At 59.5% G+C, this 136,642-nt stretch overlaps 6 protein-coding genes across 9 annotated transcripts; 3 read left to right on the top strand and 3 right to left on the bottom strand.

Moving 5' to 3' along the window:
- Window positions 1–1,504: 1,504 nt before the first annotated feature.
- On the bottom strand, window positions 1,505–3,826 carry HCAR2 (hydroxycarboxylic acid receptor 2). The gene is given in 2 exon segments (XM_028527695.2): window positions 1,505–2,606; window positions 2,609–3,826. Coding segments are annotated over 2 exon segments (1,167 nt in total). The 5' UTR covers window positions 3,695–3,826; the 3' UTR covers window positions 1,505–2,525.
- A 9,690-nt stretch (window positions 3,827–13,516) lies between these two features.
- On the bottom strand, window positions 13,517–15,361 carry HCAR1 (hydroxycarboxylic acid receptor 1). The gene has a single exon (XM_028528370.2). It carries the CDS (start codon window positions 15,228–15,230, stop codon window positions 14,202–14,204), a length of 1,029 nt encoding a protein of 342 aa, XP_028384171.1. The 5' UTR covers window positions 15,231–15,361; the 3' UTR covers window positions 13,517–14,201.
- A 13,063-nt stretch (window positions 15,362–28,424) lies between these two features.
- Window positions 28,425–40,532, top strand: DENR (density regulated re-initiation and release factor). 3 transcript variants are annotated; one of them, XM_028527918.2, is made up of 8 exons: window positions 28,425–28,554; window positions 29,289–29,403; window positions 33,137–33,156; window positions 34,075–34,159; window positions 35,808–35,891; window positions 37,897–38,013; window positions 38,842–38,981; window positions 39,087–40,532. In XM_028527918.2, exons 2-8 carry the CDS (start codon window positions 29,298–29,300, stop codon window positions 39,129–39,131), a joined length of 597 nt encoding a protein of 198 aa, XP_028383719.1. In that variant the 5' UTR covers window positions 28,425–28,554; window positions 29,289–29,297; the 3' UTR covers window positions 39,132–40,532. The 3 variants fall into 3 exon arrangements, with proteins under 3 accessions (XP_028383719.1, XP_035869531.1, XP_028383718.1); XM_028527917.2 differs by having other exon boundaries at window positions 28,448–28,540; XM_036013638.1 differs by lacking the exons at window positions 33,137–33,156; window positions 34,075–34,159.
- Window positions 40,533–42,651: 2,119 nt separating this feature from the next.
- CCDC62 (coiled-coil domain containing 62) lies at window positions 42,652–60,880 on the top strand. Its single transcript, XM_036013640.1, has 12 exons — window positions 42,652–42,851; window positions 45,040–45,232; window positions 47,161–47,327; window positions 49,089–49,190; window positions 49,811–49,982; window positions 51,782–51,883; window positions 53,845–53,933; window positions 54,280–54,395; window positions 56,582–57,307; window positions 59,584–59,731; window positions 60,540–60,668; window positions 60,796–60,880. The coding sequence occupies exons 1-12, from the start codon at window positions 42,816–42,818 to the stop codon at window positions 60,859–60,861; spliced, it is 2,046 nt and encodes a 681-aa protein (XP_035869533.1). The 5' UTR covers window positions 42,652–42,815; the 3' UTR covers window positions 60,862–60,880.
- A 14,320-nt stretch (window positions 60,881–75,200) lies between these two features.
- On the top strand, window positions 75,201–101,428 carry HIP1R (huntingtin interacting protein 1 related). Of its 2 annotated transcripts, XM_028527692.2 has the most exons (32): window positions 75,203–75,382; window positions 87,760–87,823; window positions 88,263–88,405; window positions 88,716–88,772; window positions 89,780–89,860; window positions 90,890–90,966; window positions 91,291–91,352; window positions 93,148–93,288; window positions 93,837–93,894; window positions 93,981–94,056; window positions 94,172–94,312; window positions 94,450–94,511; window positions 94,757–94,829; window positions 94,944–95,127; window positions 95,236–95,324; window positions 95,434–95,550; window positions 95,649–95,750; window positions 96,010–96,204; window positions 97,086–97,233; window positions 97,353–97,439; window positions 97,623–97,730; window positions 97,880–98,016; window positions 98,269–98,379; window positions 98,593–98,651; window positions 98,936–98,966; window positions 99,062–99,124; window positions 99,452–99,552; window positions 99,675–99,780; window positions 99,891–100,014; window positions 100,093–100,154; window positions 100,275–100,481; window positions 100,760–101,428. In XM_028527692.2, the coding sequence occupies exons 1-32, from the start codon at window positions 75,290–75,292 to the stop codon at window positions 100,805–100,807; spliced, it is 3,207 nt and encodes a 1,068-aa protein (XP_028383493.1). In that variant the 5' UTR covers window positions 75,203–75,289; the 3' UTR covers window positions 100,808–101,428. The 2 variants fall into 2 exon arrangements, 1 of the variants encoding a protein (XP_028383493.1); XR_004900569.1 differs by lacking the exons at window positions 100,275–100,481; window positions 100,760–101,428 and having other exon boundaries at window positions 75,201–75,382; window positions 99,452–99,566; window positions 100,093–100,110.
- Window positions 101,429–106,528: 5,100 nt separating this feature from the next.
- On the bottom strand, window positions 106,529–128,161 carry VPS37B (VPS37B subunit of ESCRT-I). Its single transcript, XM_028528717.2, is given in 6 exon segments — window positions 106,529–106,542; window positions 108,182–108,362; window positions 108,364–108,693; window positions 109,262–109,344; window positions 110,423–110,594; window positions 127,978–128,161. Coding segments are annotated over 5 exon segments (855 nt in total). The 5' UTR covers window positions 128,089–128,161; the 3' UTR covers window positions 106,529–106,542; window positions 108,182–108,203.
- Between the last annotated feature and the right edge of the window lie 8,481 nt (window positions 128,162–136,642).

Here is a 136,642-nt window from a genome sequence, read left to right as displayed (position 1 = left end):
GGTTCCCAGTCCGTGCTCAATCCACTGAGCTACGCCAGCTAGGGCTATCCTCTCTTTTATTTTTAATTTTTTTTTTCTTTTTGGCTGAAGCTAATTTGAACTCGGTGTCAGTTATTTGCATTCAGGAGGACCTGGAGTGAAACAATGATAAGAAGGCATTTCTGCCCTGGCTGGTGTGGCTCAGTGGATTGAGCGCTGGCCTGAAAACCAAAGGGTCACTGGTTCGATTCCCAGTCAGGGCCCATGCCTGGGTTGTGGGCCAGGTCCCCAGTTGGGGACTCATGAGAGGCAACCACACATTGATGTTTCCTTGCCTCTCTTCCTTCCCCTCTGTCTAAAAGTAAATAAATAAAATATTTTAGAAAGAAAGAAAGAGAGAGAGAGGAAAGAAAGAAAGAAAGAAAGAAAGAAAGAAAGAAAGAAAGAAAGAAAGAAAGAAAGAAAGAAAGAAAGAAAAGAAAAGAAAAGAAAAGGAAGGAAGGAAGGAAAGAAAGATGCTCACACATACCAAACTCATTCTCACCCCAGGGCCTTTGCACTTACCATCCCCTCTGCCTAGCACGCCTGTCCCCTGGAGTTTTGCCCTGTTTGCTCTGTCTAGTCATCCCTGGTCACTTTCCAGCAGAGACCACCCCAGTCATCCCAGCCCCAGGTCCCGGTCAGCCTGTCCCCCGCCCCGCTTTTGCCGCCTTCCGGACACTCAACCCCGAGCCTCCTTCTCACCCACTGCAGACTCTGTTCCCATCTGCCTCCCTGCCTTGCACGTGAGTTCTGTGAGAAGAGGGTCTCATGCGCCTGGTGTCTTGCTTTATTTCCAGCAACCACCCAAAGCAGGGGCTGCCTTGTTCTCGAATCTAGTGAAAGGGAGGGACCAAAGGGTGATGCGTGTGGGTCCCAAGTTCTGAACGCCTCAGATCAGAGCTGTCGGGCTCCCTGGCGACGGTGCACGGGGAAGCCAGGGGGTCCCCGCCTTGCGCTCCACTCGCCTCCGCCGGCTCCTGCTTCTGTGCTTCGGGCGATCCCTGCTGTTACTGACTCTCCGCCTCTGGGAGGTGGCTGGAGAACCAGATGGGCGAAGCGCTCCGAAAACACCCCGGAGAAACTGAGGGAGGAGGGCCATCTATCTCCTTCCATCGACCGCCCTGCCGCCGCGGCCGGGGGCCCGAGCATCTGCTCTTCTTATCTGCATCGGCTGCGGAACTCCGGGGCAAGCCCGGTCTTGCTAAAGAATCCAGGAGGGACGGGAGCTGGAAACGAAAGCGCGACAGAAACTGGGACGGGTCGCAGACTCCCATCCGGACTCTCTCCCTTCCGTCCCGGGGACTGCGAACTGAAACTCTTCCACAGGAAGCTCTGCCCTCCCCCTCCCGTGCAGAAACCCCAGCCTGGCCCGATTCCTTTTGACGCACGCCAACGACGAGAGCCATAGTCACCCAAACTTTAATAGGACGTGAGACATTCGTGCAACCCTGCCCGTGACTGCCCCTTCGAACGCAATGGTTTTTGTGTTTATCCCCTGCCCTGCCCTATCCCGCCCCAGTGCCCACGGAATTTTCCCTTCGGTGTCCGAGGTGTTTCTCACGTTACAGGAGACAGTATTTTTCTACCAGGACACGGGTCCCCACCCATAAAGCTCTCCGCTTGAGTAAGAAGTTCCCCTTCTGTGAACTCTCACCCAGACACATGCAACAGCAGGCTGTGAGCCCCACATCGTGTTTTATTGAGGCGGCGGATTCTTGCGAGTACAGGAGCACAAGCAAAGGAGCCAACCGGGACGCATCTTCCCCGCTCAGCAGCGGCTGGGCTGCGGTTCCCTCTTAATGACAAAGGCAAACAGAGGTGGGGAGCACCTCTTCGCCCTGCAGCCTTTTTAACCGCTCAAGCTTCAAGCGAGTGTAAACAGGAGAGGGTGGATTAATCACAGGCTGTGACACAAAAGCCATTTCCTTTCCCTCAGTAACTTGGCTCCGTACCCCTCTCGGGGCCGATCCCCCTCTTACCACCACTGGAGACCCAGACACGCCCCAGAGTCCATGGGTCCTCCCGTCTAGTCCGGTCCTGCTCAGGCTCGGGCCAAAGAGGAACTGACCCCGCTGACCGCCGGGGATCTGCTGGCTTATCGGACGGTGTCTGGGGTCCCTCCGGAAGCCGAGACTCCTCTCCAGGCACTCAGCTCTCCTTGTCTCAGCCGGAGCCCTGACCAGGCTGGGTACGGCGCCAGGAGGTGAGAGCCATCCAAGTGTCAGGCAGCTGAGGGGAAGGTGCCAGTGAATCACAGGTGCCCACGGGCGTCTGTGCGGCTCCAACTTCTCTCGGCAGAAGCCCGGCCAGGGTTGCCGCCCTCAGTTCTGCGAGTGTCCGAGAGGGAGCAGGAGGTGCCCGCGTCTGGGCACTTGATTCCCGGCTCCTCCGAGATTCCAGGGGTGGCGCTCTGCAACCAAGCGGCCCACCCCGCACCCCGCTTCTCTAAGCCAGCTTCTCGGAGTCTGGAAGCTCCAGGAAACCCCAGGCCAAGTCCAATGATGTCACCGTGTGCACCAGCCCAGCTGCTTCCCCAGCGAGCTCGGTTCTGGGTGGAAGTCTCCCTCCTTGGGTGGGTGACTTAAGTAGAGCCCGGCGTCGGATCCGGCGGGCTCCACGACTCCTTGCAGTCGGCCATCAGCGCGCTGGGGGTGGCCCTGGCCGCGCTCACGTCCCCCGTGAGCTCCACGCTGGTGCTGCGGTTGTTCTCCGGCTCCTCCGGCGCCTTCCTCCGGAGGCAGCGGTTGATCCAGGCAGAGAAGAAGTTGGGAAAAGACGGGCTGGAGAAGTAGTACACCAGCGGGTCCAGCATGCTGTTCATGTAGGTGAAGCTGAGCGTGATGAAGAAGGCCAGGTCCACCGAACGGTAGACGTCGCAGTCCTGCGTCCCGTGGGTGCGCAGCAGCCAGAAGATGCGCATGCGCACAGCCACGCTGGGCAGGAAGCAGATGACGAAGACCACGGCCACCACCAGGACGAAGGTGATGGCCCTCTTGATCTTGGCGTGCCGGTCCATCTGTCGCTGCCGCAGGCTCCAGATGATGCGGACCGAGCAGAACACGATGATGCCCAGGGGCAGGAAGAACTCCAGCAGGAACATGGCGTCGTGCCACCGGAAGGTGTAGCAGATGCTGAAGCTGCTGCACAAGTAGGCGTCGCGGTTCCGGATCAGCATCTTCTTGTACAGCAGGTGCACCGTCAGGCCGATGGTCAGGGCCCACAGGAAGCAGGAGATGACGGCCGCCGTCCGGTTGGACATCTTGTTCAGCGCGTGGTGGGGGTGGACCACGCGGAAGTACCTGTCCACGGCCACCACGGTGAGGAAGATGATGCTGCCCTGGCGGTTCATGGCCAGCATGAAGAGCATCAGCCGGCAGGGGACGTCCCCAAACTTCCAGTCCCACTTCCTCATGTAGTTGTCCAGCAGGAAGGGCAGGCAGATGATCAGGAGAAAGTCCGCCACGGCCAGGTTGAACAGGAAGATCCGGCTGGATTTCCAGGACTTGAGATGGAAGCAGAAGATCCACAGGGCAAGGCCATTGCCCAGGAGCCCCAGCACGAACTCCAGCCCCAGCACCGTCGGCAGGACGTGGGCGATGAAGTCATCCCGGAACACGCAGCAGCTCTTGTTGTGGATTTGCAGAAAGTGACCCTGCTGCTGGTGCGGGCGCATGGGCGGACCGGGGCAGGCTGTGGCGGAGGGCCTCGCCTCGCCAGCGCTCCAGGGACGAGGTGTGCGTCTGTGTGTGGCGGGCGGGTGGCCCGGCGCCTGCCTTTTTATGTCACGTCAGGGTGTTGTAATAGATGACTGAATGGTTACCAGGAAACTACGAAATCGCTTTAAAAAAAAAAAGAGGGGGGGGCCCAGCAAGGCTCTTACACAACCCACTGTTTGCATAAATAAGTAATAAAAATCCCCAGGGCAGACAGGAACTCACAGGACTTTCTAAATGTAAAGGGTAGGTTGTCACTTGTGAACCGTGGAAAGGCGGAAGGCGTCCCCTTCGGAAGCCTGTCTACTGAGCGCTTCCTGTCGGACGGTGGATTCGCTGTCCGTGGCTGGTTCACGGCGTTGGCACCAACGGCAATAATAACGCCCTGTGCTGAGCAGCCTGGGTTTACGGACACATTCAGGATGAGCGTGAAGTCTTAGCATGCAGATGATTAAGGGAGCGGCAGCATATGACTTTTTTTGAAAGGGCCCAGAAGACAGAAATTGGTCTATTTTACAAGAAGAGAGAAGTGTGGAGTGTTATGTTCCCGTGCCATCCTCCCTGTCCGAACACGGGCTGGCTGCTTTTTCCTACCAGAACTCTGCAATTAATTCCTCCTTAGCAGAAGCCGGGGGGAGGAGGGGGGAAGAAGCTACTTGACAGCAGCAGCATAAAATTTCCTAAGAGGCTGGAAAATATGCCAGGGGGACGTTGCAATAAGTTGAGGGTTTTGTTTGTGTTAGGTTTTGATACGCTCTCCTGCTCCAGTGATTTATGTTCGAGTACGTGATGTTTTAAAAAGTAATCCGCTTTATTTCTCAGATCCAGTACGTGATGTTTTAAGAAAAGTAATCCGCTTTCTTCTTCAGAGCAGTTTGAGGTCCTCAGCCAAATGGAGCAGAAAGTCCCCACGCATGCACGGCCGCCCCCGCTACGCGCATGATAGTTTAAAAGCCCCCATTTCTTTTGGATAATTAACCTCAGAGTGATAGGACTGAAGAGGACTTTTAACTCTGCTTCATTCCGGTCGCCAGTTCACACATCATTTCTTTGCTTTCCAGTGTAATTGAGTGCCACCTGACAGAACATTTTTACCCCGTGGATGTTTTACTCTGTTGACTTCTTGCTTTGCTAGAAGTTTCTAAATTGCTTCTACTTTGAGTTAGAAATAAAAAAGTGTTTTCCTTTTTTCTTTATTTTTCTTCTCTCTTTCTCTCTCTCTCTCTTTTTTTTTTTAAAGGAGAGAGAGAAGCATCAATGTGAGAAAGAAGCATTGACTGATTACCTCCCATATGTGCCCGGACTGGGGATCGAAACCCGCCACCCAGGTATGCGCCCCGGCCGGGAATCAAACCCACAACCTTTCGGTTACGGACAACACTCTAACCGAGCCCCGCCGGCCAGGGCAGACAGTCTGTTTCTTTAGTTGCACATCCAGGTTCGACAGCAGAGGCCTGAACACCCTGGACCTCGCGTTAGTCAGGGTCTCACAGGAGCCAGACGTCCCTGATGACAGCGCTGATGATGAAGGGGTGTTGGTTGCAGGGAGCTTCCGATGTGTCAGACCACACGCTCGGTGCTTCAGCTTCATGCCCTCGTCCCACCCTGGCTGCAGCCCCCAAGGCGGGGACCGTGACTGATTCAGAATGAGGAAGGCGGAGCTCAGAGAGGTTGGCGCACAGGTGCGAGGCTGCCCAGCTGACAGGGTGGAGCCTGGATGTGGATCCGCCCCCCCAGCCCCCGCCCCCCGGCTCCCAGCCTGTGTCCCTGACCGCCGCGCACACGGCCTCATCCGCGGCCGTCCTGCCCATCAGGCTGCTCGGCATTGAGGTCACCCTCCGTGGGTGTCCTCAGGCTCCCGTGAAATGCCTGGTATTTGTTTCACATCCTTGTTGCCTGTGACTGTCACGCTGTCTTCTGGGACACACGCAGACTCGGCCATGACACCCACGGACTCACCCTGAGGGTCTCCACTAACTAAAAGTCGGACGAGCTGGCCATTCGGTTATTTCTGGGGCCAACGTTGGCAAGGGACCCTCCCTTTCTAAATTTTTCAATTTGATAGTGTCTGGGTTTTGTTGTTGTTGTTTTTTTTTTTTACAAAAATGATGATCATGGACAAAATTAGAAAACAGCCACAGATATGGTTAAGTCTGAAAAGAGGGAAAAGCTGGAGAGGCTGGTGGTGTGTTCTGGCTTGGTCGCTGACGGGTGGTGAACCCCCTTAAACCCTCCGCTTCCTCACGTGCAGGTTCGGGGGCTGGACTGCCTTCCAGCTTCCTTCCAGCTCCCACATCCTGCGACCCTAAGCCAGCAGTTTTCCACCGGCACGCCGCAGGAATGCTTAAAACACGCACTACCTGGCTGTTCAGTCGGGGGCACGGGCCTCTTTTCCCTGAACTCGTAAAATAAAAAAGTGACAGCAACCAATGCTACCATAGCCATCCGGTGTGAAGGAATCAAAACTGTACCGATTTTTCTGTAAGATCGGCAAAAAATATATATTTTTTGGTGTGCCGCAGAATTTTTTAGTAACTAGTCTACGTGTGCCTTGAGCTGGAAAGGGTTGAAAGTCGCTGTTCTGAGCCAAAATTCGCCGTCACCCAGGCGGAATGCAAAATTCCGGCCGCCCCGGGTCCTGGCACCCGGGATGGAATTTCCGGTCTTCCCACTCCGCCGTGGGCATGTTTTGTCTTGCGTGCATCCTCTGTTTATGTATTTTTTTTTCCTTACTAGTGCATGAGTTGTACAGAAACCTGTTACAATGAATCATGGCAACAGCTATCCCAGTGATTCCACCGAGTCTTGGGCCAGGTCCACTTACAGTCTCCGACTTTCACGTTGACTTGAATCTCTACGCCTCCTTGTTTTCCCCCTCCCCCGCCTGAGGGCGTGCCACTGAACTGGAGGGAACTAGTTTTTAAAATGAAAGATAGTAACAGCAACCATTTATCAATGGTTGGCTCTGTGGCGGGCACTGTGGACGTGAGATCATTTTTTAAAAAGTTTTTACTTATCTTTAGAGAGAGGAGAAAGGAGGAAGAGAGAGAGGGGAGAGAAATATTCATGTGTCATTGCCTCTCATGCTCCCTCTACTGGGGACCAGGCCCTCAGCCCAGGAGTGTGCCCTGACTGGGGATCGAACCAGTAACCCTTTGGCTCGCAGGCCAGCATTCAATCCACTGAGCCACACCAGCCAGGGATCTAACCCTCACAAAAACCCTACAAGTGCCGTGCTGATCTTATCCGCATCCCCATTTTGCAGATCAGAAAACCGAGGCTTAGAGGGGAAAGTCCCTCACTGCCTGTCTTTGAGCCCTGCCTTTGCTCTCATGAGTCGAAGGCTCGGCTGGGCCCAGCTGGGCAGCTCTCCGCTGGGATCCAGGCAGGACACCAGGGCACCTCTTCCTCTCCACGTGGCCTTGTGTCTCTACGTGGCACCTCTGGGTGGCGTGTACACCCAGCCCCTTTCCACGTTCTTTCCACAGGGCAGGCCAGACGCCTTATCAGGCTGCTCGGGGCTTCCAGGCCACACAAGCTGACCACCTTCCTCACGCCTGGGCTTGAAGAAACCCCAGCGTGTCACCGCCACCGCATTCTGTGGATTAGAGCGAGTCGCCGAGCCCTTTCCCATTCTGCTGGGAGTAGGAGGGGGGGTTCCGAGGGGGCAGGAGGAACCGGGGCGAGAGGAGGGGAGAGGAAGCTGGTGATGTGCTGACTGGCAGGCGACAGGAAAAGAAAGAAGAGTGGCAGAGGTCTCGCTTCCAGGTCATCGGCGTGGCTCCCATAAAACCTTACACAAATGCAAAAATAATAAAAAGAAAGAAGGCGGGCAGGTCAGGGTTTCGAAACACGGTGTTGAATTTAACGTGAAACACCTAAGGGCGTGTACACGGGAAACCTATATAATTTTATTAACCAAGGTCACCCCCAATAAATTCAATTAAAAAAAACCAAAAACCCTAAGGGCAAGCCAGAATAACCAAATGATCTTGAAAAAGAAGAACAGAGTTAAATAACACACTTCCCGATTTTAAAACTTGCTGCAAAGCTTCAGGAAGGACGGACGCCTGGACCCAGGGAACGGGACTGAGGACCAGAAACCCCCGCGGGCACTTGCAGTCAGCTGACCTTTAAAAGCACACTCGGACAAGTCAGTGGGGGACAGTCATTTTTTAAAGATTTTATTGATTTTGTTTCTAGACAGAGGGGAAAGGAAGGAGAAAGAGAGGGAAAGAAACATTAATGTGTGGTTGCCTCTAGCATGCCCCTTGCTGGGGACCTGGCCTGCAACCCAGGCATGTGCTCTGACTGGGAATCGAACCAGCGACCCTTTGATTTGCAGGCTGGCACTCAATCCCCTGAGCCACACTGGCCAGGGCCAGACCAGTCTTTTTAATAAATGGTGCTGGGACAACACACACACACGGAAGAATGAAGTCGGGCCCCTTCCTTGCACCACACACGAAAATGAACACAAAATGCATCACAGATCTAATGTAAGACATGAAATTCTTAGAAGAAAATGGAGATCTGGGGCTTCGTGACCTCAGTGCAGGCAAAGCTTTCTTTGGCGTAACACCAAACACGCCAACAACGGAATTGAGTAATTGGACTTCATCACGTTAAAACAGTCTTTTTTTTTTTTTTTTTTTACAAAATAAGAAACAACTCTTGTCCAACAAACAAAATGAGTAAGAGCCCGTTGGCAGAGTGTCAAAGAAGGCTCTGAATCCAGTGCTGGTGGGAAGTATAAGTTGGGTGACCCTTTTTGGGGGGCGCTGTGTTGGGACCTGTGAAGATGGCGACAAAAGCTGATACGATAAGAGCTAGCCCCGGAGAACGGACCCAGCGAACAGAAGCCACACTCACTCTGTGCCGGGCAATGTTCCCGGGGCTGTTGCACTTAAACTCATTCGGTGCTCACAACACGCCTTGGGGCAGGTGCTATTCTCATCCTCTTGTTGCCGACCAGGAGAGCGACCTTGGCAGGCTGAGTAACTGGCCCGAGGGCGCACGGCCAGGAAGCGAAGGAGACCGGCCCTGAGTCCAGGCAGACTGGCCCCAGGGCTCAGCTCCCAACACCCCCCCGCCCCCCCCGCACCTGGCCTCCGGCCCAGCACCTCTGTGTCCGAGGATCCAGCTTCCAGCCCTCGCTGGTGTGGCTCAGGGGGTTGAGCACTGGCCTGTGAACTGAAGGGTCTCTGGTTCGATTCCTTGTCAGGGCACATCCCTGGGTTGCAGGCCAGGTTCCCCCCACTCAGTGGGGAACACACCAGAGGCAACCACACACTGATGTTTTTGCCTCCCTCTTTCTCCCTCCCTTCCTCTCTCTGAGAATAAATAAATAAAATATTTTTAAACTTATTTCAAATACTTTTTAAAACATTTTATTTATTTATTTTTAGAGAGGGAAGGGAGGGAGATAGAGAGAGAGAGAGTGAGAAACATCAATGTGTGGTTGCTGGGGGTCATGGCCTGCAACCCAGGCATGTGCCCTGACTGGGAATGGAACCTGCGACACTTTGGTTCGCAGCCCGCGCTCAATCCACTGAGCTACGCCAGCCAGGGCTAGAATAAATAAATAAAATCTTTAAAAAAATTACAATTTAGTACACCCATATTATCACCCTATGAACCACACGCAGGCAGGCGTTACTTCTGCCGGACCCTGTCCATCTGTGTGTGTTCTTTGCATTTTGAACAAAAACATGTATGTGCCTTCTGTACTCAGAGAAATTCAATTCCTTCTTAAAAGATAATAATGGCATCTGGAAGGCTGGTCACGGATCTCCCGTCCGCGCGGGTGGTGCACGCAGCCAGCTGTCCCGGTGGCCGTCACACAGCTCAGCCTGGGGTCCTCGACCCCCGTGCACTGTGGACCCCCAGCAGCGACCACTCCGCTCTCCCGCCTCCGCAACGGGAACGCCTTTGCCCCGGGAGCCCTCTGCTTGCTTCCTCTCCGTCCTCCAGGCCGAAGTTCATGAGTCACTTCCTCCGAGAAGCCTTCCCCCACCTAAGCCAGGATTCGGGGTTGGTTCTCCTGTAGAACCCTGTTAACCACCTTCACCGCAGTACCCCCGCGTGGAAATGTTATTTTCCCCTTGGTTTCTACACAGAGCCCACGGGCTCCGGAGCTGTGTGCTCCGTGGCGTCTCTGCCGTGCCTGGTGCGGAGCTGGTGCCTAATCAGTGCTCCCTGGGAAGAGGGCTGCACGAGCGGATGTGTCTTCACAGGCGTGAAATACCGACCCCTTCCCACTCCCGCCGTGTCGTTGCCGGAAGCTGCATGCACGTGAGGCCCCTCTGGGAGGCCATCTGTTTCCTTCATCTCGACAGCTGTCTGTCTGTGTGTGTGTCTGTCTGTCTGTCTAACTGTGGGGCCTCAGATCCATGGATGCGCTCAGAAGGGCCCTGGGTTTATTTAGTTCAATGCTCTGCTGCCGCCACCCTGCAATTCTTCACACTTTTTTTTTTTTGAACGAGGGGCCCGGCATTTTCACTTTGCACGGGGCCCGGCCAGTTATGGAGCCGGTCCCCCAAAGCTGTGGATGCACTTGCGGCAACAGTGGTGTCTCGACTGCTGCTGGCAACCCGCGTGGATTAGAAGGCCCAGACAGCCCTCGGGGTGAGACCGCATGTCACGATGCGCCTGCCTCGTTGTGGAACCTCCGACAACCGGCTGAACCCCAGGGCCCAGAGTTCTCACCCCTTTACACTAGTTTCGGGTGTGTGACGTGGCGGTTAGGCACTCACACAGCCTTGAAGGGATCATCCCCGTGAGTCCGGCACCCACCGGCACCACACAGAGCCATTACAGTGTCACCCACTCGGTGCCTGAGTCCCCGTGACTGTTCTGCGGCTGCCAGTTTGTCCTTCTCGTCCCTTCACCTCCTCGCCCACCCCCCCCACCCCTCCCATCTGGCAGCTGTCAGGATGCGCTCTGGTCCGCGGTTCTGCCTCTGTCCTGCCTGTTCCTTTGCTTCGCTTTCCAGACGCCACACGGGAGGGAAGCCCGGTGGCGCCTGTCCTCCTCGGTCTCACTTCTTGCACTCAGCCTGGGTGGCGCCCTCTCGGCCACCGTGTTGTTGCAGGAGCAAGATTTTGTTCTTGTTTGCGGCTCAGTCGTGTTCCCCTGCATCTGTGTGCTGCTGCTTCTCTAGCCGCTCCTCGGCTGACGGACGCTTGGGTCGCTTCCACGTCTTGGCTATTTTAAATAACACTGCAATCACCCTGGCTGGCGTAGCTCAGTGGATTGAGCGCGGGCTGCGAACCAAAGCGTCGCAGGTTCGATTCCCAGTCAGGGCACATGCCTGGGTTGCAGGCCATGGTCTCCAGCAACAGCACATTGATGTCTCTCTCTCTCTCTCTCTCTCTCTTTCTCCCTCCCTTCTCTCTCTAAAAATAAGTAAATAAAATCTAAAAAAACCCACCTTAAAATAAAAAAGCATCCATCCCTGTGTAGTTGATAAAAAAAAAGTGCCTTAAAAAAAAAAAAAACACACTGCAATCAACATATGGATGTATATGTCTTTTTGATGTGGTGTTTCGGGTTTCTTTGGATGCATACCCAGAAGTGGAATTCCTGGGTCCATCTTTGTCTCCCGTGACAGCCTGGGTTCAAGTCTGTTTTTTAATCCCCTCACTTGTAATAAACAGTAAGGAAGCCCACTCCGAGAACAGGTCGGAACTGGAGTTGTTTACACTGTGGGCACCAATAAAGGCACCTCTTTCTTTTGGTACAGTTTCTGCAGAATACATATGGTCTAACATTCACTCTAGCTTTTACGTGACTTTTCCAGAAAGACCCCGAGAAAGAGGAACAGACCTTTTCTTCCAAACCGATTACGTTTTCCTGTTCCAGGTAGTTCAAACAAGCTTTGCCCACAAAGCTGAGCTCCCCCTCCTTTCGAGTTCTGAGAACGCTCCTGGCTGAGGGTTGGCTCTCACCGCATTCTGTGAACCCAGAACGGGAAGCAAAGTTGGAGTCAGGTCCGCGCTGGGGTTTTTGACGTTTCTTTTTGTCTGCTCTGGCTGCGTCTCAGCGCGAACCTCTACCCACCACCAGCCTGAGAAGTTCTCCGATTTTTTTTTCCACGGAGGGTAAATTCTTATGAGTCATTGAACACACATACATAGGGCCACACACACAGGCACGGACTCACTTTGGGAACCATTTTTATTAAGTGAAGCAACCACGGAGCAGCCCGGGAAAGGATTCGAACTAAGAATAGAAGCGAAAGCAGAAGTGTGGTTTTCACAGATTTCTATGAGGAAGATGTTTGTTTCTTTGATGCTGATAAGGATTCTGCCCTGGCCAGGCAGCCCAGTGGCTTGGGGCGTTGTTCTCAGGCACCAAGGTTGCAGGTTTGATCCAAGGTCGGAGCACGTACCAGAGTCAACAACAGGTCCCTCTCTCCCCCTCCTTCCTCTCTCTAAAAAAAAAAAAAAAAATTCCTGGCCTCCCCTCCTCCCCCGGCACCTGGGAAGCAAAAGAATTCAGGGAGCCACAATGCAGTGGCCACTTAGGGGCCCTGAACCCCGAAGGAAATTACTTCCGTGCCTCAGTTTCTTTCTGTGAAAAGGAGGCTAATGTAAAAAGCCATAACACAGAGCACTGACCGCCGCTCCCCAGGCTTCCCGTGCACTTATTCACGTGTTCAAATAGTTCTTGAGCACCTACTATGTGCAGCCACTCTTCTAGGCACTGGGGATATACCAGTGACCCAAGTCCCCATGCTTCAGAGTCCGATATTTGCTGAATCTGCCCAACGACCTTTTGAACTCAGCCTTCTTGTTACCCCCACTTGACAGATGCGATAATCACAGCTAAAAGTGGTTATGACCAGTCTGCCCCCAGACCACGCACCTAGTGGGCTGGCTGGGGTGGGATTCATGCTTTGATGTGTCTGACTGTGCACGGCCCATGCTTTTACTAGGCTCTGTGGCACTTCTGGAAAAAAAAAAAGCAGCCAAAGGACTAAAAGCTGGTACGGTCCTGCCCTGACCAGTGTGGCTCAGTGGGTTGGACGTCGTCCCACAAACTTAAAGGTCATGGGTTTGATTCCTGGTCAGGGCACATGCCTGGGTTGCAGGTTTGGTCCCCAGTCAGGACACGTACAAAAGGCAAATGATCAATGTTTCTCTTCCTCTCTTTCTCCCTCCCTTCCCCTCTCTCTCCCTTTGTCTCTTTAGAAAAGCAAGGAACACAGTGTCCTCAGGTGAGGATCCAACAAAAGCCAAATAAACAGAAAGCTTCTCCGGTCCTCGAGCCCACAGAGTACCCTGCGAATTTGAGAAAGTGGAACTGAGGACGCCGAGAACCACCTTCACCACTCTGTGGCCTGACAATGCAGCTGAGGCCGGCCTGGCGTCTTCCCCCGAGCCCAGGGCAGCGCAGCCCGTGGTCTCGAGGAACCATCAGCTTTGAGGGCTCCATGCGGGACCCCCACAGACAGCCCGGAGCCCGCCCTCGATGTGTGTGCAGAATCCCACATTGATTTTACAGACACTGCTCTCCAAAATGCTGTACAAGCTACATTGAAAGGGTGAAGGTCATTAACCTCTCTGCCCCCTCCCCCCAAAATACCGTTGCTGTCCTCTAAGCATTGACTAACAAATGACCTTCCAGGTTCAAGGACATAGCACAGTGCCCGGCACAGCACATGCATTCAGTAGATACTACAGAACAAATGAAGGAGTCCTTTCAACTTGTAGCCACGGAACAAGCAGGCTAAAGCAATTCCGCTGGCCCTGGCCCTTCCCAAAGGCCAGAGGGGCTTCTTTTCCAGCTGCCACTGGAGAAATCAGGGCAGGTAAACATACCCCTCAGCGAGCTCTTTGAAATGCAGAGGCTTGCAGAAAAATGCGGAGCCCGGAGAAGGTCAGAGCAGATTGTTTTTGCTGTCATTCTTCCCGGGCTCCGGAGCAGTCAAGAAACGAGCAACCCCACCCCCACCCCCACCCCCACCCCCACCCCTGTGAAGATGAAAACCATCAGACTAGGGCGTTCCAGTCAGCAGAGCCTCCCTCAGCCCCACGTAAAGGCGTCGACTTAGTCCCGTTTCCGTTTTCCAAGACAAGGAATGATTTCAGGTCAGAGGAGAAGAAATGCTGGTAAGTCACCAAGTTCATTAACTCCCCGGGAGAGAGAGAACGTGGCAGGCTTAGTACCTATTTCCTCAGCTGTTTGAAATGCCACAGGAGCCCAGCTCTTCCCGACACCCCCCGCCCCCCGCCCCCCATGCCCACTACGAGCACCTGTTGTCTGCCGTCACTGTAATCAGATCCCTTAAATGTGACCCACTCACTTCTCCACTGGGACCTTCCAAAAAGGCGCGGCAGCCTAAGGTCGGTTTCCACCAGAGCGAGGGGGTCACAGCCCAGCCCCCACCCCTTCGCGGGGAGTTCTTTCTAAGTCTCCAGTCTGTCCTCCTCGATTCTGTCCGTCTGTTTCAGGGAGGGGCGCTCACATTCGGAGATCCCACGGCAGCTCGGACTGGCTCTGCAAGCCGTTGGCCACGCTGGCACAGCTCCGGCGACACAGGTCCGAGATGGGCATCTCCTCCGGCTGCCGCGTCTTGGGGCGCCCCGGACGCTTGGGGTTCAGGCTGCAGATTTTGAGGTTGGTGTAGAACTTGGGGAACGAGGGGCTGGAAAAATAATACACCAGGGGGTCCAGCACGCTGTTCATGTAGGTGAAGCTGAGGGTCACGTGGAGGGCCATGTGGATGGAGGGGTCGCAGACGCTGGAGGGCACCGTGCAGAGGAAGTACAGCCGGGCCGACACGCTGGGCAGGTAGCAGGTGACGAACACGGCCGCCACCACCGCGATGAAGCGGGTGGCCCTCCTCATGCGGGCCTGCCGCGCCAGCTGCCGCCTCTGCCGCAGGCTCCAGACCGCCCGGCAGGAGCAGAACAGGATGGCGCCGAGGGGCAGGAAGAACTCCAGCTGGAACATGATGTCGTGCCAGCCGTTGGCCGACTCCATGATGAAGCTCTCACAAGACACGGTGGCCGCTTGCACGCACAGGTGGCTCTCCGTCAGGAGGTGCAGCGTGCCCAGGATGACCGTGGCCCAGAGGGCGCAGACCAGGCCGGCCGCTGTCCGGTTGGAGATGGCGTTCAGCGCGTGGTGGGGGTGGACCACCTTGAAGTACCTGTCCACGGCCACCACCGTCAGGAAGACGATGCTCCCGGCCCTGTTGGTGGCCAGCATGAACAGCGCCACCCGGCAGGGGACGTCCTCGAAGGCCCACCGCCGGCCCCGCAGGTAGTAGTCCGTCCGCAGCGGCAGGCAGATCATGAGCAGGAAGTCGGCCACGGCCAGGTTGAACAGGTAGATCGTGCTGGGCTTCCAGGTCTTCATGTGGAAGCAGAAGCCGCACAGGGCGATGCCGTTGCCCAGGGCGCCCAGCACGAAGAACAGGATCAGCAGCGGGGGCATCACCTGCGCGATGGGGTCCCCCTGGAGGAGGCAGCAGGACCCGTTGTCCATGGCGGCCGGAGGGCGAGCGCTCCGTGTGCCCGGCGGCCCCGGGAGTCCGCGCAGAGAGGCAGACGCAGGCGCTCTGGTCTGAAGGCTGCCGCGCACCCCGAGGCTGCTTTTCTAAGTTCTCCCTGGGATGCAGGTACTTACAGCGCAGACCACACATGGGGGTGGGTGCAGCCACAGGCAAACAGAAACTGCCTCCAGGAAATCACAGCCCCGGGCTGTCCTTTCTCCGGAGCCTTGGTCACAAGCTGCCTGTCCCCCAGGCAGGTCGTCCCTCCGGGCTGTGATGTGCAGGCAGTTTCCCACAAGGGGTCATTCTGGGAAGCGGCCGGCAGGTCCAGGGAGGTTCACGCCGGAGCGGGGTGGAGAGGTCCGGCGTCAGGACGGCTTTTTTCCCCTCCAGCCCCGCGCTGGCTCCACCGACTCTCTGTGCTGGAGAGCACAAAGCTGCCCAGAAGGCACGAAAAGAGCTTGTTTGTCCTTCCCCCCTCCGGGAGGAGAAATACAAACATTTCCCCGGAGGGAGGGGAGCCGTCCTGGCCTGGCCTGGCCTTCGCTTCCCTCCCTAACCTTTGCCTGACTGGCCGTGGGCTCCTCGCTCCCATCCCCTGGGGCTCTCCCGGGCGCTGCCAGAGACGCGGGAGCCACTTCCTGTGCCCACGCCCAGAGGAGACCCAGCCCTCAAGAGTCGGAAGGGTCTGCGGAGGCAAGAGTTTCCGACACCGCACTTGCCGGGTGTTAGAAACCACTTTCTGAGGTCGGTTGGCCTTTCCTCCCTGGCGTTCCCCACAGCCTTACCCTTTGCCTCCTTCCCTGGACCCAGCTGGCCGATTGCACAACCTGCAGCAAGGCCACGCATGTCCTGGTCCTGAAGCCGCCGCCCCGAGGTCTGTCTCCACGGAGCCGCCTCTCTCGGCGAGCCCGTTCCGTTCCCCCCTCTGCGGCTGGCGAGAGAGGGTTTGGCTCGGAGCTGCCCACGGGCTGCGTGAACGAGCCAAACGCCGCGATCAGCGTGCTGTTTTTATTTTATTGTCATTATGTGCTGAGCTCGCCGGTGCAGGTGAGTGAGGGTTGGGCCCGTCGGTCAAGGACTCTACCTCTAAAATGATCACCGGTCGATTACAGGTCAGGGCACGTAACTGGGTTGCAGATTTGGTCCCCAGTTGAGGCACAAATGACCCCTGGTCCAGGCATCATTGCAGCTTTCTCTCTCTCTTCCTCTGTCTGTAAAAGCAATGAAAAAAAAAATATCCTCAGGCCCTGGCTGGTGTGGCTCAGTGGATCAAGTGCCAGCCTGTGAACTAAAGGGTCACTGGTTCAATTCTCACTCAGGGCCCATGCCTGGGTTGCAAGCCAGATACCCCAGTAGGGGGCGCACAAGAGGCAACCACACACTGATGTTTCTCTCCCTCTCTTTCTCCCTCCCTTCTGCCTCTGCCTAAAAATAAATAAACAAAATCTTTTTAAAAATGTCCTCGGGTAAAGATCAAAAAAAAAAAAAAAAAAAGAATTGTCGGTAAAATTAGACTGCCCCGAAGTTGGAGTCTTTGCTAAATTTTCCGGCCGGTTGGTTTCAGATACGATCTGTTGCCCAGGGCCTTTCAGCTCCCAGCTTGGGAGAGGGGTGGGGGGGGAGGGGGGCGGAGCCAGAGGCTGCCTGCTTCCTTCCAGACGCAGATTAGATTTTCTCCGCGGAATCCTGGGCTGTGGCGGACTCCGTTGTCCGCCATCCCGCCCCAGCACGGGCCTCTGCCACCTGCCAGCTGTCAGAGCTGTTGCCTTTCCTAACTGGTTTCTTTTCTTCTAGTCGGTTTCCCATAATTCCTCTCCTACACGCAATGTGATTTTTCTAAAACACAACGATGGTCATATCCTTTTAAAATGTTTTTCCTTTTATTTAAAAGCCAACATTAGCTCCCTTCGATCTGCCAAGGTGATCTCCGTGTATGCCACATGGTTTAAAAACCCAGGACGGCCCTGTTAAAACCTGTATTTCCAGCTCTCTTGGGAAACGGTGAACTCTGGCTACGCTGGGCCAACCATCCCACATAGTAACGACCAGCTGCCTCAGAGAGCAGCTGCCCCCTCAGGGAGGCCAAGATACTCCACTTTGCCGCAGTCCCCACCACTCCCTCGTGCCTGCTCAGCTTCCCTCATGCGCATGCCTGGTCTCTGTGCAGTTTTGAGTTTGTCGCCTCTGCCCTAAGTGAAAGGTTACATTCCTTGGATGAGTGCACAAGGTCCTTTACGAGTGTGCTTCCCAAACTGCCTTTTCCAGCATCATTGTCCTGGTGGCCTCGTGACTTCTCATAAAAAAGCGTGTCCATCAAACATCTCCACGTAGCTCCGCCACGTGTCCGTCCACGAGGTCCTTGGAGACCGTGGTCTTGGCAGAAAGGGCAGAGACTCGGGGTCGCTCGTCACGAGAGCCCACAGCAGCCGCGTTCACTCGGCCTCCCGGGTGATTCTGGGAGAAGGTGTGTTCGCGTATGGGGTGATGAGGACAGGCTGTGACACCCCAAGAGGAGGCTGGCTGGTAACTCCGAATGCCTGACTGGGGCAGGCTGGATTTTTCAGCAAATGGAAAATGCTCTTCATGCTGCGTCCGCAGATGCTGCTGCGATTCTAGGAAAAACCAGAGCTTCCCTTTTCCTGTGCGGCTAACACCTCTCCCTCTCTCTCTTTCTTTCTCCTACTTTTTAAAAATTCTTTAAAATTCTGTTACCATTGCCCCAATGTTTTTTCCATCTTGCCCCTCCTCCAGCCAACCTGCCCTCCATCTACCTTTCTTTCCCCCATCCTTTCTGGCTCATCAGATTTCCTTCCCTTTTCTCTCTGTAGAATTAGCTGGAAGGCACGGCAGATTAGGTTAAGGGAGAAAAGGGAGGTTTCGCATTCTCTGAAAGCCCGTTATCGGCCACGTGTGGGAAGTGGGTACGTGGGCAGTCCGTTTAGCTGGGAACCCACGACTGCTCCCAAGAAACAGCCTTTAAAAATGTGTACCGGGCTTTATTGCTGATCTTATCTTTGCTCCTAGCCATCCACGACAGTGCCTGATGCCAAATGCAGGCTGCATTGATTTAAGGACACTGATATGATATTCTATGCCAACTATGTTTAAAGTTTAGATGTTAAGTTCAAATGTAAAAAGTAAAAGTAAACCAAAAAGTGTATCTAGGGGACCTCCGAGGTGTTTTTGCTAGACGTTTCCGGATCCCCCAGAGGACGAGACTCATGTGCTGTCTACGGCTCAGTGTCTACCGGGGAGGCAAGACGGGCACAGGCTCCGCAGAAGCGGGACCAGCTTGAGTGCGGCTGCTAGGGCAGTAACATGGGTGTAATAAGTCATAGCCTTCATTGGAACATCTCACCTAAAATGTCATATCGTGTGCTTGAATGTGGCATCGTTATGTTACAGAATGACATGCTTATGATTTCGTAGTAAAAGATTTCGTAATGAAAGGGGAACATTATTTGTGCCGGACCCTGTACATAAATAACAAAGAAAAACAAATAGAACGAGTGATTCAGGCAGTATTTTTTTCAAGCGGGGGCAGATATACGACAGAGAGTGGGTGAGATTATTTTAGGCAATACAGAGTAATAGACACATGTCTTTTGACTTTATTGCCATGACTGTATTTGAATGTGTTTCAGAAAATACAAATGGTCCAGGGGAGGCGTGGGAATGAGCGAGTTAACATTTCTAGGGGCGGACAGGGAAGGAATGGACAACGGGGAGCCTGGAGGGAGGCAGGCTGGGGGGGCAGCTGAGAGGGATACTCGAGGAGTCTGAATTGGGAGCCCCTGTCGCCGCACTGTGAGGAACGACCCAGGCCACGCCACCCGCGGGGGCAGTTCTGCGGGGACCCGGAGTTCAGGGGCGGTGGGGAGCCATCTGGGAGGGGGTGGCTTCGTTGAGGTTGGAGGAGCAGTTGGAAAGGAGGGAAGGGAAGCAGCTGACTTCCCCTCCCCCTCTGGTGCTCCTGCAAGCCCCGGGGCCACGGTGCCGCCCTTGTTGTCACCTGGGAGTTCTGCGGGCTCAGAGCCCACATCTCCCTTTCTAGTGCTTTCCCTGAGGAGCCACCCTGGGGGGGGGGGGGGCGTCTGGAGAGCCGAAGCCCACTCCCTTCAGTACCAACTCTTCAGACAAGTTTCTCATCCTCTTCCTCGGTTCCCCAGCAGGCGGAGGGGACGTGGCACCACCCACCCAGCAGCTCTCGCCGCCGCGTGCTTGGTTCCCCCTTCTAACGCGCTCCCCGAGCCCCCAGTCTCTTGGCCACACCCCGGACATCTCTCCACCCACGTTCCTGCCTCCGTGGCTGGTCCACGCCGTGGAGGAATGCGGCCGCCTCCTGATTGGTCGTCTTGCTCCTCCTCCAACCCATTCTCCCAAACTCACCTCTGAGGCCAGTCGCCCGGCTGACGCTCACCTGGCTGGCCGGTGCCCACCTGGGCATGGCTCCCTGCTGTCCTGAGCAGGGAATTCAAGGTGGCCGGGGACACACCACCGAGGGAAAGGGCCTCCCCGTCTCCCACAGGAGCCGCGCTCCCTTTGGGATCCCAATGCTGCCTCACAGGGAGGGACCTTGGGGACCTACGCCTCTCCCCCTGGGCTTGGATAACTCCTCTTCGGTCAGCCTCAGCCTCACCAGCATCTTCCAACAGAACCTTCCGCAGTGGTGGGGATGGTGGGGAGCATCCACGTAGCTCTCCAGCCCTTGAAGTGGGGCCCGTGGAAACCGAATCTTCCATTTATTCCGTTCTAATTAATGTAAACTTGAAAAGCCACGCACGGTGTATGGCCAACATCTAGGAAGTCTCAGACACCACTTCCTCTATTCCCCACAAGCCTTCTGGAATCTCCCTCTCTGGTCTGGGTCAGACCCTGCACCCCGCGCGTTTCTGCCACCCACACAGGCCTCCTCGGTCCTCCTCCTGCCCCCGCGCTCCCCCGCCCCTGTGAAGGCCGGCGCGGGGTGGGATTTAGCTGCACGTGCGCAGACGTGGCCCAGCGCCCGGCATCCAGGGGACACTCGGGAGGCACGTGCTGCTTCAAGGAACGGACGGGGCGCAGGGGACCCCAGCCCTGACTCCAGACCACTGGGGCTCACTGCTTCTCCTGGCGGCGAGGAGACACCGCCGAACAGGAAGGGCGGGTTGGCAGACCCTGGGAACACACCGCCCAGGTTGTTCTGGGCGGGGGGGTGGGGGGTGGGGGTGCACCTCCCCGATGTCTTGTGAGATAACGTGTCACGTTATGCGTGACAGGTGCAGGAAGTGGACATCCCGGCGGGGGCCGCGGAGCAGGCGCAGGAGGAGGAGCGTGAGCGGTGTTCCTCCGCGGCTCCCACGCGGCTGCCTGCCCCCTCCCCGCACTGCTGAGGCCAGGCGTACGGGGGGTGTTCCCACTCCGGCACGATGCCGCATGCCGCCACGTGGGGGTCCTGCAGCCAGGTCCACCCTGGCGCTGACCAGCGTCAGCGCAGATGCCACAGCCCAAGGGCTCGGTCCCAGGAGCCTGACCCCTGTTTCAGATGCCAGTGGCCAGTCGCGAGTCCCCAGCCACCCCCAACCTCTGTCCAACTTGGCTGCCGTCCCCGGTCCCCGGGACCTCCCTCCTTGGATCCCCCCACGTGTTAGGACAGCTCGCAGAGCCCAGGGGAGCAGTCCCGATGTCCGCCGGTTTACTTCATAACAGAGGGCGTGGCCAGGAGTGCAGATGAGTACTGGAGGAAGAGGGCCGCGTGGGGAGCCCTGGGAGGGTCCCCAGTGCAGGACTTCTGTCCCCCGTGGAGGTGGGGTGGTCACCCTCCCAGCCCTCCACGTGTTCGCCAACCCAGAAGCTCTGCATACCCCCCCCCAGGGCGGGGGGGTTTGTGGAGGCCTCCTCACATGGGAACGGTCCACCCTTCACTCCATTTCCAGCCCTTCTCCCGTCTGGAGAATGGTGGGGAGGGCTGAAATTCCAAGCTTTTTTTAAAAAAGATTTTATTTATTCATTTTTAGAGAGGGGAAGGGAGGAAGAAAGAGAGAGAGAAACATCTACGTGTGGTTGCCTCTTGTGCGCCCCCTACTGGGGGCCTGGCCCACAACCCAGGCATGTGCCTTGACTAGGAATCGAACCAGCGACCCTTTTGTTTGCAGGCCGGCACTCGATCCACTGAGCCACACCAGCCAGGGCTGCAAACTCTAAGCTTCTCATCACATCTTGGTGTATCTGGTGACCAGCCCCAAGATTCACCCCAGTTAGGACTCAAGACAGTCCAGGAAACTCCGAGGGGGTTAAGAGCTCTGTGTCAGGGGTCAGGCACAGAGACCAATTTATGTGTATTTCTGATTATTTTACTGGTAGAAATCCAGGGGGTCTGCTCCCCCCAAAATGCTCCTGCCAGGGGCCTGAGTGTATGACTACCCTGTGGCCGCTGTGAGAAATGACCGCGAGCTTGAGGACTGGAAACATCAGGAGTTCATGCTCTTACAGTCTGGGAAACCAGGGGTCTCCCACGAAGGGGCCAGCAAGGCTGTGCCTGCCCCAGAGGCCCTCGGGAAGGGCCTGTTCCTGCCACGTGCAGGGTCTGCTGGCTGCCGGCTGTCCTCGGCTTGCCGCTGCATCGCCCCAGTCCCTGCCCCCGTGGCCCCATGACGTCTCCCCGTGTGCCTCTGAGAAGGACGCATGTCATGGGACAGAGGGCCTGGATCACCCAGAGTGACCTCGTCTCAGGGTCATGGACTTAATCACCTCTACAAAAACTCTCCTTCCGCATAAGGTCACACTCGCCATTCTGGGGGGTAAGGAGGTGGGTGTATCTCTCGTGGGGCGGCAAGCTCTCGGCCCACGGGGGCGGCCTTTTGGGCCCCCGAGGTCCCTTCTGTGCCCTAGCGTTGCAGCGTGCGGGCCCTGGGCAGGAGCGAGGAATGCCGACCGCACGGAAGGTCGAAACAATTTACTGTATTTTCTGCTTGTTTCTGCACAGAAGAGCTGCCAGCTGGGGAGAGGCCGCGGGCCCGGAGCCCACAGGGAAGGACAGGGCTCACTTCACAGTGCGAGAGGGGACCCCACAGACTCTGGCAGGGGAGCTCCTCGCTGTTTCAAAATGAGTCTTAAAAATTGCAAACCATGTTTTTTAATCCATATCAAGTGCAAGAACAATTAAAACGAGACAGGGAGAACTACAGATGCAATGACAGTGAAGAGCTGTATCAACCAGTTGTTGGTGCTTTGACTCAAACTCTGTTAAAAAGAATGCGGGCCCTGGCCGGGTAGCTTGGTTGGTTGAGCGTCGTCCCACACACCGAAAGGTCATGGGTTCAATTCTCAGTCCAGGCACATCCCTGGGTTGAAGGTTCAATCCCCAGTCAGAGCACATACGAGAGGCACTGATAATGTTTCTCGCTTTCTCTCTCTCCTTCCTTCCCTTCCTCTCTCTCTCTCAAATTAATAAGCATGTCCTTGGGTGAGGATAAAAAAAGAAAACAGAAAAAAGAATGTGATATTTGGAAAAATCTGAACACTGATTGGCTAAGTAAAGATATTAAGAAATTCTTGCTAATTATAGTAGGTGTGATCATGACATTTTGGCTCTGTTTAAAGAAAGAGCCTTCTCTTTTAGAAATAGTGAGCCCTGGTTGGTGTGGCTCAGCGGATTGAGTGTTGGCCTGTAAACCAAAGGATCGCTGGTTCGATTCCCAGTCAGGGCACATGCCAGGGTTGCAGGCCAGGTCCCCAGTAGGGGGTGCTCAAAAGGCAACCACACACTGATGTTTCTCTCCTTCCTTTTCTCCCCTGCTTCCCCTCTCTAAAAATAAAATAAGATCTTAAAAAAGAGAAAGAAGTAGTGAAATGTTGTACATGTAATTGTATGACATATGGTATGGGACTCAGAGTTCAACAGGAGAGGGGGGAAGAAATACCAAAAGAGAGGTTATGAATTTTCAGTTGCGATGGCTGCATTATGGAAACACGGAGTTCATTGTTCTACCCTCCCTCCTTGTATATATTTTCCATAAAAAAAACGTTAATTAAAATTGAAAGTCACTGGAATCTTCACCACTGGGGGGTGAGGGACGTAACTCATGGTGACGCCATTCAATTAAATAGTGGGCGTATCGTATAAAGAGTAACAGCGTCCACTGTGGAGCCCACTGTGGGCCGGGCCCTGTGCTGAGCCCCTCTGCAGACCGTGTGGGTGAGACTGGGGTCTTCATGCCGACCCAGAAAGATGCCTAAGGTGCCGTGTTCAATGAACACACATGCACACTCACACACACACACTCTCACTCAATCACACATTGGAGGTGACAGAGCACATACCCCGTTTTGGACGTTAAAAAATAACATATACGCCCTCCGCGCTGGTGGGAATGCAAAATGGCTCAGCGGCTACAAAAAACTCGTTGGCAGTTCTTCAAAAAGTTCAACGTAGAATTGCCGTACGACCCCCCAGTTCCACACCTAGGCATCCGCCCCCAAGAACTGAAAACAGGACTCAGAGCAGTGCCCTTCGCCACCGCCAGAAGGTAGGTGGTGTGATGGTTTATTTTTGTGTGTCCACTTGGCACCAGTTCCACTTGTGTGACCTGGCCTTGGCCACTGAGCCCAGATATTTGGTTGAACATTATTCTGGGTGTTTCTGGGAGAGTGTCTTCCGGATGAGATCAATATTTAAATCGGCGAGCTTTACAGAAAGCAGGTTGCACTCCCCGCATTGGTGAGCCTCGTCGTCCAATCAGGTTAAGGCCTCCGTGGAATGAAGACCCACTCCGCACCCCCCCCCCGCCCCCGCCTCCCCGGGGCCAGAAGGGATCCTGCCAGCAGGCGGCCTTGGGCGTGTCTGCAGCGCTGTTCCTGGGTCTCCAGCAGGTTTGGGACTCCCCAGGGTTCATGTTCACGTAAGCCAGACTCTCAACACCTCTCTTGTTTCTGTTTCTCCAAAGAACCCTGAGTAATACAAGTGGAAACAACCCAAGTGTTTAACCAGCAGACGAACAGGTAAACAAGTATATACTCACAGTGAAATATCGTTCCGCCACAGAAAGGAGTGAAGTACTGATTCATGCTACGAAATGGATGAACCTCGAAAACATTCTAAGTGAAAGGAGCCAGACGCAAAAGGTAACCCGTTGTGTGATTCCATTTAATGAAACATCCAGAATGAAAATCGTAGAGACAGAAAGTAAACTCACGATGGCGGGGGCCTAGAGGAGGGGCACTTCGGGGAGTTTGACTAAGCATTGGTGCATTTCACCGCAAAATTAACAAAGTACCTGCCCCATCGGGATAAAATGGTGTCATCTTTGGAAATTAATCCCCTTTTATACTGAATATTTATGCGCCTCTAGCCGCAGAACTGGTTGTGTCCTTGTCGGGCCTGCGTTGCCAGAAGGGCAACCGACCTCATTAAACACCTGCTTTCTGGAGAAGCAGAACAGGTTGGTTTTCACGGACCTCGGTCACACCTGCTCCTTCCCCATCATCGCTGCCCCTCTGTCTCCCTGTGGGCAGGGCTTCTGGGATGAGGAACTCAGATGATGGGGTAGTTTTGTGCTGTTTTTGTCTTTCCAGCACCCATGTGCCCTCCTCTTGGCATCAACCAATCCCCTGATTTCCTTCGGTGGTGACTCATCCATCCCTAAGGTTTGACCAACTCTGAGGTTTGAAAGACTTGAGCTTCATCCGTCTCTAGGAACAGTCACGTGACCTGGCCTAGCAAATCAGAGCATCCCAGCCCTGCGGCCGCTGTGACTGGCCCAGGGATGGGCACAGGACTCAAAAGGCTAATGATTTACCCACTGTCGTCCTCCATCTGGGCAGTTCAAACAAAATACCATAGACTCGGTGGCTTTTAAACAACCGAAATTTATTTCTCACAGCTCTGGAGGCTGGGAGTCCAAGATCAAGGTGCTGGCAGAGTCACTGTCTGGTGAGACCCCGCTGCCTGCCAACTGTCTGCTCACTGTGTGCTCACATGGAATAAAGGGAAGGGAGCTCCTGGGTGCGTTTTAAAAAAAAAATATTTTACTTATTTATTTTTAGAAAGAGAGGAAGAGAAGGTGAAAGAGAGGGAGAGAAACATCAATGTGTGGTTGCCTCTTGTGCACCCCCTACTGGGCACCTGGCCCGTATCCCTGACATGTGCCCTGACTGGGAATCGAACCAGCGATCCTTTGGTTTGCAGCCCGAGCTCAATCCACTGAGCCACCTCAGCCAGGGCATGGTTCTCAGCCTTGCAGTCACTTGGGGGTTTCACCAAGCTGTGGTTTGTTCAGCAAGACCATGCTATCCATTGCGTGTGCTGTCACGGGGAAACGTGTTGGGAAACTCTGGGCTTGCACGGGGCTTCCTAACCCCCTGTAAGGGCTGCCGGAGCCCTAATCCCTGCGCCCACTCCTCAGGACTCATCGGAAAGTGACACTCCAATCGAAACCGGCTTAAACAACAATGGGAAGTTGTCGACTTTTATAACGGAAAGGCCCAGGGTTTGAGCTGCCCTCGGATGTGCTGGGGTCAGGGGTCCAAGTCCCTATCTCCCAGCTCTGCTCTCCCTCCTATTGCCTTTCTTCTCAGGCCGCATGGTGGCAGGGGGGCTGCCAGCATCCTCCGAGGCTCAAGTCCAACCGCAAGGAGCCTCTTTTCTAGAAGCTCCCTCAAAGTGTTCTGGGATTCATTCAGGCTCATTAATCTGCACTGGAATCAACTGGTGGCTGCGACCATCAGGACACCACGTGCTGATTGGGTTCGGCCTGAGTCACGTGGTTCACCTCTGCTCCCGGGGTTGGGCAGGCCCAGTTGGAACACACGGGTAATGGACGGGGGGAGAGACGAACCCCTCCAAACACAAGCGGACCTGTCCCAGAGAGAGGGTGCTAGAAAGGCAGTCCCCAAGTGTCTGCTGTGCCCCAAGTGACCACCTTGAAAAGGCCCAGAAAGAACCAGGTGAAAGAGAATGTGTGGACAAGAGCCAGTCCATCCCCAAGAGTGGGAAAAAAAAAAAACCCACCCCACGATTCTAGAGAAAACAGATGATGTTATGATGTGTGGCATGTGGCGAGGGGCCACTTCCACCTCAAGGAGCCAGGGAAACCGAGTTTTCTTCGCTAGAAGACTTCTCAGAAAGCGAGTGAGTTCCATTAGTGCGGCTTCCTCCCAATGACGTGGCGCAGCTTGCAACACCGCTTCCCTGTGGCCCCTCGGCCCCGGTTCACTTCCGACCCCTTCCTCCAGGCCTGCTTTGCTGGAGCGCAGGCTTGCTCTGGTCTTAAAGGAAATATCTGGTTTTCTGGCGGCGTCACTTAGAATGCAGCCTGTGGTATAACAGAAAACGCTACTGCAGCTAATTAAGCCAGATGGCGGGGCGGAGGGCTGGGAGGGGGCGTGCGTAGGGTGTTTGATTTTTCACAATAGGAGGCCCAGCAGCGAGAGCGAGACAGGCGGGAGCTGATATGGTGACTCAACAATGCTGTCAGGGACACAGGCTATTTATACTTTCCTGCCCCTGACCCTTGGCATATGTACCTTTGTTCCCAGGCCGCGCCACTCCTGCTGCGGGCTGGCTGTGGTGCTACAGCGCCCACCAGCTGTGTTCGTGTGCAGTCGGAAGGAGGGAGACAGGTCACAGCTCTTTTTTTTTTTTTTAATGTGAGCCCTTGCCTTTTTATGTGAAAAGTGATACATTTTTTATATATATAAAATTTCTAAAAATGGTGACTTCCATTACCATCGAGTCCCCTTTTATAACCCCCTCCGCCCAGCAACGGGCTTCGATGTTACCATCTGGGAACGAGAGACAACAATACCTAGTTTATATCAGCTACCAGGTGGCAGGCTGCTTAGTGACAGTGGGTACTTTGTCACTGGGTTCCCGGTGCCTAGCACAGTGCTGGAGCACAGTGGGAACCAAGAGAGTTTTGTGGAATGAATTCCCCTGGACTCTGTACCTCCCAAAGAGCAGGTCCTGGGCGAACAGGGGGAGGTGGGTGCCAATAAATGGAAGCGGCGCCCTGGCCGGTGCGGCTCAGTGGATGCAGCGCAGGCTGTGAACCGGAAGGTCGCCCTTGGATTCCCAGTCTCAGCACATGCTTGGGTTGCTGCCCAGGTCCCCTGTTGGGGGTGTGCGATCAATACTTCTCTCCCTCTCCTTCTCCCTCACTTCCCTTCTCTCTAAAAATAAATAAATAAATACATTAAAAAAAATAAATGGAAGCTATTAGTATTGGAGTCGGAAGCTATTATTGTTGGAATCAAACGTGCTTGGGAACAAGATCTTCTTTCACTGATGTCATCCACTAGGGACTCTTTGGAGGGAAAAGGCTCTTTTACTGAAGAAAGATGTCCGGGTGGAGGCCACTCTGGAGGAAGAGATTATGCCAGATGGAGTCTTGGGCAGAGAAAGTAAGTTCTGAGCAGAGAATGTAACGATATTAGTGGCGGCGGCGGCTGAGGCTGCGAATTAAGTTGGCAGGGAAGGAGGGGCTTGGGGGAGAGGATAACGCAAAACAAACAAAAAGAACGTCCCCCCCATTTTTGTCTTAATCTTTCCCTAATCGCCACAGCCCTGCAAGCGTTGTAGTGCTGCTCCCACGTTACGAGTGGGACCCAGAAGCAAAACTAACACGCCCGAGCGTGGGCACGTCTCCCAGGCTCCAGCTCCCTGCGGGGAAGCCCCGGGATGAGATCAGGGCGGACGCACCACACCTGCAAAGGCAGGTAAACACGGAGAAGGCGACGAACACGCCGTGAAGGTGGTGGGATGGTGGGCGACCAGAAACACCTAAACAGCGCTGACATCATCTTTTAAGGAATAATTCTGCCAACGGAGGAACAGGGTTGAACGAAACCAAACGCTTTTTCCAGCCGCGACCTCCCCGCGGAGGACCGACTTATCCCCCGGGCTGAAGACTCCAGGATGCACCCCAGACTCCGGGGCAAAGTTCTGGCTCCTTAACCGGGGTCCCAGCGGACTCCGCGGCACGTTTCCGCGGTTCCAGCCAGCAACACCCCGCCCCGCCCTCGGCGCAGTCAGCCCGCCTACCACTGGACCGCTCCCGCGGTTAACGAGCACCGCCTACTGGCGGCCAGACGCTCCACCGCTCGGCCCCGCCCACGAACGAAGCGCGCATGCTCCCCAATTCCTCTCCGCCTTCCTGGCTTCTCGCGACAGCCGCCCGGAGGCGGCCTGAGTCTCGCGATAAAGGCTCATTGTCTCGCGGGACCGCGCCGGCAGACGGGCTCTCGGGTGGCCCGTGCCGGAGGAGAGGAGTTGCATGTGTCGCTTCAGCTGGCGGTAGTGGCGGGAGCGGAGGCGTCGGCAGCGGTAAGACCGCCTGGGTAACGACCCCTCGGGCTTTTTCCCGCTTGGGAGAAATGCGTGTAGAGAATGTGGGGGAAGCCGAGGTGTAGCTCGGCGGAAGGGGGCCGGGCCGGGCGGCTCCACATCCCCGCCCACATGGGCCCCGCAGGTGCCCCCGCGGTTGCCCCCTGGCTTCCGAGCTCCCCTCTCACGCCGGGGCCGCCCTTGCCGCACCAGGGCCGTGACTCCCTGCCCCTTCCCGGCTCGCCTGCCCCAGTTCCCCTCCGGAGTCTCTGGGCTCCCCGCCCCCACCCCCTCCCGCTCCCATCCCCTTTCCTGACCCTGCCCTCCGGGCATCTGCGGCGGCCCCCCCCCCCTTCTTCGTAGGTTCTTCCCTCCCACCTGCGGTGTGGCTCGTCTCTCTCGCTGCAGCGTGCACCCCTCCCATGCCACCCCAGACCTCCGGCCCTGCCTCCGCCGAAGTTGTCCTCCGCATCCTCCCCCCCCCCCACAGTTCCTCTTTTACTAGCGCCCCCCTCCCCGGCCCCATTCACCGGCTTCCCTTGTAGACCCGATAACAGCAGGGCGTGGCCGGGATTGCTCCTGTTCGCTGGATCCTCCTGGCGGCCGGTGTCCCTCCCTGGGCCCCAGAGAGGAAGCCGGTTTGGGGTGGGGGCCCTTGGTGGGAGGAGGCGAGAGCAGCCCCGAATACGGCTGCTCTGGCGTCTCGGGCCGGAACCGTGAAGGTATGTGCTCTTCTCCCTGCCCGCAGGTGCGTGAGATGGCTGCTGACCTTTCTGAGGCCGGGGGGCAGGACTGCAGAGGCGACCCCAGGGGCAATCCCAAGTCAGACGCAGATTACCCGCTGCGAGTCCTTTACTGCGGAGGCAAGTGCGGCAGGCCGGAGAGGGGCCTTTTCCCCGACTGTGTCCCTTTGCCTTGGGGTGATTGAGCCGCACTTGGTCCTCCTGAGCCTTTCCCGGCTGCCTCTGTCATTGGGTGGGTCCCTGACTGGGGAGGGGCGGCGCGGGGACTGACCATCATTTCCTGACCTGCGTGACCAGTCCTTGCTCCTTGTCCTGGGGCAGCTAATGGTCCCATGGGAGTGGAGACGGGGAAGGAGTTATTTCAGCCCGGCGGGTCCGGCTATAGAGGAGGGCTTCCTGGAACACAGATGCTGGGTCCTGCGGGATGATGAGGAGGAGGCAGGGAAGGAGAAGGCTCGTGGCGGGTCTGGAGAGCGGAGCAGCTCGGTGCTCATATATTTAACTGTTGGCCGGTTCCCGAATTTGTGTTCACACATCATATTAGAGTTCCCTCCAGACACGGAGGGTGCCAGGAGTGGACAGTGATGAGGTTTCAGTGGTGGGCGGTAGGAGTCTTGGGAAAGGGTTCTTGGTTTGATTAAAAAAATATATATATGTATATATGTTTGCTTCAGTCAGTTTTTTATCCCCTTTGAGTACTTTCCCTCATTTTCAGTACAGACCTATTTGTGCATCGTGATGCTCTAACTTGATTAGTGTCTGGGAAAGTTTCAGGGAACTTTGAAGGTACAAGACAGTAATTGGGCAAAGAAATACTAACTTTTTTAAGTAAGTGTTTTTGACTGCTTACGTGCCTAGCAGCGGTTTAGGTGCTGCAGCCTCTGCGGGACAGAAGTCAGGGAAGGTCCCTGTGTCCGTGGCCCGTACGTGCGGTGGGTTGAGTAGAGATCCCGCCTGGAGACCAGGTGCCATGCAGGGAGAGGCGATGCCACTGGGTTCCAGGACTGTCCCAGTTCGTCCTTCATCCAGTGTCTTTGGCAGTAAAATAAAATTAGGGTCACATACCTCAGTAAGGGAGCAGGCAGGGAAACTTTCATAGGGTTGGCTGAGTCTTGTTACAGTACTGGTTTTATTTGGTTCTATTTTTCGTGTTTGGGGTCAGGGGCCAGCGTTACCAGCCACACGACCTGGTGCAAGTCACCTAGCTTCCCTGGGGGCCAGAGGCGTGTTGCTCGGGGTCTGTGGAGTGAAGGTGATGATGGCCTCCCGAGTCAGATGGTTTGTACGGTGTAAAGCTTCTGGCCCAGCAGCCGACACAGGAACGTAGGGCCGTAAGCACTGTTACCATTACTGTTACTGTCACTGTCACCATCAGGAAGGTGTGCTGGTGTAGTCAGGAGCTGTTCCTGTGTCCTGTTCGATTGATTTGGAGACTCCACGTTTTGTAAGATGTACCTTTATTTTAGGTTCTGCTAAGTAAGAAAAAATGGCCAGATTGACATAGCGTAATTCTAAGATCCTTACAAAAAATTTTTTAAAAAGCCCCTTAGAATCGGTGAAATGCCGAGTGCACGAAAACCACCCTGTGCGGTGGCCGGTGTCTCTCCTGAGGCGGCTCTCGAACAAGCGCCGCGAAGATGCCGCCCCCCCCCCCCCCCCCCGGGGTGTATTCTGTGGACCAGGGTCCCTGAGCGTTCTCAGGGAAGCTTGTGTTCACTTCGCTCCCTCGTTTGTTTGGTGTTCCGGGTGCTGGGATGGAGACCGTGTGAATTTTTGCTCCAGGGCTTTAAAGTCCAGCTCTGGCAACGCGTTTAGGGGATGTTAGATGTTGAATTAGTGGGTAAATGTGACTGCAGCTGTGAATGCGGAGTTCAGGAAAGGGAGGGGTCTTTGTTCAGGGGAAGGAGGGAATTTCCACGGAAGTGGGGAACCGTGGGCAGCAGGTGGACTCGGTGGGGAGGCGAAGGGGCATGCGAGGGCGGTCCTGCGGCAGGTGTGGCACGGTGTCCTGGGGGGGAGTGCAAGGGCTGGTGGGTGTCGTGAGAAACGAGGGTCTGGGGCAGGGGGTCATTTCTGGGAAGACAGTTGACTTTGGTGTGGAGACTTCCTACTCTGGGGTCAGTGTGAGTCGGATTCCTGGCTTGGCCGTGTACTCCTCCTTGTGTGACTTGGCCGGTGCCCACGTTTGTGACGTGGATGGCAACAGAGACTAGTCGGAGCGCCGTTGCGAAGGATGAAGGAGGCATAATACTCCCAAAGGCTCCACCTCCCAGCACCGTCCTGTTGGGCACAGGGTCTCAAGGGACACGAGAGCTCTTGAGGGACATGAGCGTGCAGACTAGAGCGGGAGGTGTCATGGGCAGGCGGTGCCCTGCTCTTCGGGCTGCGCCCCGTCCGCGGGCACGTGCGGCCCGGCGCTCTGCCGAGTGACGTGAAGTCTGCAGGGGCTGCGCGCCTGTGTCCTGAAAAGCGAGTTTACAGGTAGTGAGTGATCTGTGGAGGGAAGGTCATTTTATAGGCAAATAACAGTGAACTCAGAAGGATCGTCCAGATATTTTCATTGTGTTAGAATGAAAATATCCTGAACCGGGTGTTACTTGCAGTGGTGTGTCAAATGGTGTACAGCTTTAGCATTTGCTGTACTGGTATTTAACCTGTAACTTACACTGCAAGTATGTCCGAATACCTGCACCTACCAGTACTTGAACTTGAACTGTGAGGGTTATAGAGCTCTGCTTAACTGGGGAGAGCTTCAGTGAACTTGAGGTGGAGGTGCTAGATCCCAGTTTTCTCCTGCCACACACCTGTGGCCATGCAGGTGGTCGTACCTGTGTCATTGGATGAGCTGCTCAGCCTTTTTTATGGGGCTTCACCCACAACACGCAGAGCAGGCCACTGTTGTCTGGCTGGCACGCAGCTGCTGCCCATGGGCGTCGTGTGGTCTCCTTCCGTGGGGAACAGACCAGGGTTCGGCTCCTGCTCCGCTAACAGGGGGCAGGTGGCTCGTTTACGCTAAGTCTCATTTTTTCCACCTGTGTCTGACAGACACGCTTGTTCTTAGCTTGTGGGGTTGTGACAGGTAAACACAATCATGGGTGAAAAGCACAGAAAGTGCCCGATGTGACAGGCGCCCAGCGTGTGGGCACTGCCGCTCTTAGGGACGGCGTGCCACTCCTCGCCGCCCCCGCCTCAGGGCTCCGGGCCGCCCCCTGCTCCATCCTTCCCCGTGACAAGGACAGCAGAGCAAGCAGGCGACCCAGGAGAGGGTTGTAGTTAAAGCTGGGAGACCATGGGAGATCTCCAGTCCTCCGGCCCCTGTGAGCTGTGCAGTGACAAGATCGAACCGGCGTTCCTTCCGGCTGCACAGTTCCTTGATCTTATGTAGCGTAAGACGAGAAAGGAAAGGGAAGGTGCCCCGCAAAGAGATGGCAGGGTGCTGCGTGTTCGTGTGAGTCAGCAGCGGTGGCCGTCCCGACCGAGCGGTGAGGTGCCCAGCTCCACGCAGGTGCCGGCGTGGGGGAGTGGTCCCGTCTTAGCCGGCTTCGGGCCCGCCGAGTGGTGGCGCTGGGACCTTAAGGTGCGCGAGACAGAGCAGTTGGGTGTTTCATCGACTCAAGGAGCAGTCTTTAGATCAAAAAGGTCTGGATAATATTTCCATCAGCCGTGTGACTTATCTTAAAAAGGGCAGGGCAGGGTGGGCAGCGTTTGAAAAACAGTACAGAAAAAATAGAGGAAAAAGTAGAAATGAGGCATTTTATCAAGTTTAAAGTAAGTTATGATGAGTGCTGTGTGTGTTTATGTGCATATATACATATGTTTACACTTAAATCTTTTCTTCTCTCCATTTCCACAGTGTGTTCGTTACCAACAGAGGTAAGTTCTTTTACAGTTCTTAAGCCTCTGCATTTGAAGTCTTTGATTTTGTGGCTAGCTTGAGAACTTATTTTTTCATTTTCTTTTCTTTTAAAGATTTTATGTATTTTTAGAGAGTGGGGAGGGAGGGAGAAAGAGAAGGAGAGGAACATGATGTGAGAGACAAACATTGATCGATCAGCTGCCTCTTGAGTGCCCGCAGCTGGGGACCTGGCCTCGCTACCCAGGCACGCGCCCTGACCGGGAATCGAACCAGCAACTTTTTGGTTCTCAGGCTGACGCTTGATCCACAGAGCTACACCAGCCAGGGCTTATTTTTTATTCTAATCATTTGATAGTAGACTTTCAATCTTCTTATAGAGGAATTTGGTTTAGAATACTTTTATGGTGTTACAAATTGCTTTCTTTAGATTTTGAGTCACGTGTGCACCTTTGGGACTCGGCTGGCCAGTTCGGATTTTTATGTGGCACTCGCGAGTAGTCAGTCAGCCAGTAAAACAAGAGTGATCTTAATGCCGAAACTGGAGGTACAGGCAGAGGAAAGCATGAGTTATGTGTAGGGCTTTTGTTAATAAGCTTCTCAGCCAGGCTTTCTGGGCAAGTCGTGAAAATAATGAGACGCCTGTGTGCCCAGAGCAAGAAGTAGACACTTGTTTTCGCCCCTTTGCCCCTTTGTCTCGTGGCCCTCGTGTCTGATGGAGAGGACATCGGTCACTATGGTGGGGCGGGGCCTCGCTCCTCCTCACCCCTGATTTCTCGAGGGGCGCTTCTGGTCGAACTCGGGGTTTCTGTGGACGAGACGGCAGCGAGGAGCAGTTAGGGTCACTCTTCATGCAGCAAGTGCGGGGAGGACTGCAAGTGAAAATGTGCTGCATGATGGAAAACACCTTGTCGTAACCCGGTGTGTTCTCTCCCCAGTACTGTGAATACATGCCTGACGTTGCTAAGTGCAGGCAGTGGTTAGAGAAGAATTTTCCGAATGAGTTTGCGAAACTTACTGTAGGTATGAACTTTTTCTTCCTTTCGTTAAAGCTTGTATGCCTGAAATAAATGCACATACGACGTTATTTTAAAGATATGAAAGTCTTCTTCTAGTAAGATAATTACAGAATTATAATCTCTACGAACTTTAAAACGATTGTAAGTTCTTAGGTTAAAATTTGTTATCTAAAATCACACACTGCTTCATGTGTCTTCTCTCTGAGACGGGGTATGTCAGGATATCACCTTTTTTATGTAAAGAAGAGTAAATCATCTGGAGGCAAATATATTTTCATTCATTCATCTAACAAATCATTTCCTGTGAGCGTATCACAGGTCTTACACTGTTCCAGAGGCCGAGGGTAAGGCAGTGTACAGAAGGTGTGTTTGAAAGTTACGTTCTAGAAGGGGAGACAAAGAAGACAACGTAATCGTGTTAGATAGTGATGAGCAAGGAATGAGGAGAGGAGAAGTGCTGGGGAGGGAATTTGAAGTACTAGGTGGTGGCCAGGAAGGATTTTGCTGAAAAGATGGCGTTGGAGCAAGACCCGAAGGAAGTGCGGGAGCGAGGCTTCAGAGCTCCGGTGAGGACCGCTCCGGTGAGGACCGCCCCGGGCGGGGGACACTGCCGGGCACTTGGGGAGCAGCGGGGAGGCCTCCGGGTCCTGGGCTTGTTGGAGGAGGGGAGGAGGGTCCGAGAGGAGGTCAGCAAAGTAGTGGCCTAGCGTTTTACTCGGAGTGAGACAAGGTGCTATCGGAGGGGTTCGATTGGAGGAGGGCGAAGGGCCGGCTGGGGTTCAGCGGCGTCTCTGTGCTGCCGTCCAAACAGACAGAAGAGGACACAGGCAGCAGAGCGGGACCCCCGCCAGGAGGCTCCTGCAGGGGCCGCTCAGGACTGGACGGCAGCCGGAGCAGAGGGCAGTGGTGGAGCGGTGGGGAGTGGGCAGGCCCTGGGTGCGTTTTGAAGGTGGAGCAGGTGGGGTTTCCTGACGCCTTGCCCGTGTGGAGTGAGGGAAGGGGCCACCTGGGGGTTTGGTCGGAGCAGCGAGACCCGAGTCGCTGTTGGCAGAGGTGGGGAGGTGCGCGGAGGAGCAGACTCGCTCCATGGAGGCTGGTAGGAATGAAGGCGGGCGCGGGCGGGGGGAGAGCCTGGGCGGGGAGGGCCTGTTGGGCGCACCCACAGTGCTGCCCCACTGTTCGCCGCCTTGATTTCCACACTGTCCTCGTGCGGCACGCCCTCGAGCAGCACACGGCCCTCGTGGAGACGAGCCGCACAGCCAGTGGCTGGGGGACGGCCCGCGAGCCTGGTGCTGGGGTCAGGTGGGGGGGGGGGGGGCTCTCCTTATTCGAGACCGGGCTCCCTGTTAGCCAGATCGGCACGTTGAGGTGTCATCCTCTCCTGCAGTCTCGAGTGTGTTATGCTCCTTTCAAGTGGCTGAAAAAAATTGTCATCACATGGCAAAGACTTTGTTCTGTCTTCTGTCCCCAGACCCAAGGGTTCAGAGCCAGACGGGAAGGACTCCGGCAGTGTGGGCATTTGCTTTACGAGTGGCAGGCTCCACTGTCCATGGAGTTGCTTGTTTGTGTATGGGGTTGCTCAGGGGCGATTTTTTTTATTAAACATTAGTAGGACGTGACATTAATGCTTTGGGTTTTGTGTTTACGTGTAGAGAACTCACCCAAACAAGAAGCTGGAATTACTGAAGGTCAAGGGACAGCGGGGGAAGAGGAAGAGAAGAAAAAGCAAAAGAGAGGTGAGGCCTAAATCCACGATTTCCCGTGCACGAACCTGCCCCCCGCCGCCCCCCAGAGCGAGCGGCCGCTGCCCGTGCTGCAGGTCCACCGTGGGGCGCTCGGCGGGTGCAGGCCGCGCTGCTGGCGGCTGGCGTGGGGCAGGGTTTGGGCTTTTCGCTGTAAGTTAGACCTGAGAAAACGGGCTTTATTTGCCGTGTGCACGTAAAAAGCAAGCAGCCAACTCGCTGATGACTTGAAAACTTTATACGTAAAGTTTTCCTCATTACTTCTGACAGCTCGGTGGAATGTCCCTCCCTTACCGGTGGTGCGCGCGCCTCTCTGTGCTGGGACTAAGTGCTTCCGCTCCGGGGCCTGCCCCTGCCTGTCTCTTCCTCCTTCCTCCACCCCTCCGACTTTTCAGACTCTGCATCTTTTTTAAAAAAGTCCCAAGAGCCCACATCTTTCTCTGCCTTACCCCTGTGCGTCCCCTCCTGGCCGGGCTTCTTTAATAAGAGGGACTTGCTGTCCCGTTGCTCACTGCTCGCTGCCCAGGCTGCCCTACCCTGACGTGCACGCCACCAGAGCCCCCTGACGGGGGTCACCAGAGGCTCGGTGGTCGCTCAGTAAGGGCGCTGGCACGCTCCCCTCGGGAAGTGTTGTGCTTGCTTGGTTTCCGTGACGGTCCTTCTCATCCTATAGTGCAGACTTGTCCCGCCTTCCCGGACTCCTCGTCTCCCTCCTGTCCCTCAGGAGTTGGCGTCTCCCAGGACTCTGCCCTCTGACCTTTTCGTCCTGCATGTTCTCCTTGGGTGATTCTTCCACCTGCTCAGAACTTCTGCCCCCACTCGACACTCACATCCCCCGGTCTGCTTCTCCAGTCCCGGCGTGTCTCTAGACTGGAGGTGTGCGTGGCCCTGCCTGTGCCCCGAGCGCAGCCCCTCCGAGATGCACGCAGCCCCAGGTCCACGCCTCTGTTTCCCCTGCCATAGGTCAGGGGCAGCGGAGTTTCCCCGGTCACCTGGGCCAGAGGTCTGAGACCTGTCCGAGGTGCTCTCTTCCTGTCCCTCGTAGTCAGCTCTGAATTCTGTTACTTTCCTCTCTTTCTTACTGCTCTCTTCTGAACCAGCAGTTGCCATGGCTGCGGTTGAGAGTTTGATTCGTGTTGTCTGAACTAACGCAGGCGCCGCCTCAGTGGCCGGTAAGCCTTACTCTTCACAGACCCACCCTCCTTGGTCTTGATAAAACACGAATCTGGTCATTTCATTCCTGCATAGTCATTCAGTGGCCCGTCTTCTTCCTCAGTGTAAAATCAAGTGACCAGGCTTGATGCGTTGTCCCTTTAACGACTGGTATGTGATCTTTTGCTTTTCTGGCCTCGTCTGCTACATACCCATGTGCGTCCTTCACCAAGACAGGCACGGGTTCAAACACGGTCTCTGAACTTGCTCCGTTTTCCCGGAACGCCCTTTGTTAAACTTCTCCAGCTTGGACAGTTCTTTATTCTGCAAGAGCTTAGATGCCACTTCCACTGGGACACGGCTCTGTCCTTCAGAGGCAGAGGGAGCCGTTCCTCTTCCATGTGCTGTGCTCCTGGGTCCCGTTGTCGTCGGCAGGAGTCGCTGTGATCCATTAGCCTTTTTGTCTCCCTTCTCTAAACGAGAATCCTTGGAGGGGCGGGGACTGTTTTAGAGAGGGGAAGGGAGGGAGAGATATCCATGTGTGGCTGCCTCTCACGCTACCGCTACGGGGGACCTGGCCCGCAACCCAGGCTTGTGCCCTGACCAGGATTGAATCGGCGACCCTTTGGTTTGCAGGCCGGCGCTCAGCCCACTGCGCCACACCAGCCAGGGCTGACTTAAATATTTATTGGAGGAATACTCACGCATGTGTTCACAAATTTGTATTAGGAAAAGACACTTTAGAAATTAATTGGTACCTTTTCAAAATAACTATTTTAAAGACAGTATTCTCTAATTATGTTAAAAGTGAAACAATTAATGTTGAGCTCTTTCTTAATCTGTCAAGGTGGAAGGGGTCAAATAAAACAAAAAAAGAAGACTGTACCACAAAAGGTCACAATAGCCAAAATTCCCAGAGCAAAGAAGAAATACGTAACAAGAGTGTGTGGCCTTGCAACCTTTGGTGAGTTTACTCTTAAGTATGTTTAAAACATGTGAACTATATATATTTTTTTCTCTTTTTAAAAAACTGGTATCATGAAAATTTCACGGGCCTTGTTTTAGCTTCAAAATCACATTTTGAGGAAATGTTACTATCTTTTATGGAAGGAACTGATTTAACTATTTCCTTTCCAGAATTTCTGCTTGGACACGTTTTATGTAGAATGAGGAGGGAGAGACAGGGCTCCCTTTGAAGCCTACCAGTGCCGCCTCCCTGGCCCCGCAGACTTGGGGGCACAGGGTCTCGGTCTGGCTCGTCCCCCCGGGAGTGTCGCAGAGGGGAGGAAAGGCGGTGGGCGGTGAGGGCCTTGCTGCACGGCCCCGTCAGCTCCTGGAGGCCTGGACTGCACGGTGGGACCGGGTGAAATGGGAACCCCCGGTCCGACCCTTCGTGTGACAGCACAGACCGCCCCGCACTCGCTGGGCCACCGCAAACACTGTGTGTTTCTCTGCTGTAAACTGTTTTTTTCTAAGAGGGATAAACAGAAGGACTTCCTTGTGTCCAGCAGTGCGTATGTAATAGAACTGTGTTACCTGGGTTTATTTTGGCCTTGCCGTGTGAGTAGTGAGTGATGCTATTGTTATAGATTGAGGTTTTATTTGATCTTGAATCTTTGAAAGTTTAAGACCACTGCATGTGATAGTAACTATTGGCTCTGAAAGGAATATGAAACCCTTTAATGTGATCTGTTTTATGAATTTAAAATGAAGATCCAATTTCAAAGCGGAAAACTATCTTTGACATACAGTCCCCATTACAGTCTTGCCGTCTCTTTCCTTAAAATAACAGAAATTGATCTTAAAGAAGCACAAAGATTTTTTGCTCAGAAATTCTCCTGCGGTGCCTCAGTGACGGGGGAGGACGAGATCATCATCCAGGGGGACTTCACAGACGACATCATCGACGTCATTCAGGAGAAGTGGCCAGAGGTGCGTATGTGGGCCATGTCCGCCTGCAGAGCGGTTTCGAACACAAGTTGCTTCCGTGTTATTTGGTACCGCGACTCACGGCCCGTGATTATCCGTGTTTTACAGGTGGATGACGATAGCATCGAAGATCTTGGAGAAGTGAAGAAGTGATTTTGAAATTCTGTCTGTATTTAATGGTCTGAACTGAGAGTTGATACAGCCAAAGGGGGAGAGGCCTTTTGAAAAGAAAATATATTTATCCTACAGTCAGACTGTAGGCCGCCCTCGCCCGTGGCCTTTTCACTGTCTGTGCAAGGCTGCTTGTTTTCTTATTGCCAAAGTCTGATAAACAGCGGGGACTGTCATGCTTATGCATGAAATAGAATTTAGTCAAATAAAAGTTTTTGGTCACTTGGTACTGACGTTTCTCCTCTCTTTTAAATTTTTTATTTTTGGAAAAACACTGTAGACTTTTTGTGGGAAGTTTATGTGTTATTTTTTTAAATGGTCATGATTTACTCGAATCATGATTTAAAGCTGAATGGTGTTTTACAGAATTCTAATTTGGCTTCATCGCCAGTAGTAACTACCCCTTGCTTCTTTGGCGTGCTAGTTTCCAGACGCTTGAGCCTCTGGTAGGTCCGTGGTCGAGTCGGCTTCATTGTCACCGAGCCCACTCTGGGCGCCTCTGCGTCCTGTGGGTAGGAGCTGTTCCGGACGTTACTTGGTGAAGTGTACTAAACGCCTTACCACCACCTGCACTGCTGGACCCAGTGAGCCACGCCTCTGACACTATCCTAAAGGTGTCAGTCTTGTGTTCGTCACGGCATCACCCATGACATCAAAGAGATGGCAACGGTACCAAGGAACAACTGGGAGGCGGCTAAAGAGGTGATGGCGCACCACGTGGTAGAATGTCATGCATCGTTGTGAGCGGGAGGCCACTCACAGAGGCTGCGAGTCCCCCTGTTCTGCCTGCACAGGATGGTGTGACGTTCTGCTGGCCTGTTGCAGATACTATAAACCCATGTTCAATGTGTTGCCTGGGAAATAGCGGTTGAAACACGTTTTTCTCACAAGGGAAACTGACAATTTTCCTGAATGCACTAAATGAATTTAAACTTTGTTTTTATAAAGGTCTTAAGTCAGGTGCTACAAATCGAAAAGAAGACTCATGGTATTTTAATTGCTCTAGACATCTTTAAGAAATTTAGGACCTGCTGTTGATTGCCATGCAAATTTACAATCTTGAATGAATGTTTTTTTTTAATAATTAAAATCTTAGACTGTGTAGTAAAGATGTAAATTTAAAAAAATTCTGCATTAACTGTGAATTTTACTAAATACGATTATTGTATGATGAAGCGAATTTAGCCATGGAGACCATTTGGTGTGTGTTATGTGTGTATTCTGTTGGTTCTGGAAGATGTCCGTGGGCCTGTACAACACATGTGACTTCATGTAAAGATTCCCAGTGTTCACAGTTCTTGTCAAATGCAGTTGCAGTCCCTACCTAGGCAGCAGTGGGTGTTACTGCGGGAAAATGCAGGATTAAAACCGTCCTTGTGTATAGCACGTGTGAGTCTCATTCTTTGACCTGCGTTAAAAATGCAGCGTAGTTTAACCTCTGATTACGATAGAACAGGGGTCGTTCTGCTAGCAGAACAGGGAGTGACTTTAATTCATACGTTCTCGTTATGTGCGTTTCATGGAATGTTTTCACAGGCCAGTATTTCTAGCAAAAATAATACCAGTTCTTGAACAGCCTTATCTCATAATATGTGTAGGAGATGTGCCACAATTAAGTTGGCAACTTCAAATGCAAATACAGTTTTGATACGTAGTGTTTTTTTTAAGATTTTATTTATTTATTTTTAGAGAGGGAAGGGAGGGAGAAAGAGAAACATCGACGTGCAGTTGCTGGAGGCCGTGGCCTGCAACCCAGGCATGTGCCCTAACTGGGAATCGAACCTGTGATGCTTGGTTCGCAGCCTGTGCTCAATCCATTGAGCTACGCCAGCCAGGGCATTGATATGTAGTTTTTATTCACTAAAGAAAAAGTGCTGGTAGTAATTTTAAATTTCTTTTTAGTTATGACATAGAAGCTCCAGTAAATCGGCTGTAACTGAAGATGTCGTCCATGGTAGCTTTCTCTCTCAATTAAAAATTACTACTTTACAGATAACTCTGCCTTTTAGATCCTGTCTTTGTTATTTACTAGATTACTTAGGAAATAACAGGGAGACTGGAAAAAGTCCATTTATCTCATCAGTTTGAAATAGACTGAGTGAAAAATAAGATGCAGTATAATTCTTAAAGCTACCAGGGAACATTTTATATCATTTAAAAGTATCTTCTCTAAAGATTTTCTTTTAAAAGAAAACTTCAGGAATGAACTTAAAATACTGAGGTTTTTTATTTGCATAATAAAAATACTCTCATCATAATACTCTCGCCTCATTCAGGGAACATTTACTGGCCACCGTGGTGTAAGGGGCACCGCACTTCTTACCACCTGTCCTCGGACTTCCCCAGTGAGTGCTGGCGCATGGTCGCCTGGTGGGCAATGGCATTTCGGGGCTTAAACAAACCTTAACGGTGGTGAAATTGGAAAAGCATTTGGGTTAAAACGCTGCCCAAACAGAACTGACATTCAACCACATTCCCTTTGGCATCTCCACCAATGAAGCTGGATGTGCCACATAGCAACCTGCCAACAGGCTGTTTTTAACAACTAGTCAGAATTTTTTTGCTTGATTTTTAAATTTGAAGACATGGACTTGGTTCTCTTAAACAAGAGCTTAATCCTTAGGAGGCAAGTGTCACGCAAATCGGCAAACCTTGAGAGCAAGAAATTGTAATCTTGGTTTTCCATTTGCAGGTTGTATACACACGAGGGCATGTTTTGCTCATTCACAGTAGATCCAAAAGTAAAGCTGGAACCCTGTGAGACTACTTGCTAACCCGTCTTGCGGGCGATGCCATCCTAACGGCTAAGGAGTAGGGGGCGGGTGGCCAGGGTTTCAATGTGGTAAGTAGTTCTTCCCAGTTCAGTTCCCAGATGACAGAGTAGAAGCGGGGAGAGGGACTGTGAAACAACACGTGAAAAAGCTTAGGTTCAGCCCAGAATGGGGTAAAATATTGTCAGGATAGAGTTGCAAAAATCCTCGTTGCTGTTCAAGAGCTACATCAAGAGCCCAAACCAAAAGAACTTTTTATTTTTCCTTTTTATCTGCGATGCTTTGGAGCTGTCTGCTAGGCTGCCCGGCGACTCGAACTGTAGCAGCGCTGGTCTGCCTCCATCCGTTCCTTCGTTTGAGAGGCAGGTACCGTTCTAGCGCCAGGAGCGCACAGCAGCTGAACCCGCCGAGCGCACCGTTCAGCAGGGCAAACCGGTGAGCAACCCCGCGGTCGTAACCCTGGGCGATGGGGACGGAAACAGCCTTTACTTGCTCCATCATTTACTGGGAATTGTAAAGAGCCGATTGTTGCGGGCGGGCGGTGAATAATCGATTGCACGTTCCCCCGTGAACCAACCGCGAGCCCTGGGCCCAGAACTGGAAGCACCAAACGTCGGGAGGGCAGTGCCACCCCAGCCACGCACGGTCCGCGGGGAGCCAGCTTCCCGCAAGGGGTCGCGCGGCCGGCCGCCGCGGTCTCGCGAGAGCGGGGTCGGCTCACCCCGGGCGACGCGCGCTCGGCTGAGCGGGCGGTTTGGGTGCGCTCGCTCGGGCCGGCCGAAGGCGCGGGGCTCGGGGCCTCGGGGCTCCCCTGCCGCTCCGGGCAGGCGCGCCTATGGCGTTTCTAAGGTGACGCTGCGCTCAGCGCCTTTCTCCGGGCGCGGAGGAAACACCTATGAACCCCTCGGCGACCTTCTTCGTCGGGCGCCAGGTGAGCGGCCGCCGGCGCGCCCGGGGTGCGACCTCGGGGCGCGGCGTGCACGTTTGGCGACCTTGGGTGGGTTTGAAGGCACGGTTCCTGCGTCATATTTAAAACAGTGTCCGGGTCGTCGAGGAAAAACGGAGCGTCACGTCCGTTTCCTTGTCCTAAAAGAAACTCGTTCCCCGTCCAGGCGCTAAGACCCGCGGCGGGGCCAGGTGATGGCGTCTTAACGACACGCAGCTGGCCTCTGCGGAGCTGCTGCTCTCCGCGCCGCCGGGCTTCCGGCCCTTAATCTACTCCCGGGGAGCCCCGTTTTACCAAAAAAGGCCCTGAAAGGGAGCTTGTCCCAGGTTTGCATTAATCGGTATACGATGAGATGGACTTTTCTGTATACTTGTTGCCTCTTGTCCGATCCGAGAATATATTGGATCTTGGCGGCGAGCTCCGTGATGTGTCCCCAGTCAATACTTGTTGAAGGAGTGAGTGAGTGAGTGACTGAATGAATGGCCTACCCAAGGCTGGAATTCAAGTCTTGTTGTGATTTGGAATCCCCCGCCTCCAAATTCCATTTTCTGTGTTTAGTTTCTAATAACTGTGATTCGTTCCTTGTTATTTACGCATCGTATTTTTCAGAAAGCCCGAATGATGTGATATGCTTGGGCTTCTGGTGAACTCTTCACTCCCGTCTTTAAGATGGAAATCTTTTTTTTTTTAAGATTTTATTTACTTATTTTTAGAGAGGGAAGGGAGGGAGATAGATAGAGAGAGAGAGAAACATCAATGTGCGGTTGCTGGGGGTTATGGCCTGCAACCCAGGCATGTGCCCTAGCTGGGAATCAAACCTGGGACACTTTGGTTCCCAGCCCGTGCTCAATCCACTGAGCTACGCCAGCCAGGGCTAAGATGGAAATCTTAAAGTAACACGTTTAGTTCTTTATTTCATCCAGGGGGACAGCACCATCTTTCGAAATGTAACTTGCAGTCTTAATAATAGCTAATGTTTGTCGAGTGCCTGTGATTTGGCAAGTAGCGTGAAGTGCTTCACAGGGTTTGTCTGGCGCCATCCACAGGACCGGTAAGAAGTCACAGTGCTGTCGTTACCGTTTTACAGGTGAGGAACGGAAGGCTCACTTACAGTGAAGCAACCTGCCCACGGTTGCCTAGAGCCCCCAAGTGGCTGCTTCTGGACTCTCCATGTGGTCAGACCAACTCGCCTGCGCTAGGCTTTAAAATACCGTGTGCTTAAAAGGGACTACACTGTGGACAGTTTTGGTAGATGTGAAAATGGCACCGTGGTTATATGAAAATGTTCCTTTTTAGAAATGATACTGACGTATGTATGCGTGAAATGTATTTTTTAATTTCATGTCAAAGATTTTAATTTTTTTATTTTAGAGAGAGGGGAGGGGAGAGAGAAAGAGAGGGAGAGAAACATCAATGTGTGGTTGTTGCCTCTTGAGCATCCCCCGCCAGGGACCCGGCCCATGACCTGGGCATGTGCCCCACCTGGGAATCGAAGCAGTGACCCTTTGGTTCACAGGCTTGCCGGCGCTCGGTCCACTGAGCTACACCAGCCAGGGGGAAATGTGTCTTTTTTCAATCAACAATAAGAAAAAAATATTGAAACAGGTGGCAAAATCTTAACGGCAGAACCTGGGTTTTGGGCGTGTGTTGTGGGAGTGTGTTGTGCCGTTCTCTGTCTTCTGTGTATGTTCCAGAATTTTCTTTCACAGAATTGGTGTTTTTAGCAGGTGTGTTGAGTTGGCCCAGTCCCAATATTAAATTGTTCTTGGCAGACGGAGCACATATGCAGGTGTTAGAGGTCATGAGAATTAGTTACAGTTGACTGGGGCCAGGGGAGGGGTTCTGCTGCTGGCTGATCCGAGGAGAGGGCGGACCGCAGGGAAACCAAGTGCAGGGATGGGTCCGTCTGAGACTAGCCGGTGGAGGTGTCTGTGCGGTCCCACTGTGCGAGTGGTGTGCGTGCGTGGTGTGACAGAGATAGAAGCGGTGCACAGCAGGTGTGAACTCGCTTATGTGTGTTCAATATACACGATTGCGATGCCACGTTGTCCCCAGGGAAGAAAACGTCGTTGATTTAAACCACCTCTAACTGGCAGCAGAGGAAGTTCTAATTAGGCTGATGCACGCCGTTGGCTAGTTTCTATGCTGATGCGAGACCACTTTCTGTGACTAGAACATCGGGTCGGAGGTTGAGATTTCCACGATCGAGAAGCAGCGGAAGGAGCTGCAGCTGCTCGTGGGAGAGCTGAAGGACCGCGACAGAGAGCTCAATGACATGGTCGCGGTCCACCAGAGGCAGCTGCTGTCGTGGGAGGAGGACCGGCAGAAGGTGCTGACCCTGGAGGAGCGCTGCAGCAAACTGGAAGGTCAGACACACGCGAGCGGCGGCGGCACCGCGGCTGACACGTGCTGGGGGGCTCTCGGGGATGACGGGCGGGGGGTGGGGGGGAGGGCGGTGAGTGGCAGCTCGGTGCCGGCTGTGCTGGAGTCTGGCTCCACAGACGGCAGGGAGCCTCCTGATAAACACCCGCGGTGGGACAGACAGACAGACAGACAGGGTGTGGACTGCAGGAGGGGTACGGAGTATTCCCGTGCAGAGGAGCGCCGGGTGGGGCTCGGTTCCCTTGGAGTGCGAAGAGCGAATCTTGAGGAGCTCAGTTTGGGGCTGGCATGGGACTTAAGATGCTGCAGAACTGGCTGTTTTTCTCGAACTGACTCAAAGATTTTAAACTTTCGATGCCGAATTTGACCCGAAGTGCCTAAAGCGGTCCCCTTTCATGACGACAGCAGTGGCAAAAACGGCTTGCAAACACTTTTGTGTGGGCTGTATCTTAATTGTCACCCTTTTAGTGCTGCGCTCAATATTCTGAATATTCGGAATATTCTGTTGACTCTAAGGAAATACTAGGATGTCTGAGGGGAGAACCCTGGGTCTGGTTAGGAGAGAAAACAGCACCTTCTTTTTTACTCACACTTCACAGAGGGTCCTGTGAACACGACAGCGCCAAGATGCACGACGTCCCCCCCTCTCCGGGGGCTGCCCGGTCTTCCCTGACCGCCCCTGCCCACACACACACACACACACACACACACACAGTGTGCTGTGGTCCGCGTGAGATGTGATATAACATTAAATCTTCCATGTGAGCCTATTCGAGAACAAAGATAGCAGATTATGTGTTGTCATCAGCATCTGAGTTTTCAAACGACTAAGAAACTTCAGGAGGTATTTCATGGAAAACTGAATGGCCAGTGAATATATAAAAAGGCTCTCATTCTCATTAGTAGTAATTAGGGAAATAAAAATTAAAACTCTAATGAGACACCATTTTACACTCACCAGACGGCAAAGAGTTACCAGTTGCTGGTAAGAGCGTGACGCCGAGGGGCGGCTCCGTGGCTGCTGGTGGGCGTGCCGGCCGGTGCCCCTGCTGTGGCGGACCACCCAGCAGGCCCTGGTGAAGGTGCATGCGGCGTGCAGCCCAGCGCCCCCACGCCCCCACGCCCCCACGCCCCCACGTCAGTGTGTGCATGAGCTACCGAAGGGCCTTGTCCATGCGTAGGTTCCACTTCAGGTCGTGGGGGCCTGAGAGTCACATTGCTAACAAGTTGCCGGGGGGGTGTCCACGCTGCTGGGCAAGGACCAACCACGTCTGAGTGACAGGGCCCTAGGGAAACTCGCGCAAATGCACCGAGATGCACGTCCACGGCCGTTGGGAGCCGTGCGGCTCGGGGTGGCTGCGCGGTGGAAACGCCCGAGGGACCGCCCATAGCAGAATGGATAAACACAGTTCGGTGGAGTCCTACGATGGGACGTTATGTGGCAACCACAGGGGGCAGACACGGGTCACAGACAACACGGGGAAGTCCCGGGAGCACGGTCTTACGTGAGACCAGCAAACGGAAGAAGTCACACGGAGTCTAGTTTTACTGGTTTTCGGTCCCCATTCAACTGTGCAGGGAGGGGCAGAAACGGGTTTATGGTGAGCCTGCCCGCTTTCCCGCGAGACAGTGACCAGTGATGCCGCAAGGGGAAGTTCAGCGTTGGGGGGTGGTGGTAGGAGGCAGAACTGTAGTGAAAAGCAAGGAAATGATTGAGATGGGGACGGTGGTTGGGAAAGACACCTTCCCGGGCACAGGATCACACACTCATAATGATAAGAACTCTTAAAAGAAGCGGTATCTTGTCAAGAGTTCTTGAGCACGCTTACTCTTTCAATCTGCGTGTTGGAGGAGAGTGCATTTGGAGCCTCCGGTCTGGCCGTGGCCCAGTGACCGATGGACTTCCCCTCAGGTGAGCTGCATAAAAGAACGGAGATAGTCAGGTCGCTCACGAAGAAGGTCAAGACCCTGGAAGCCAGCCACGTGGAGTCCCAGACCGCCCTCCAGAAGACCCAGCTGCAGCTCCAGGAGATGGCCCAGAAGGCCACCCACGCCTCGCTCCTCTCTGAAGACCTCGAGGTCGGTTTTGCTCTGTGCTGCGCGTCACTGGCCCAAACCCTGCTCGTGTTTCCGTTGCTGAAAATACGCCTTTAAATGTTTGCATTGAGAATGCATGTCTGTGTGTGAGAAGGGGTACCCACCCAGCCCTGGCCGGTGAGGCACGGTTGGTTGGAGTATCATCCCGTACATGGGAAGGTCACGGGTTTGGTTCCCGGCCAGGGCACGTGCCTGGGCTGTGGGCTTGGTCCCTGGCTGGGGCGTGTTTGCGAGGCAACCCCGACTGGTGTGTGTGTGTGTGTGTGTGTGTGTGTGTCTCTCTGTCTCTCCAATGTTTCTCTTCCCCTCTCTCTAAAATTAACTAAGTAGAGAAAATATATCCGTCCGTCATCACAGTCTTGTATTCCTTGCCTTGCTCTGCTGAGCTGCTGGCCGTGGAGACGAAGCTCCGTCCCGGCCCTTTCCTGGCGGTCGGGCCGTCCGGTTCGGCAGCGTCTGTTGCTTACCACCGGTGCGTTGCTTTAGAAAGCCTTTCTCCAGGCCTGAGGTCAGCGCCTTCGGGTTGTGGTCACTTCCGGTCGTGCTTTCGAAAGAGCTGGTCTTGTCTGGTAGGAGGAGCAGGCATCTCCCCGGGCTGTTCAGGGAGTGAACCCCGTGAGGCTGGTTCTCCAGGTTTCCCTTGTGCCCGGTCCGTCACTGGGGACGAGAGACCCCGGCCGAGAGAAGGCCGGTTTCTGTCCTGGCTGGCATGTCCTTGTCTCATAGAGATGTTTTGTGCAAGTCTCAGTGACGCGATGAGTCTTCGTTGTTCATAATGATAGTACGGCTTTTATTTTATGCCCTTTTTTTTTTTTAAACATTAATTTTTTAAAAGATTTTATTTATTTTTAGGGAGGGAGGGGAGGGAGAGAGAGAGAGAGAGGGAGAGGGAGAGAAACATCAATGTGCGGTTGCTGGGGGTTATGGCCTGCAACCCAGGAATGTACCCTGGCTGGGAATCGAGCCTGGGACACTTTGGTTCCCAGCCCGCGCTCAATCCACTGAGCTATGCCAGCCAGGGCTCCTTTTTATTGGTTTTAGATTACTAGAGAGTTCCTAGCTATAAGCTAAGTAGAAACTATTCTAGAATCTATAGCTCTGTTCCATTGAAAAATGGGAGTGTTTCGGTCAGCTCAGGCTGCCGTCACGAAATGCCCTGGCCTGGGATGCTGAAACACTGGACGTTTCTCTTTTCTCACAGACCCGGGGGCGGGGGCCGGGGTGGGGGTGCAGCCGCCGGCGTCTGGCAAGGGCTCTCCTCGGCTAGGGGATGGCGCCTTCTTGCTGTACTTGGGACAGCTCCCTGGTGTTTTTTTAAATTTTCTTTTTCTTTATTGATTTTTATTTTAAAAAAAAGATTCTATTTTTTTATTTTTAGAGAGAGGGAAAGGGAGGGAGAAGGAGAGGGAGAGAAACATTGAGATGGGAGAGAAGCATCAGTTGGCTGCCTTCCTCACGTGTCCCGACAGGGCACCGAATCCACGACCCAGGCATGTGCCCTGACCGGGAACCAAACCAGTGACCTTTCGATCTGCAGGACGCTGCCCCGCCCACTCAGCCACAGCGCCTGGGCTTAGTGTTCCTTTCCCTGACTGCTTACTTGGCCCGCTTTGTTACTAAAAGAAGTGAAAGAAACAAACAGACGGAAGGATGATCCCAGGGCGAGGCTGCGCACAGTACAGCACAGTACTGAGAGCTTCTGGGTGGCTCGCCCCTGCGCACTCACACGCTGCTTCCTCGCAGGCGAGGAACGAAAACCTCAGCAACACGCTGGTGGAGCTGTCCGCGCAGGTGGGACAGCTGCAGGCCCGAGAGCAGGCCCTCACCACCATGATAAAGCTGAAGGTGAGTCGGGGGGCAGGGGCTGCCTCCCTTCCTGGGCACTCCGCTGGCCGCGGGGTCTAGTGGCGCGCATGGGCTCCCTTAAATTCCGCGGCTGTGCGGCCGGAGAGTAATTAAAGACCCACCTCAACAGTAAGGGGCTCTGGTCGGGGTAGGTGTGGGCTCAGGCCTGGAGGTCTCTCGTTTTGCTGAAAAGAAGGGAAGGGGGAGCGGGCCGATCGTGGGGTTTCTCCGTAACCAGAGCCCGAGCCCCCCACGGGCCGCGCGGCCTCCCGTCACTGCAGTTTCCCTGGGCGTCGCAGCGTCTGGTCCGGAGCTTTCTCGGGCGGTGGGCTACAGTGGGCCATGCCTGGGGCCGGGCCAGCGGGCCGGGGCCCCTCACTGACCCGCCGAGTGACCTTGGCCGTCCACTGTTGACCCGGCCGTCGCCGGGGCAGCAGCAGTGCCCGCCTCAGAGAGTTACTGGGAGGGCAGGTGGAGCCCGTTACCCGAGCAGGTGCTCAGCACGGGGCCCGGCACCCGGGGTTCTGCCACACGGGGATGTCCCAGTGGATACAGTCCTTTCTCGTCGGTTACTGGGGACTTGAGCGTCCTGTGTGACAGCTTTCGAACTGGGCGTCTAGGACAAAGACATCATTGAGGCTGTCAACCACATCTCGGACTGCTCGGGCAAGTTCAAGCTGCTAGAGCACGCCTTGCGCGACGCCAAGATGGTGGAGACCTGCATCGTGAAGGAAAAGCAAGACTACAAGCAGAAGCTGAAGACCCTTAAGGTTGAAATCAACAAGCTGAAAGGTGAGGAAGAGACATACATCGCAGCGTTTATCACGGGAGTAGATTCCTGCATTCGGGTCCCTGTAACCTTGTGGCTGAGAGTGGGCCTCCAGCGGCCTCGGGGCCGGCCACAAGGTGCTGGTGTCACGTGCGTGGCACCACGCTGCCGTCTCCGTCTCCCATGGTGAGTTGCACAGTAGGGGGAACGGCATGACGCATGGCCAGTCCTGCCCCGCCACACCTGTTACCTACCTCTGGCACACGCTCTGTCACAACCGACGGCACCATCTCAGCGGGCGGCGCCTCGGCTGGTGTGGCTCCGTGGTTGAGCACCGGCCTGTGAACAGAAAGGTCTCCGGTTCGATTCCCAGTCAGGTGTGTGGCTGGTTGCAGGCCAGGGCCCCAGCTGGGGGCGTGCGAGAGGCAGCCGGTGGATGTTTCTTGCCCGGGTGAGGGGGAGGCGTGCAGGAGCAAGGAGGGACGGCCCCCCAGGACGCAGGCTGCCCCGGTGGCTTTGGGAGCGTGTTGTGTTCTTTAAAATCCCTCTGCATTCTCCTTTTTTTAAAAAAAATATTTTATTATTCTATTACCGTTGTCCCATTTTTTTCTCCCCTTTACCCGCCTCTGCCCTGCACCCTCCCTCCCTCCCTCCGGCATCCCTCCGCCTTAGTTCGTGTCCGTGGGTTGTCCACGTAAGTCCTTTGCCGTCTCCTTTCCTGTTCCCACCCTCGCGTAGCTCCGTGAGCAGTCCTTTCCGAGGAGTGGTGCTCGAGGTCTCACACGAAGCGAGGGGGCGGTGCACCCAGTAGGCTAGTGCTCTGTGCTTGAGCCCGGATGCAGGTGGCAGGGTCAGACCCTGCATCTGCCCGCTGCAGGGGCCGTGGAGGCGGGCCCGCTCTCCTCCGGCCGCTCCCCACTGTGGGGCTGGCCCCTTGGAGTGGCGGAGCCGGGGCATGGTGGGAGCGCCCCCACCTCTGTCCTAGGGAGAGCGGCCAGAGGCACTGGCGAAACCCCGTGAGTTCATTGGGTCACTTTGACTTGGGAGCCTCGGCCTGGCTCTCTGATGGTCTGGTCTGACTGGTGCAAATCCCAGGTCGGCCTCCCCCGGGCTGCAGCTGCAACCTGAACCTCTCGGGGAGCCCCTGGCAGCCCCTGGGGGACGGTGCAGGCATTTGGCTCATAATTAGTTGAATGCTCTAGGTGAGATTAACTGAATATTTATTTAAAACTATTTTTTCAAAGAAAAAGGGGGCAATGGAGAGTGGACTAGAGAAGGAGGGAAGAAGATCACTTGGTTTGGGTGGCCTGGGAAGGCGTCTTGGACGAGAACATTCCAGTGAAAATGTGGGTGATGGGGAGGACTAGCCGCCTGAAGCCTGGGGCCGAGAGCCTCCGGGTGGAAGGGGCAGCAGAGTCAGAAGCCTGGTGGGCGGGGCACGGCACGGGAGGGAGGGAGTGTGACAGGCAGGGCCAGGCCGGGAGGGCTTGGGGTCACACGTTGGGGTTCACCCCGAGTGTGGCAGGATGGCTTCCAGCAGGGAGGTTTTTATTTTGGAGAGAGAGCCTGCTTGTCCGTGGCCGGCAGGCAAGGGTCCGGCGGGGACCGGGCAGGGAGAGAGAGCGCAGCCTTGGCCGGGGTCCCGGCCGTGTGCGGCAAGCTGTGGGGGGGGGGGGGGGCGTGCTCTGGCTGCGGACCCCACAGGACTTCCTGTGAACGGGGAGGGGGGTGCTGAGGGCGTGAGAGGTAGTCACACTGTGTGCACCCTTCTATGGACTAGTAGTATTCATTTGGGAACTTTCTTTTTCTTCTATTTGTGAAGAGGATCTAAACGAAAAGACAACAGAAAATAATGAACAGCGAGAAGAAATCATTCGCCTCAAGCAAGAGAACAGTTGCCTGCACGATGAATTGGTTTTTACTGGTAAAAATAGATAATTAGTTTAAGGGACTGATGACGCATGTATTTATATCCCGAACTTCCTATGGTGCTACTATGGCAGGCTAAAGGAATTATCCTTCTCTCAGAATAGTTTTTTCTTTCTTTTTTTTAAGATACTATTTGTTTATTTTTAGATGGAGGGAGAAAGAGAGGGAGAGAAACATCAGTGTGTGGCTGCCTCTTGCAGGCCCCGCACTGGGGACCCAGCCTGCAACCCAGGCCTGTGCCCGGGCTGGGAATCAAACCAGTAACCCCTTGGTTCAGAGACCAGCACTCAATCCACTGAACCACACCAGCCAGGGCTCGTTTTTTATATATATATTTTTATTTTTAAGGCTTTGAGGGGTGGGGAGGGACCAGGCAGGGGCGTCTAAAGTCCTTATCATGCCTCCTGGTTAACTGTTTCTTCCTCTGTAAAGGCGCTGGCCTCCCTCCCAGCTGGGGCCTGTGGCTGTACTTCTCACCGAAGCTCATTAGGAAAGGACCTCACGGCCCTGGCTGGTGTGGCTCTGTGGACTGAGTGCCAGCCAGGAAACCAGAGGGCCACTGGTTGGATCCCCAGTCAGGGCACAGGCCTGGGTCGCAGGCCAGGTCCCCAGGTGGGGACACGTGAGAGGCATCAACCACACACCAATGTTCCTCTCTCCTTCTCCCTCTCTTCCCTTCTCTCTAAAAAATAAAGATATTTTTTTTAAATTGAAAGAAACTTATGGATTAAAGAAAGAAGATTGTTTATACTTTTGCGAATGCTATATAAAAATTAGCAGTTCAACATTTTTCCAGTTTCGCAAATCGATTACCTGTAATTACTACAGTTGCAAAAATATTCACGTTTTGTTACGTTGCCAAGACCCTAAAGTAAGAATGTTGATGGAGTTTTCCTGATGTAGAAGCAAGGGTCTCCGGAGGGTCGGGCTGTGGCGCTCTTCTGCTCAGCACAGTCGCGTCCCCTCCCCCAGCCTGCTCCCACCCCGGGCCCCTCCCTGCCCAGCCCGGCCCAGCATCTCGGCCCCCTGGTGAGAGCCCCTCCTCCCCTGCTCCCGCCCGGGAGTCTCCGGGCTGTGGGTCTCCTCTCCGTCCCCTCCCTGCCAGGGGGCTTCTGTAGGCTTTCAGGTGGGGCACTGTATGAGGAAAACACAGACTTGGGGGTGAAATTCCCATAGAAATGCAGTGAACGTATTTTTGGTCTTCTCACACCTACGCGTAACGCCCTGCCCTAGGAAGGGAATACATCTCTATAGTTAAAAGGGCCAAATGCAGTATTTTATTTTTAAAAATGTCAAACAATTTGAATCTCATGTGGAAACGTGGCTTTTTACCACTAGAGGTCACTATATCCATGATTACGATTGCTGCTGTTGCAAAGTACTGTCTTACATTACTAAACAGGCAAGTAAGAGAGAGAGAGAGAGAGATATATATATATATATATATATATGCTACTGTATACTGATTGGCTATACATACTTATCTCTATAGCTCTCTATCTATCTCTGTGTCTATATATCTATCTGTAACAGTCTCTGGATCAGCCCCCGAGTGCCGGGCACGCTGCTGTCTGCCAAGGAGCTCGCAGGCCCAGAGAACTGGGTGCCTGCAGACACCTGGGTGGGACGCGGCGGGGGGGGGGGCGGGGGGGCGGGGGGGGCGGGGGAGGGGAGCCGCGGGCGGGCTGTGCCAGCAGCCCCTCTGCTTTCTGACGGTCCAAGCTCTGCTCTTCCAGCCTGTCATTATTTACTAAGTAAAACATTTAACATTTGTTAGTGCCATGAAAAACCCAGTTGGCGAAATCATTTTTTTAAATTATTTGCTATGTGGACTTCTTAAACGTCTCTCCTGCTCATACTGCTGTCTCAGAGTGACTTTTAGAAACGGGGAGGTTTGCACTGACGTGGCTGACGAGACACGCTTTGACGGCGCTCTTTCCCCCCGGCCCCCCGCAGCAGAGAGGGAGAAGAGGAAGGACGAGCTGCTGGACATCGCGAAGTCCAAGCAGGACCGCACGAACGCGGAGCTGCACAGCCTGCAGCAGGTGCGTCCCGGGCGCGCCCCGTGCTGCCTGCCGGGCGGGGGGGCGCTCGCGCCGGACGTCAGGGTGGGGAAGCGTGCGTCTGCTGGTTCTGCCGCGGTGGAGCCTTTGGATCCCGACTGCGTTAGATGTCTTGCACACCCAGCGCGGCAGGTGGGGCCTCGCTTAGGGCGGTGAGACGGGGGCACTGGCTGGTGTCAGTGCTCACGCAGGGAGGAAGTGAGAGCAAAAGCTTGTGCCGTATTTCTCTGGTCACTGCCTGACCTGTGTTAGCGTTTGGATGCCAAACCGTGGACTCCGTTTAGTGTTGTTGTTACGCTTTGTGTTGACTTGCCGATGTCTGCGGCAGATTTACGTGAAGCAGCAGAGCGACCTGCAGTTCCTGAATTTCAATGTGGAGAACTCCCAGGAGCTCATCCAGATCTACAACTCAAGGATGGAGGAATCCAGGGCCCTGGAGTCCAGGTAACCCTGGGACGATGCTGCCGCTCGGTCTCGCGGTTTCTGTCGTCGTTCGGTCGGCCCTCGTCCGGCCCTTGCCCAGCACCCGCTGCCGTCCGCGAGGTAGCAGGGGGTGAGTGTATGGGGGCTAACAGTGACCATTTTCATCCCGGTCGTGCGGAGACCTGGGCTTAGAATTGTAGGCATGGTCCTAATCCAGCCACTAGATGGCAAAATTCGCTCGTCGTGGTTTGTCTGTCTGTCTGCTGCGTAGGAGCTCGAGGCGAAGTGGAAAGGGCAGGGTCAGCCATGTGTGCGTTCCTTCAGCGCTCACGGTGCGGTGGGCACTGGCCGGAGGGGCAGGTGGAGGTGCTCGGACCGTGCGCGCCCAGGAACCGGGAGTGCAGGCGGTGGGTGCGCAGCTGCGGGGGGCCCCGGCTGCCTGGAGGTGGCTCTGCTGCTCCTCGGGTTCCCTGTCCCCTCGTCAGTGCAGAGGTTGTCTTGGCCCTGCAGCGAGCGGCACGTGAACCCACTGGGTCTCCGCAAAATTAAAGGGGAATGGACCCACAACTGTCCCTCAGTTCACTGGAGTCTGCTTTTCCAGGGGTCACGGAAAGGAGCAGGGTTCAGGGACGTTCCCCTTCGCTGCCCGTGACCCCCAAGGCAGCCCCGGGTTGACAGCAGCTCCTTGCCCCTTGGGTGGCGGTTGCAGGCTTGGGCTGCCCGGGCTCGGCGTGGGCAGTGCAGCTGGGGGCACCCTGCACGTTCCTCCCGAGGCCCCTGCTGGGCGTCCTCACGGGCTGTGTCCCGGCAGCAGCTGCAGCTGCTGCTGCTAAGCGCCCAGCCACCCCAGCACCCGTGTTGGCAGAGGCCCTAACACACTGGCTCTTTTTCCTTCGTTGATGGAAGAAACTTCCAGACCTGTCGAGAGTTCTTATGAGTTTATTCGAGCCAAACTGATGACACGTGCCAGGGAGCAAGATCGCAAATGCTCCCAACAATGGCAGTTTTGCAGCTTATTTGAGACATGAGGCAGGTGCACGAAAGCCACCGGTGGTCAGTGAAGGGGGCGGGAGAAGGCAGAGCAGGGCACCTCCTGGGGCTGGACAGAGGGAAAACCAAGAGGTCCTTCGTGCACGCTGGTGGTCCAGGCTGGTTAATACGCTTGCCAGCGCAGAGCGGGTCTGCGGGCCCCAGCGTGACAGTGAGGGCTCTGCGGCCTGGGGCTCTGGGGCTGGGGCTGCCTTGGAGGGACGGGAAGGAGGCGTGAGGACAGCGGACAGGCCCACTTAGACAGACGTCACCCCTTGCTGAGGAAGCTGTGGGCCGGGGCGTGGCCACTTGCCTCGACCTGCCCAGTTAGGAATTTGTGGTCCGTCCTCTGCAGTCACTTCTGGTCTCGGAGCTTGTGAGGCTGATGACATGGGCCTTCCCACTCACACCGTTTTGTTCTTCACTGGCACGGGGAGGGGAGGCACCGGGCTTGCTGGCGAGGTGGCTCTTTGGGAGCCTAAAGGGGCTGATGACATCTAGAAGGAGGGGTGGGTTTTCCGAGGAGTCAGACCCAGACAGCTCAGAATCCCTGGATCCGTGTGACGGAAAAAACATTTAAAGACATTTAACAGATCTGTCACATGTATGCTGTACACCCTTGGTTTTCATTGTACACACACGTGTCGTTGGTACCTGAAGGCCAGCTTTCAGTACACAGCCACGCACGTCTTCAGCAGGTCAGCGGTGTGGCCGTGAGCGTGGTGTGGCAGGCACACTCGGCACCGTCCACTCGGCCTCCGTTGCCTGGTCTCTGTCGCCCCTCAGTGCTGGCTCTGCCTGTGTTCGCTGCGACGCTGGCAGGGAGGGAGGGAGGGAGGGAGGGACAGACCAGACCAGGCAGGGAGGACGTGCAGAGCACTTACCTGTGTCTGAGTCTGCCGCAGGGCCCGGGGGATTGAAGGGGCCTCCGCACCTAAACATGGGGGAGACGGGGGACTCAGTGGGTGCCCTGGGAGCGAGGGTGAGGGTCAGAGAGACTCCTGGGGGCGCAGGCTGCACCTGGGCTCCGGAGAAGGAGCGGGTATTCTTCCTTATATCTAATTTCCGACACATGGGTCTTATTAGGGTTCAGGTCAGCTAACGAGGTTTGGGTGAAATATTTGGGATGACAGTATCAAGTGTATCTTACAACTTCGTCTTTTGTAATGCCGCCGTAGCAGAGACATGTACTTATCTGACCTTGAAAGTAACCACCCAAAAGTCGATGTTAAGAGGGAGAAACACCAGAAGTCGCTGGTCAAGGACCAAACGTTTGAGGCCACGCTGACCCGGCAGATCAGGTCGGACAGGAGCCCCTGTGCCGGGTGCGCGGAGAAGCTGCAGGTGAGCGCGGCGTTCGGGGAGAAAAGCGTCCTGGCCGCGTCCTCTCTGCTCCCGAAGGACCTCACGGGCAAACAGAAGTCCTGGTCTCTGGGAGGAAAGCTGCCGACTGAGCCCGAACACAAAAGCGCGCCGTGCCAGATCCACGGGAAACCCTCCCAAGGCCGTGGGGTCGGGGCCCCGCCGGAAGAGAGGCCGCTCCCAGCAGCCCCCGCGCCGCCGGCGGACGCGAAGCCGCGGCACGAGGTCAGCGTCTTCCTGGGCCTGGCCGACTGCGCCGGCGCGAAGCGGCCCGAGCGGCTGCGAGCGGAGGGCCGAGGCCACGTGGAGGCGCCGGGGGCCTCGTGCTGCCGCGGAGGTGAAGGCTGCCTGGGCGACAGTGCCGCGTGCGGGTTCCGGTGCTGCCACCCGAGTAACTTGGTGGTCGAGGCCCCGGGCCCGATGTCCGACACGGAGTGGATGAGCATCTTCAAGCCGGCCAAGCTGCAGCGCGTCGTTCGCCACAAGTCGGCGTGCACATGCGCAGAGCGCGCCTGGGGGCCGCAGTGCTACCCCTCCGCCAGGTGAGTGCGCCCCGCGCTCGCGAGCACCCGGGGAGCCGCGGCCAGCGCGGCGCCGGCTGCCTTTGCAGACGGGCAGTGTTGGAGGCAGCCTGCCTGCCTCCTCGGGCCGCTGGGACCTGGCTCTGCAGACTGGACTGGATTCCAGTGGAAAGGCTGTGCCCGGGCCGGCCTCTGGGGCAAAGGTGTCGCTTAGAAACCAAGGCAGATGCCGTGAGAGTTGGGCAAATACGTTTTATTTGAACACAAACAGGTGGGCCATTTCATACTGCTCCGGGGCATTCCTCACCCCGGGTCGCTTGGGTTGATAAGCGTGCCTGTGTGCCCAGACGGATCGCGTTCCAGAGACCCCAGACAAGAGTTCCTTGTCACCCTGACCCGCGGTCGCCCCGCCCTCTTAGGGATCCAAGCGCCCCTGCCTTTGTGTTCCCCGTACATTGCCCAGACTTTCTTAAAACCATGCAGGACAACGAATACGTGCATTTAACAGGCTGGTAACATTATTTAACAAAAGAACATGGAGCCCTGGCTGGTGTGGCTCAGTGGACTGAGCCATGGTCTGCAAAACAAGGGGTCACCGGTTCGATTCCCAGTAAGGACAAATGCCTGGCTTGCGGGCCAGGTCCCCAGTAGGGGGCATGTGAAAGGCAATCACACACTGATGTTTCTCTCCCTTTCTCCTTCCCTTCCCCTCTCCAAAAATAAATTTAAAATCTTTTTAAAAATGGACTAGTTATTAGCACATGCTGCACATGTATTGTTAGCATGTATGCATCACTCAGGTCCCTCCCACTGCGAGAGTGGCTGGATTTGCACTTGAGTGGCACTAGAGTGAGGTTGGCTGTTTTCAAAGAGAACCTGACTCTTCAGTCTTTTTTTTTAAGATTTTATTTATTTTATTTTATTTTTTAGAGAGGGAAGGGAGGGAGATAGAGAGAGAGAGAGAGACAAACATCAATGTGCAGTTGCTGGGGGCTGTGGCCTGCAACCCAGGCATGTGCCCTGACTGGGAATCGAACCTGCGACACTTCGGTTCGTAGCCCGCACTCAATCCACTGAGCTACACCAGCCAGGGCCCTGGCTCTTCAGTCTTAAATCACTGGAAAGTCCAAGTTTCTGTACTGAGGGCCTTACGGTCGCCATCACTCTGATTTTCCTAGGACTCGATGACTGAATTTCCTCTCTAATAGTTACATTATTTGGATTGACCTTGGGCCCTTTTAGAAGCCTGAGTCATTTAAAAATCATGCATGTAGTTAATCTGTCAGTTGCAAAACTTGTTAAAAATTGGTTGTCACACTCAGTGAGCACGTTTAGTTTTCAATGGTGGTCTCTTGAGAAGTGTAACTCTGATCAGGGGGCCACCGCGGGGACCTCACCGCTGAGCGCAGATCCCCACAGGGGAAGGGAGGGCTGTGTCGGGTCATCTTAGGAGCACGGAGGACATATGGTAAGTGTAAGTACGAGGGAATTCCCAATTTAAACTCAGAGTTTCCTTTCAAGACCGTTCTGACCTCCCGGCTCCAACTGATCGAGGTGACTTCTGGTCCTGCCAGCCAGAGGCGCGAGCCCAGGCCCCGTGTGACAGACGCGTGATGGATGGGGGTGAGGGGGTGACGCCGCTCTCCTGCTTCTCTGCCTCTGGCTGAGCATTCGCGTCTGTGCACATTCCCACCTTCCACCTGACAAACTCGGGCCCCGTGGGGGCAGGGGCCGCGCCCTGCTGGCGCTCAGTCACAGGCCACAGGGGAGGGCGAGGCCCGTGGGCTCCTGTCTGTGCCGGGCCGGCCCCCGAGAACAGACCCAGGAGCTCCACGGCGTGTGTGGGGAGAGGCCTTGGAACTGAGGCGCCGCAGCCGTGCCACGCTCGCTCACAAGGGCACTTTCGAACACCGTGGACAAAACTGGTCTCACACACCACAAACCTCGAATTTTTGCACATCATACTCTGTTCATTTCTTCCCTCCCTTTTGGTCGATCCTGTCTCCCAGTCTTTTCCTTTTGGGGGGTCAGGGGAGGAGGAAAATTTCTCTATTCTGTCGCTACCCTTTAAGAATTTTGTTTTAATTATTGCAAAGGATATGCATTAATTTATAATATTTCACTCAAATGTTCTATTCAAATCTATAATGTTCTACTCACACTTGAGCTTCTTCACTGGAAAAAGAGAAATAACCTTTTTTTGATGCCGCTGAGATATTTCAAGAGCAAGAGTGTCAGTGCCGTGTGTCCGGTGCTGATTTAAGGTGTCCATTTCTGTTTGGTTGCGTCCCCCACAGCGAGCTGGCAGCCGTCCCGCAGCCCCACTGCGTGGGCTCTGCCTCGCCAGGGGACGAGAAGGTGATGGAGACGGAGGCATCTGTGGACAGAAAGAACTCGCCTAAGGTTCTGTTCGTGAACAAAGATGCGGCGCCGCCCAGTGAGAAGGTTTGTATTTCACTTAGAAACGCCCAGCTCACCCCCGCAGGACTTCTCCCCGCGTGCTCCTGGGTCTCCTGTAGCGCAGGTGTTCTCGCGCCGAGGTTTGGCCACGCCTCAGGTTCCTTTAAGTCACAGGACTTTAGGTCGCACATACCCTATGGATCGGCTTTCGGCAGGATGCCCCTCAGGCTCTGCAGGGGACTGATGTATCGGTTTTTAATCAATAAACATCGTAGGTCCAGGTCAGTAGTAATCATTGTTCATGGAAAACTAGAAATGAGCCTTCCTTGATGAAGAAGTTAGTCTTGGTGCTTTTGAGAGCAGGTGGCATGCTAAAAGTTCAGATCCCAAGGGGGAAAATCAGACAAGAGCAAACTAAGGCACATTCTACATATTTTTAAAAGCTTATAAGCCTTTAGCGTTTTGCATTTTGCGAGTATCCTGACATTGCAGTCACGGCTTTGGCAAGCTGACTTAGGAGAAAATCAGCCGTGCCTGGGTCCTTCTGCCACGTGGATGGTGCCTGATTACTTGTCGTAAGGCCTGTTTAAATCCAGTCATTTAGCCACGTAGTTTCTAAGAGATAAATGGAATTGGTTATTCTGGTATTTATTAACCCACGGTCAAAGAAGTGTTGTATATTATTGTAGGTTATTGTGGTAACAAACAGAATAGTGGAAATATTAATGAATAGTTAATATCAAAGCAATATTAGCGAGTAGTTAACATCTGTGTCTGTTACGTCGTATCCATGTGCGTAACATTTAAAGACGCTCCTTGAGTTCACGGGCGCTCCCGCTGTGCTGTCTTCCAGGAGGACTTCTCTCCCACGAGCAAGCTCCAGCGCTTGCTGGCGGAGTCCCGGCAGATGGTCACGGACCTGGAGCTGAGCACGCTGCTCCCCATCAGCTCCCAGGGCCTCGGCAGCGCCGCCACCAGGAAGGTGGGTGCGGGCTCTCCCTTGGCCCCGGGCGTGGTGTCTGTCACTGGCCAGGCAGCGCGGGGAAGTTTCTTTGTGCCTCTGGGGACTTGGGGGGGGGGGGCACACTGGTGGTTGTTTTTGCTGCTAGCCCACTGGTTTTGAGGAAGGAAAAGTCACCCGCAAATGTCACTGTACCCAGACTTCCTCTTTCTAGTTACCTGGGCACAGGGATATAAATTATCGGGGGCTGAAAAAAAACAGCTTTTCTACAGAAAATCTCAGATACACCCACAAGTAGAACGAACCCTCCAGCTTTCTGCCGCCTGGGTCTCGTCTCCTGCTGGGTCCCGCACGGGGCTTCTCCTGAAGGCACATGGTTCCGCTCGCTCTCCTAGCAGATAGGGACGCCTCCCCCCCACCACACCAGTGATTGTGCCGAGATGTCCTCCAGTGACAAGTTCCTGTCAGCTTTCCCGCTTCTCCCAAACGGGTCTTTCGCCCTTTGTTCCGACCGCTGTCCAACGGGGTTCCCACTCCGAGCCTGGGTTTGCCCTGCAGGTCTCTTGTGTCCCCCAGCACTTTCTTCTCCCTCCCTTTCCCTCCTCTTCCTACTCCTCCTCCTCCTTCCTCTTCTTCCTTCTTGTCCTCCTCCGTTGTCCTCCTCATGCCGTGTGCTCACGGTGGAAACACCGGGTCGTTTGTGCTGCAGAGTTTCCCAATGTTGGGGTCTCGCTGACTCCATCCTCACTGTGATTTCCCCGCCCACCCCTGCCCCCAGTAGTTCCTATAAGCTGGAGTCTAGATTGAGCTGCTTGATTAGACTTGGGATCAGTTTGGGTTTGTTTTTTTTTTGTTTTGGCCGGACCCCCGTGCGGGCCGGGCCGTCCGCTCCCTGCTCCGCCAGCCTGGGCGGGCGCTGGTGGCCGGGCCTCCTGCTGTGGGTGCTGAGCTCCATCGGGAGTTCAGAAGTTGGTCAGCTTGAGCTTTTGAGCAACTTACTGATCTTAGCGTTGCTGTCAGTATTACCTAGATCCGTGACGTCACTGGGAATGGCAGAGCAGCCGTTTCCTAGGCCCGTCCTTCCCCGGGCCGTGTTTCCTGGGCTGGCTGTGGCTGCTCTTCTGCGCACAGTGAGGGGCATCTCAGCAGCAGAGCCGCGGGCGCTCTGCAGGTTCTGGTGCCGTAACTCGAGCCTCGAGGGGGACGTGGAGCGTGAGGTCGGGTCCCAGTGCCCTAATCTGCAAGATAGGGGCTTGGAACCGATGCTGTGAATGTAAGCTTCCAGGTACATGACTTGAGTGTGCGCTGTGCCTAATTAGAGACACGAGTGTTTGAAAGCCCTTGAATTAACCCTGGCTGGGGTGGCTCAGTGGTTGAGCGCTGGCCTGCGAACCAAAGGGTGGCCGGTTCGATTCCCAGTCAGGGTAGAGGCCTGGGTTGTAGCCAGGTCCCCAGTAGGGGGCACACTCGAGGCAACCACACATTGGTGTTTCTTTCCCTCTCTTTCTCTTTCCCTTCCCCTCTCTAAACAGGGAATAAGTAAAATCTTAAAAAAAAAAAAAAAGCCATCGATTAAACTTTTTTGCATCTCTGACCAAAAACTAAAATAAAAAAAGGTCTTCAAGAACACCGAAATACTTTTCCTTTAGAGCCGACCTTGTCCAGGTGTCATTTACCCTTCTGCGCTCCGGTCAGTCCCGCTGACCCGCAGTCTCACACCGGTGCCACGCGGTGTTGGCCCCGTGACCCGGGGCAGCCGCGGTGCCACGTGGTACACGCCCTGCTGGAGGAAAGCCCCAGACGTCTACATCCAGGCCCGGTTCTGAAGAACTGGCACGTGATGTCTCCCTCAGACCCACAGGGGCTTTCATCGGAGAACCTTACCCTCGTGGGCAAAGCCGCTGCTCCCGGGGGTGGCTGCTGGAAGAACCCACCCCCTCCCGGGACAGGGTCTCTCGTATGGGGGGTTACCACTGGCGGGGTAGCTGCACAGACCCCCGGGGGAAGGGCGCAGTCCTCAGGCAGCAGATGACGTCAGGCTGTTACCACCCTCCATACACTCACTGCCCGCCCTCCTGGGGACATCACTCTCTCTCTCTCTGGGTGGTCTTCTGGGTGGCCGGCCAAGCCTGAGGCTGCGGAGGGTCCCGCATTTCCCAGACGCCCTTGCTGCTGGAGCCTCGTTGCGTCTGAGTGAGTTCCCCAGCACGCCCTCTGCTCTGCGCGGCTTCTGCAGAGTTGTCTTACCTCTTCCGGGTCGTCTGCAGGTCCACAGCGGTTTCAGAATCAACCGGTTGATCTTGCACAAACTGCCCTCTGACACTGTGATTCCACTGAACCCACCGATCTCTCCGGGAGACTGGACCCTGTGAGCAGGGCAGACACGCCCCGCTTGCCCGGGTCTCCCCTCCCGCCTCTCACCGCGTCGTGTGGTTTCCGTTGCCGGCATCTCGCACGTCTCGGTTAGACCCATTCCCGTTGTTCCCTCCACTGATGCCGCTGCACGTGGTATTTTCCTTTGAGATTGTGTTTATTGCTTACCTTTAGAGCAGGGGAAGGAAGGGGGACGGAAAGGGAGAGAAGCATCGGCGTGCAAGAGAGACATCGACCGGCTGCCTCCCGCGTGTGCCCCGTCTGGGGACCGAACCTGCAGCCCGGCCCGGTCCCGACTGGGAGTCAGAGCTTGGGGGACGACGCCCAGCCTGCGGGGCCACGGGCATTTCAGGTTTCAGCCTCAGATTGCTAGGTGATGATCTGAGGAACCACGGTTGGCTCCTGTGAGCTGCATCTTTTCTAAATCCGCCTGTGGCAGCAGTTGTAGATTCTTAGGGTTTTGTGCACAGACGGCCATGGAGTTTGTGGTGAAGAATTTCCTTTTCAAATCTCCGTGTCTCGCCTCCTCTCCCGGCCGCGTTGCTCTGGCACGGACCCCCGGTGAGCGCGGGGCGGCAGCGGTGAGGGCGGCGGTCTCCGTGGGGCACAGGCGGCCTGGGCCTAGAGCATTCCGCATGTTAGAGTCAACACGCTCACCTCCACAGGCGTCAGCAGGCGGTTGCATGCCTGTTAAACCAAACCACACCTCGTTCGTTCACATGTTCGTGTCCCAGGAACAACGGCAGTCGCACCCGGCCTCCGGCAGGCGGGCGGAGTCGCGTCCTGCGCTCACACCGCCAGGGCCGCCGGGGCCGTCGGAGTGGAGACGAGAGGGACTTGGGGGTGGTTTCCGGGAAGGTTTTTTTCTTGACACGCCTGCAACCCAGGCACTTGCCCTGACTGGGAATCGAACCAGCGATGCTTTGTTTCACAGGCCAGCACTCAATCCACTGAGCCACACCAGCCAGGGGACATTTTTTAAAACTTATTGCTGATTGTAGAGAGAGGAAGGGAGAGAGGGAGAGGGAGGGCGAGGGCGAGAAGCGGGGAGAGAGAAGCACTGACTGGTAGTCCACTCACCGAGGCATCGTCGGGTGACGTCTGTGTGTGTCCTGACGGGGGGCAAAGCCGCAAGCTTGGGGTACGGGGAAGACGCTCGGACCCACTGGACCACTGGGCCAGGGCCTGCGGAGCCATCGTTAATCAGAGTTTGAAATTGGATAGAATTCAGGGAATCCATACATTCTGATGGAAACAAAAGTTACACACACGTTTACGTTGACTGCTCTGTACTCGAAAACGAGCGCTTTCTTTGATGACGAAGTTAGGGAGCGGGCCGTGGCCGTACAGACGCCTGTGGCATTCTCCCCTCCCCGGCGGCCGTGCTCACGGATCGTCCCTCACCGCGTCACGGTGGTTGTGACGTCTTAACACACCGCTTCCGCTCAGCGCTGCCTCCGAGTCACAGAGCGCCAGCCCCGGCGGGGTCGTGCGGGGCAGTGTGACTCTCGAGTGGCGCGGTGGCCGTGCTGTGGTGTCGCAGCCTCGTCTGACGCGTTGACGCCCGCGGTCCCTCCTGCTGCAGGGCGGCGCGCACCCGGGCTCCTGCAGCTCCCCGCCCCGCCCCGCCCCAAACTGCACACCGAAAACCACGCGGCGTACAGGGAAACCGGGTCGGGAGCACAACCTACCCCAGAAACTCTGTCCGTGACACGGTTTCTTAGAGGGCAGGAACGTAACAGAAATGGCAGGATGGTTTTCTGCGTGTTGCAAGGCCTGAAGTCTGCCTGTGGGAGCGGTCGCAGCTGTGACCAACCGGGAAGTGGCGGGGGTGTCGCTGCAGAGGGGCAGCTGAGGATGGGGCAGATGCTAACGCGCTGGGGTGGCCAGGCTACATGGTGTGGCTCCACCCAGCGGGGTGCAGGTCACCCGGCGGTTCTTGTGCCCGGAATCGCAGGTAAACAGGTGCAGACTGCGCACCATGTCCAAACTGTCCCCTCACGCACCAGACGCGTTGGAATGAATTGTCACTTTCCAACAAGGGACGCAGCAGCACGAACGACACTCAGCGTGCTCTGCCGACAGGTCCCTCCCTGCCCTCCTGGCCTCCGGCTCCTCGCTCAGCCTCTCGTCCAGGGCTCGGTGTTCGATTCCCGTCCAGGACGTGGTCTGCAGCTCCCACCCTTGTCCATGGGCCTGTGGGCCTGTGGGTGTCGCCCCGTCAGAGCACAGTCACAGCACGTGGCAGCGATGGCATGTCCCCCGAACACCCCCGAACCCTCGGAGGAGCCCCTCCCTCCCCGAGGGCATCCCCAGGTTCCCGCCACACAGGGTGCCCCGCGAAGGCCCCGAGAGCCCCTGGTGGGAAAGGGAAGGAGAAGGCCTGTCGGTCGTTGGCCTTGGGCAGAGACCGAAAGTCCCTGAGCTTCTGGCGGCCCAGGGATGCCTCGGCCTGGGGGAGGTGGGGGCTGCGCATGAGAAAGACCCAGCAGGAGGTCTGCCCTCCGCCTCAGTCACACCTTCACTGGGTGGGCGGGAAGCACGTGCACACGGGGAGAAGCTCGGGCTCTGGGCCACTCCGGGCGTGGTGTCCCCAGGGGTTGTTAGACGGTTCGGGGCACGGTTCGGGGCACGGTGGGAGAACAGTGAGCGGAAGTCCACGGGCAGTGAGCTCGACCAGCTCCTCCCCTTTGGCCGGCTTGGCGACAGGGATGCAGGGAGAGACCGAGGCCTGTCTGCCTCCCCAGGGCTTTGCCACTTGTTGCTGCGGACACGGGTCTCACCTCAAGCCTTTCTCTGAAACACTCCACCTTTGGTGGGGGGTGGGGGCGGGGCAGGAAGTGATCGAACCCCCCTGGCAGGGCCAGCGGCACTGCGGTCAGCTGACAGGTCAGGTCACAGCATTGACCCTTTGACCAGCAGCGTCACCTGGGGAGCCTTTCCCGCAGACACACCTGTGTGCAGGTTGGACGGTCTGGGTCCTTCCCTGAAGCGCTGCTCTCTGACAGCCACACCGGGAGACGCCCCGACTGGCCACGGTCCGCCCGGTGCAGGAACCTCCCCTTGCCAGGACAGGCCGGGGAGGTCTGGGGCGTGGAGCGTCTCCGGGGTGCACCGTTAGGTGGGACGCAAGGTGCTGAGAGCTGCGCCTGCCATGCTCCGTGTGCACAAAGGGGGTGGGAGTCAGGGTGCACGAGTATGCGACCTTCATTTTCGAACGATGTCAGTGTGTTAATTATTTCTTAAAAATACCAATGACTCAAACACAGAGGAGAAAAGAGAGAGTAGAACCCAGCGTAGCCGACCCCAACACCTTCCCCCACAGCGGCTCCCTGCTGGCTCGAGGGGGGCAGCAGGGAGGGGCGCAGCCTGAAACCGGGCTGGGGTTCTGCCCGACGCGGGGCTGCACGCCCCCATCGCCGGCCTGGGCCGCTGCGGTTTCTCTGTGGCGGCTGGGAAAGCCTGTGGATCCCTTTTAGAACCACATTCCCCAGTGAACGAGACAAAACCCACCGGGCTGTGAGATGCGTGGGGAGGCTGCCTGAGTAGAGAGCAGGCAGCGTGTGGAACGCCCAGGGGTCTGGGGGCCCCCAGGGGAACCCCGGCAGGGCCCGGAGGACTGGGCCCCCCCCCAGGAGGAGGAAGCGGCTCAGCGGGCGGCTTGCCCCACGAGCTGAGGTTCACCACCTGCGTCTGCCTGTGTCTTTCCAGGCATCCGCCTCCTCTTTCCTTCTTCTTCTTCTTCTTTTTTTTTTTTTTTGGTCTTTTAAAAAAAGTATCTCCCCAAACATCCAGCGGTGCGGACAAGCCCTCACGGGCACTTGAACGGCCAGGGCGTTTCGGGTTGTCATTGTTAGGGTGAGCGGTACCCCCACCGGGGGCTCACCCCCAAGCCTGGGCCCAGGCCAGCGAGGCCGCACGCGTGTTCGGGCGTCGTCCAGAGCAGCCGCAACACACCCGGTGAGGGTGAGGCCAGCAGTGTGCCCGCCCCACGGCGAGAGGCCAAGGGCCCGCTCCCCAGGAGGAGAGCGAGCGGCACACCTTTGTTGTGTGGGTGGGCGGCGGCCCTCATTGTGTTTCCTCAGCCCCCTGAGGTCTCTCAGGGGCACTTCTGCCGTATTTACATATAGGCTTCGTAAGTATTTTCCACTCTTTCTATCCTGGTCACTAATTTGGGACTTGTTCTGCAGAACTTCGAAGTCTCAGAAGAGCCAGCTCCAAAAAGCACCTCTCAGTAGCTGGAGAAAACGAAGTCAGCCTCGGCGTTCAGTGTTTGTGGGTGAGTCACCTTTGCTTATCTCGCCCGCCTCAGTGGGCGTTTAATGAGTAACTGGGGACGCTGATAAGGCGGGGACCGGCTGCACATGTGTGTGACCCGCAGTCCTTGCTCTGGGGCGGGACCTGTTTGTGCCCGCCTCGCGTTTACTCCGGGTAGAGTGTCACTTCCCTGCAAGACGAGTGGAGCTCGAGAAAGCCCTCGTGCTCAGCTCCCAGCCGTTCCGACCTCAGGAGGCGACTGCACACAGCTTTCCCCGGCGGAGCCTCCAGGCCCGTCTCCTCCGCCAGGCCGGGCCGGGGAAAAGTCTTTTCACGGGGCATCCGGTTACAGCACAAGGTGCATTGACCCAGGAAGCACTTTCTTGATTTGTGTTTCCTGCTCTCAAACCTCCCTTTCACACGCATTTTCTTTGGAGTCCAGTTTAAGACAAAAAGCATTCATTGTTTTAGCTGGTTTCCAGTAAGCCTAGAGCATGTAAGGAAACGCAGTGAGAGCAGAAAGCTTGAGCCCCCGCCCTGCCTCCCTCTCCCCTGTGCCTCCTCTGTCTCTCTCTGCCCAGAAGCCCCCGTGTTTGTAAAGCCCCGCATGGCCTTGTGCTGACCAGCGAGCGACGGGCGTACATAGTTGGTCTCCCGGAGCCCGGGAGCCTGGGCTCGCGGTCCGGCCGCGAGGATGGTGTTAACTTTGCGTTTCCTCCCGCAGGAGCCGGCGTCTCCTCCCCGTGGAAGCAGGAAGCAGCTGCCTACACCTCATCCTTGACCTTGAGAACACAGCGAGGCTTGTCCCCCTCCCAGGAGCCCTGTCACGCCCAAGGGGCGCAGAGACGGAAAGTTCATGCCAACATCTGTGTTTGGTTTGTTTTCAAGTTGACCATTCGCCTGTGTCAGAAACACTTGTCACGCGTGAGGAAGGAGACCTTACTCCCTGTCGTGCGTGCACCGGCCCGACGCCGTGCCGAGAGGGACACTTCGCTGGCAGGATGCCGACCACGATGACATGCTGGAGGAGCCCTTTGCGGTGTGAACTAGAGAACCCCCGTGTCTGAAATGCTATTTTCACTACCTGACTTCTCAAACCTGTGTGTGCGTTTAGATTAGAACCGGGAGCTGCTCGGAACCAGCTCCAAGTGTGTGACAAGCAGCATCCACTTCTCTCGTGGCTGTGGCTCTGCCCTTGGCTGTGTGAGTGGACATGGAGTGACACGATGTTGTGAACTGGAAGTCACCCCCTCTGTCACTGCCCTGCGAGCCCCTGCGGCCCCACGGCCGAGCCGGGTCCGCGGCCGCCCGTCTCCTGTGCCCTCGGCGGCTGCTCGGAGGGTACGTGGTCCGCGCATTTGTAAAGATTGTCAAACTCCTGCTTTAACTTGGAATTTAATTTTTTAAAGAATATAATATGTGTCTCTCTGTCCTAAGAGAATTGATCAGCTTCAGTTAGTAAAAAATATTTTGAGTAATGAGTCTGTTGGGTTTCTTTTTACCGCACGAGAGCGGAGTAAGGGAGGTCGGCCGGCCGCCCGGAACAGAACCCGCCCAGTCCGTTTCCTCGGGGACGGGGGCGGGGCTTTGCCAGCATCTCAGGTGCCAGGGCCTGTCGTGCTGTGTCAATGCCCCTTTGTTAGGAGGTTTCGGAGCCGCCTCAGAGACGGTTTTCAGCAGCGCGGGGGAGCCACCCCACTTAGCCTTTTTAATCAGGCTGCTGACAGAAGCTGGCCGGGTCTGGCCACGACCTTTAGAAAGGCTTGCTCCTTCCCTCCGGCTAGGCCGCTGGGTCCCGAGCTGGTCCGGGGAAGGAGCCGGATCTTTGATTCTGAACTGTCGCCTCCGAGTCAGAAACCTAAAATGCCCCTGCGGAGGCCGACTGCCTGTCTGAGAATCAAACTATTGACATCTCTCCTCTTCGTGGGATGATGAAGTTTATCTTTCTCTCCACGCCTTGTCTCAACTCGCCTCGTGCACCAAGAACACCGATTAGTTGCTCAGGAGGAGAATATCTGGAACTAAAGGGCTTGAGAAGTCCAAAGTTACTTTGTGGCTGTGAAGTCCTTATTATTATTATCATTATCATTTTTGTCTCGAGTGCACACTTATTAAAGCCGGGGAGAGGGAAACAGAGGGAGGACTGAAGAGAAAAGAGGTCGCAGCGGAGGGGTGAGCCTGGGTCCCTGGGAACCTCGGGCACAGAGGCGGATGGCGCGAGCCAGCTGGGCTGCGCAGGAAATGGGTAACAGGCAGAGGGGGGGCCTTGGAGACACAGGGGTCGGGGGTGAGCCGGGGAGACCTGACCGCCTGCTGCTCCCCTGGTGGCAATGTCTGGGGACCTTTAGGGCTTAGGAGAAAGAAAGCACAGACACACCACTTTTTTTTCCCTTTTCTTTGCGGCTAAAATTATTTAAATACGTGAGCAATTTCCGTTTAAAGAGAAGCTGCCTCACTGTGTTTGAAATAGTTGCAATATAAACCTAGGTTTTAACGTTTATATTTTATATCATTTATATTCTTTCCCCCTAAGAGGAAGCAACTAAGTTGTGCTCTAATTTGCCTGCCAGACATTGCCTCAGCCGTCAGAAGAGGCGGATAAAAGGGTATTTTTTAGAATTTGTGTGAGCAAATGTTTTCAACACATAGAAATACCCTCAAAGAAAGAAGTTCGGAATCAAAACAATACACTGCCCTGGCTGGTGTGGCTCAGTGGATCGAGCACCGGCCTGCAAGCCAAAGGGTCACCATTCAGTTCCCAGTCAGGGCACATGCCTGGGTTGCGGGCCAGGTCCCCAGTAGGGGGCGTGCGAGAGGCAACCACACTGATGTTTCCCTCCTCCTCTTTCTCCCTCCCTTCCCCTTTCTCTAAGAATAAATAAATAAGTAAATAAATAAAATCTTAAAGAAAAGGAGAATAATCTTAGCAACCACTCCATAAGAGATAAAGAGTGGAGAGGATCCAAGATGGAGGCGTAGGTGGTCGCAATGTACCTCCTAGCGCAACCAGAACTAAGGACGAGAGCTTATAAACAAAAAACAACCAGAACAGAGAGAAATGAACCGAACGGAAGTCTGACTCCCATTCATCCAGTCCGGTAAGGAGGGGTGGAGTCAGAGGCCTACGGAGAGGGGTCGAGGGGTCCCGGCAGGAAAAATCGGTGGCTGGCGGGCGGACTCTCGCACGCAGGGCGAAGGCGGCAGTTGGCGGACCCCAGACGCCCAGGGGCAGCTGACGGACCGGTGGCAGGCCCTGGGCGTGGGAGGCAGGGAGCAGACCCAGTGAGGCCCTCGAGGCAGCTGGCTGTCCACAGCCGCACATTTGCGTGCGCAGACAAAATAAACGAAACCAGGCAGCGGTGCAGACCGCACATCCTAGGGACCTAGTGCCGGGAAACAAAGCCTGAAGGCACCAACTGAAAACACCTGTGGGGGTTGAGGCCGGGAGATTCTCTCAGCCTCACAGGAGGCTCCTTGGGGAGACCCACAGAGTCCGAGAGAGTGCACAGGCCCACCGGCCCGGGAGCCAGCAGCAGAGGGGCCCAATGTGCTTGTGGGAAGCAGCAAGGGGGACTGGAGTCCTGGTGAGAGCGGGGCGGGCGCCATTGTTCCTTCTCAGACCCCGCCCCCACATACAACGTCACAACCCAGCGACTGAGGTGCCCCGCCCTGGTGAACACCTGAGGCTCCGCCCCTCATACGTAATAGGCGCGACCAGGCCAAAGGAAAACAATAAAATAAAATTAAATTAAAAAGATGGCTCAAACAGAGTTAAAAGCCCCAGAGCCAATTTTTTTAAGTGACCAAGAAATAGCCAACCTATCAGATGCACAGTTCAAAGCACTGGTGATCAGGATGCTCACAGAATTGGTGGACTTGAGTCATAAATTAGATGAACAAATGCAGGCTACAATAAGTGAAATGAAGAAAAATGGACATGGAACCAATAGTGATGGAAAGAAAACTGGGTTTCAAATCAATGGAAGGGACCAGAAGGAGGAAAGGAACAACCAAACAGAAAAGAATGAAGAAACAAGAATTCAAAAAAATGAGGAGAGGCTTAGGGACCTCCAGGACACCTTTAAACGTTCCAATATCCAAATTATAGGGGTACCAGGAGGGGAAGAAGAAACACAACAAGTGGAAAAGTTATTTGAACAAATAATAAAGGAGAACTTCCCCAAAATGGCAAGGGAAATAGACTTCTAGGAAGTCCAGGAAGCTCAGAGTCCCAAAGAGGTTGGACCCAAGGAGGAACATGCCAAGGCACATCATAATTACATTAGCCAAGGTGAAAATGAAGGAGAGAATTCTAGAAGCAGCAAGAGATAAGGGGTCAGTTACCTACAAAGGAGTTCCCATCAGACTGTCAGCTGATTTCTCAAAAGAGACCTTACAGGCAAGAAGGGGCTGGAAAGAAGTATTCCAAGTCATGAAAGGCAAGGACCTACATCCAAGATTGCTCTACCCAGCAAAGCTTTCATTTAGAATGGAAGGGCAGATAAAGTGCTTCTCAGATAAGGTCAAGTAGAAGGAGTTCATCATCACCAAGCCCTTATTTTATGAAATGTTAAAGGGACTTATCTAAGAAAAAGAAGATAAAAAATATGAACAGTAAAAAAAGACATCAAACTCACAGTTAGTAACAACCACACCTAAAACAAAAGCAAACTAAGCAAACAAAGAGAACAGGAGCAGAACCACAGAAATGGAGATCACATGGAGGGTTAGCAACAGGGAAGCGGGAGGAGGAGAGAGGGGGAAAAGATATAGAGAATAAGTAGCATAGACAATAGGTAGAAAACAGACAGGGGGAGGGCAGGAATGGTGTAGGAAATGTAGAGGCTAAAGAACTTATGACACATGGACATGAACTAAAGGGGGGGAATGTGTGTGGGGGTGGTGGGCGGGGGGGAGGGGAGTGAAGGGGGAAAATGGGACAACTGTAATAGCATAATCAATAAAATACATTTTTAAAAAAGATAGAGAAGAGAACCTAAGGTCGGGTTAAGAAACCAGACCAGGTAGGCTAAACACCAGACGGTCTTCGGGAGGAGTGTAGCATGTGAGGAGGGCACCTTCATCTGTCTTGTGAGGGTTTCTGGGTTCCCCCCCGCCCAGTGCACGCTCAGGAGATCCAGTGAAGAGAGAAAACCGTCTGAGTGCACGCAGGAAGCACTCCGCTTCGCTGGCCACCGGAGGAGACACACAACAGTGAGCAAAGCAGACCCAGCGCTTGCTTACCGTCCGGTGCAGGAGACAGCCCTGAGTCAAACAATCACAACTGTGCCGTGGAACACTGGTACGTGCTATGAAACACAGCTGTGAGCACCATCATGGTGGGTACCCGGGGGAGGAGATCTCAGAGAAGGCTTCTGTGAAAACGTGCCGTCGGAAGCAGGAGATGAAAGATGAGCAGGCCAGTGGAGGAGGAAGAACATTCCAGACCGTGTGCTCAAGGGCCCTGGGGTGGAGGAGTGGGACGTGGTTTCAACCTGATGGGCCAGGATGGCGCAAGACGAGCCCGGACGAGGAGGCGGGGGCCTCACGTGTCGGTGAGGCAGCTCGGCGGTTGCGGCACCGTCATTTTAATCAGTGATGCCAACTCTACTCTGCATCTTTTTGGACTTGCCTGGAGACAAGATCTAGTGCATATCCCAAATGCTTTGCTTTTGTGGTGCTCTGCGGGGAGCAGGGAACAGCCCTGGAGGTACACCGAGGTGGCACCAGACCCTGTTGACGCGGAGTCTCGTCCACCCTGCAGTCACAGAGCCAGCACCCCTGCAAGGTGCTCCGAGAGGCGAACCCTGAGCAACCCAGAGGGAGGAAGCTGTGTCCTTGTGTTCACGGAGACGCTCTGTCGCAGCGCCAAGCCAAATGTCGACGTGTGGCAAGCTATGGGGGCTACTTACCCTCTTTTCAACCCTTCATCTCACAGGCATTCTCTTTTTTTTAAAGATTTTATTTATTTATTTTTAGAGAGAGAAGGGGGGGGAGAGAGAGAGAGAAACATCAATGTGTGGTTGCTGGGGGTCATGGCCTGCAACCCAGGCATGTGCCCTGACTGGGAATCAAACCTGCGACACTTTGGTTCGCAGCCTGCGCTCAATCCACTGAGCTACACCAGCCAGCGCCAGGCATTCTTACATAATTCTAAAAAATTTACTTTTAGAGAGAGGGGGAAGGAGGGAGAAAGAGAGGGAGAAAAACATTGATATGAGAGAGAAACACTGATCAGCTGCCTCCCGGACACGCCCTGCAACCCAGGCATGTGTCCTGACAGGGAACTGAACCCATGACCTTTCACTTTGTGGGATGACGCCCAACACACTGAGCCACACCGGTCAGAGCTCGTGTGTATTTTTGAACATTGCTCTGCACCAGGCACCCCACTAGGCACTGAGGGTATCAAACTGAGTAAGACAGTAGTCCCCGCCCTGTGGTAGTTCAGTCTTACCTACATGCAGATGAATTAGGATTCACTAGAGATGCTGTAGCTCAGCGCTCTGGGATCCCAACAAATGTTCGGCACAGTGCCGAGCGTGGCAATAAACTCTTCATTATTAGAAAGAGTGGCAGTTGGTGGTTAATGTCAAGTCGCTATGGCAGATGGTGTCAACCCAGAGGGGTTGTTGCCTGGTGTGAAAGAAGATGCTGTGTGGAGTGTGAAGTTCACCGGAGAACAGGAGCCTGAGAAACAGTGGGTGTGAACCCAGCAGCCCCCCTGGTCCCGGCCTTAATCTCACCCCGGCCATTGACTGCTGTGCGGAAGGTCAACAACGAGATAACACACGCAGAGGGCATAGCCCAGCACCTTAGCAAACAACAAGCACTCGGTAACGCCTAGCTACGGTCGCCGTTTGCGGTTATTCCGGTAAAGAAGCCTTCCAGTGGTTGGAAGGAGACCAGGCACGGTTAGTGTCTTGCCTGTGGGACGAGAGGAGAGCCTGTCAAATACTCTTTTCAGGTCCTGGGTGTCTGCTCTGGGGCTGGGCAGCCGGGCTCAGCGGGCTTCCAGAGGGGCGGGGAGACCACGGTCAGGGTTATGAAGGCATCACTCGTCCTCTTCCGGGAAGTCCTTAGCAGGTGTACTGGGTGATTTCACACCTATGCTTGGGAGGACTGTGCTTTATATTAAAAAAACCACTTCAGTCTTGTGACCAAGAATTTAAAAAGCAAAACCAATAAAAACAATGGTTTCAGAAGTCCCATGCCCCCTCCCGTGGCACGCCTTCGGTGCGCTTCCACGGCCCAGCACTGTCTGTCGGCTGACCCTGCCCCGCCTCTCTGGTCTGCTCGGCCTAGCAAGGCGTCCTCATGCGGACCCCGCAGTCTCTGAACACGCACCCCCCAGCCCTGCCTGCGGGACAGCTGCCGTTAAGTTAGATAGATATGCACAAACAGGGGGCCGCTTAATTGCCTGCATTTAGACACAAATTATTATGACGCTGAAAGGGAAAAAAGTGTCATTGGTCAGCTTCATTGAGGCCAAATTTTCTCCGGTGAACCAGACCCAGGGCTGGTATAGACAGGACTTAGTGAGACCGGGATGGTGGCAGGGATGTGGGAAGGACATTGTCCTGAGCCCCCATCGGGAGGAAGGAGGAGGGACCGTCCAGGGAGCGAGTGGAGTGAGCGTGGAGCCGCTGGGGGGCTCGGCCAGGCCGCTGAGCTAGGGGGCGGGGCAGGGCGGGGCGCGAGGCGGGGCCAGCGCAGGCCAGGAGTCCCGGCAGTTGGCGAGCGGGGCGGAGCGAGCGCGGGGGCGGGGCCAGGAGCCGGGGCTGCGGGCGGGCGGGCGGGCGGGCGGGAGGGCGAGCTGGGCGGGGAGGGGCGGGACGAGCGCGGGGGCGGGGCCAGGGTCAAGAGCCGGAGCCCTGGCCGGGGGTGGGCGGGCGGACTGGGCGGGGCGGGGCGGGGCGGGGCGCGGTGGCCTCGCGGTGCCTAGGCTCGGGCGGCCCGCGGAGGCGCGCTCATTCGCGCGGAGCCGGCCGGGGATCGCGGTCGGCGGCACGATGAACAGCATCAAGAACGTGCCGGCGCGGGTGCTGAGCCGCAGGCCGGGCCACAGCCTGGAGGCCGAGCGCGAGCAGTTCGACAAGACCCAGGCGAGTAAGGGGGCTGCGGCGGGCCGATGGGTGGGCGGCGCACCCTCCCCGGTCCCCTCACTCGCATCCCGTAAGGCCTAGCCTGCGATCGCATCCGGAGCGCTGGGGCCGCTCCCCGGCCTCGGCCGCCAGAGCCGCTCCGCCAGCAGGTGAACCGGAAGCGCGCGCCGGCGCCGGCGTCGGGGCCGAGGTGCGGCTGGGGACAGAGGTGGCCCGGGGCCAAGGTGGCCGGAAGCCGAGATGCGGCGGTGGGCCAGATGGGGTCAAGGTGAGCGCGGGGCCCAGGTGCGCGCCGGCGCGGCTCGACTGGATTTCTCTGCCCCGGCCGTGCCCCCTCCCCAGCTCCTGTCCCCTTCTTCCACGCCGTATAAAAAATGCCCCCGACCTCAGGGAAGCAATGCATTTCCTTGAAGGAAACTCCCTGTTTCCTTTTCTCCTGAGCTGTTTTCCAGGGCCGCGCAATATCCTATTACCTGCTGGGCGAAAAGTTTCACGTATGCAGCCAGACTCGTTTGCCCGAGAGCGCCGGCTCACGCCGAGATAGGTTCACACCCCCTTATTAAATACCGGCGCCTGACAGACGGAAACTTCCTCGGCCCCCTTCCTGCACTTCCCACGCGCCTGCATCTCCCTCCTGGGAAGGTTATTTTAATCGTGAAACAATGGCGCGGGTGTATATTTGGACATGTATTCCTGCGGGAGCACACGACGCTGTACTTCTGGTTTTTCTGTTCTTTTTCACTTTGCAAACACTTGGTGTTCTTAGGCCTCGGGGATGGTAGAGCATAGGCGGTTAGTTCCCCCAAAAAGTCACCCAAAGCCCTGGCCAGGTAGGTAGCTTGGCTAGCACATCATCCCCCCTCGTAGGCTGGGGTTGTGGGTTCCATCCCAGGTCAGAGCACATGGAAGAATCAGTCGGGGAATGCAAAAATAAGAGGAACAACAAATCGATTGTGTCCTTCTCTCTTTTTCTCTCTGAAATCAAGAAATAAAAATGTAAAGAGTCAACCAAGGGTAACATAGCCATACAAAGCCTTACTTTTGAGATTTTAAAAAAAGATTTTATTTATTTACTTTTAGAGAGGGGAAAGGGAGGGAGAAAGAAAGGGAGAGAAACATCAATGTGTGGTTGCTTCCTGTGCATCCCCTATGGGGGACCTGGCCCGCAACCCAGGCATGTGCCCCGACTGGGAATCAAACCGGCAACCCTTTGATTCACAGGCTGGCATTCAGTCCACTGAGCTACACCAGCCAGAGTAAAAACAAGACCTTACTTTTGAAATAAAGGAAGCCAAAAGGACCCCTCCCACCCCGTCGGAAGCTGGATGGTGACATCTGTGGCCGCCACGAGCAGGCTCCTTCCCACCTGTCCCTGCAGAGAGCAGGGCTGCTTTCAAAACAAGGCCGCTCTTAGAGCTGTGGTTTCGCAATAAGAAAAACTTGGGGCTCTATAGCATTTGTGCTTGTGAAAAGGGTGATAAAGCCCCTTGGGGCGCCCAGGGCTTGTGGAAAGTCTAGGGCCAGAGTTCACGGAGCCACAGATTAAAACCCTAGTGATCGTCGTCCTCTGGCCGACGGTGTTTTTTTTTTTTTAACCCAGAGAGCCCATCATAAAAACAAATGTGGCATTTAAAGTCATGAACACATCATCGATCGCGCCAGGAGCTTGCGGAAGGACGGGGACAAATTTAATTGGCAGAGGGAATCAGGATGTTGTCAGAAGCTTTATTCATTCCCTGATTGTTTTTCCTTGCCTTGGAGGAGGTATAAGGAGGTCCGGTCGCTGCGCAGAGAAGGTGGGGTTGGAGAGGCCAAGTTCCTTGATCTGACTCGTGAGTTATTGTAAAGTCAAGGGCAACCTTCCCCGTCGAAGAGAAGGCATCTCTGACCTAGGTCCACACACGTCCTGGCGGTTGGCTCTGTAAACGAGGTGTTTTGTTTGTTTTTCTTGTTGGTTTTTTCCTCCGGCTGAGAGCGTTACTTATAATAAGTAACTTTCTAGTGGGTGAAAATAGCGTTTGCCCGGTTACTCATTCCAGGGCTCTATTTTTGTTTTTTTTCTTCTTCTGCAAAGACAGTTTGGGTTCCGTGTGTGGCTCTGCTTGCCTTCCGAGTGACTTCCTGAGGGCTGTGGGGATAAGGTTTTGTGCACGGTTAATATTTAATCAGATCTTTCCCAGAAATAATCTAGTGCGCCGCCAGCCGGGCCCCAGAAACAGAAAGGACCCGGAGAGCCGAGGTTGCCGCTTGCCTGTCTCCTGTGGACGTGGACACAAACTAGCATCCACGGGTGCGCCTTCCCTGTGGAACTCGCTGCCTGTGCCTTCGAGGTGGCCGCAGCACCCTGTGCTGCGAAGGACCACTTTGGCCTCCTTAGGATTTATACCCTGGCACTCCCCCAGCCCCGCCTTCGCCCGTGGGCTGCTGGGCTCCTGGGTCAGGAGCAGGAGAAGTGCTTACATGTCCACTTTCCTGACCAGCTACACACCGTGCTGAACAGCCAGGGTGTTCAGGGAGGGCGTCCGGCACTGGTGTGTGGTGTGAGTGTGTGCAATCCTAGGGGGAGTGTGCAGAAAGCGGGTCCGTTCTTCCCTCGACTTGAGCCCCGTTGGTGATAAAACCCTTTCCGAAGTGGGTGTGAGAAAACGGCGTTGGCTTTTGGTCACTGCCGTAGTGCACTGAACCTCGAATGCCGTGGAATACAGCGCGCCTGCCCCGGGAACCGGCAGACCGCCTGTACGGTCGAAAGGATGGCGTGGTCGTGTGGAAGGCTCCGTAGGCGGGTAGACCTGGGGGCTAGTCCGTGTCCGGGGCCAGGTGCTTAACTTCTGATTCTGTGTCCTTGTCTGTCAACATGGAGATAATTCCACCCGCCTCCTAGGGCTGCTCCAAGGTCCAGGGAGATGCGGGTGGTCAGCTGACTGTCAGCCCCTCAAGGATGTGCGTGCCCCGATTGCCGGAACCTCCGACGACGTCACAGTCCTCGCTAAGAAAATGCTCATCGGCTGACCTTGAGATGGAGCTCACAGCCTGGGGTAGCCAGGTGGGCCCGGGGCGGTCCTGGGACCTTGAAACGTGGCAGAGGGAGGCAGGACAGGCCCGAAGAGAGATTCAGCGCCGGGCCGTGAAGGTGGAGGAAGGAAGGGGCCCCCGGGCCGAGGAACGCTGCGTCCTCCAGAAGCTGGAAGAGGCGGGGAATGGATTCTCCTGCGGAAACTCTAGGAAGAAAGGCGGCCGGCCAGCACCTTGACGCTCGCTCCGTGAGACCCGCCTGGGACTTCCGACCGCCAGAGCTGGGAGCAGCGACGGGTTACTGACACACACACACACACACAGTGCGGAGCCGGCGGGCAGCGCCGTGCGGGTTGCCAGCTGGCCGTCCTTCCCCCTTCCCTCCCCGTGCCCCAAAAGCTTCCGACTTTCAGGACGACTTCAGGCCTTCCACCAGCGAGGGGACTGGCCTTGGAGGACTGTTGTGGGCGGGGACTCAGCAGACAGGAGGCTTGCAGGTGCCAGGTCCGGTCCTGCTTTTTCCTTGGCTCCGGGTCCCTCTGCTTCCCTGAGCCTGGGTTTCCCCTGCAGCGCACGGAAGTAGAGCCCCAGAGCTCCCGCCCAGGTCCATTCAGGGGGTGGGGCGCACCTGAGTGTGCCAGGCCCGGTGCGGAGAGGCGAGCGGCCCTGGGGATCGGGGTGGGGAAGGAGGGGGAGGGAGGGGAGCCTGTGGAAGCCAGGTTGTTGGTCCCGCGCCCTCGGCCAGGGACACATTCCCCAGCAGCCACCGAGGAACTGTGATCTCGTGAAGACGGACACTTAGTGACCCTGAGGACTCCCCAGCCGTGGCCCGTGCTAGAGCAGCACGGTCCACTAGGAACAGGGTACGAGCCACGGTCCCCCCACCCACGTCCAGTGGCCGCAGTGAGAAGGAAACAGCAATGCATTCCTTCTAAGCGTGTCTTTCCCTCAGCCTGGTGGTTCCAGATGGAACCGTTTCGACCTGCAATCCCCATAAAAGTGGTGAATGGGACAGCTTACCTTCTTTCCCCTCCTAGGTCCACAGGGTCCGGGCGTGTCCGGCACGCAGGGCACTGGGCACATGCCCCGGTGCTCGGCAGCCGCAGGGGCTGGTGCGGGTGGGACAGCGCGGTGTTAGGACCACAGGGGCGGGGAGGGGGGTGCTTTGAAACCTGCAAGGGCCGGCGTGCCTGCGAGTTGGAGGGGTTTGGTCTGGCTGGAGCCCTGCACGTGGTTTGGTTTGGTTCTGTGTTCACGGCTTCCCGCCAGGAATTCCGTAGAGCCGCATTACTGAAGGCAGGCCACGGGACGCAGACAAGGCTGGGGTCCCTCACCTCGAGCTTCTGGTTTGCAAGCTGCCCCCAGACGCACAGCGCCCTCTCCAGACGCCGTGCCCTCCACCCTGACCTCTCCCTCCAGGGGTCGCCTCCGGTGGACGGGAGCAGGACACGCCCGCCTGGGCCTCCACTGTCCTTTCCCAACACCGCGGGGCCGTGGCACTCTAACTCGCTGACCCCTTTCCGGGCCTCGTTTGCCTGTTCACCTGAAAAGCCCCCGAGTGTGAGGAGAAGTCCACGTCATGTGGTGGACAGCCGCCCCGCCACTGTCACGGGGGAGGGGAGGCCTGGCTGCTCCCCTCCTTGTCCCCACGCTCAGGTGTGGCGCCTCCCGCCTGCCGCAGACTGGCTGAGCAGAGGCAAACTGAGGCCCCTTTCCGCAAAGGAGGGAGAGAGCCCGGCCCACGGCCCCCCTGGGACGCTGCCCCCAAAGCCGGACGTGAGCCGCTCCCACCGCACCGAGGACCCCCACCCCCACCCCCAGGCCCTCCAGCTGGGGTGGGTCATGGGCGGTGAGCTGTGGCCCACCACCTGGCTCTGCCCTCTTGGCGGTGCTCGGGCAGGCCGCTGACTTCCTGCCGCTGGGGCTGCCAGAAACCCCTTTCGGCCCCCGGGGGTCAGGGGGCCTCTCGGTGCAGATGGGGTGGGGGTGGGGCTGCCAGTCCTCCCCTGCCCCTCCCATCTCTGGTGCCCGTTTGTCTGGCGACACGTTCCCGAGGACTGTTGACTCTGCCTCGTGCCTTGGCGTGTGCTGAGGGAAGAGGGAGATCGCCCTTGCCTCCCTAAGAGCCTGCCTTTCGGCGAAGGAGGCAGGAGACGGGCGGCTGTGCTGTGGCAGAGCCGCTACGAGCACGATTCTGTCTCGGTGCCCTGGTCTGCAGAGTGGCCGCGACACTGGCCCCCACGTCCGGCCGAGGGGACTGCGTCCGCCCTAGCTGTGCGTAGTGTCCCGAGGGGCAGGTTGGACCAAAGGAAGGAGAGACGATGCCCCCCTGGGGTCCTGTCCCTGAGCCCTGGTTTGGCAGGGCCCGAGCGGGAGTCGACCTGCAGCCTGGCCTGGTGGACCCCTGTGGGTGCTCAGGGTCCCTTCCCCCAGGACAGCGTGCCCGCTTCCGGGACGCGTCCTTCTGGGAGATGCACCCGGGCAGGCCCCGGGGAGTTGGGGCAGCCGGCTGGTGGCTCCCGGGGCAGAACCGCTGCCCTCCTGACCTTGCCGTGGGCCAGCACCCCTCCCCGGCTGACGGGCCCGGTCGTTTGTGAATGAAACCCGGCCGGGCACTCGGTGCTGCAGCCGGGGGTGGAAACTCTGGAGCCGTGTCTGGGGCTGCTTGGCTGGGCGACAGGGAAACCCGGCCGGCGAACCTGAGCTGCCTGCGGGCCGGAGAACCGAGCCGCCGGGCCACGCGGTCCGCCAGGCCCTCCCCCTCGTGCACTTGATCTCGGGTGGAACTCAGATATCACCTTGTCCCTGAGGCTGCCTGGTCTCACGGCACGGCTCGCATGTGTGTCTGCATGTCTGTCTGTCTGCCTGCAGCACTGCGGCCGAACTGTGGAAGTGGGCGGGGGGGGGGGGGGGGGGGTGCTGGGCACGGTTGCATTGCTTCCTTTCCAGGCCTCCTCAGTCCCACCCCCGAACCACAGAGCCTCAGGCAGGGGGGCGTGGCCTCCTCCCGTGTCTCAGCGCTCGGGAGCACGTGGCCCGGGGGACGCACTCGGTCTGGGTGGATTCGCGTCTCCCTCCTTCAGGCCGGGGTTCCCACGGCAGGGAAGGGCCGAGTCTGCGGAGAAAAGTGTCGGGGCGGCGGGATGGTCTCTCCTCCCGCTGAACTGAACACGGTCCTCGAACTGCAGAAGCCCCGCCCACTGCGGAGTGACTCAGGCCCCTGGCGTGTGGGACAGACAGGTCCGTGGAGTGATGTCACCGGGGCCCAGGGACCGGAACCGCCCAGGCAGGCTCCCTGTCCATTCCAGAGGTGGGACTCAGGGCCCTTTCCTCTCCTGTGTCACCTGCAGAGCTGGCTGGAGGCCGGGGGTGGGGGGGGGGGGGGGGGGGGGGGGGGGGGGGGGGGGGGCGGGGATGTGGCAGTGGGCGGGGCCCTCCCGGGAACGGGAGGATCCTCCTTCCTGGCTCATGCCCCTCCTCCAGGAGGGCAGGTGACCCCTGCCTGGCCCTCGGTTTCGCAAAGAGAGGCTGGGCCCGGTTGTGGGCTGGGGTGTGAACGGAGAGAAACGTCAGTCAAGCCTTGGGCCCGGCGTCGCCCCGCCGCCTCCCCGGCTGCAGAGAGCTCCGACCTCAGGCCTGGCGCGCCCAGCTGCTTTGCATGTGACCACATCCGAGCCGCCGCCTCCTCGGCTACAGAAACCCTGTGTTTGCTTTCATCAATGGCCTTTGAGGTGGCGAAGGCGTCTGAATGGGACCGCTCTGTCCTTCACACGGCCCGGGAAGGCTCGGGCGGAATCACCCACCTCTCTGCCAGGCCCCGGGCCCGGCTCCTTGAAGGATGGTTTTGTCCCCTCCGAGTGCGTCGTGATAAACAGCACGAGGGGGCTTAAGTCTGATCTGTCGCCCGGCTCACTTTCAAAGTAGGAGTCATCTTACGGCTGCCTTCACACTGAACTCTCCCGGTCAGGTCAGGAGCTGGAGGGAGACCCTTGCTGCCTGAACGTCACCAGCTCTTGTATTCCAAAGAGCTTTGTTCGTTCACACGTCCCCTCTCTCTCGTCCAGTCAAGGGCTTTGGGCAGCCGGGGACCGGGCCTGGGGACCGGAGGTGCGGCGGGGTGCAGACCGCCAGGGCCGCCCAGGCTGTGTGTGCGTCCCAGGGCCCAGGCAGGCAGAGAGAGCGTGCCGAGCGAGGTGGTCCCAGAGAATAAATGTCCTGAGTGAAGGCCCACAGGGTCCTGTGCGCGTGGGGGCAGGTGGGACAGGCCCTTCCCGAGGCGGGTGATGGAGCAGCACAGCCCGGCTGCGGGGGCACCTGCCGGCCTGGCCGGAGCGGCGGAAGGCAGGCAGGGGTGGCCGGGGCACAGCGGATGTCCCAGCCAGGCTGGCTGTGTGCGTGCACCCCAGGAATCCGGGGGTGTTTCTGTTCCTGCTCCCAGATGGGGCAGTGGTCTGGGGAGGGGGATCTCTAGAGTGAGGGCTGCCCATGGATCGGGTGGGCGGGACGGGCCTGAGGGCTGGGGGGCCGGGGTGGCGGTGGTGGGGCTGGGTGCGGACACCTGACTTTGTCCCCAGACACGTGGGCCCCCGGTGGGGGTCTCCCCGAGCCCGAGTTCCCCGCTGTGAGTGGCACCCCCGGCTAGAGGATGCCAGGCTTCCCCACGAACAGCCAGGGCTGCGGCCCCCCATCACGTGGCTCGGCCGCCTTGCCCAGGACCGCCGGTTCCCCGAGCAGCGCCGGTGCATGCACCGTGGGCTGCGGAGCCGTGAGACGTTTGAGCTCCCGGACCAGGGGCTGTCCCCTCCCGGCTGGCCCCCCGACCATGCGGCTGGGCCCCCACGCCCGGCGTGAAGCCCCGCAGCTGATGGGGACCCGGCTGCTGTGAGCCACCCCGGGCCGGAGCCTCTCCGACAGTCTGCACCTGGAGTCCACATCGGGGCCCGCCTCCGGCTGCCTCCCTGGGCGCCCTGTCTCCCGAGGGAGCTCTTGCCGAGGTGCCCCTGGTGCACGTCCCTGCGTGTGGCCGTCCGAGGGCAGATGCCATCGTGGGTTCGTGCCCGGCCTCGTCCTGGGTTGTCTCCCCGGGCTTAGCTCCTGGGGCCTTCGCCGGCTCCAGACTGGGTTTTTATTAGACAAACAAGGCCGAGATTGTTCCTGGAAGCAGGGGCAGGTGTGGCTCAATGGGGGCCTTGTGAGAGGCCTCTCGGGGTGTCCCTGCCCCGGCTGCAGGGCAGCGGCCACCCGGGAGGGAGCTGGCGGGAGCTGAGGCGGAGCCCAGGGCCCGGGGTCCAACGCCCCGGCCGCAGGAGTGGGGAGCCTCCGGGCACCGCCCTGGTGTGAACAAGCCCCCACCCAGACTCTGCGTCCGACTGGAGCCAGGCCGGTCCTCGGGGAGCCTGCCTCCTGCAGGGGCCAGAGAAGGATGCCTGCCCCTCCCCCACCCCCAGAGCGGCGGCCGGGATGGGGTGGGGGCCGAGAGGACAGCGACCGGAGGCAGGGGGCCTGGGCTGCCGTTCCCTGGTCAGACTTGACGGGGGAGGGCTGTGCGGGGATCGGTCTGTGGGTGTGAAGAGCCGGGGGTAGGGCCAGGCCGGGCACACGGGCACACGCACCGGCCCAGCTGCTCGTCAGCACGGCCTCGGGCCAGCAAGGGACTTCCTTCAGCCTCGGTTTCCTCGCCCGTCCTCGTCCAGCGGGGCGCCTGGCACGTGGCTGGACGCCATCAGAGTCACCTTGTGACTAGGTTTTCCGGGCTGAGGCTGGAGTTCGCCTCTGCAGGCTGCCAGGGGCCGGCCACCCCGGGCCCGTCTGCAGGGCGTGCCCAGCCGATTTTCCCGGCACGGAAGGAGCCGTGGCGTCTGAATGCCCAGGAAACTGTCACAGAAGCCACCCTGCCCTCTCTGTCTTTTCAGACCGTCTGGCTCCCTCCCCAGAGCCCCCTGACCTCCTGCTGTCCTGCCTGTGTTCAGGGGCGGGGTGTAGGTGGGGGGTGGGCCGGTCCCTGTCCCCTTTCCCCACTGCTCAGAGGTGCAGTGGAAGCCGCTGTCTTCCTCCCTGGGACCCAGAGAGGCTGGCAGGTCCCCAGGGTGGTGGCCGTCTGCCCTCCCCCCCACACCCAGGACCCCTCCCTCCAGCGCTGGGGTTTCCGTCCCGACGTGGGCCCTCGTCCGTCTGTCCCGCGCAGCCTGTGTCTCCCTGGAAGACAGCTCTGCCCACGGCCGTGGTCCCTCCTGCGGCAGCTGGGAGGGATTAAACCGGCTGTTGTTGGAGCTGCTGGCTGAGGTGGTGCTGGCCGGCGGCGGCCCCTGGGCTCAGGAGGACAGTGCTTTCCGGACACAGAGCTCGAGAGAACCCACCGGGTGGTCCTCGGCCCCCCTCGTCCTCCCGTTTCCCTGGGAGCTGACATGAGGCCGCCGTGCTGTGCGGGCGGACCCCAGCAGTGTGGCTGCCCGACCAAGGCCGCGGGCCCAAGGGTCGAGCTGTGTCGGACCCTCGGAAGGACAGCCCGACGCCCAGCCCAGGCCTGCGGCTCCTGCAGAGGGCCTCAGGTCCCTCCTGGGACAGGGCATGGCGCCTGCTTCCGCAGGAAAAGCCAGGCCCTGAGAGGGGCCACAGACCCCCTCTGTGTGCGCTCTGAGCCGCCTTGTGAGCCTCCCGAGCGCGCATCTGCCCCCGCACAACGGGGCCGTGTTCCCGCCGGGCAGGCCCTGTGCCTGCGGCCAGCGCCAGCAGGCAGGCCCGGAGGGTGGGGGAGGCCTGACGGTCGGCGCCGTGCCTTTAAAACCTCCAGTGTGCCAGGCACTGTGAGGGGCTGGGGGGGGGGCAGGGTGGCAGCGTCCCGCCAGGCAGAACCGCCCCCTGGTGGTGCCGACCTCAGGGTGGAGCTCGGATAAGGGAACCATTGTTGTCAGTGGGCGCCCAGCAGGTGGGGAAGCATCAATCAGGGGATTCAGGTAGGGTGGCATCAGGAGGGTGACAAGGTGAGCAGAGGCCCCTGGGGGGCGGGGTCCAGCAATGAGAGGTGAGGTAGAGACCTCAGAGAAGACTGGGAGGTGGAGGTGCCCCCCCTTAAACTTGGGCCCAGCACAGCCCTGCTCCTCCCTGCTCCAGGAAAGGCGGGCCCGCTAGCCGCTGGCCTGGAGGAGGAGGGGAGGCCTGCAGGAGGCCCAGCCCTCCCTGGGGTCCGCTGGGGCCCTGAGAGGAGCAGGCGCCTGCTCCCAGCGTTGTTGACACCTCTGGTCCTCAGCAACCCCGCCTCACCTCCCTGCCCCCCCCCCCCCCCCCCCCCCCGTGGCCTGCTCTGCTCTGCAGGCATGCCTTTCGGCTTTGCACTTGCCTGGAATCTCTGGACCAGGTGGCAATTGTCAGAAGAGCCAGCTCAGGTGTCAGGGCAGCTGGAGGATGGGGTTACACTCCCAGAGACCAGACACTCCTGGCTCCTGAGCTGGCAGTGGCTTGCTGCCCGGGAGGCGCAGCCCCACCCCCGCCCGGCGCTGCCCCAGGCCCTCCCCTCAGCCCTGCACAGGCAGGAGGTGCCTAGCGGCAGCCTCGCCGAGGACACAGGATGTGGGGTCAGCCAGACCTGCCTCTGCCCTCATTGGTTGTACAGACAAGCAACCTAACCGCCGTGCCTTGGTTTCCCCATCAGGGAAATGGGCTCATGACCACTTCCGGGGGTTGTTGCCAGGAGGCATGTTGCCCGTGCCCGGCACATCACTGCCCCTGTTGTGGGCACAGTCCTGCCTGTGGGGGGGTGTCCTTTCTACGTGGGGTGCAGCGTCTCTCTCAGCAGCTGCTCGGTGGGGCCTGCTGCCCAAAGGCAGGCGCCGCGGGGCGGGGCAGCCTCCCCCCTGTGGCTGCTGAGGCTCTGATGGCTGGAGAAGCTGGAGCCTGCAGCGCTGCTGCCCGGACCCTGGCTCTGCCGGGCGGGCGCTGCTGCCCCGGCCTGCCCCTGGTGCCGTGGAGCGGCTGAGAGGGGCCTGGTGTGGGGGGCCGCAGGGCCACAGTGGGTGCTGTGGGTGAAAGGCCAGCCTGCCCCGCCAGCGCGGTGGGTCCGGGAGCCGCCCCTGCCCAGCCCCCATGGGCTGCCTTCCCTGCCGAGCAGAGCTCCGTGCGGGCTCCGAGCCGGCTCACGGTGCGCCGAGGCTGCGCGAGGGCCTCCACGCCGGGCGGGGGCCGGTCCTATTGTTCCGATGCCAGCGGGGCGAGGGCGGGGGCTGCTGCCCTGAACGGACAGCGCCGGCCTGTCCCCGGGGCTCCCTCTGCCCTCTCCCCTCGTTCCTGCCCGAGTGCCCGGGCTTCCTGTTGACAAGGCGGTGGCCCAGGGCTCGGCCCGGCTCAGGCCGCAGGGCGGGCGTGCGGCGGCCCTGGCCGAGGCCTTGCGGAGACCCGGGAGGACCGGCTGGCCCGGAGGGGGTCCGCATCGGTCAGGGCCCCTCCCCGCCGTGCTCAGGCAGCTCCCCTCAGTCCCCGGACACGGGTGTCCCCAGCCCAGCGCTGGTCAGTGGGCAGAGGCTCGTAACACCTGCCGCCGGGGGGAGAAATAAAACATCCACAGGCCACTCGGGGCCCGCGGTGGTTCCTGTGTGGAGTGGGCAGGGGCGACTGACAGGTGCCCTGAGCCTCTGGTGAGGGAGCAGCCCGTCCAGGAAGGCTTCTCGGAAGAGGAGGCGTTGCGCTAAGGGGGGTGACACCAGAGGACGAGGCCAGGAAGGACGAGACTGCTGCTTGCTCGGTCTCTTCCCCAGTCAAGTGGCAGCAGCAGGTGCGGTGAGCACGGGCCCCCTCCTGCCGCCCCCACTGGGGCTGAGGTCACCGTCTGCCTCGGTGGGGTGGGCGCTGAGTCAGAGAGGCCGCCTGTGTGGGAGGGAGCAGGGGCCGGGCGCACCCTGGTTTTCCGTGTCGTGGCTGTGTGGGCCTCGGCAGCTTGCGTCATCTCTCCGGGTCCTGCCACAGTGAGGTCGGGATGACACACGTCTGTTCACGGGGTGTCGTGAGGGCTCAGCCTCTCCCGGTGGCCCGACGGGACAGGTGTGGGCCCCTGGCCCCGCCCACTGCCCCGCGGCTTCCTGGGAGGGCGGCACGCACGCGGGTCTCTGAGCAGAGGTGGGCTCCTGAGGCTGCAGCCCGCGTCCGTCCTTGTCACCCAGACTCCAGAGAGTCCCGGTGGCGCTGCAGGTGGCTCTGCAGGGGCCTCAGGCGTCAGCTGTCGTGTGAGCTGCACGCACCCAGCCTCCGGAGGTGCAGTTTGCCTGAGCCGAGAAAGTGTCCGACTGTCCGTCTCGGCGCTCGGCTCTTGCTGGCGGCGCGTCCCCCACCCCCCGCCCGCCTGGGCGGTTTCCGAGCTCTGCCCCTGTCCCCTCTAGGCCATCAGCATCAGCAAGGCCATCAACACCCAGGAGGCGCCCGTGAAGGAGAAGCATGCCCGGCGTATCCTTCCCTGCCCCCCCCCCCCCGGGCCCCTTGGGGGGGGCCGTGGGGCTGCCCTGCCTGGTCTGTGTCTGGGGCGCGATGGGAGGGGTTTAGGGGAGCGGGGTGGCGCTGCAGGTGCCCAGTGGGGCTTCCCGAAGCCCACCCTCGCCCAGATGGGTGCCCCTGTGCCCCTGTGGCCCTGGGCTGGCCGGCCGGCCCGCCTCCCTCTGCTCCGGTCAGACTCCGAGTCCCCTCTTGGGATCACTGCCTGCCGCCTTAGACCATTGGCTCCAGTTAAACTGGAGGGGCACGACCTGGCCCTTTTCCTTGCCCTTGGCTGAGAACCGTAGCCCTGGGTCACCTGCGGCAGGTGTGGAGGGGCCGGGCTGCGGGGAGGAGGGTCTCAGGGCTCTCCACACGGGTCTCTGCTTCCTGCACTTGGCCTTGACGCCGGGAGGCATCATCCTGGGCACTCACCACGAGAAGGGGGCCTTCACCTTCTGGTCCTACGCCATCGGCCTGCCGCTGCCCAGCAGCTCCATCCTCAGCTGGAAGTTCTGCCATGTGCTCCACAAGGTCCTCCGGGACGGGCACCCCAACGTGAGTGGCCGCTGTCCTCGGCCCCGAGAGGCCCTCCTGCTCCCGCCGCCTGCTCTCAGGGTGGCAGTGGGAGGCCGGCGGGCCCGGGTCCTCTGTCTGCACCACCTGAGCAGGCTGGCACCCTGGGGCGGGGCGGGTCCCTATGAAATGGAGACTTGTCCCACCCTGCCTGCTGCCCCCCGCCCCAACTCTCCTGCCCTCGGCCCCTGTGTACCAGCCAGTGTGGGGGGGGTGTCAGCGTGCCGGGGCCCCACCCGCCAGTTCTGGGCTCCTCATACCCTCCCACGCCCCCGTGTGTGCTTTGCCGCAGGTCCTGCATGACTGCCAGCGGTACCGGAGCAACATCCGGGAGATCGGAGAGCTGTGGGTAGGTGCCGGGGGGAGCTCGGTGGCTTCGGGGCCTCTCGGACAGCAGCTTCCGCACAGTCCGGCCGTGGCCCTGCCTGGGGCCCTGGGGCCCGGCCCTGGGGCCGAGTGACGGCAGCGCCCGTGATGGGAGGCTTTCTCCTTCCTGCTCTCGCAGCGGAAGTGGGAGCGATGCTTTTGGGGGTGACAGTCAGGCAGTGAGCCCCCCAGACGGAGCTGCAGCCTTGCTTTAGGTGGTCCGGGACGGGAGGTTCCAGACACAGGGCCGGGGGCCCAGCTCCAGCAGGTCTGGGCGCATCACGGTGGCGGTGAGAGGGGCGCAGCCTCCGGGCCCCCCGAGACCGCTGCGCCAGCACCTTGGGGTCGGAAGTCCGTGTCTTCCGGAAGCTCCCCCGGAAGGTGCTCACCCGAGGTCGAGGCCGAGAGCCTGGGGCGTGCAGTCCAGGTCCACGCCGGCCAGTCGGGGACCGGGGAGGCCCGGCCGGGGGGACAGCCTAGGCCTCGGCCTTGTGTGTCCTCTAGGGACAAGGCAGGGCCCCGCTGGGGCGGTGCGGGCCCCGGGCCACCGTGATGTGCCAACGCCCCCAAAGTGGGGAGAATGGCAGCTGGGGCGCCACTTGCAGACGCAGGCCCAGCTGGCGCGGCCGCCGGGGACACGGAGTTGGGAGGTGGCGGGGGAGGCAGCTGGGCGGACGGGACACACGCCTGCCGGAAGGTGCCTCCCCGGCCGCTGCCAGCATGTCAATGAGGCGCCCAGCGCAGAGCTGGCCACGGCCCCGGACAGGGAGCTCCCTTGTCCCCAGAGTCTCTCTGGCAGGACTGGGCGGGAGTAGATGGCGGCTGAAGGTGAGGGAGGGAGCGGAGACCCGGGGCTGGCGGTCAGCCGCCTCTGGCGGGCGGGGCCACGCAACTGTGGGGGTCGCCGCAGCCTCCTGGCCCGCCCTGCGGGTGCCGGGCCCTGCGGGGTTCCCCGGCCGGGGGACCCTGACCCCGCTGCTCTCTCCGCAGGGGCACCTGCACGACCGCTACGGCCAGCTGGTGAACGTGTACACCAAGCTCCTGCTGACCAAGATCTCCTTCCACCTCAAGGTAGACGCCCCGGCGGCCTGGGACTTGGAGGAGGGCAGGTTCTCCTCTGGCCTGACCTTGACCCTAGGGCAGGGGTCCCCACCCCCTGGGCCACAGATTAGGAACCCGCTCCCCACGCTTGCACCCCCGCCTGAGCTCTGCCTCTGGTCAGATCAGCGGCGGCACCGGATTCTCGGAGCTGCTCGAACCCTGCTGTGCACTGCCAACACCAGGGGTCTGGGTTGCAGGCTGGGGGTGGGAGTCTGATGCCTGTGGAGCCCCAGCAGAGCCGAGGCAGGGCGCCGGCGCCGGGGAGCGGCCGCAGACCCCGACCTTGTGAGCAGGGAGGTCGGACTGCACAGAGGCCGTGATAGATCAGTCGTTTGCCGATTCCTGTCCAGCCCCTATCAGTGTGGCAAGCGACCCTTCAGCCACCTCTGGTGGCGGGCTGTCAGCCGGAGCCCGTGCGTGGCCCACCCACTGTTTTACCTGCCGGTCCGCCCGCACCTCTTCCCGGCCTCGCACTGGTCCCCGGCACAGTTCCGGGAAGCCCGCGTGCCGCCCCGGGCCCGTGGTGGGTCGTGCACTCACCCGTTTTATGATTCAGTGTAATGACAGAAATAAAGTGCACCACAGATGTGACGCACTTGAATCACCCCAAAACCACCCCCTGCCCCCGTCCATGGAAAAGGTGTCTTCCACGACCCCGGTCCCTGGTGTCAGAAAGGTCTGGGACCCCTGTCCCTGGGGAAAGGGGGGTCCCAGCACCTCACGAGGGTCAGCGCCCCTTGAGACACTTCCTGGGGACACCGGAGGTGGACCTGGCCTTGCCCTCGGCTCCAGGCAGGCGTCCTGCCCCGGCTGGACTTCTGTCCTCCCTCCTCGGTCTGGCCGCTCACGGCCCCGCCTCGGGCAGCGCCCAGGGCCGACGGCGGCTCTGCAGGCTGGAGGCTCCCCCGGGCTCCGGCCCTCCCTTCAGAGTTAGAGGCGGTTCAAGTCCGGGCCTGTGCCCCCATGGGCTGCTGCTGAACAGGGGCGTCCTCTCCGCAGCACCCCCAGTTTCCCGCGGGCCTGGAGGTGACAGACGAGGTGCTGGAGAAAGCAGCTGGGACGGACATCAACGACATGTGAGTCCTGCAGGCATGCTGGCCCGGCCCAGCCCGGCCCACCCCCTCTCCTCCCTCAGCGTCCCTGGTCCCCATTCGCTCCTGCGGTCTCCTCGCCCAGCCTCCCGAGTGTCCGTGCGTGGCTCTCCGGGGCAGGTGGTCACTCGCCTGGGGGAGACGGGGCTACAGTGGAAGGGGTGGGGTTTGTTCAGAATCAGGCACTTGTGGCTGAAGGGCCGCTGTCCTGTGCAGAGGCGAGTTGACGAACGGGGCCGGGGGGAGGGTTCACACAGGGGCAGGACCGCCCCCCCCCCCCCCTCAGCCCTCCCTCCCTGACCCCTGCAGCTTCCAGCTCACCGTGGAGATGTTCGATTACATGGACTGCGAGCTGAAGCTTTCTGAGTCCGGTGAGCCCGCGCCTCTGGGAGCCAGACGCGCCTGCCCCGAACGCACCTGCCCCGTGGGGGAAAGGGGGGTGTGCAGGTGCCCCTGCGTGGGGGACCAGGGTGTCTGCCGTCCCTTCCACCGAGTGAGCCCCTCCTCCTGTCCCAGCGTAGGACGAGCAGGGGACAGAGGCCCCCAGGAGCTGCGTCTTTGGGGTCCTGACTCGGTGCCCCCCTGGGAGAGCGCTTCGGGCCGCCCTGCCCGGTTTCAGCCGCTAAGGGCTCTGAGTCCTGGCGGGCTTCCCGGCCCGGGGAGCTGGCAGCCGCTGACAGGAAGTCTCAGGGCTCCCCCTCCCGGGGCTGGCCGCAGAGGTGGTTGTTTGGGGTGACAGCTTCAGAATAACGTGTGGGTGACTCACGGCTCTCAGGGCGGGAGGAGAAGCAGATGCCTGTTTAAGGGAAAACCGGGAGTCAGGAAGAGGTGGGTCAGGACTCCGAGGCCGGGCGGCCCAATGGGCGGCTTGGAGCTGAGTCTCCCTGCCCGGGAGGGAGGCCCAGGACGCAGCCGGGCAGCAGCGGGCACGTGTCCAGGGCCGTGGCCGCCAGCCTGAGCCCCGGCAGAGACGTGCCGTGCTGTGCGGGACGCTGAGTCCTGGGGTCCCCACCCCTGTGCTGCTTTGGCTTGGGCAGAGGTGGAATGCGGGCGGGGTGGGGGTCCCCACGAGGGAAGGTGCGGAAAGCCTACAGGGGGTCCCCCACACCAGGGACACCGCGGTCTTAGTGAAGCTCAGAGGGACACCTCCTTCATGCCACCACCGGCAGCGTCTCCCTGGGGAAAGGTGCAGGCTGTGTCCCTGCCGGAGGCTGCTCAGTGTGTACGGTGACAGTCGGGACAGGGACAGCCGGGACGGGGACGCCCCGGTGCCCCTCGGGGGAGAGGGGGCCAGTCTAAAAACTCTCCAAAACAGACCATCACATGTGTTTCCATTTTTCCAAGGAAGGTGCACTTGACAGGTAATTAACAGTTAGGGTTTTTTTTTTTTAAGATTTTTATTCATTTTAGGGAGAGGGTAAGAGAAGGAGGAAGAAAGGGAGAGAAACATCCATGTGTGGTTGCGTCTCGTGCGCCCCCTTCTGGGGACCTGGCCTGCAACCCAGGCATGGGCCCTGACTAGGAATTGAACCAGCGACCCTCTGGTTCGCAGTCAGTGCTCAATCCACTGAGCCACACCAGCCAGGCAGCTGTTAGGCCTTAAATGAGTCAAGGACAGCACTTAGTTCCTTCCTTCCCGTCCCATCCCTCCTGGGCGTTCTCGCGTCCCCGTGGAGGTCTGCAACAGTCCCAGCCCAGGCAAGGTGACAGGGCGGGGGGGCACCCTGCCCCCGGGAGCAGCGTCCCCGACATCTGGGTCCTGCTTGGGAGTCCTGGCGGCACTCCCGCCCCGGCCTGCCGCCCGCGCGTCGTCTCCGCTGCCCAGAGAGGAGGCCGGCGGGGGAGACGCCTCTCGCTTGGCCCGTTCCCTCCTGCTCGAGCGCTCTGATGAAAGGCTTGATTGTCAGGGTCGAGGGAGCTGACCTGGGCGCATGTGAGGTTTGGGGGTCACTTGGGGTTTGCGGAGTCCCAGTGCCTGTCTGGGGGTGGTGAGGCCAGGCCACCCAGGCTGTCGCCTCCCAGGGCTTCTGTGACGACGTCACGAGACCTCAGCGGGGGCCTGGGCCCGGCACTGTCCGCAGCACAGCCAGCCCCCACCAGCCCCCGCCTGCGTCTCCCAGCCCCTGTGCTCACACTCCTCCCCCACCCCCTGCCTCTCTCACGCAGTTTTCCGGCAGCTCAACACCGCCATCGCCGTGTCCCAGATGTCCTCGGGCCAGTGCCGCCTGGCCCCCCTCATCCAGGTCATCCAGGACTGCAGCCACCTCTACCACTACACCGTCAAGCTCCTGTTCAAGCTGCACGCCTGTGAGTCCCCGGGGGCGGGCCCTGGGGTCCTCCTGCCCATGCCCCCCAGAGGGGCCTCTGTTGGCCGGCGGCCCGGATCCGAAACGGAGAGCGGAGAGGCCAGCTGCACGGAGCGGCGACGAGCTCGCCGCCATTGACGTAAACCACATGCTCGTCAGGAAAGACAGACAGACCGCCCTTCTCCAGAGCACACGCTGAGGGCAGCGGGGTCTGGTCCCCGGGAGTCACTCTGAGCGCCGCGGGCCGAGGGCACCCGAGCCTCTCAGATACTATCAGCCCAGGGCGCACTGGGGTCCAGAGCGAGGTCACGGCGCCCCCCAGAGCCAGGCCCCCGCGGGCTCGCCCTGGTCCCGGCTGCCCTTCCCGCTCCCCGTGTCTTCCCTGCACGGCAGGACCGCGGGGCGGTGGCCGTCTCCCTAGTCAGTGATGGTCCCTGGAGAGTGCAGGGACGGGCGGGGGGTGGGGAAGGGGCGGAGGGAGGGAGCGTGAGGCCTTGGCAGCCGTGGAGCAGCGAGCACACACACAGCTCATCGAGCCTGTGCCCCCAGGTCTCCCGGCGGACACCCTGCAAGGCCACAGGGACCGGTTCCACGAGCAGTTTCACAGGTACCGGTGGGTCGAGGCCTCAGCCGGGGTGTGCGGGCCGGGCCGCCTACCCAGCCGGCGCCCCTGACACCCGCACGTTCCCGCAGCCTCAGGAACTTCTTCCGCAGAGCGGCCGACATGCTGTACTTCAAGCGCCTCATCCAGATCCCCCGGCTGCCCGAGGTACCGGCCCGCGGGGCCCGCCGGCCGGCTGCTGCCCCGGGGAAGGGGCTAGGGATGGCAAGGCAAGGCTCCCGGGTGGGGGGTGCTGAGCCGCTCCTACCTGTGGCCCTGGCAGAGCCCCCCCAACTTCCTGCGGGCCTCGGCGCTGGCGGAGCACATCAAGCCGGTGGTGGTGATCCCTGAGGAGGCCCCCGAGGACGAGGAGCCCGAGACCCTCATCGAGATCAGCACGGCCCCCCCTGCCGCGGAGCCGGCGGTGAGTGGCCCGCCCCTCCTGCCTGGGGGCCTCTCCTGCGGAGGGAGCTTGGGGGTTGGGGGTGACTGCGCCGCCCCCCTCTGCTCCCTCCCTCCCCTGGCCTGGAGGCTGGGGGTCACTGGGCTTTGCTGTGGCAGGTGGTGGCTGACCTCTTCGATCAGACGTTTGGACCCCCCAACGGCACCGTGAAGGACGACCGGTAGGGGCCGGGGTGACTGCGGTGGGTGGGGCTGGAATGGCCTGGGGGGGGCACTGTAATCGGGGAGCTGCAGGCGGGAGGGGCCCCGGGCCGGGGACAGGAGCTCTCGACGCCCAGATCCCGAGGGACTGCAGGGAGACCGCCCGCTCCTCGGCCGGGGTCTTCTGGCGTTCCTGGTTGACTGAGCTTGAACCCCAGGCCTGTGTGGGCCTCCACAACCCCCCCCACCTGACCCCCTCCCCCAGGGACCTCCAGATGGAGACCTTGAAGAGGGAGGTGGAGACCCTCCGGGCGGAGCTGGAGAAGATGAGGCTGGAGGTGAGGGCGTGTGCGGGCGGGGGCGGGGCCCGGGGCTGCCCCGTCGCACCCACCACCTGTGCGCAGGCCCGGCACACCCCCCGTGTTGACACCGCGTCCCTCCCGCCGCCGCAGGCCCAGAGGTACGTCGCGCAGCTGAAGGCCCAGGTGAACGCGCTGGAGGCGGAGCTGGAGGAGCAGCGGAAGCAGAAGCAGAAGGCGCTGGTGGACAACGAGCAGCTCCGCCACGAGCTGGCCCAGCTGCGGGCCGCCCAGCTGCAGGGCGAGCGGAACCTGAGCCTGCGCGAGGAGGCCGAGAGTGCGTGTGGCCGGGAGGCCCGGCCCGTGGCGGGGGGCCCGGTCCCCGGTGGGGGGGCCATCCCGCTGAGCCGGGGTCACTGCCTCACCTCCCCCCTCTCCCCCGCAGAGAAGGCCAGCGCCACGGAGGCGCGCTACGCCAAGCTGAAGGAGCAGCACAGCAAGCTGGTGGCCACGCACGCGGAGCTGCTCAGGAAGGTGGGGCCCAGCCCCCCCTGGGGGCAGCGGGCGGGGGCAGGGGTGGGGAAGCCCCCAGCGGGGGGCAGAAGCAGAGGCAGAGCCTGAGCCAGCCCGGCCCCCCGTGCAGAACGCAGACACGGCCAGGCAGCTGACGGAGAAGCAGCAGATCCAGGAGGAGGTGGCGCGGGTGAAGGAGCAGCTGGTTTTCCAGATGGAGCAGGCCAAGCGGGAGTCCGAGATGAAGGTGCGTCCCCCGAGAGCGCCGGCCGGCTCTGGTGTCCCCCAGCACCCCCGTCCCCGGTGGCACGCTGTCCCTGTGACCCACCGCTCTTCCCGTCCCAGTTGGAGGAGCAGAGCGACCAGGTGGAGAAGCTCCGCAGGGAGCTGGAGGCCAAGGCCGGAGAGCTGGAGCGTGTGCAGGAGTCCCTGAGCCGCACGGAGCAGGTGCGGCGCTGGCGGTGCTGGGGTCGGGGTCGGGCGGACGGAGGTTCGGGCCCTCTGTCCCCAGGACTGCGCCGCACCTCCGTGCCGCTGGGTTGGGTCTGAGGCCCCTTGGCAGCCCTGGTGCGGGGCTGTGACCCAGCCCCCGGGACTCGCGTGGGAAACGGCGGGCCCTGGCCTGCAGGGAGCTCGCCGTCGGGGGCGGGTCAGGGAGGTGGGGCCGGGGCCGGGGCAGCCCTGCTCACTCGCCTGGTGTCCCCAGAGCGGGTCGGAGCTGAGCTCGCGGCTGGACACGCTGAGCGCGGAGAAGGAGGTGCTGAGCAGCGCCGTGCGGCAGCGGGAGGCCGAGCTGCAGGCCGCGCAGGGCCTGGTGCGGGAGAAGGAGGCGGCGCTGAGCCAGGAGCAGCAGCGCCACTGCCAGGAGCGGGACGAGCTGCAGGGGCGGCTGGCGGACAAGGTAGAAGTTCCCCCGCCTGCACCCCCCCGTGCGACAGCTGGCTCGAGGGACTCAGGGCCCACCCGTCGTGGGTGGGCAAGTCCGGGGTGCTGGGTGCATCTCGCACTTCCAGACGGTTTCGCCGCCCCAGAGAGCGCCCCGCCTCCACAAGCAGTTTGCCCGCACCTCCCCCCCACAGCCCTGGATCGGCCGCCCGTCTCTGACCTGCCCGTCGTGGGCGTCTCGCAGACGGGGTCGCACGGCAGGGCCGGCTCCCGTCGCTCAGCGCACGTGTGCGGGTTCGCCGGCGCTTCCTGCCCCTTCAGGCCCCCACAGTACTCTGCCCTGGGGGTGGACCGCACGGCGCTTGTCCGTCCTCGGGTGGTGGACACTTCGGGGGTTTCCGCTCTCTGGGCACCGTGAGGCCGCCGTGGGCATCTGTGCGCAAGGCCCTGTGTGGGCGTGGTGCCGGGTCTCTCGGGCGCACGGCGCGGTGGGTCCGCTGGGTCTGTGGGAGCTCCGCGCTGAGCCTCTGAGGGACTCCCGGAGTCGGCTGGAGCGGCTGCCCCACATCCCGGTCCCCCTGGGAGTGCGTGTGGGCCCGGGTTTCCCTGGCCCAGCCCTTGTTCCTGTCTGTCCGTCTGCCTAGCCACGCTGGTGGTGGTGCTGCACCGTGGTTTTGGTGTGCGTTTCCCTGGTGGCTGGTGACGTCCAGCGTCCTGTGTGTGTTCGCTGCCATTCGTGTGTCTCGGGAGAAATGTCTGTCCAGATGCTTCGCCTACTTTCTTACCTGGCTCGTTCCTCTCCCCACTACTGAGCCGTCTGCCCCGCTCTCGGTGCGGGGGGGAGGGCCAGCCCCTGGGGGTGGGGCGGGGTCTCTGAGCTGCCGCCCCGTCCCCCAGGAGTCGCAGGAGCAGGGGCTGCAGCGGAGGCTCCTGGACGAGCAGTTTGCGGTGCTGCGGCGCACGGCCGCTGAGGCCCAGCGCATCCTGCAGGACGCCGTGGGCACGCTGGACGACCCCCTGCACCTGCGCTGCACCTGCTCCCCCGGTAGGGCCGCCGGCCCGGCACTCTGCCGCCTGCTTTCCCCACCGGCCTGCAGGGCGGTGCGCGGCCCCCTCCCCGCCCCCCGCAGGGGCTCCGCCCCTCATCCCCCCTCTGTGTTGCAGACTACCTGGTGAGCAGGGCCCAGGCGGCCCTGGATGCCGTGAGCGCCTTGGAGACGGGCCACGCCCAGTACCTGACCCACAGGTCGGGTGAGTGCAGGGGACGGGACGGGCAGGCAAGGCTGTCGGCAGTTGGGTGCTGGTCCCACGGGCCCTGGCTGCCCCCTGCCCTCGGTGAGGTTTCCCACATGGGGAACGCTGAGCCGGGCCGGGGGCCGGGGGCTGCGAGGCTCCAGCGGCGGCATCAGATTTCCCTTCTCTCTTCACCTACAGACGCCTCCGCCCTGGTGGCCGCCCTGACCCAGTTCGCTCACCTGGCCTCGGACACCATTGTCAATGGCGGCGCCACCTCGCACCTGGCGCCCACCGACCCTGCCGATCGTAAGTGGGTCCGGGCTTGCGTCACACAGGTCCTCACAACGGCCCGGGGGAGGGACGGGTCCTGGCGTCGGGCCCTGGGCTGGGGCCGGTGCGGGGGCTTCTCCCAGGGCCCTCGGGCACCGACGCTTCTCACGGTCCTCTCCCCGCAGGCCTGCTGGACGCCTGCAGGGAGTGCGGGGCCCGGGCGCTGGAGCTCGTGGGGCAGCTGCAGGACCCGCAGGCCGTGCAGCAGGCCCAGCCCGGCCTCATGCGGACCCCGCTGCAGGGCGTCCTTCAGCTGGGCCAGGTGAGCGCGCAGCCGAGGCTCCGGGTGCGGGCTGCGCTCTGTTCGGGGACAGCGGGGCTGGGGCGGGGCTCAGGCCCCCGACCTTTCCGCACTGTCCTCCAGTCTGGGCCCCAGGGGCTCACGCGCAGGGCCCCGGGCCAGACAGAGCCCCCACCCCCAGAGTCCTGCCGCCCCAGCTTCTCCCAGTCCCCCTGGGGGACGGCCGGGGGTCAGAGGCACCCTGTCTGACCCCCGGGTGCCCTCCTCCCCCAGGAGCTGAAGCCCAAGAGCTTGGACGTGCGTCAGGAGGAGCTTGGGGCCGTGGTCGACAAGGAGATGGCGGCCACATCCGCCGCCATCGAGGAGGCCGTGCGGAGGATCGAGGTGAGGGGCGGGGTGCAGCCCCTGGGGGCCCCGGGGGTGGGTGGGCTGCGTGCGGGCTGCACTCACTCTGAGAAGGACGGAGGGCCCTGCGGGGCAGGACCGGGAGGCAGCCCTGGCGTCGAGCCCTCCCCTCCCCTGCTCGTGGGGGCTGGTGCCGCCCCTGTGCCCACACTGCCCTCCGCCCAGCCCGCTCACGGCTCTGTCCTGGTGCAGGACATGATGAACCAGGCCCGCCACGCCAGCTCCGGCGTGAAGCTGGAGGTGAACGAGAGGTGAGCCCCTGCCGGCCCCAGGCCCTGGACGGGGCAGGTTCCCAGAGCCGCCCCAGAGCCCGAGTAGGACGTGGGGGCGATCGGGGAGGCCGCCCTCCTGACCGCTCGGCTCTCCGGGAGCCCAGGGAGGGAGTGGGGTGGCCCGGTCCACAGTAGGCCGCAGGCCTGGTGGCTCCCTGTCCACCCCCCCACCCTCCCCCGACCCCCCCCACCCAAGGGTCCTGGGGCCGCACTGCAGATCTGTCTGTCTGTCTGTCCCTCTCCCCGCCTCCCCCCTCCCACAGGATCCTCAACTCCTGCACGGACCTCATGAAGGTGAGCGGCCGGCTGGGACCCTGGGGCGGGCGGGCGGGCGGGCTCTGTCTGGGAGAGGGCCACCCCGAGAGTGACACACGTCCTGGTCCTGGCAGGCCATCCGGCTCCTGGTGATGACGTCCACCAGCCTGCAGAAGGAGATCGTGGAGAGCGGCAGGGTGCGCTGGCCTCCGGGCGGGCAGGCGGGCGGCCCCACAGCTGGGTGGGCCCAGCACGGGCTCCCGAAGGGGCTGTGACCCCGGTGCCCTGTTCATCCTGCCCCACTCCAGCCTGGGCCCAAGCCCACCGCAGGCCTCTTCTGGGCATGAGCCCCCCTGCCCCAGGGTGCACGTGTATGTGCCTGGGAATCACAGCTGCACCCCCTGCCCCCAGCGCCGGGGGGTGCCCCTGAGGCCCATGGAAGGCAGAAGGGCTTCCAGGGCTTCCAGAGCTTCCAGTGAAGTCTTTGACTGGCCCGCCCTGCCCTGCCCTCCTGTCGCCACTAGGGGGCAGCCACGCAGCAGGAATTCTACGCCAAGAACTCCCGGTGGACTGAAGGTCTCATCTCCGCCTCCAAGGCCGTGGGCTGGGGAGCCACGCAGCTGGTGTATGTCGCCCCAGGTGGGGGGCAGCAGGGAGTGCGGTGCCCGGGGCCTGGAGAGGGAGCGTGGGTGGCCCGGCCCTCCGAGGGGTTGGAGACCCAGGCCCCGCCCCCGGCTGTGCCCCCAGGGCGTCGGCCGACCAGGTCCTGCTCCCCACGGGCAAGTACGAAGAGCTCATCGTCTGCTCCCACGAGATCGCCGCCAGCACGGCCCAGCTGGTGGCCGCCTCCAAGGTGAGGCGCCGTGCCGGCCCGGCCCCTCTGCTCGGGGCCCTCGGCGGCTCCTGGCCGTGGGGGTCGCCCCGCACGAGGCCTGCGCCTCACGGGCCCCCGCACGCCCCCAGGTGAAGGCCAACAAGGACAGCCCCCACCTGAGCCGCCTGCAGGAGTGCTCCCGCACAGTCAACGTGATGGCCGCGAACGTGGTGGCCTCCACCAAGTCGGGCCAGGAGCAGATTGAAGACAGAGGTGAGTGCTGGGGGCTGGGAGCCGCTGGGCGGTGTCTGGGGGGGGGGGGCGGGCGCTCACCCCCCTCTCTGGCCACAGACACCATGGACTTCTCCGGCCTGTCCCTCATCAAGCTGAAGAAGCAGGAGATGGAGACCCAGGTAGGTGCCCAGACGCACCCCACAACCACGAGGCCTCCCGGGTCCGTGGCCGACCTCCGAGAGGGCAGCGGGCTCCCCGGGAGAGGCTGTGGGGTCTGCTGAGTGGCCCGCGGCCCGCAGGTCCGGGTCCTGGAGCTGGAGAAGACGCTGGAGGCGGAGCGCGTGCGGCTCGGGGAGCTCCGGAAGCAACACTACGTGCTGGCCGGGGGGGTGGGGGCGCCCGGCGAGGAGGAGCCCAGCCAGCCCAGCGCTGCCCCTCCCAGCGTGACCTCCAAGAAGCCACCCCTGGCCCAGAAGCCCAGCGTGGCCCCCAGGCAGGACCACCAGGTAGGACCACCAGGTGCCAGGCATCCGTGCTAGGGTGGGCAGGGCCCCGGAGCTGCCGCTGGCCCCTGCTCCCAGGAGTGTGGGGCACGGGGCCTTGGGCCAGTCAGAGAACACGGACCAGCGGGAGCAAGAACGCTGCCCCAGTGACACCCGGGGCTTGGCGTCACCTGAGGGGAGGATGCAAGGGGCTGAGGCGATGGGTGGTGCGGGGCCTGGGCTGGGCCGGGCCACGTGCCCTTGGCCGTGCCCAGTGAGCCCCTCGCCTTTGACTCCCGCAGCCGAACAGAAAGGATGGCGTCGGCCCGGCTCAGCTCGTGAACTCCTAGGCCCCCGAGGGGTCCGGCGGGACTCGCAGGCGGGCCTGGTCCCCACGCGGCTGCCCTGACTTGGCTGAGAGCCTCTGAGGGGTGCGGTTCGTGCACCCGGTGTCCTGGCCTCCCCCACGACCCGCATCAGTGGCCCCGAGGCCCCCAGCCCCTACCGAGCTGGTGGGACCTGGGCGCAGCGGGACCCACGGGGCAGCTCTCTCGGGTTTGAGCATTTACTTGCCTCTGGACCGACCGGGAGCCGCCCGGACCCGGCAGCCCGAGCCACATGCAGGGAACGTGCGGGCACTCGCACTCTTCCCAGCTGGAGCTCTCCCCCGTGGGCTCGGGCAGGCAGGGCCGTGGGGGGTGGGGGGGTCAGGCCGCCCTGCCTTCCGGACTCGGGTCTGAGGTGAGTGGGAAGAACACGGGCCCTGGGGCGTGGATCCACGGAGACCGGGCCTTGGGCAGAGCAGGGTGCCCGGGCGCCCGGGGTCCCCCTTCCTCCCCGGGCCTCGCTCCAGGGCACCTGCGGCGGGGTGCTGAGGAGGACGGCCCGTGCCTGCGGGAGAGGCGGGCCGGGTGCCGCTGCCAGCCACAGGTGCTGCCCCCACGCCTGGAGCCCGGCGACCGCCCGCTTCCTGTTTTCCCGTTCGACTGGCCGCTCCCCAGGTCCCTGTCACCCACGCCCACCTCCGCCCTCCGCCCTCCGGATCAAGGGAGCCTTGAGCTGCTGCACAGGAAGAGGGCTGCCCGGCCCAGTCGGAGGAGCTGTGAACGAACTTGTGTTCCTTGAGCGTCCCCCCCACCACCCGACCCCGGGGAGTGGCAGGGTGGGGTGGGGGCTGGCAGCTGGGCCACAAGGGTCCGGCCCTTTGGAGTTTAGCATTTCCTTGTATTAGCATCGGGTTGGCAATAAAATGCACTTTGACTGTTGTTGCGGTGCCCTGGCGAGGGGCTGCGCCTGGGCTGTTCTTTTCTCTGGGGCTGCGACGGGGCCCGGGGCCCGGGGCCCGCTGAGTCTCTGCAGGTGACAGGACGGCTCTTGGGGTGGCAGCAAGTCTGGCCCGTGCTGCTCGGTTCTGCCAGGAGTCACCCAGGCAGTTCATCCGGGAGGTGCGTGGCTGGAGGCCCTGGCCACTCAGGGCCCTTTCTCTGCTGCCCCTGGCGACCTCCAGGCCTTGGTTCCCAGACCCTCTGGTTCTCGATTCTGCCCCCCCGCCCCCCCCAGCCCTGTGGCAAACCAGGCTTCTTGGGGAAAGACGGGGTGACTGGCTCCTGGCCAGCCTGGACAGAGGTGTCGACCCCCACGGCCTGTCCACCTGAGAGACCTTCACAGGGGCCCAGGCTCCCAGGAGCAGTGCTGGCCGCCAGGTGCTCATCCCCAGCGGTGCTCCTTGGGGAGGGGACACTCCTGCCTTCACCGACCCCCCTCAGATGCCCCCACCCAGGTCAAGCATTTGGAACAGAAGGACTGTGTGGGTGTGGGGGGTCAGCTTGGGTGGCTCCGGCCCCGCTGGCAGGACTGCCACTGCGTGGCCTCACACAGCGTCCCCTCACCTGTCTCCATGTCCTAGAGGGTGGAGTGGGGCCCTGTCCCCCCACAGGGGGCTGAGGTACAGGCGGGTCAGGTGTGCAAGTGCCTTGGAAACTGATCTCCGTAAGTGAGGAAGGTGCCCTGCGTTTTTGCTATTTTGTAGCAAAAATGTACTGAGCACCTTCGCTCTGCCCAATGTGCCAGGCCCTGGGGTACAGCAGCAGACACAGCAAGGACGTCAGTGTCACAGGGCTTCTCGTACAAGGAGGGAAGAGACATACACTGGTGAATAAACAATTCTTTTTTTAAAAAAAAAAAGGTTTTATTTATTGCCCTGGCTGGTGTGGCTCAGTGGATTGAGCGCCAGCCTGTGAACCAAAGGGTCGCTGGTTTGGTTCCCATTGAGGGCACATGCCTGGGTTTCCAGCCAGGTCCCCAGTAGGGGGCGTGCGAACGGCAACTACACTTGGATGTTTTCCTCCCTCCCTCCCTTGCCCTCTATAAATCAATAAATAAAGTCTTTAAAAAAAAAGGTCAGGGGGTGGATGCTTGTCTGAGGCCACACAGTGGCCAGGAGCCATCCAAGCTGACCACTGCGCCCCACAACACACACACCTGCACTAAAAAAAGGGGGGAGGGTTCTGCCGTGGCCGGTGTGGCTCAGTGGATTGAGCCCCAGTCTGCCAACCGAAGGGTCGTGGGTCTGGTTGCCAGTGGGGGCACATGCCTGTGCTGTGGGCCAAGCCCCAGTAGGGGGCGCGCGAGAGGCAACCGCACATGGATGTTTCTCTCTTCCCCTCTGTCTAAAAATAAAATCTTTTAAAAAATTATTTTATCTATTTTTAGAGAGAGGGGAGGAGAGGAGAGGGAAAGCTGTATCAGTGTGAGAGAGACATCCATCAGTTGCCCCTCACACGTGTCCTGACTGAGGGCTGCACCAACAGCCCAGACAGGTGCCCTGATCGCGGAATCGAACCCGAAACCCTTCGCTTTGCGAGAGGACGCCCAACGCCCTGAGCCACACCGTCAGGACTAAACACTCCTGAGGGCGAGCAGGCCCGCACAGGAACCGGGCTCCCCCACTGGCCAGCACGGCCCCGGAGTCACGTGACCGAATCTGACTCCCAGCTGTGCCTTGGGCCGGAGGAGGAGGAGGATAAATCCGTCTACGACCCAGCGCAAGCGGCGGGCACGAAGCGCGCCGGCGGGGCGGGGCGGCGGGTTGTGTGCGACCACGTGAGCGGGGCTTGGCCGGGCGCGGTTAGGGCTGCTGCGCTGCGACGTCCGTCCTCCTGCGTCACTGCAGCTACTGCGACCCGCAAACCCGGCCCTCCCACGCAACAGCCCACCTGCAGCAGTTCTGCTGCCCACGAAGCTCTTCACAGGAAACATGACTCGGTTATCAAACAAAACTTTGGCTCTCCACTTGACAACCCTTTCACGCTGACGCTTTTTTTTTTCTTTCTTAAGATTGTTATCGAGCCCTGGCTGGGGCAGCTCAGTGGATTGAGTGCAAGCCTACGAATGAAAGGGTCGCCGGTTCGATTCCCAGCCTGGGTTGCAGACCAGGTCACCGGTTGAGGGCCTTATGAGAGGCAATCAATCTCTTTCACAGTGATGTTTCTCTCCCTCTCTCCTTCCCTTCTCCTCTATCCAAAAATAAATAAATTAAATATTTAAAAAAGATTTGTATTGATTTGTTTTTAGAGGGGAAGCGGGGAAGAAAGGGAAACAATGGATGTGAGATAGTTGCCTCGCGCGCGCCCTCTACCGGAAGACCTGGGCCGTGACCAGGCACGTGCCCTGAATGGGAATAGAAACTGCAACCCTTCGGTTCGCAGGCCGGCGCTCTATCCACTGAGCCAGCCACGGGGGGGAAAAAATTAAGCGCAGGTGTGGGGGCAGGGGCAGTGGTCAGCTTGGATGGCTCCTGGCCACTGTGTGGCCTCAGACAAGCATCCACTCCCTGGCCCCCGGGCCCTCTTTTTTTTAAGGTTTTATTTATAGAGAGAGGGGAACGGAGAGGGAGAAACATTAACATTTAGCTGACTCTCGCACGCCCCCTACTGGGAACCTGGCCTGCGACTCAACCATGTGCCCTGAACTGGGAATCCAATCGGTGACTCTTTGGTTCACAGGCTGGCACTCAATCCACTGAGCCACAGCAGCCAGGGCTAATACTGTGTTTCTAATGGGGAAAACATGATTCGGGTTCTGAACTGATCACCTCTTGGGCAGCCTTCTGAAACTAATTAAGTTGGAGAAACGAGGACCCTGTCGTCATAACCTGTGTGTCTTGCCATGCAAACCTACTTTTGCCCACCCCTGTACAACCGTTTAGCAGACTGCCTACCACAAATCACACTCAATAAATGTTAGCAAGGCAAGTGATCAGTTTTCAAATGAAATGTTATTTTATTAGTTTTTTTTAAAAAAGATTTTATTCATTTTTAGAGAGAAGGGAAGGGCGGGAGAAAGAAACCTCAATGAGTGACTGCCTGTCGTGCACCCCCTACTGGGGACCTGGCTGGCAACCCTGGACTGTGCCTTGACTGGGAATTGAACTGGCGACCTTTTGGTTCTCAGGTCGGCTCTCAATCCACTGAGCCACACTGGCCAGGGCTATTTTGTTATTTTTTAAAACATTTTATTTATTTTTAGAGAGAGAGAAAGGGAGGGAGAAAGAGAGGGCGAGAAACATCAGTTGTTTGCCTCATGCCCCACAGTGGGCACCTGGCCTGAAACCCAGGTGTGTGCTCTGACCGGGAATCAAGCAGCAACCTTTCAGCTCGCAGGCTGGCACTCAGCACAGGGAGCCACATCAGCCAGGGCGTGTCAAACTTTGCTTTCTTCGTGGCACAGCGCGAGCACTCTCTAGAAAGCAGATTATCGAGTTCTTCCTTGACACGGTGTTCATCAGTTTATCCAGTAAGAACATCAAGTCCGTGAAGGTGGTGTGTTATTTTTAATATGCCCAGTATCTCGACAAGCGCCTAGCATTTGATGGGTATTTTTACTGGATTTATTGGAGTGACATTGCTTAATAAAATTATATAGGCTTCAGGTGTACAATTCTAGAATGCAAAACGTGTACATTGTATTGTGCGCCTGCCACCCCGAGTCTCCTCCCATCACCATTTCTTCCCCCGTCTCCTCCTCCCCCCACACCCCTTCCGTCTGGTGACCACCATGCTGGTGTGTGTGTTTTCCTAACCCCTTCACCTTTTTCACCCAACCCCCCAACCCCCTCCCCTCTGGCAGCTGTCTCTTCCCTGTATCTGTGAGTCTGTTTCTATTTTGGCTGTTCATTTATTTTGCTCGTCAGATGCCACATGGCTGAAATCACAGGGCACCTGTCCTCCACTCTGCATGATGTGTGTTCCCCAGGGGGGCCGTCCACGCCGCCACAAAGGGTAAGATTTCCTTCTTTTCTACGGCAGATGCCTGTGCTCACTCACAGGGGAAAACAGCTTCAGAAGGGACTTTGAAGTGGATGGTTCTCTCCCCCAACAAACACCAGTGAACCTCGACTCGAACCGACTTCAACTGAGCTGACGTTCGGTCCTCAGTGAGCAAACCTTTAACTGGAGACCCTGAGTAATAAGTACCTTGGGTCAGGTACTGTCCTTCCCCTGGGTGGGACCTCCCTGGGACCTTCTTATAAGCAAAGGACCCACAGGGCAGGAGAGGGTCAGACAAGGATGAATGAGGCACCAAACCCTCATCCAGGCCAGTGCCCGCAGTGGGGGCGTGAATGTGGACCTGGCTGTGAGCTTCCTGGCAGCCACGGGGAAAAGAGAAACTATCAGCTACAAATTCTCTTAAATAGCCAGCTGCTTTCTCAGGAAATGCTTCCCTCGTTCTCACAGGAACCCGCAGCGGTGTCTCCCGCGTGTCTGGCCAGCACAGCGGCAGGGAGCGCGCTCTGGGCCCTCCTCGTGTTCCCAAGAAAAGTGCCTCCCAGGGCAGCTCCGGGACAGCTAGCAGCGAGGGGCCCCCGGCGTGGGGCACTGCGAGCACCTCCTCTTCCAGAAGGCCACGCCTCCCCTGGGGGGCAGTCCCCAGAGCAAAGTGGCAGCCACTGAAGTTTATCATTTGAAACATGAATGTCTTAGTTCCCATCAGCTGTGTAGCACGTGGGGCGACCCTGTGGACAGAAAGTGCAACCTCGCCCCGAAACCACGTGAGGAACGAGCTTCCCTCCACCCCTGACTGCGGCCTCCAGACTTTTATCAAACAGGATGGAGGCTCCACCCTTGCGGCCGTGCCCCTGGCCGGGCAAGCAGTGCGCCCGGCTCGGTGGCCTAAAATTTTCACCTTCCGCGGATACGCTAGTCCATTTCACTGACACTCGAGAATCAAGCCCATCACCAACAGGTAGATAAATGACAGCACTCATGAATAATTCTCTATTTATTAAAAACGGTCCTACGTGTTACAGCCGCGGCCCCGGAGAGACGGCGAGGCCGGCCGGGCAGCCCCTCCCCCACGTCTGCACCGAGCGCCGCGGCGGAGGTATCGGGCGAGCGGCGCTGCCCTGAGGCCGCGGGACGCCGCAGGCCCCTGATTGGCGTGGCAGTACGTCGTCCTTTCCAGCTTCGCCTTCTTTCAACACCGTCACAACACAGTAGAGTTCGAGTCCGGGAGCAGAACCGGGTGGAAACGGGGTGCAGAGGCTGGCGGCCCCGCCCACGGCCCAGCAGGCCAGGCGCCTGCCTTTGCTCTGCAGCCTCCGCAGCAGCCAGCGGGGCGGGCAGTCACCAGCCTGGCCAGGGTGACTGCTGGTTCCACAGCGCAGCACCAGCCGTCAACAGTGGGTGGTGACCACCACCACCAGGCTGATTTCAGCACAGGTGGCACCCCCAGACATGGCACCTCTAGACGGGAACCCGGAGAGGCAGGAAGAGCAGCCTAGTTTGTTGGCACCTTCTATTCTGTGGGGCGAGCTCCTCCTGCGGGGGTCCCTGCCCCCACCCGAGCCCCACGCCCGACTGGAGGTGAGAACGGTGGCGGAGGGGCTCCTGGTCCAGGGTGGTGGGCTGTTCCTCCCCCTGCAGGGGGCGACAGGCCCTTCCTGGACGCAGAGCTGGAGCTGCTGGGGTGGGAGCAGCTGGTGATGCCCCCGCAGCCTGGGGGCCTGCAGGGGGCGGTGGGCAGCCCCTCGCTGGCACCAGGTGAAGCTAAGGCACACACCCCGGGCCTGCGGGTCGCAGGTGGGACCACGCGCTGCTCGTGAGACGGGAAATTGCATTCACGCCACCTGCATTTACAGCTGCTCAAAACATCATGTGTGTTTTTATAAAGTTTCCCTGAATGGTCTTGTGTCAAAAAAGTTTTCTTTCCCAATATAAAACAGGAAAATCACCCACGTAGTAAAAATATTGGAGCACTTCTTCATAGAAACCCTGGGGCCGGCGGGGGCGGGCGGGATGGCGGGGCCGGGGCAGCTGCTGCTCCAAGCCCAGCCCCCGCCCAAGGGCCGGCCCAGACGTGGCCCTGGGCCAAGCGCAAACCCTGTGTGTGGCTTTGAGGGGTCCTGGTCTGGGGGAGAGGGGGCCCCACAGACTGTGAGCACCTTCCGGGCCGTGACAGGCTGGGGCGGCGACCGTCTGGGAAAGGAAGCAGAAACGGGGTCCCGTGCCTCTGAGGGAAGCCTCGACGGGACGCCACGACTCTGGGGGGGCCCCCAGGTTCACGAGTTCACCAACACAAGACTCAGACACCGCGTGGGGGCTGCAGGCTGGCTCCAGGTCGGGGCCGGCGGAGGCTGGGGCGAGAACCGGGGCCCCACAACGCGGCCTCGCAGCCTCCCGAGCGCGGCCCGGCCCGCGGGCCGGCGGGAGGCGGGGAGGGGGGACGTCTCCAGCCAGACTGGGCCCCTCACTGCAGGATGAAGCCCGGCTGGTGAGGCAGCCGAGGGGGGGGCCTCTGGGGGAGCGGTGGTGGGAACGGCGACACGAACTGTGCGGAGAATCCTTGCTGGGGGGGGAGGCCCACGCGGGGGGGCACGGGCGGGCACGGCGGTCCGGGGAGCGGGGGGGGCCTGCGCCGAGCCCATGGCGGCGGTGAACGGCGTGGCCAAGCGTCCTGCGGGCACCGGGGGTGGGATGCGCCGCGGCAGCACGGAGGGGGCCCCGCCGGCCTCGGGGGCCGGGTAGGGCAGCGGGGCGGCGGGCGCGGGCTCGGGCGCCCTGGGCGGCGGCAGCAGCGGCGCGGCCGGGGCCTGCGGCGGCCTCGGCCTCCTCAGCACCATCTCCTGGAGCTTCTCGATCTTCACCCTGCGCACGTGGGCCAGTCTCCGCTGGCTCCGGTACACGTCGATGAAGGCGTCCAGGGCGAGCTCTCCGTCCAGGAACTTCTCCGCCATGTTCTGGAGGCAGCAGGGGACACCCACTGGGTGACCGAGGCGGCCCAGCCCTCGGGGGACCCCCGCCGCAGTGGGGAGACCGCACAGCCCCTCCCGACTCCGGGCCCCCTCCCACGGGCCCCCCACTGCGCCCCGTTCCTGCCCTCTCCCCCGACGTGGGCTGCAGCCGGTCTGCCCCCACCTGCCCCCTTCCGTGGGCCCCACCCGGCCACGCACCGGGTCAGCAGGACAGAGATGGCTCCTGCCCACCAGGCCGATCATTCAGCCTGCGCCGCCCGACGTGGCCACAGCTACACCCGTCACCCCCGCCCCGCCAACTCGGCTCGGCCAGGCTCAGGCCCTCGCGCTCAGCTGGCTGTGGCCCCCGCGCCGCCCACCCACTACTCGGAGCAGGCGGCGCTCCAGCCACGGGTGCCCACGGGACCCTCGCTGAGTCAGTGGGGCATGTGCCCCCCCCCCCCTTGAGGCCCAGGCGCTCTGCAGCTCCCCCAGAGCCCGCGGGCCCCGCCCCGGCTCACAGGCCGGGCTGCCCGGCCCACCCCCGAGGGACCAGGGACGCCGGCTGCTTTACCTCGGTGTCCTCCTCGATCTTGGCCCCTTCCGCCTGCAGGAGTGCGAGCAGGGTCTCCAGGGACGCGCTGCTGGGCTGGCTGTCTGGAAAAGAGGAGGGGTGGCGTGAGGGGGGCACCGCCTGGCCCCCCAATAGCAGCGCCTGACCCCCTCCCGCCACCCCTCCACAGAGAGTGCTGGGGCCACAGGCCAACAGGACCCCCCCCCCCCCCACTGTCAGCGACTCCCCAGGGCGGTGCCTCCTGAACGAGTGGGCCCACCCGGTGTCAGAGGGCGGTCACTGAGCGTGTGACGGCGCCCCCGTCCCCAGGGCCCTGGACGCCCCCCCCCACAGCGCTAACTCCCACACAGCACGCACGTCCCAACCGCAGGACCTGACCTGGCACACGCACGCCCCCGCCCCCGTCAGGGTCTCTGGGCACGCCCCACCCCCCACCCAGGCGGCCCCGCGCTGCCGCTCCCAGACCACGGGCTCCGCTCACTGACACCGCCCCTCCCAGGCCGCCGTGTGCCGCGTGAGCCGCACCGCCACCGTGGAGCCCACGGTCCGCAGAGGCCCCCCGGGCTGCCCCCACGGACAAAGCCCAGCGGGCACTGCGGTGCGAATCTTTGGACACCAACGCCCCGGTCCGTGGGGGACGTGCGGGGGTCACGGGGGGCGGAGTCGGAGTGCACGAGTCTCCTGTGCTGCCTCGCGGCTGCTCCGAGGGGGGGTCTTACCAGCTCGCGTTTCCCCCGTCTGACCAGAGGCAGCCTGGGCCGCCCCCGAGACCCTCGCTGGGGGGGTGGTTTTGAGCCCCGCACCCACGGTCTCCCCCCCACCTGCCCACAGCACGCAGCAACCGATGTTCCACCCCACCCCACCCACAGGGGCTGCACACCGGGGCGCGAGAGTGAACCACGCCAGCCCAGGCGCCGGTCTCCTCCATCGCCTCCGGGGCCGCCTGCACGGGACGGAGCACTCAGGAAACGGCCTTTCTCGCGCCTCGAGCGGGAGGCGGACCCCGGTCATGGCCCCGCGTGCAAACTGTTCCTTCGCGGCGGCGGTCCCGGCCCGGCCTGCTGCTTTCCCGTGCGAACACTGCTTTCGCGGCTGCAAAAGCCTGCACACGTGTGGGCCCCCCCCAGCCCCTCCAGCCTCGAGGGGCCGCCTGAGGGTTACCTAGCTTGGCCTTCTTCAGCTGGTAGGCCTCGAAGAGCACCTGCAGCTCCTGGTACTTCTGGGTCAGCCGGGCCTTCCGCTCGTCCAGCTGGGGCTGAAACAGCAGGTTCCCCTCCGCCAGGCTGCGGTTGCTGGCCAGCGTCATCTCTTTGCTCAACTGAACGTTCTGGGTCTGTGGGGGACGCGAGGACAGTGAGACCCTGTGCGCTGGGCCCCTGGCAGTTCCCCACCCCCCCAAACCACCCATCTGCTCCCAGGGGACTGGGACCCCAGGGGGGTGGCGCTCCGGCAGCTCCGGCCCCTCTGATTTCTAGCTTGGACACTCCTTCCAGTTCTTTTATTTTTTTTAAACGTTTCCCGGCCAGAGGCAGGTGGCTCAGTGGATTGAGCGCGGGCTGGGAACCAAAGTGTCGCAGGTTCGATTCCCAGTCAGGACACATGCCTGGGTTGCAGGCCATGACCCCCAGCAACCGCACATTGGTGTTTCTCCCTCTATCTCCCTCCCTTCTCTCTCTAAAAATAAATAAAATCTTTAAAAAAAACATTTTATTTATTTTCAGAGAGGGAAAGGGAGGGAGAAAGAGAAGGAGAGAAACATCAGTGTGTGGTTGCCTTTCATGCGTCCTATCTGGGACTCAAACCAGGGACCTTCCAGTTCGCGGGCCAGCGCTCCGTCCACGGGGCCACACCAGCCAGGGCCGGCTTCCGGTCCTTGAGGAGCAAAGCCACTTCCCTTCCGGTGAGCTTGTCTCGTGACAAGTTCCCTTCGGTGGCTACACTGGGGCCAGAATCCCCTACCACGTTCGAGCAGACAGCTGCACGGATTCCGTGCCAGGTTTTTTCACAGCCCGTTTCTGCCGCCCCGGGGGGCTGTTGAGCGTCCCTGGTCCCAGAGGGGGATCAGGTGGCACGACCTCAATCAGGCTTCACGGTCCTCAGGCTCAGAGGTGAGCGAGGAGCCTGGGGATGGTGAGCCTGCTCTGCCTTCTCCTGCGGCCACCGTCCACCGTCCACCGTCCACCCAGGGCCTGACCCGAAGCTTGGGGGAGAGGGCTTACATGCCCCACAGGGGTTTCATTCTGCCCTCCCAGCAGCGCGGCCTACCTGGGAGCCGGAGAGGCCCACCTGCCTGGCCCCCGGGGGGAGGCCGTGGAAGGGGGTCACACGGGGCCGGGAGGCATTGGAACACAAAAGCAGCCCCACGAGCCCGTGGTCCCTGCTGCTCGCGCCCTCTCCACTCGCGGCCGACCTCCTTCCCCGGAGAGCCCGCCCACCGCAACCCCGCTCGCTGGGCCTGGAGTTCAGCAGCTCGCGGTCCCTGCTCTCGCTCAGGTTTCCCTCCGGGTCCCCTCTTCATCCCTGGGCCAGTCACCGTTGTGTCCCCCTGCAGATCCTTGATGCCCCCCAGCCCACATCCCGGCTACTTCCTTCCTCTCTGCAGTCGGAGGGTAGCCCTGGCCCGCTGCCTCCACCTCTGGGCGCAGCCACGCCCACCGGGGCATCCTGCCTGCCCTCCCACCCCGTACCCTCACCGAGCTCGCACACACGTGCACAGCTCAGTGGCGTGGGAGAGCAAGGACGAGGCCCGTGGCCCCGGACACACATGCGCCCACTCAGATGAACGGGCCCCGGCCCGGAAGAGCAGGCGAGGACTGAACGGAGTCCAGGTCACAGGGAGGGAAGGGGCCTCCAGCTCAACGCCCGGGAACCGGTGCCTCGGGGGTGCTCTCGCCGCATGCCGTGCCACCGGGAGACCTGGGGGCTGGAGGGGCCTGTGCACGGGTCTCAGCAGGGCCCCAGCAGCCCCCCCCCACCACCCCGACCCCGCAGCACCGGCCCACCACTTGCGCTGCCCCGGGTCTTCCCGTCCACTGCTGAGCTCCTCAGAGACCGAACAAGTGAAGACGAACAGCACAGTCCCCAGCTGCTCAGGAGACCGGCTCGGCGATTTCTCTCAAACACGCAACTGCCCCCGACCCCGAAACCCCACCCAGGGCGTCTTCCCACGGCCTCGCTCGCCATCGCCAAAGCCTGGAGGGAGGACGGGAAGTTCCTCGGCCGGCGAGTGTGGGGACAAAGTGTGCCCCCTCCACGCGGCCAACGCCACAGAGCTGCGACACCGACACACGACACACGCAGCACCCCCCGTGAAGGCGGCCGGGCGGGGAGAGCCCGGCCCCGGGCCACAGGCCGCGCCGCAGCCTGGAGGGGACAGAACACAGACGGGGCAGGAGGTGGCTGGGGGAGGGAAGGGGCTCTGAGGGCGCCACCTGAGGGTGCTCCCGGTGACAGGACATCCTACCACTCCCCATCCTGAGCGTCCGAGTGTCTGTCCTCTGGCCGTGACTGGGGTCATTTTTGGGGAAACCAGGGGCGGGCACACAGGGGCTCCCTCAACGGCTTCTCCCGGACCTACCCCTGCCCCAGGGTCTGCGCTCTGAGCATGTGCCCCGCCCACACGCCCGCCGGTCTCGTCTGAGGGACAGGCAGGGGCAGGCGGCCAAGGCCACCGCCAGGATGCGGGCTCCGGCGCCCGGGCCCCTGCTCCGACTCACAGGAGCCTCATCCAGAGAGCGCGTGCAGAGTGGCCACCGCCGCTGGGGGGCAGGGGGCTGAGAGGGGCGGGGCGCTCCCGGCCTCAAGCAAGCCCAGAGCCAGCGTCAGTGGACTTGACCTCGTCTTGTCCTGACCTTTGAGGCCCGGCCCGGCCCCTGGGTATGGAGCCCAGCTCTTCCCTCCACGGGCCTCGGGCTCCGGCTCCAGGCCCTGACCTCAGAGGCCCCCGTCCCGGTGCCCGTTCCTTCCCTGCCGCCAACTGCAATCAGTGTGTGGCCTGTGTTCCCGCGCCCTGCCTCCCCCGCGGCAGGACCTGCGACACAGCCAATCAGTCTCTCGGCACCTCCGGCAGGCCACGCCCTGAGCATGTGGCAGCCACGCAGTAAGGGTCTACGGAATGACACAGGGGGCCCTGGAGGCCGGGTCTGGCAAACGAGGTGGGTTACAGAATGGGGAGTCAAAAAAAAAAAAGCTGGGTTTGTTAATAAACGCCCCAGATCACCCTCACGACAGACAGGCTCCCTCGGCAGAGTCTGAGCTCAAGCCTGGGGGGCGGGGGTGGGGGCGGGGTCGCTCACTGGACGGACGGGACATCCCACAGGTGGGGTCTCCCCCGAAGTCCTGGCAGGGGCAGCAGGAACCCCCGGAGACCCTGGGGAGGCCGGGCCCCCGGTGCCATGCCCACGCCCCTCCGCAGTGGCGGTCCCGCCGTCCGCTGTCCAGCGGGGTCTCCTGCAGGGGTGGGAGCGCAGGTGGGATCCCCAGCCCCCAGAGCCGGCCGGCGGCCCAGGCCCAGGTGCACGTCCCACGCTCCCCGGGTGAGGCCGACCGCAGCTAAGCAAGCGTCGCCGCCTTGCACACGGCTCGGCCATGAAACGCACTCGCGTGCACGCTGACCCTCAGGGTCTCGGCCGGGTCGGAATCACTGCTCCACACGCTGGGGTCCCAGATGCGGGTCCCCCGAGGAAGCACGCGGACGGCAGTCCATCTGCGTGGGGGCAAGGGCGAGGCCTCCGGTCAGCAAGAGGCCAAGTGCAACTCAAGCGATGACCCCTGCGCCACAAGCTGCAGTTCCTTTTGTCCTCTGTGTACACGAGTTTTCACATGGAAGCGGCCGCCCAGACCCCACACCCACGGCACTCTCCCAGGGCACACGGGTGCTGAGGGGGAGGGGCTTCTCCTTTAAGCCCCGGACAAAGCCTTTTCCAACCCCCCCATGGGCCCCGGGCACACCTCCACTGGCGGGAACAACTCTCCTCCCGTCACCTGCAGAGCTGGAGGGACAGGTGAGCCAGCGGGACAGGTGAGCTGGCGGGACAGGCCCGGGGCCTCCAGGTGGCGGCGCGAGCAGCAATGCCCGAGTGGCAGCCGCTCTGGGCGACACACAGCCCGACGCCCACAGCCCTCGGACCCGCCACTCCGGCCCCACGTCTGTGACAGGTGGGCACGGGGGCCTGAGACACCGTGATGCAGCCACTGTGTCCCAGGAGCCATGGCTCGGAGCCGGCAGACACGTCTGGAACCTCGAACGGGGTCACCAGCCCTGGACGGTTCTCACGAACCTCCCTGACCAGAGTGTCTTTTCAGGAAATACCCTCCCTGTGGTCAGGACCCGTTTGTATCAATGTGCTCAGTTTCGCTTCCGTTTCCCTGTCTGCGTGCAGTCCGAGAAAAACGAGGCGCGGGCACGCCGCCCTCTCAGCGGCCCGGGCGGCCCCAGGAGCCCCCAAAGGCAGCGGCACGGCCTGGGACCGCGCGGCCTTCCCGCTGTCCTCTCCCCGCCGGTGCAGAGGTGCCTGGCTCATTACGACGAGCACGCACACACTTACAAAAAAGTCGTCTTTTTAATCAAAACCACCTGTTGGGCGCTAGCAGTGCCAGAGGGCAGAGGCTGAGGGGAAACAAGCCGACCCCGTTTCAGAAGAGAAGACAGGCCTTTCACATGACGTGTCCAGGTGGCAGTGTGGGAGCCCCGTCTCTCAGGGGACGCTCACCGAGGTCGAGCAGAGCGCACGCCCCACCTCAGCGCCCACGGCAGGTCTCACCCACTCCCCCGGGCCGGGGGCGTGCGGCGGAGGGTAAAGGGGCTCAGGCGGAAAACAGGTGTAACCCCCCTACTCCCCGCTCCAAGTGGCATGCTCGACGGTTACGGATGAGACACCTGGGGACGGCATAGGGACGCCTGCGGGGCGGGTGGGGGGTTCCAGCCGGACACCGCATGAGGCTCGGGCTGCAGCCGCCGCGGCCCCTGCAGCGCTTATTAGGTGCAGCCTCCCCGACACCCCGACAGGCGGCCGGCCACCCGTCCGAGCAGGACCCTTTCTACAGGAAAGGTGCCCAGAGCGGAGCCGCCCGCCCCTGGACACTGCAGCGCCCCTGTCCCAGCGAACGACACCGCTGAGTTGTCAGTGAGTCTCAACGAACAAACGGAAACTCTCGACGGGGCGATAAACGCTGTAACACTCAGAACCCAGTGCGTCCTGGGAACCCGGGCCGTGAGCACAGGGAGGCCCCCACCCCCCGCCCCCAATGGAACTGCCCAGGACCTGGCCCCGGTGACAAGGGGCTGGGCGCCCCCGAGGCACAGCCTCGCTGAGGTGGAACTCGCAAGCCGCATGGTCTCGCCCTGGCCGGGCAGCTCAGTGGATCAGAGCATCATCCCACTACACTAAGGCTGCAGGTTCGATCCCCGGTCAGGGCACATTCTACAAGAATTCACCAATGAATGCATAAATATGTGGAACAAGAAATTGATGTTTCTCTCTCACACCAATGAACGTAAAATTTAAAAGCTGGGGCGGGGAGCAGGGTGTTGAGGCCTCGTGCGTGCCGTCTCGGGGACGGCGGGCCATGGAGACAGAGGAGTGACCCGGAGGCAGAGGACAGAGACCCACAGGCAGCCAGACGCCGCCGTGTCGGTGGGGTGTCACCTCCCGGGGGTGACGGGGCGCCTGCAGCGGGCCGAGTGGGGGCCCCAGAGAGCCGTGTCCGCAGTCGCAGCCCTGAAACCTGGGCAGGTGGCCTGGTCTAGAAACAGGGTCTGTGCAGACGGGGTTGGTCGAGGGCCTGGAGGTCCGGAGATCCTCCCGGACTGCCCATGGCCCCGAGTCGGTCACAAGTGTCCTCATCAGCAACGCCCAGGGGAGGACAGAGACACGGGGCCGCGTGGAGACAGAGGCCGAGGCCGAGGTGATGCAGCCGCAAGGCAAAGAGGCCGGGGCCTGGAGGCCGCCAGGGGTGGGAGCACGCTCCCCACGGGGCCTCCCACCAGGTGTGGGGCCATTTGCTGCGGCAGCCCCGGGGGCCCGTGGCCACCCTGCCCCTGTCCCTGGGCCAACCGGCTGCCCTGAGCCACACCAGACCCCCGCCTGCTGCTGCTAGCTGGGGCCGGAGACCGGGCTCTCGGAACGCCCCTCCCCGCACAGGGTGACTGAAGGTGGCCAGACCACCCCGCCCAGCAGCCCTCTCCCCCGCCTTGGTCCACTGTCCCTGCTCCGCCATCCCTCGGGTCCGGAGGTCAGAGACACAAGACAGAGGCCAGCCCTGCACCCCGGGGGTCCACCCCGCGTCTCCTCCTCAAGACGAAGGCCCCCGTGACTGGCCTCTGGTCCCCGCTGAGCCTGAGCCTGACTGACGTGGCCAGGAGGGCCCCCCCCCCAGCAAAATGAGACGATGTGTGAGCTTACAGCCACCCCGCGGGAGGGGCTGGGTCTCCCTCCCTCTGGGTGCCCCCCGCCCAGCCCAGCGGCGCAGCCAATGCAGGCGCCTCGCTGAGCGCTGCCGGCCTCGGTCCGTCTGCGGGACGGCTCTGAAGGGTGTCTTCCTGTCAGAGGTTTCACTCACTCACTCACTCACTGGGGGGCGGGGGAGAAAGGGGACCTGGGCCGCGACCCAGGCACACGCCCTCGCGGGAACCAGCCCCGCGACCTTCCCGTTCGCTGGACGCCGCCCGGCCCACCGGCCACACAGGTCAGGGCTGAGGTCATCGTCTTCAAACGCGTGCCCCGAACTGCCACACGGCGACGTCAAGGCCCAGCCACCAGCGGCCGCTCGGCCCGACGTGACCCCGAGAGGGGAGAGCGGGGATGCGCCGCCGGGACTGCCGGGAAGCGAGCCCCGTGACCGCCGCACACGCGGAGCACGCACGCGGGGCACAGGCAGAGACACGCTGGACGGACACGGGGACCGCCTGCACCCGACGCCACGGGAACGCTCGCCGGTGTTCACAGAGTCGCCGACTGCAGAGCCGCGACCAGAGCCCCTCCCGGAGCAGCACGGCCGCTCGTCCGGGAGACACGGGGACGAGCCGCCCTGGGGACACGCCGCCAGGCCACCTGCGGGGGCGGCGCCTGCTCGGCACTGCAGCCCCCCTGCCCCCACCCCGTGCAGACGGCATCTGCTCCACAAGTAAAAGGCCCCCAAGGGAAAACGGGGGAAACCAGAACAGGCGTGAACCGGAGGTGTTAGGTAAGACGAGGCCCCAGGGCCGGGAAACGCCCACGCCGCGGGAGGCTCCACGAGCGCTGACTGCGCACCTACTACGTGCTCGGCTCTGTTCCTTCTCTTCCCGCATCACCTCCATCTAGTCCTCTCGGGGAGGGGGAACACACTTTCCCTGTTCTACTCAGGAAAAAGGAAGCGCAGTCTTGGGGGACCCAGGGGACCACCCGAGTCTCGGGAGTGGGGGTCTCCAGGGCCAGGATAGCACGTGAGGATGTTCCGTCTCCACGAGCCTGCGCGGTGGACCCGCCGGAAAAGCCCTGCCCCACCGCCGGCAACCCAGGCTACTCGCCGGTCACCTCTGCCTACGACTCCCCTCTCAACTGTGAGAGCTTCACACCCGCGGCAGAGCCCACGGCCCCTCCCCCCCCCGGGGCCCAGGCCTGCTGTCTGCACCGCCCACTGTGCGGGGCACTTCCCAGGAAGTGCCCGGCTCCGGCCCACTCCCGCCCTGAAAACCGGACACGTGCCCTCGGGGGGGGCGAGGACCAGCACTCCAACCGCACGGCCACCACCACGCTCCCCGGCACGGACGGCATGCGTGTTCGCCACCCTTGGCATGGTGGGCCGGGGGTCTCCCCCAGAGCCCCCTGCCTCCTCCGAGCCACCGGCCGTGGCTCCTCCTGCAGGGAGAGCGGGTGACCCCGAGACCCCGCCCACCCCTGCGGTCAGCCCGCACTTGGGAGGCCGAGCTAGCGCTCGGGCAGCCGCCAGCAACGGCCAGCCAGCTGCGGGGCTGTCACTGGGAGCGGGTTTTTACTTTTCGTGGGTGTCAGCCAGCTGCAGCGACTCGTCTTCCCGACCCTCGAGTTGTCCACGGCCAGAGGGGACCCCGGCCTGGTGTGCAGCAGCCCCCCCGGACTGGTGGCCCCCAGCCAGGCCCTTCTCGAGAAACGCCGGCCCCCCCGACGCCCCGCTCTCCCCTTGACGGGGCGGAGGGGAGTTTCCTGTGGCTCAGGGACGCAGACGAAACGGGCCCCGGGCTCGTCCCTCTCTCTGCGCTCAGGCTGGGCTCAGGGGTCCCCACACACTGGGTTTAATAAAGCCGCCTCGTTACTGTTGCAGTAAAACCGACCGGCCAGGTCTGCGAGCAGACACAGCTGCCTCTGGGCAGCCAGGCGGCAGCTGCCTCGTGGGGGCAGGAATGCCCGGTCACGGTCACGGGCGGTCACTGTGTTCCGTGAAAGGCACGGGGGGGGGGGGTTGCCCCGGCCGCGTGAGGCCAGCTCGGGGAGGCCAGCACACAGCTGCTACGGCCATTTAAAAACCCGCCCTGCCCCCTTCCCCCCTCCCTCCGATAGAGGGCCGCCCCGGGGAAGACAGACAGGGTTTGGAAACCCTGATTCTCGTAGCAGCAGCGGCTTCTGGCCGGACCGTCGCCCAGCGCGGCCGTTGGTTGGCAGGAGTGTAGGGTCCCTCCCTCGCTGCCGCCGCCTTCTAACTGCGGTTCACAGGGAATGCTCCGGAGTGTGCCGGATGGCCCCCTCACAGGCGCCAAGAGAAGACGCCTGGACGGACGGACGGTCGGACGGACGGGGCCTGGGTCCGTCTCCAAGGCCGCGTCTGCCCGCAGTTCTGCTCCCAGGTCTCCAGGGGCCCCGTGCGGGGTGCCTCCAGCCCCCGACCCGGGAACTCGCCCCGCAGGTGACACTCGCGCCCGCACGGCCGGATGGTTCGGCTCCTGCCCCGCTCGAGGGGGCGCTGCTTCCATCGTGGAGCCTGGAAGTCGTGGCTGAAGAAAGGGACTGATCGGAGCAGGAGCAGCTAGTCCGCCGACCGTCGCACCCACAAACCCCACCTAGTGGACCCCTGATGCAGGGAGTCAGACGCTCCGAGCAAAAGAAGGGGCTGGACCCTCGAGAAGCAATCCTTTTCAGGAAAAGGAAATGCTGATATTTTAACAGATTTGTGTCCAACAACATAATTTATAAAAGCAAACAAAAAAGCAGCGGAATACCCAACAATAAGGGAACGGTCATGCACGTCCCATAGCCTCCTGGCGTGGCACCGCGTGACCGTGGGAACGAGCGTGACAGAGCCAGCGCTGAGTGCACGGGAAAACACGCGGGCAGCGCACGCACAGGGCGACCCCGGGGGGACACGGGGCGAGGCATGTGACGTGTCTGTTCACAGTCTGCCTCTGGGTGGGGGTCCTGCTCGTGATCTTGAAATGTTTTCGATAATAAACACGTACAAAAAGTTACTTTTAAAGGTTTGACCAGCCGGGACCAGAAGGAGGAAGTATCACGCACAGCCCTGCCTTCTCCCTCAGAGGGAGCGGGGCAGCTGTGGGTGAGCAGACCGTCCCTATGAAAACCTTGTAACCAATAGCCCATGGGTGCGACAGCCCGGCACCCATGGGTGCTGGAGGCGGGTGGGCCCGTGTACCCCCAAAGAGGTGCTTGCCGACCGGAGCATGCCCCACGGGACCCGGTCCTGGGGGTTCCTGGGCAACCGCCCCCCCCCCCCCGGGAGCTTCCCCGCACGCCCTGGCAGCGCAAGCCACACCATGCACGACAAAACGAAGGCCGAGTCTCGCGTCACCGCTGGTTCCCAGACTCACCTCACACGGACCTATTAACGTGACCACCGCTCACGCCCACGGAGCCGGGGCCCCGGGGGAAGCACCGCCCTCAGCAGCCCAGCCACTCCCCACGGCCACGCGCCGCGCCAACAGCTCGCAGACGTCCTTATGTCGTCTGCGTGACAACTCAAACCAGGGGTGGTATCATACTACTCCCGTTTTATTTTTTAAATCTTTATTTACTGATTTTAGAGACAGAGGGAGGGAGGGGACGGGGGTGGAGACAGAGAAACATTGATCTGTTGTCCCACTCATCCAAGTGTTTACTGGCCGATTCTTGTATGTGCCCGGACCAGGGATCGAACCCGCAACCCCAGTGTGTCAGGACGACACTCTAACCCACTGAGCTGCTCCGCCAGGGCCTGCAGTGCTCAGGCCCATTTTAAGGTGAAGAAACTGGCATTTCAGAAGGTTCGTCTGCGTCTGGTTCCCAGCAACCCTGTCCTACCCTGACCACAAGGCTCACGAGGTGGCCTTTCCGTCTTTGTGCTCTTTTGTTTTTTTAAGATTTTCTTTTTAGACAGAGGGTAAGTGAGGGAGAAAGAAAGGACAGGAACATCAGTGTGTGGTTGTTTCTGGCACACCCCCTGCTGGGGACCTGGCCTGCAACCCAGGCACGTGCCCTGACTGGGAATCAAACCTGCGACCTTCTGGTTCACGGGCCTGTGCTCACTCCACTGAGCCACACCAGCCAGGGCTGTGCAGCCTTTTATAGTTTTTACCTCCCCTTTTCCTAGCGTTTATTTCTTGGTGCTGTTATTAACTCTACTACAGCACAGGGGGCCGACACAAGGCCTGCGGACCCTGCCTTGTTGTATCCGGCCCAGCACCTTGTTTCTGCCCAGCGGCAGTGCCGGGCTCTCGCTGAACTGTTACGGAGCGGTCACATTTGCACAGCCCTGAAACTACGTTCGGCCCTTTGAAGGTGACCACAAGGCCGATGTGGCCCCTGGTGGAAATGAGTTTGATACCCCTGCTCTACTAGTTCCTCCCCACAGCCTTTAGAACTCTGCAGGGACAGATAAGCCATACGACTGAGTGTTATCTGAACACGGGCAAAGCGAGACCGGCCACGTGCCGGGCCCAGCATGAGCCGTCTGAGGCGGCGACCGGGGCCACCGATCCGCCAGCCACCTGGTCTCAGCCCCTGCTCCTCCTCCCCCTGGCTGCCCAAGCCACCTGTGTAAACCGCATCCCTGGCTCAGGGTCCTCCAGGGACCCCCCGACTGGCCAGGCTGCTGCTGGAGGCACGAGGCCACCTACCTGGTCCCTGACTGCCTCTCTGGCCTGCCCCCCCGCCATGCCCTGGCCCTGGCCCCCTCGGCCAGGCCTGGAACAGGCCGGAGTGCCCACTCCCCTGGCCGCCCCGCCTCCTCACCTGCGAGACCGCCCTCTGAATCCCAGCTCCTGACTCATCTCCTCCGGGATGCACACCCTGCGGTCTCCCCGCCCACCAGGGTGTGCCCGCCTCGCCGTGTCACTCAGACACCGTCCTGGGTCCCTGCACCATCCCAAGGGGTGGAAACGAGGTGGCTGAGCGGCTTCACACCCCACACCCCCCAGGGTGACGCCTGCAGGCCGAGTGGGCGAGGGGGCGCCCCCGGCCTCCGGCAGACGCGTCCGGGAAGTGCTTCTGGGCTCCGTCCCTCCGCCACCCAGCACTGGCCGCGGACACGAACGCAACCTCCGGGTGCCCTGCGCCCACCTGGGCGACGGACGACGGAAGGTCTGACCCGGAAGAAAGGTCAGCTGCAGTCCCCTGCTCGTCACGACACGGACCACGCGAGCATCCGCTCTTCACACCGACTCGCCGGCGCGGGACGAGCGCTCCCCACAGGTTCCACGAGACGCGCGTCCCAGAGCCGCCCCTGGCGGACGGGCTGCCTCCACCGTCCACGGCCCCTCTTGCCGACGAAGTCACCCCAGAGAGCTCCCTGTCTTCACACCCTCGGGGGGACGGCTCTCCGGGGGGATGGCTCTCCGGGGGGATGGTGACGGGACCCAGCATACCCGCAGAGGCGAGGAAGGGGAGGGACCAACCGCCAGGTCACACATGGGGGCAGCGTCTGGCACACGGCTGTTACACACAGCCCCACGCAGCTGCCATCACCCCCGTGGCCGCCTCCTGCTCCCCACGTGGCCAGAAACGCCGCGCCGGCAGCGAGCTCTCGGCCCGAGCGCCCTGGGGCGCTGCATGGCCCGCCGGCCGAGGGGCGAGCGGCCCAGGCTGCCCCAGGTCCCCCTCCGCACGGTCACACCCAGCACGAGCGCTGACGCGGGCTGTCCTCCTGTCGGTGTGAGGTCACTGCACTGGTTTCCCCACCTCGCAGGCCCCCCTCCCTGCCCCCACCCATCATTATGTTTAGTGACCTTCCCCCCCGCCCCCGACGGCAGCGGTCACGTGAAGGAGGCTGGCCCCCAAATTCGGAGCCCTCAGCTCTGAACCGCACTTCCAACCGCCTGCCGGACGGTGCTGTGTAACTGCCCCGAGCGTCCCTCACGGTTGGGTCGGCACAGTCTCGGTGGCCCCTCTCCCGCCTCCCGCCCCCCTGGCCCCCCCCTCACTCCCTTCCGCTGGAAGCCCAGCTATCTGCGCGCCCTCGGCGGCACTCACGGGGCACACCCGGCGGGCCAGGCCGCGTGCCGGGCGCCAGGGCAGGGATAAGCGTGTCCCGGGCCCGGCGGGGCCCAGGGAGGTAGGGGACTTGCACAATGTGGACCCGGTGCCATGGAGGAGTCACACGAAGAGGCTCAGGGACCGTGTGTCAGCAGTGACAGAGGAGGTGGGGTGAGCCCTGGGAGGCCCAGCCACCGGGGCCCCCACGGCCGGCAGGGAGGGGACAGCCCCACAAGGACACCGAGAGGGGAGCGCACAGCTGGCCCGTATCTCCTCTCCGGACATGGGTTCACGTCCTCCGTCCTCCTCAGCCCGGCCTGCTTGACCCTCCCACGCCCGTCCAGCCCACGCCGCTGCCCAGCTGCCTCCCCCCACCAAGCGCGCCTCTGCTCCACAGTCACGGAAGCTCACAGCCCCCACACGCACTGCCACGGGCCCACCCAGGGCCTGGCACTGCGCCCCGGCCGGCCTCGCTTCCCGTCCCGCCCCTGCTCGTGAGCACACCTGATCGGGCCAAGGGGGGCAGTGCTCGCGAGCTGTAACACCTGTCCGCCGCTCTCCTGTCCTGTGCCCGTGCCCACACGGTACCCTCCCCCGGACCCTCCGTTCCCGTCGGTCACCGTCGCACCCAGAGAAAGAAACGCCCAGTTCTGGGGGCGCAGGGGCCGCGAGAACCGTCGGCCGGCCGGTGCGGCTCCGCGGCAGGGAGCGTGTGTTCCTGGCTGGGCCGCCGGCACCGGGATCCAGCCCCGGCCTCTCCCTCCACACCCTCCCCACCCGGCCCGGCGCACGCTCTCCGAGCAGACCCTCCCGGTCCGTCTGTCCATGTGGCAGCCCCCTCCCCAGCGGCGGCACGGGGGCTGTGCCCTGCCCGCTCTCCCTCTCCTCCGACGCCGACGCTGGGCAGAGCTGGGGCCCCGGGGCCGCGGAGCGGGCACGAGACCTCCCTAGAAGGGCGGCAGAGACTCCGCGCCTTTCCGCCCCGGCAACGCTGGCGGACGGCAGGGGCCGGCCGAGTACCTGCCCGGTGCTGCGGGACCACGAAGCATCTCGTGGGCCTGATCTCACTGGGTCCACGCGACGGCTCGCTGACGTCGGTCCCCGCCCACTGTCCCTGCCCACTGTCCCTGCCCACTGTCCCTACCCACTGTCCCTGCCCACTGTCCCCTTCACCGTCAGCGAGGACGCTGCCGCTGGCGAGACTGAGCGGCCACATGGCCAGAGTCAGGCGTCAGTTCCGTCCCCCGCCACCCACACGGCCACTCACACGGCCACCCACACGGCAGCACTCGTCATCAGCGCGAGGGACGGAGAGAGCAGCGGCGTAAAGGATCGAATCTCTGCAATCTCTCCTCCGCCAGGCCAGTCCAGCGGCTCTGAAGGCTCTCCCTGAAGGAAGGGTGCTGGCCCCCCACCGAGGGCTCCCCCCCTCCCACCGCACCGGGGCCCGTCTCCTCCTGAGACCCTGCGTGGCCTCGCGAGAACCCCGGGAGGCCGGCGGGGCTGCTGCCCCTTCGCGGTGAGGGAACTGGAGCGCTGAGTTTAAAGGACTGAAGTGAGATTACACAACACTGGTGCCGCCTCCTTTAAAAAAAAGAGAAAGTCGGCCTGTCTGGCGGCTCAGTCGGCTGAAGCGTGGCCCTGTACGCCCAGAGGGTCGCGGGTTCGATCCCCGGTCGGGGTGATTGCGGAAACCCACCCATTCGTGTTTCTCTCTCACGTTGATGTCTCCCCCTCTTTGCCTCTCTCCCTCCAAAATCAATAAACACATCCTCAGGTGAGGATTTAAAAAAATCAAATGGAAATCAAATTCCAGAGAACACCCCAGCACAGTAATTTTTCACTCGCGTTCAAGTCAGGGGTCCGCAGAGGAGAAGGCCGAAACGCAACAGCCGGAGCCTCACGCCGGGAGCAGGGACCAACGCCAGCTGTGCAAGTGTGCACGCAGAGTGTGACTCTCGGTCCCTGCACGCCGGCCACCCCGTGCCCCCCACCTTGAGCGCAGCAAGGCCTGTCCGGCCCGATGAGCCGCCTGGCAGCCGTCCCCCCGCCCCAGCTCCCCGGAACACACCCGCGGGAGCAGGCAGCTCCTCCCAGACCAGACTCTCTATTTTCCACGGCACAGTCTGCGTTTCAGGCCCTCGGTGCCCTAGCACAGGGCATTCCCACTCGCCGTGGGAACAGAGGTCCTCCTGCATTTGAATCCTCAGCACCAACCAATCAGCATCTCCCCTAAAGCACAGAGGGAGAAGCGACCGGAGAAGTGACCCGTGTAGCTGCCCAACCCCCAAAGCGACAGTTCCTTTTAAGGGAGCGCCCTGCAAGTCCACCGGGGTTCACGTGGACCAAGAGAGAGAGACCAGTGCATTCCACCGGCATGCAAAAATAACTTTAAATAAAAATAAAAATGTGTGCATGTGAACCTCCAGCCCACGGCAGCAGGAAAAACCACCATGAGACCACGGAGACACGCTGCAGAACGGGCGGAAGGAAGGGACAGGGAGGGCACAGACGTGGGCCGGGCCCAGGGGCGCGGCGGCCACGGCCCCGCCGAGACCTCGACGCCCGAGCGGCTCCGGGGCGCGCACGCGGCAATTAGCACAGTGGCCGCCGCATGTAAACCTGACCGTGGACGCCTGCGAAACCCGGCCACACTTGCCAGTCGCCACAAAATAGCCCCTCGGGCCTGGAGGAGCCCTGCTCTGCAATTTGAAACACAGCTGTCTGCCCATTAAAAAGGAGAGCCTTTGATTCAGGCTAAGAGGCTCCGTGCTGTGAAAGGCCCGTTCCCTGCCCCGTCTCCTCCGAGACCGACGGGGACGCAGGAGCATTAGGACCACAGGCGGGGAAAATGTTCCTCAGGCCGATGGCGAGTAAAAATGCACTTGGACTTCTGGCAACGAGACCTTGTCGGCTTGTCAGGACGTCTGCTGGGGTGTGAGTGGCAGCCGGCACCCTTTCTGAAAAGGCAGGACCTCGCTGCCCAACACCACGGATGACGCGTGGGAAAGACTCGGCCTGCGTGCGCCCTCGGCCGCCACCCACCCCTCAGCCCCAGGGAACAAAGCCCACCCATCATTCTCCGACCGCCACAGAGGGAAAGACCCCCCCCCCCCCCCCGCCCCGCAATCACAGCGCTGGGATGCGGCCAAGGCCGGCAGGAGGGCCAGCGGGACTCCACAGCCTGCTCTTTCCCACCACCGCATGGACGCCCCGTGCGGTCCAGTGTGTGTCCGGTTCACGGAGTGCTGTCTCCTTCTGCCTCGCAGCCGCCCCCCAGAAAAGCCAGCGTAGTGACATCAGCTGCTCGGCGGCCATGCCGGTTCCCCGTGATACCCCCACCCGCCCGCCCACTGCACAGGACGAGGGCGACAGGGCCTGCCGCGTGTGGCCGCGGCTGGGGGAGCCGCCTGGACAAGGCGTTCATCCTGGTCTTTGCCTAGTTTCCTGGTTTCACGTAACAGCCCCACGCCCGGGAGAACAGGCTGTGGCCAAGCTACGTACGTGAACTATGCTATGCGGGCCAGTCCGGCAGAGTTCAGCCAGTCCCCGGTATTTGCACGGGATACTCTGGTATGAAGGTCACCCTTACTTAAAAAAAAAACAAAAACACAAACCCCAAACCACAATACACAGAAACCCTGCTAGGTGGATTTGCCTTCCCCTTTAAATAGCCACCTCCAGCTTCACAGGCAGAAGGAACCAGGGAGGCCCCCCCCAGCAGCCGGTCCGCAGAGCCGCCGACCCCACAGCCTTCCTCCCCCGCGGGAGGCAGCTTACTTCTATGAACGTCCCGCCCACCACAGAGCCGCAGCGCCCGCGTCTCCCCGGAGAGAACACACCTAGCGTGTCGTTACTACGCCAGCGACCTGCCTGCCGGCAATCAACAGACGGTCTCCTGGCAACTGCCCGGCAGAGAAAAACTAGGCAAAGCTTTTCTTTCTGTGGAGACGTGCAACTCTCCTTCAGCCGAGAAAGATGGATTTTGTCACTTACTATTCCCCGAGTCGGAAAGCGCCCCATGGAGACCGTAACGGGGTACACCGCGCCCCAGAGCCACGCTCTGTGTGCCAAGCTACAAGCCAGCAAACACAAGGGGTTTATTAACGGAAAGACTGATACCATCTTACTACAGTGGCCTCTCTGTGGCCCCGGACAATGATCTGTTGAGGGTTTTCCAGGGATTTTGAATGTGCAACCTCCAGACAAGCCCCTCCGAAGGGGGCTGGCTCGGGGCGGAACAATCCCTCTTCGGAAAGAAAGCCAAAAGTTCCCCCCCACTTCCCCGATCGGCCCCCCACCCCACCCCCCCGGCCACGGGCTTCTGGGTGAGAGGCTGGCTCAGCCCCACAGGCAGGCGTGGGAAGTCTCCAGCTTCAGAGACAAAGGAGGGGGAATGGTGGGTGGGCCGCAGAGCGGGGATCCGCCTGGGTCCACCTGCTCCGCCAAGTCCCCGACCCGACCCACCGGATCGGCTGTTCAGAGAAAGAGTTCAAAAGGCTGGGGGGCGGGGAGGCGGAAGCAGAGGGCCAAGCCAGCCAGTCACCGGGAGAGCAACCCCGTGGGAAGGGAGGGAGCGGGCTGCCATCAAAGGGGGGGGGGGGGGCTGTCAGCTCCAGGAAATCTCCTGGGTGGCGGGTGGGGTTAAGACACCTTCAGGCAAAGCCACCCTCTGCCAGCACTGCCGGGCATTCCCTTCTTCAACGGAGCGGAAGGCAGCTCTTTCGGAGAAAGGGGTCCTGCCACCGGCCTGACGCCCACCCACACCCCTGGGAGAACTCTGTTAGGGCCATTTCCAAATTCAGCCAACCCCAGGGGGCGCCTCTGACCGCGGGGATCGCAGACCCCTCCCGCGTCGCGCTGGCTGAGTGTGAACGAGGCCTCCCCACCTCCGACACCGCCCCCCCCCCGCCCGACCCCAAAGCCCATCTCACAACCGCATGCCAGGCTCGGCTGGAGACACCCGGCCCCCCAGCCACCCCGGCACCCCCACTGTGCTCTCCTGAAGTTCATGCCCAGCTAGTTCATCCGCGCCTCAAATCCTAGCCTCAGACTCCAGTAACCGCCCCAGTCTCCATGTATCCCTCCACCTTCCCCTGAAGCCCCCCCCCCAATTCTCTGCTCAGACTTAGCCCTCGGCGCCCGCAGTCCCGTCTGCCACCCCTGATCCTCGACCACAGTCCCCCGCGTCCCCCAAGCCCCGTCTCGGGGCGCTCTTCCCCGCTCGGCCCGCGCCCGGGTCCCCCGCCCCCGGCGCCCTCGCGGCCCCCCGCACGCCCCGCGCGGCCCGCCGCTCACCTCCTCCATCTTCTGCACCATCTCCGCCAGCTGCCCCTCGTCCTCCAGCAGGTCGTTGAGCTGCACCAGCGACAGCCCCGCGAACCGGGCTTCGCCCCCGGCGCCCGCCATCCCCGCGTCTCGGGCGCCGCCGCCGCCGCCACCGCTGCTCCAGCCGCCAGGCTCCGCCGACCGGAAGGGCCGCCCTCAAAGCCCGCCCCCGGCGGGGGGGCGGACACGTGACGCCAGCTCTGGGGCGTGACGTCATCGTCGGGAGGGCAGGGGCGGAGCCGGCCCTCCACCTGGAGGGACGGGAGGGTCTCTGAGGTGCCTCTGCGAAGGTTGAGGGCTTCTAAGGGAAGGGAAAGGGGCCGTGGGACCAGCGTCTGACCTAGTGAGTGGTGGTGACGATGTCACTGTCCCCAGGGCGTGCTCCATGACGTCATAAGAGCCTTTTCCTTAAGGAAAAGATACTCAAAGACCCCGAGCAAGGGGCGGAAGGAAGGCAGTTACCACTACAGCCCGTCCAAGCCCAGCAGGGCCCAGGGGAGCCCACAGAGGGGGCCACACGGTTTCCCGGGATCCTGGGGCCGCCAAGGCTTTCGCTCAACAAGTGTTTACGGAGACAACCTACGTGTGGACTGGGCTTGGGTTCCAGGGGGTCTCTGGACCACCCAGTAAATACATTGCGACACGTAATCACAAAAAGAAACTCATATTGTTTTAAATAAGTGTATGATTTTGTGTTGGGCCGCATTCATGGCCACCCTGGGCCGCATGCAGCCCGCGGGCCACGGGTGGGACGCCCCTGGGTTGCACCGACCCCCATCAGAGAGACAGGGCGCCTTCTCCGGGGAGCTCACAGTCTGACCGGGAAGCAAACCAGTTAAATGGCTGCACGCTGGGAGAGGCCGAAGACGGAACTGAATGCCGAAATAAGAGGGCGAGAAGGAAGCTCCGACCTGGCTCAGTGGGTTGAGTGTCATCCCTCAAAGGCTGAAAGGTCGCAGGTTTGATTCCTGGGCAAGGCACATGCCAGGGTTGCAGCCAGTCCCCGTTGGGGACATGTGAGGGGCAACCTATCGACGTTTCTCTCTGACCTCGAAGAGTCTCTCCCTCCCGTCCCTGCTCTCTAAAAATAAATAAATAAATGAGATCTTTTTCTTTTTAAAAAGAGGCTAAGCGGGAAGACTTTCCAAGAGTAAAAGATGGCCCCCCTAAGGGAAGGTGGCCTCGAGGCAGAGCTAACGAAGCAGCACGGAGGAGACAGCCACCATCCTGTGGGAGGCTGGAGGCAGCCAGAGCAGCCCGTGCAAAGGACGAGCTTGGCACGTCCAGGGATGGCCGGGTCGCCACACGCAGGGACCCATGCACGCTGTCCCTTTGCACCCACGCAGAGGAGGGCACCTGGACGTCCAGACGGCCAACCTGTGCCCTTTCAGAAGTGACACCGCATCGGGCATGACTGCTTGGTCTCCCCTGCTATCTGGAAGTCGCTCGAGATCCCGGAGCCGGGGACTCACGCTGCTCTGGAATCTGTCACAGCCGTTAAAAGAAACCTAAGTCTCAGCCCTGGCTGGCGTAGCGCAGTGGACTGAGCACAGGCTGCAAACCAAAGTGTCGCAGGTTCAATTCCCAGTCAGGGTACATGCCTGGGTTATAGACCATGACCCCCAGCAACCGCACATTGATGTTTCTCTGTCTCTCTCCCTCCCTCCCTTCCCTCTCTAAAAATAAATAAATACAATCTTAAAAAAAAAGAAACCTAAGTCTCAGCTCCACCACTGCAGCCCCCTAACTTTACACGGAAAGAAACTGAGGCCCCAGGGAGAAGAAGTTTGTTCTTGTTTGTTTGTTTGTTTATTTGTTTCCAAAGTCAAGCAGTTGGCAGGTCCAGTGCCCAGGCTGGCGTCCACCATGCCGGCATCGTGCCACGGAGAGCTGGTCGCATAACTCAGCCCTGAACACAGTGCAGGCATTCGGGGGCCGCTCATTGGCCGACTGGGGCGCTTTGTGTATGAGGGCGGTGCTTCTGCGTCGCCGTCTGTGGGACACAAGGTCTGAATTGTCCGTCCACACGTTGGACAGACCCACCGTCCTCTCTCCTCCTAGCTTCTCGTGACTAAGGGCATGCGTTTGTCGAAAAAGGAGGAAACTTAGATGAGACATGTTGTGTTATCTGCACAACTGGACGAGTAAAGGCTTTCATGGCATTCAATAGTTCTCTTCCTTTGAACTGGTTATAATTGACCCAAAAAGGTGGCTTTGAGGCCTGGCCAGATGGCTCAGTTGGTTCGAGTGTTATCATGAGACACCAAGGTCATAGCTTTGATCCCCGGCCAGAGCACCTGCCAAAATCAATCCACTGAATGTATAAGTGGAACAACAAACTGATGTTTCTCTCTCTAAAAGTCAAATTTTTTTTTAAAAAAAGGTGGCTTTGAAGAGGAAAGGCCACAGAAAAGAGGAAGGGGGAGTATACAGTCAAATTTATGGTCAAAAATACTAGCTCAGTCACTTTTTTTTTTTTCTTTTCTCTCCAGGAAAAAGATGGACCGGCCCATTTGGAAATAGTAGCTGTATTTCCAGAAAATTCTCACCTGTGAGTCTGAGGATGTCCAGAAATTCCTCACAACCCCCACAGAAGGTGAGGCTGAGGTTAGGGGTCGGAGCACCCCGGAAGGGAGAGGGGCCAGGCGGACTAGCCAAGAACAGCAGCAACCAGGGACGAGCCGGCCCCTCCACAGCACACCTGGGCGCAGACGCTGGCGAGGCCCCGCGAGGCAAGGCCCCGCCCAGTTCTTTTATGATTCTTCTGCTCAAACCTGCTTTCCGCCGCCGCCGACCTGTTCGAGTGGCACACCACTTCCTTAGTCAAACAGGGCCGACCGCAGAAAAAAAATCCTGCTTCCTGCTGCCCCCAAACTTCTTGTTGCTCTTACAAGTGGTTGAAAATAGAAGAGAAACAGAAAATCCTTGAATTAGTGTCAGACCTATCCGTTTAACGCGTGGGTGGACGTGCACATTTCCCCCGTTTTTTCTGGCCGACCGACACTGTGTTTGAGTGTCTCTGCATACCCCCCGAGGCCGGGGACATTTGGGGGCTCACTCGGGTTTTGCCCCGGCGAATCGAGGGCACTGTATGTATGCGCCAGGGCCTCTCTCTCAGTGGAGGCTTTGTTACCCCAGCAGGGAGCCTCCGGTGACACAACCCCAGGAACTATTTGGAAAGCACCCTTCAAAAAAAAAAAAAAAAAAGGACATAACCTTCACGCAGCGGAGCCTTCAAATCTGCTAGCCTTGAGACTGGCATTCTTTCTTTCTGCTGCAAGAGAGTAGGGTTATTCATAAATGTTTTCAGTCTGAGGAGCCAGGAGGCAACGTGGTGACCCGATGACGAGGTGTCGGTGACACAGGCCACGCCTTGCGGGTGAGCAGCGGAGGGCGGCTCCCCGGGGCGCAGGTGGAGCGGCCCTGCCCCTGGTCGGACACACAGCCTGACATCAGCAGCCTCGTCACTGTCATCCGCTAGTGTCTAAACGCCCTGCATGGCCTAAGCACCAGTCATCAAGCAGGAAAAAAATACCATTTTAGATGCAGTCCCTGCCCTGGGGAGGGAGAGAAGCTATACGAATGAAGAGCTGTATTTTAAAAAAGATATTTAAGGTTGGTGTGATGTTGGGGTGTTACAAGGTGGAAAGTGCAGAAGCTTGGTTATCTTTTTCTTTTAAAGATTTATTTATTTATTTTAGAGAGGGAAGGGAGAGAGAGAGAGAGAGAGAAACATCAATGTGAAGTTGCTGGGGGGCCATGGCCTGCAACCAAGGCATCGTACGCTCTGACTGGGAATCGAACCTGCGACACTTGTTGGTTCGTCAGCCCCACGTCCTCAATCCCACTGAGCTACCGCCAGCCAGAGCGCTTGTTACCTTGATGTGAAGTTTGGCTGTTTTAGATTGGTTGACATTTTTGTAAATTTCTTATTCCTGTGGGGCGGGGGTTAATAAACTATTTCAGTCATCCAAAAGGGAGGAGAGAGAGAGAGAGAGAGAGGAGAGAGAGAGGGAGAGAGGAGAGAGCCGGAGAGAGGAGAGAGGGAAGGAGAGCGGGAGAGAGGAGAGAGGGAGAGAGAGAGGAGTAGAGAGAGAGAGAGAGAGAGAGAGACGAGGAGGAGAGAGAGAGAGCGATGAGAGAGGAGAGAGAGAGGAGGACGAGAGAGGAGAGGGAGCAGAGAGAGACGAGCGAGATGAGAGAGGGAGGGAGAGAGAGAGAGAGAGAGATTGATTATAGTGGGTACTCTACTGGGTCAGGGAGTAAAACAACCAGCGCAGTCGATGCACCAGGTGTCTTGTGCCCTCCAGCCTGGGGTCCAGAAACCTCATAAATCCATAAACTTAATACAGACATCTTACTGCTATTTGCTTTTCTGGACCAACATTAAGTCTCTGAAATCAGTCCTTGCTGATTCATGTAGCCGGAAACGGCCTTTTCCCATGCCCCTCCCTCCGGTGGCTGGCGGTCAGGGTGGTCCCGTCTTCACCCCGACTGGGCGTGGCCAAATCCCTCTCCAACGTGGACCCCGTCGTTCCACTTTGTTGTTTTTGTTGCGGTGTCATTGAGATAAAAAGCACACGACGTCACACTTGGCATTGAAGCCGTCGTGAGTGCGCGGCTCGGCGGCGTCCGGTGCAAACACCTGTTGCGCAGCGGCGCCCCCGTCTGCCTCGGGACTGAAACTCCGCGAGAGTTGAGCAGTAACTTCCACGTCCCCTCCCCCAGGCCCGGTGGCCCCCGTCCTCCTTCCGGGCTCCATGACCCTGACTACCCTGGGGACCTCGCACAAAGGGGATCCTAGGGCATTTGTCCCTTTGCAACGGGCTCATTCCACCTCGCTGTCTTCCAAGGTCATCCACGCCGTAGCCTGGGTCAGGACGTCCTCCCTTTCAAGGCCAAGTGCCAGTCCCGTGCGGGGCCGCATGCCATTCATCTCTTCATCTGCCTGCCGATGGGCACTTGGGTGCCTCCTTCCTTTGGCCACGGTGAGCACAGTGGCTACGAACACGGGTCTGTAAACCTCTGTTTGCGTCCCTGCTTTCCATGCTTTTGCGGATAGATCCAGAGGTGGAATTGCTGGGTTACGTGATATCTTTAACTTATTTTTTTAGCCCTCGCTTGGGGGTACGTTTATTGATCTGAGAGAGAGAAACATCGATGTGAGAGAGAAACGTCAATCAGTTGCCCCTGGTAAGCAGCCAGACCGGGGCTTGAACCTGCCGCCGAGGTGTGTGCCCCGAAACCTTTTGGCACACAGGACGAGGCTCCAACCACCCAGGCACCCGGCCGGGGCTGATGCCGTCGACTTTTCCAGAAACTGCCAGAGGGTTCCACGCAGCAGCCACACCATTTCACCTTCCCGCCAGGCACACACAGTGCCCACGGAGACGAATGTCCCCATTCTCCGTAGTCCATGCCAAACTTCTTGTTTTCTGTGGTATTTATGTTTTTAAACAATAGCCGTCCCGGTTCTTTCTTTCTGTTTTTTAAATCAGGGTTCCTTGCACCAAACAAAGTCAGCTTTGAAAGATGTGCATGACCTCATTTCTCCCTCAGGGCAGGTCCACGGCGGGACGTCTGGAAAGTTCCGGAAACCAATGACTACCTAGGAAGGTAACTTTTCTTCATCCCGGCAGCCCGGGAAGTGAGATGCGGATGGAGTTGTGGGTGAGCAGAGTTTGCATGTCTAGGTCTGTGAAGGCTGTGGCCGACTTTTCCTGCAGCAAAAAGGTCTTCGTGCAATCGATCAAAGATGGAGGTTCGAGAATGATGGAGAGGGGGCTGGGACGCAGAAAGGCCCGTGGTGGCCCGCCCCGGAGTGGCCCTCCCTCTCTCACGCTGTCCCAGGTGAAAGTGATGCACCCCACCCGCACACCGGATTAGGCTCGGTGGTGCACGCCCCCTCTCGCACAGAACTCGCCATGGGGGCACCCAGCTGCCTCCCCGTGCGGACGGCCAAGCAGCCTGTGAAGAAGTGAGAGTGGTAAGGAGCCCAGCGCCCCCTCCCCCCCCCGCCCCCGGGCAGCGGTGCCCGGTCAGCCTCAGAGGAGACCCTGGGCCAGAACCGCTCAGCTCACCTGCTCCCGGCTCCTGACTCTCCGAAACAAGCGGCTGAGTGTGGGCGTGTTCGGGCCCACAGCCGCATCGCCAAGGCGGCACCGCAGAGAGCCCTTTCTCGTCTAAAGGACCGGGGTTGGGGGAACGGATCAGTACACTGTGGCAAATCCGGTCCCCGGTATGTTTTCCAACCACTTAAAATGAGAAACAAAGACGCCGACGCCGAAGGCAAACACCAGTGCGAGTTCACGTTCAGGTACAAAGGCAAAATGGAGACGCGCGTCGGGACGGTGACCGTACCCACAGACGGGTCAAGTTCGCGCGTCAACAGAAAGCAGAGAGACGAAATCTTCACGCTGCTGGTGGGCAGAACCACAGAGACAATTTGTGTGTGTGGGATTTGAGGGAAGGGTACAACAACGCTTGTGGATTAAGAGTTTTTGTTTTTGTTTGAATGGATATAAAAGAAAGAAAATTGATCTCGATTCGTTTTAGCAGCTGCTGGTGACCTCGGGAAAACTTCTATTGAATGTTAGTGCAAAGATCAAAACGGTGGCCCCCAAAAATAAACTTCCTAAACCCCAAGTTTATGTGCTGAGTAAACCCACAGTAAGTAAAAGTTTGTGGGTTCACGCGCCATGGCACAGAGAAATACAAGTTGTCACGGCCTGGTGTCCTCCAAACCCCCCACTTCAGTGTCGCTAAAATTCTCCTCTCAAGAATTATTTTAAGAAGGGAGTTCCAGCCCTGGCTGGTGTGGCTCAGTGGATTGAGCACCAACCTGCGAACCAAAGGGTCGCTGGTTTGATTCCCAGGCAGGGCACATGCCTGGGTTGCGGGCCAGGTGACCAGTAGGGACCGCGTGAGAGGCAACCACACACTGATGTTTCTCTCCCTCTCTTTCTGTCTCCCTTCCCTTCTGTCCAAAAATAAATAAAATCTTTGTTTTTTAAAAAAAGAGCTTCTAAAATGTTTGCCTCGCTCTTCGTATCTCTCACCGAAACCAGTTCTGTTTTGCGCCAAACTGGCCAATAAAAACAAGAGGTAAGGGGGCTGTTGTTTGTCTCCCTTTGGTCAGGGACAGTCATCTGTGACTTCGCTTAACTCTGGTGTCCCTGAGGAGGACTCTCACAGGCGGTCCCTCGAGAGGACCCCAAATGCGGGCGGATCCCAGAACTTGGTTTTCTTCCCCGGGAGGGGCTCACGGAAGTGACTTGTCAATACATCAGCCTGTTGTGCCCGACCCTGCGGCGACGCACAGTCTGCTCTGTGCTTCCACACACTTGCAGTGAAGCCTGACGATGTCAAGGACGTCAAGTTCATGCACAACGGAACGAATGCAGCTCTCATCTTTACCGCCAGCCCTGACACTGAAAGACCCTACATTTGAGCGGTGGCGGTGATGTCTAGGTTGGCTTGCTCATGGGTAAAGTTAGAGACGCGAGATCCAGGCTGACAAGCTCTCGAGGGAGGAACCGAAACTTCCCCAAGGTGGCACTTTAAAAAGAAACTTACAGAGTTTCTGTTTTTCTTTCTTTCTTTCTTTTTTTTAGTTCTAGGAGTAATTTACATCTCTCATTTCTTTTTTTTTTAAATTATATTTATTTATTTTTTAGAGAGAGCGGAAGGGAGGGAGAAAGAGAGGGAGAGAAACATCCATGTGTGGTTGCCTCTCATGCGCCCCCTACTGGGACCTGGCCTGCAACCCAGGCCTGTGTCCTGACTGGGAATCGAACCAGCGACCCTTTGGTTCGCAGGTTGGTGCTCAATCCACTGAGCCACACCAGCCAGGGCGCATCTCTCATTTCTTAACTGGGTGATATGATTCTCTATCCCTTTTGGAAAATCTGGCCTCTTTTGTGGCACAATACACAAATGAACATTCAAACGCTTAAAAATATTTGTTTGCTGTAAAAAACTGTCCCCACAGTAAAGACGTAAGCTGAAATGTTACAAACAAATCCAGTCGATCTCGTACTCCAGGGGCAACCACAATGGACAGTTTTGTTCCCGTCTAGAATTTTTCGAAGTCTCTATAAACACACACGTATGTATGTGCTTTTCCACTTAGCAGGAGTAGGAGCTTACTATTCCGCCACTGGCCGTTCGGTTCTTGCCACCATACGACATTCTTTTTCACGGCTGTGTAGTATTCCAGGGGCTCTGTTCCAGAAGTTTAGGTCCCCGGCTGTCCAGAAGGAACTCGACAATGGCCCCTCTGTGTGCACATCCTTGCACACCTCTGTGAGCATGTGCATCGGCTGATTTTCTCAAAATCAAATTGCGCCCCTTGTTAATTTTTAACCAATGTTATGTTGTAGAACTGTTTTAGATTTACAGAAAAACCAACAAGATGGTTCAGAACGTTCCCACTTGCCCCCGACCCCATGTCCACTGTTATGAATACCCTACCACAGGCGCATTTGCCACGGTTAAGGAGCCCGTATTACACTTCCTTGTGAACTCAAGTCCACACCTTAGATTTCCTTAGTGTCCCCCTCCTGTCCTTCCTCTGTCCCAGGATTCCGTCCAGGACAGCACGCCGCCTTTGGTCGTCACATCTCCTCTCGGCCAT

Source organism: Phyllostomus discolor, chromosome 13, assembly GCF_004126475.2.
Source record: "Phyllostomus discolor isolate MPI-MPIP mPhyDis1 chromosome 13, mPhyDis1.pri.v3, whole genome shotgun sequence".
NCBI lineage: Eukaryota > Metazoa > Chordata > Mammalia > Chiroptera > Phyllostomidae > Phyllostomus > Phyllostomus discolor.
The sequence above is the reverse complement of the archived record's forward strand: the minus strand, read 5'-3'. Positions and strand labels throughout refer to the sequence as shown.

Coding starts and splice junctions, on each gene's coding strand:
- HCAR1 (XM_028528370.2), bottom strand. CDS start 15,230: ATGGACAACGGGTCCTGCTGCCTCCTCCAGGGGGACCCCATCGCGCAG.
- DENR (XM_028527918.2), top strand. CDS start 29,298: ATGGCTGCTGACCTTTCTGAGGCCGGGGGGCAGGACTGCAGAGGCGAC. Junction 33,157..34,074: donor TGTGTTCGTTACCAACAGAG/GTAAGTTCTTTT, acceptor TTCTCTCCCCAG/TACTGTGAATACATGCCTGA. Junction 38,014..38,841: donor GTGTGGCCTTGCAACCTTTG/GTGAGTTTACTC, acceptor TTAAAATAACAG/AAATTGATCTTAAAGAAGCA.
- CCDC62 (XM_036013640.1), top strand. CDS start 42,816: ATGAACCCCTCGGCGACCTTCTTCGTCGGGCGCCAG. Junction 42,852..45,039: donor CCTTCTTCGTCGGGCGCCAG/GTGAGCGGCCGC, acceptor TTCTGTGACTAG/AACATCGGGTCGGAGGTTGA. Junction 54,396..56,581: donor TCCAGGGCCCTGGAGTCCAG/GTAACCCTGGGA, acceptor ATGCCGCCGTAG/CAGAGACATGTACTTATCTG.
- HIP1R (XM_028527692.2), top strand. CDS start 75,290: ATGAACAGCATCAAGAACGTGCCGGCGCGGGTGCTGAGCCGCAGGCCG. Junction 88,406..88,715: donor TCCGGGACGGGCACCCCAAC/GTGAGTGGCCGC, acceptor GCTTTGCCGCAG/GTCCTGCATGACTGCCAGCG. Junction 100,482..100,759: donor CCCCCAGGCAGGACCACCAG/GTAGGACCACCA, acceptor TGACTCCCGCAG/CCGAACAGAAAGGATGGCGT.